Below are 144179 nucleotides of genomic sequence, written 5' to 3' on the forward strand. Positions count from 1 at the left end.
AATTCCATATAGGTGAACACCTATGTGCACAAGGCATTCATTGCAGGTTTGTACTCTGAATGCTGCCAAAAAGAATAGTTTAATTTTTTGATACATGCAGATTACATTAATGTCAGAATCATCATGTCTCCTTACATGACACTAGGAAAACATGTCTCTGTGTGTGTGTGTGTGTAACTACTGTTCTAGTCAGATTTGGTATTCACATACATCACGGCAGAGAATCTAGGAGTATTTTTTGAATCAGTAAGATCAGCAACAAGGTGCAGCTAACCCCAAACGGGAAATAGAGCAGTACCCAAAGGAAAAAGAGAACTGGGCAATAAACTACTGCTATACTCTGCACTGCCCCTTAGAAAACTCACACACTCACACATTATAAGGAGTCATGAATATGTCAAATACTTCTTTTCAGCTTTTATTAGCTTTTGTAACTCCTATCCTGTAGACTGTCATCCTACAGGAGAGGATAGACTGGTCTGAGTTTACTTTCTCATACGCAAAGCCTTTTTTCCTCCTATACAAACTTATTGGTCTGCTCTACCTGATGGATTAAAAACAGAAATAGCAGTCATTATGTTTTTCCTCCCATAACTAGAAGCTTATCCTTCAGCAGAAGCTTAAAAAAAGTCTCCAGTGAATTCCATGAGACACTTCCACATAATCCCCACCTTCTAGCTGTCCAGATTCCATTAGATAACATTCCTCCTTTCCAGGAGTTCACTGTTTCTCATTATTTCCAGTAGAAGAGAATCTCTAATACCTTTCCCTCCTGCAAATGGTTAGATCATGACAGCAGAGGAGAATGCTATAAAAAAAAAGGGAAAAAGAGGAAGTTCTAAGCCAAGAACAAAGCAGGCTGATATATACTACTAAACCCATAGTGCACTAGCGCTACAAGCTCCTCTCATGATTTCAAATGTGTGTCAGAACTATGGAATAAATCTCATCCTAACACTTCTGAGTTTCCATTTCTGCAACAGGGCTCTATAAATTTTCATCTTGTTGAGAACAATTAATAATTAAAAACAGACTCTTAAAAAAAGTCAGACAAACAACTCACAAATAAGATATTTGCATTGTGTACCCATGGCCAACTAAGTCTGTTAACTACTATCATTAGCAGATGTCCTTTTAAGTAAAGGCATAGAAAGGTAAGACATAGTCCATTTAAAAAATTTATACTAGAAATCAATGTAATAAAATTGTCTGCATCTTTAAAACTGCAGAATTAAAAAAAAAGTCAACCTAAAGATGTACCATGAAGTTACCAGTAATTTTGACAAACTTTCTGCAATAAGTCTACATAAGCTGCACTCTACTAAAAGGTGCCTCTTTTGCATATTGTGTTATGAATACAAACCAATACAAAATGAGCACATAAACCCCACATTTAGTTTCTATAATTTTTAAATGGGTGGAGGGAGGTGCAAACACCTACATTAAATAAGTGCAAACTACAAAGATTTAGGATCTTTTCTACTCCATGGCTGTAGGAAGAGTGGATTTGAATCACTTCTTCTAAAGTTTATACAGTCTGCTGTACTTCACTCTACTTTCCTTCTCATCAGGTTATCTTCCTTTCAGTTGCTGCTGTTCCACACAGTCTGGTGCAGGAAGGTATGGAGTTTAGTGCTGGATTTCACTGAAGTGGGAAATGGGAAGAGATCACTGAAGTGAGGAGAAAGAAAAATAGAGGCAATCTAAGGTGGAAGATACCAAAATGTGGGTCTGGTTTTTAAAATTACCATTAGATGAATCTTTCCATCCCTTCACAAGGAGGCTTCTTTACAACTACTATGCTGAAACCACAAGACAACCACCAATGCCTACAACAACCAGTTTTCCTTAAGACACAAAAATAATTTTTAGCTCAATATTAAAAAAGTCTTCAGGGCTTCTGTGCTTAACATTAAAAAGGAAAAGAGAATTTTGACAGGAAACAACAGTTACCCGAAATGTTCCTGCCTAGGGAATGTACTGTATAAATGCTCGTTTGATGTTGTGTCTACAGCTCTATGAATGCCTTTATGCAGAGATTATGCCAAATGCAACTATGTGTAAATGAATATAGAAATAACTCATTAACGTACGTGCACTAGGAAAATAATTTGAACTGAGTATTGTAGAAATAATGCCTTAACATTTCACTTAAATGAGACAAGACAGAATTAATTTGCTTAAGATAAGTAAAAACTTATATCCTGGAAACAGCAGTTGTAGCACTCAGGGCTAGTTTACAATTGTATTAGCAACCCTGACTTAGTTGATCTTCAACTCAGAACATGTGTAAACTCTCTCTCTTATCAAAACACACACACAATTACAATTTGCTGAAAGACTATCTAACAGAATAGGCATTGTAAGTTTAGAAACAGATACACAAATATGAAGTTTCAATTCAATTTAAATTTCAAAGCAATACCACATGTCTTTTGAATATCTGTCTTGTATGCTTATGATAAGTGAAAGAGAGTCTAGAAAGCAATCAGACGCTTGCTAAAGGAGGAAGGATTCTCTAGGCTTGATTGAGAAAAAAAAAAAAAAGATGAAGACAGACAACACAGCCACAACCACTTCAAAACCATTTTCCTGACATAACGAACCCTCTATGATAGTTGTACTGAAAACCTCAATATGTATAAGTGATTGCGGAAATTAGTATGTTCACTTTTTTTTTTAAACTCATAACAAAATTATACAACTCAGTAAGTGGCCAAACTGCACCATCAAGCACCCCTAGGCCAGTATCGGACTCCAAGAATAGAGGAGACTAGACTGCCCTGAAGGAAATTTTCTTTAAAACTTGAACACGAGTATTGACACAGACAGAAATCTGAACTGGTTAAAAACGAAAAAAACCAGCATGCTCTGTTACATAGGATAAATTTGGGAAGCAAATGGAGGAGTGTACTTCCTCCTTCCTGGAGGAGGAAGCACACAGCTAACAAACTGAAGTGTTCTAACTAACAACCGCCTTTCCCTTTAGAAGAACAATGGAGGAGAAAGAAAATTAGTTCTTTGAAGACTCATAAAGCAAGCTTGTGGACCAAAAGACACTTAAGAAAAAGCTTGAGAAACAAAAAGTTTAAAAAAAAAAAGACTGGAATGGGATACTTCAAGTAAACTACTTATCACAATGCCATAATCAAGTTTGTCTATAAACCTAAAGGAAATAGAGCACCTTTACTCAGTTACATGAGAAAGAGAGACACTTAACAGTATAAGTAAAGTTCATGTAGATAGGCCAAACATAACAGAAGTGCCATATGAAGCCATCTTATGATCACACCAGAGTTTCATTCACTTGACTGATTTAGAGTTTGTCACTTTTGAACTGCTAATAAATCTTAAACATCTGATCATGCAGAAATATCTTTATCTCTACCCTTAGAGAAATTACATAACACAAGACTGGTCATGAATGCCTATTCTGTATTTAGTTCACATAATCTCCCTATAAAAACCACTCACTTCCAAGAAAGCACAAATCCTTAAACAGTGCAATTTCATTCATTTGCACCATAAGCAGTTTAGACAGTGATGAAGCTAAAATAAACATCTTTCTCTCATGGTTTTATTTTTGTTCCAAGAAGTGAAATATATCCTCATTCTTAGTAGCATAAATGAAACAATTTTACTGCTGTTTAGAAACTAGTCACCAATCAGCTATAGTTACTAGGCGATGACAAAGTGTCATCCAGGTCTAAATAAAGTAGACCTTAAGCTAAAGCCCTAAATTTAAACAATCCCAAAATACTGACTGTGCAAAGCTAGTCTTAAAGACTAAATGCAATTATGTTTCAAATGCCTTCTGGACAATGGATACCAAATGAGCAAGTATCTGTCTGGTGAGTCCATTTGTAGGGCTGACTGCTGATGAAAGACTAACTTATTGTTAATAAATTAGAGTAACAGTATAAAAACAAGCTGAAAAAATACTTTTAGCATTCAGAGAATTCAAGACTAAAAAATCTCTTTAAAAGTACTGCAGTTTACACAAACAACTGAGAAATGCCTCATGCTAAACAAAAGAGTCAATACATCAAAGCCAGACTAAAGATCACTTAGTTTTGTCAGATGCATATTTAATCACTGTATTCTCTGTCCTTCCACCCCCAGCTGTTCCTATTACGAAACATTCTCATTCACTGTTACTTCTAAAAAATGGGTCTAGAACCCTTTCAAGACCTTCACATTTTATCCACAAACAACCTAACTTGCTACTTTGTTGATAAAAATTAAAGTCATTGTAAATTTAGTCTCAAGATGATAGATTCATGCAAACCTAATGAACTCACCAGGTCTAGTTTTGCATTCATATCTTGCTATTAACTTTTTCCTGAACTGCAGTTTAAATTCAGACTGTTCTAGACATTCTGCTTTTATACAGTCTCATCCAAATGCCAGGCATTAGCTAAGCAGAAAATTAAGCTACTCGCAGCTTGGAGTTTAAGGTCAACCCAACTGCCTGAAAGCAAAAGCAATATACTGCAATACCCTCTGAGGCACACGAGGCTCATTGTGCTTTTTTTTTTTTTTTTTTTAAATGAAAAAGCAACAGTCTGAACAAGAAGTAATATCTCTGATAAATTTCCTCTAGGCTTCCCCGTAAGTGGACTGACATAGTGGACCAGGCATATGAAGGTCCCAGATGCTGAACAGGAAATTTTTAAAGTCACAATATCTGCTCTAAGTACCAACACACAGAAAAAACTTGTGTTGTTTCACTGGAGACATTTTCCCCCCATTTTTTTTTCATAGCAAAACCTGGTCTCCATAAGGTATGTTACAGGCAAATAATCATTCTTTAGAACGTATTGATTTTGAAGCCATGCTGTCCAAAACCCACGAGTGATTCATACAGAGCTGTCACACTAGGCAGCAGAAGAGAATGTTGAGGGGGTGTGAAATCAACCTTTTTTTTTTGGTAAGGACACTATCAAGCAACCAATAAAGCTAAGCTGTTGTCTATTCCACCAAAAAGGCACAATGACCAGTAATTTTGTGAACACAGAAATGAAAATATAGAACTGTAAGAAACTGTTTATTCTAAACCAGTGTTACTTTCTGCAAAGGGACAGCTGCAATAGAAGTTCGCAAATAGTAACACCTACCCCCAAAATAGTAAAAACCCAAACAACAAGCCTTCTCTCACATTTGTAAAATCCCATGTTTGGATAGCACAAATTTTGTTACCATCCCAAAGAATCCTAAACAATATGAACATGGGAACAGGGCTTCAGTGCCAGGTGCCTAAAAGCAAGAAAAGACAGGAAAGGGCAAAGCTTCAGCTAGAATCAGGATGAGCAATTAAACTGTAATGCCACATTTCTCACTTACTTCACTTGCTCGTTGTCCTTTCACACAACATTTACTATGTTGCTAGTTATCAGGTCCCTAGACCTTAAGATCACTATAAGCCAAAACCAGACAGTTCTTGAAAATTCAACAATATTACTTCAGCCTTCTGGAAAGCCTGTGATTTGTCAGAAGTCCTTTCCTTATGTGTTCTCTCTCTGTAGTTCTATATACTCTTAAAACATTGCAAACTGGTAGTAATGGCTGCCAGCATGCTTTCATGTCACAAAGCAGGCACATAGAAAACCCCTAAGAAATCACAAAACTTCTCATCTCAACAATTCCAATCCTCAAGTGCTTCCGAAGCAAAAGACTAAGGAATGCGTTACTTTAAACAAGGGAGACACAAGACTCTGAACAAATAAGTATTTTTCTAGAGTGAAGCTTGACTACAGCAGAAATCTTTATTACTCTCCAGAACTCAGAATCTGAAAATAGGTGGAATAAGACATGAGTGACAAGTTTTCTCAGTCAGGTATGTGTTACCTTCCACCCATACAGAAAGCAACAAGAGTAACCGTAGGGTTGAACCAAACAAATGAGAATACAACATGGAAGGAGGATCTGAGGCACATATAAAAGAGAGGCTAGGGAAAGGGTTACAGATTTTCTCTTGCATCAGGACAGTGGAGAGGATTTGGGAAGTTGGATATTTTTAACACTGTTTTTCAATTTATTTTTCCCTCTTGAAAAAAAATGAAATCCAGAATATCGGCTTTAGTCCTCGATTTTGTTCTAAAAGTAAATGGTCTTGGTATTATCTTGAGCATAAATATGTTCAACCTAAAACAGTGAGAACTGAAGTTGTGAGAGACTTCGGTTAGCCGTGGCATTAGCAGTTTCAAGGACTTTGTTAACACCACCCCTACGCCTGCACCAAATTTGGCTAAAAGCACTAAGAAACATCTTTTTAAATCCCAGATTGTTTAAGGTTAAACAAGATCTGACTTCTCATGTAAAAGTCAACAGAGGGAGGGAGAAAGGAGGGAGGAGAGAGACAGGTAGGAGAGACAGATGCTAAGAACACTAGGAGTCAACATGTGATTTTTACTTTCTTGCATATATGCACAGTCAGCACCTCTACTCAGATAAGATAATGGCATTATCAGACCCTAAAGAGACTTTAAGGAAAACCAGCATCACATTTAATATCTATGGCTACTCCAGAAAAAAAGAAAAAAAAGAGAGAGAACAATTTTCAATTAATGCCACATAAAAAGAGTTTTTTTTTTTTTTAAACAACTAGGGCTGGGACTTGGAGTCACTGCTTGAGACCCATCCTGCAATAATACAGATTGGATAGCGGTTTTTGCTAGATAAACAAAAGCTTTTTCATAGACGCAACACTAATTTTCAGAATGTTGCTAGGGCAACAGCACTGTAACAAGAATTTCTGAATAATGAGCAGGTGGCAATATACAAAAATCTTAGACTCTTGACTGAATTATTCATATGTACTCTTGAATAGTGAGATTTATAAAAGCAATAGCCTTATTCCACCACCACAAAGGGAAATACTATATAACCTGCCTAGAATATTTATTTGAGTTCTAAACATGGATCTCTCTATTGCTTTAACATGATACATACAGCAAGATCACTAGTCTGAACAAAAGAGACTCATGGCTCTAGCATAAAGAGATATAAGCAGGTTTTTTTGCATAAAATTCTGTTACACAACCTAAAAGAATAGTTTTTCTAAGCCAAACCTAAATCTAATTATCCGTTGAAGATTCTCCTTGCACTGATTCAACAATTATTCCAGAGGGACAGGAACAAATCTCAGAAATTACAAATTAAGGACCAGACTAACTGAGAACTGGACACACTTCATCCATCATGCACATCCATAGCAGTAGTGTTGCCACATACAAATGCTATGGGGGGAAGCCTTATGCGCAGTCTAGAGAGAGTCTATTACTGCACTCAAAAAGCAATGGCAGCAAGACTTGGCAAAGTTTTGTTAATTTAAAACTTTCAACTCTGCTAAGTCCTTTTAGGGCTTTTTGTCTTTTTTAAACACCAATAAATTGTAAAATTTGTAGTTACTTTAAGCAAAGTTCCCAATTTCTGGAGATTAACATTGTCTATGTATTGACATATAAATTCACATGCCACAAGATGATCATATAGTAATGGTTACAACTACAAACTATAAAGCTGTTTTACAAAGCTGACATTAAAAAAAGTTGCAAAAACACAGTAGGAGTCAGATAATCTAATTATTTGATATTGTTTTGGTAAACACTCTTCAATTCCTCATGAAGTATCTCTATGTACTAAGTGGAATTGTTTCAGTTTAGCTGATTTTCAATTAATGTGCAGTAATTTCAGGACAAGCCCTGGAACAAGTTACATATTAAACTGTCTTGTCATCATGTGTGACAGCTGTACAGATCTGAATACTCCACAGACAGCTAGACCTAGTTCTTAAACTGAAGCTCATCCAGTGAAATCTCACTACAACAAGCTGACATCTAGTCAAGTTTTACCAGCAAAGCCTTCCATGTCAGCAAAGCTTCTTGAATTAGGTTATAGCTAAATGAATTTTCTGTGGAAGCCACAATTCAAGAAGAATGTTCAGTGAAGACAGTCTAATTTGCAGAAGATTAAAGTATCCAATTCTTACAGCTAGTCTTCCTGCATTGTTTATAAATGAGCTACTGTTCCTCTGCAGCAGCAGCAGTCTAAACAGGTTTAAGCTCCAGGGCTGAGTAGTGCCTTGCACTGCAGCTGAATCCTGGAAATTCCTTTGTTCAACTTTCTGGTCAGAGGGAGGTCAGAAGGCAATTGCCTCACTAATATGATGGCCTCATCCAACAGCTTTTTAAGCATAATTTTATATCTCTAAACCTGAAAATCCTGGTATCACAGGAAAGCCAAGTAAAATCAGCATCTTGCTGCTTCCTTATGAACACTTCTGAAAGCACATCATCAGAAGAGCAGCTTAATTGTCCAGACCCAAGCACACGGGAGACAGAGCTGATTCTTCCTTTCCCCAACTGAAAAAAAAACCCCATGGAGCATCATTTTCTGCAAACTTGGTACTCATGCCTTTCACAGATATTTTGTCTTTTAAGAAGCAGAAGATCAGTCAAGGAAGCAACGTTAACTTTTGCACTAAGTAACAGGGTTTTGTGTGGTGGCATGTCCTCCTCTTTCATGGTACAATAACCAAAACAGAAGGGTACACATTAAAGAAACTTAGCAGGATCAACCACTGTATCTCTTTTTAGAGGGGAGGGAGGAAAAGTAAACTTAATGAAGATTTATTTTATAGCGTAATGTATTTTTTTAAAAAAAACAACAACAAAAAAAGTATGAACATAGGACAAATACTGCCACCAGTAAGTATATTCTGAAGGAACTCTGTAACTCTTACACTTTAAAATTTAGATCAGAAATTAATACAGTGCATTAGAAATTAGTGAATTTATTTGACAATAGATTTATTTGACAACGGTGCTTTCAGTACATTAATCATGTTTTTCAAAACAGTTCAAAGCCTGAAATCAATTGGAATGCAAAACAACCCGGTATTACACAGTTTTTCAAATGCCGAAAGTTAATAAGACTATAGCAGTTACATACAGAACAGAAGCATCTCAAGAATGAACCAAAAACCTTCTTCAATAATACACTATATTTAAAATAAGGACATCAGAGCAAATGTACAAATATAAACAGACAGTAGGATCGAGTGCACCCTCAGCACTGAGTGGTGCGGTTGAGACGCCTGACGGACAGGATGCCATCCAGAGGGACCTGCACAAGCTCAAGGAATGGGCCTGTGTGAACCTCATGAGGTTCCTTATTGCAGGGCCTCAGTCCTGAGGTTAATAAGTTATGAATAGTATTAAAGATGAATGCCTGTTAACTTCATGCATGAGGATTTTCTCACTTGTCATATCAAGAGCTAGTCAGCTGCCCAGATACAGACATCTAGTGTAGGCAGATATGACACAGATCTACAGGAGATTCTGCTGCCTTTCTGGAGCAGAATGGGGAGACAAGATATTTAGCCAGATAACCAAGAACCCCATCAGATCACTCTGATTTCAGTAAAGCACAAGCTTTAGTATTGTCACCACTGATATAAAACATGCCTGAATTCACACATCATCTGATCAGAGCTGAAAAATCTTTCCACAGTCTCCCACACCCAATTATTCCACATGTTTATCCCAAAAATGGGATAAACTGTTTCCTGCTTACCATTAGGCTATATTTCGTTGCATACTGGAAGACAGGACAAGAAAAAGCGATACTCTGAGAATAACTACACATCTACATTTCATGTAGAACATTGTAATGTTTGGAACATTGTAATTTTAAGCCTTCATACTGCTATGGACAGAGACAGACACACAAATCCAGTTTCCAGCACTGTCCAATATTCCAACAGAAATGGCCAGATAAAAAGATGATTGTATTCAGAGCTGGGACAGCTTTCACTACCATTTTGATATGCAAGTCTTCACAAGGACTACTGCTCCTTGAGCTTTACTGACACTGTAAAGTTTAATGCAAAGGCAAGATTAAGGAGCAACTAATGGTGTGTCATGATACCTAATGATGACCAGCCAACTGTTGGGAGTATCATGCATTGCAGTAATTGGGTTAGCTCAGTAACGTCATTTATTCTGTTCATATTACTGCTTTAAGAATTCAGTCTAAAGGTACCATTCAGAGCTCAGAAATCTCAGTCAAAACATGGCATTATACTAGATGAAGGCTCTTCTGTGTTTAAATCTACTAGCCAAGCTCAGTCTGGAATCAGTTGCTTCTCCCATTAACAAGAATGTTCACATAAAGCCAGGTGTTTCTCTCTAGAAGCCATTATTTGAAAACAGAGAGGGAAACTGGACCTGTGTGGTATTACTACACAAAGCATTTGGATGAAAAGCATAGTATTTTTATAAATTAACACAATAGTTTGTGCGAAAGATTCATATCCACTTACTAGACCACAAGTCTAACCAGAAGGCATTAGTATTCCTATACAGTATCCATAAGTCACTTAATAGCTTTGCATGTCCTCTTCCTCCTCTCAATCCATACCACAAGGATGACACCTCAGAGCAATGGTGGTACTACCTTCTGGTACAGCTTTAAATCCTTGAAAGAGTAGTTTATTTTTCCATTACAATAATGCAATGTGCAATGAAGAATCCTTTTTAGAGATTATTTGCAATGAAAATACACTAAAGATCACTTTGATGTACTTAAAGAAACCACAACACCTAAACTAGGAGACTAATCATTTGTAATCTTCATTGCAAGTAAAAATCAAAGACTCATTATTGTCAATTCTAACAGTAGAACTACTATCAGTAGATACTATGAGCAACCAATTATCCATTTTACCACAGTTTCTTCCACTGAACTATATGCAGTTAACAGTCATTAACACAAAAAAATTAGTCAGCTTCTCTTGGTTCTCCCTTGGAAAGCCATTAGGCAAAAGTTCTTGTTTGGGAATAGTCTGGCTTCCCACGTGTGAGAAGGATAGGGATGCATAAACTCAAAAAAACAAGCCAAGTTTTATTCTGACTCAAGGTAATGACATTCTTTGTAGCTATGATAACCAATCAAGCTACTTTTAAGGGAAGACTAGTTGGCAAGGGTTCAGTTCTTGCTTTAAGTTATGAAAGAGATTCAACAGATTATAAAAGGAAGGGAGAAAAAAAAAATCTAAAGAGTATAACTTGCTGCAGGATTAAACAACTACGGAGCACACTGAACCTGAAATGTGTCTCTTCAACCAAAAGACTGAGGGATTTACAATGTTTTAAAGCAAACAGACTTTTTACTGGACCTTCTGTTGAAATGCTCCAAATCACAAGGTGGTAACATGGACAAGAATTTCCCCACAAAGTGATTTACTAATTTTGCCACTGCATCATTTGGGCACAGAAAGTGAACATTTGATCACAGCCTAAATTATAAGGGTCAACAATTTTCCAATGGTTCTCAAAACTCCTACTGTATCTCCACAAGAACATAGCAAATTCTTCTCAGCTTACTTAGAATATGAAAACAGATGGAAATCTTCTTGTGGATCCAGCATGCTGGTCAATGATGCAACCGCTCGCAGCTACTCACCACCAGCAGGAGGTTTTTATGCCCAAAGCTCTGACATCAAAAAGGACTGTGAGAACACTCCTCAATCTGCTGTTGGCAGAAGCACTCGAATTAGTTCAAACTTCACCCACCAGCTGCACACCAACAGCTTTTTCTAGATTCAGCTGTACTAAAGAAGTCACTGATCTCACTTCCAGTCACTATTTCCTCCATCTGCCAGTTAAACTACTCCTGTGAGCCTCCCTACACATTTAAATTTGAGAGAATGAATGAGACCTACATCTCACACAGCTGACAGTGAAATTTTCAGAAACGCCTCACAACAAGAGCTCATTTAACAGATCAGAGGAGATGATAGAAGGTATGAACAAAAAGCTAAGGATATGTAAGTATGATGGCCTCTTTCACAAAGGCAGATATTTGCAAGAAACACATCTATTTACATCCTGCTTCACCATAATGTGAAGTAAAATGGTTTAGTTGGACAGTAACAGAAAGCTATTACACCTCACTTAGCTGCAAACATACTTCTTCAAAACAAGGATGGCAGGTTAATTGCTAAATTATCTAAATTGCTTCAGCAGCCTGGATACAAACATACAATAACCAACTATAATATTCTTGGAAACTTAGTTCTGTATATTGGAGAAGAGTTCATATCATAAATCGACACATTGACAGGATTCTCACAATACGTACGTTCAACTGCAGGAGACATGCACAAGAGTGGCAGTGGAGGCTGTTCTGTAATTAAGGCTACTGAGCTTCCATAAAATCTGGTTTCAGACATTATTTCCTCTAAAGCACTCCTTCAAAAAGTTATGAGATCAAAATAAGGTTATAAGCAGGCTGAAAGCACAATTTTCCCAACAATACTTAATCATAATCTGTTGCCGATTTATGATCTCCTAGAAATAGAGCTTTCCAATACCACTTCCAAAAATCTCTCAACATTGTTATACAGCACATCAGTTCACCACCTCAAAGAAAAGCCAACACGTGAAACCTATTTTAGTGGGTTTGCACAGATGCTACCCATCATCCAGAGGAAGCACCATGTTAAGGCATTCACAGATTCTTCTTGCCCAAAGAGTACGGTGTGAACGACCTCATTATTCAGGTCTCCTATTGCCAAACGACTCATCTCTCCATTACTAAAAGGCTCAATTTGGAATGCAGCCTTTAACAAAAGCCCCTTGGTCATTCCTATCTAGCCATTACTAGGTGGAATGTTATGTGAGAAAACTGCCACTAAAAGCTTAACTGGGCTCCCAAACCCCAACGCTCCTGCAGTCCTTCTAACCTAGTGGTGCCAGGATACAGACCACTTCTATGAAAGCTCCTTAGATGTCACACCCATGAATTACAGTATTTTGTATTTACTGGCTATTGTTTAACTTCATATCTATGAAATAAGAACTACTAGAGTATGCTGGAAAATTTCAGAATCTATACATTTTATAATAGTTATTTTATTGGCTAACACTAATCAGGACATGCAAAGTGGTTGCTATCTTTATGCAGGTAGTAAAAGTTACAGAATACAGTTGTCTAGCTCACCAAAACTGAACAATGCTGTCAATATATATTAAAAGGCTTTTAAAAACTGAATGTATGCTACATTGCAGCCAATTCAAAGTTCATATTGCTTCATTAACATTATCTGACAACCCACTTTTTATGAACATGCTGCCAGAAGTCCCATCTTCCCCAAAGAGTCCAAAAAATGCAACTGTATCAACTACTTTTAAAAGCCTAGAACACAGTACCTTGAAACTTTAAACGTATCATTGTATTTAAAAAGATGTGGCACTACAGTGCTTAGTCAAATTAACCGTGGGGAGAAGTAAATGTGTGAAAACAGTGATGCAAAGATATACGAACTTAAATTAACCTAGGCTACTGGAACAAACTGACGGCACCTTTCAACTGAATAAAACACAAAACCATGTTAGTTGTGTTTCATGCCCAGAGCTATACCTAAGCACTTCACCTGGAACATCCAGCTAGTTTGAAGCAGTTTCACAGACAGACTTAAAGCAAATAGAACAAAATAAGTAATACTATGATGTAAGGTAAATATACTGAAACACAAGAAGAAATTAAAACCAAAAACTTAATACAAGTTAAAGGAAGAAAAAAAGCATAGACAGAATTACGCTTAAGACAAAAGGAAAGTAGTAGTATATGTCTCCTCAGATTTTCCTTCTTTATCCCTCTATACACACACACAAAAATAAAGTATAATTGGAGGACCACTGCAACAGATTTGAGTAATTAATTCACTCTTTCCAAATCCTTAACAAGGAGTTTCTGGAAAACTGCTAACAACTGCAACACAGTACTCTGCACATCCCTTAAAATTACTGGTATTTAGTCAAACCCATTTTTACTCCTGAGAAAAGTTGTAGTTGATCTTGATAGCAATTTACAGTTTTGTAAATTAAAAGGTGACCTAGGAATAGTAAGCAATCCAGTTAGAAGTACTACATTTTTGGCCTTCCAAGATTTAAAAGACACAAGTCTTTATACTATCTTTACCATAGGGGCTTTTTTTTTTTTTTTATTGAGGAGTATAAGCTATAAATTACAGTTTTTCTATAAAATACTAGGACCCTTGACCTCACAGTATTTACTGTAAAACAAACACTTAATATTAGCTGTCTGGCAATAATATTGTCATTTGTTATAAGCAAATAGAAGACTGTCAAAAACCCCACATTTCCATTGCCTTTGTTTCTCCTGAATAGCAAATTGTTTATATAAAACCTTTTGAAAAATAATTTCAGAACTTCATTTTTGTTGCTTTCACTTCAACAATAAATATGTATTCCTAATCTAACATTCACAAGAAATGCTGCACTATAAGATTGCTGTGATCATGTCTTCTGCTTAGTATTCAACCACAAAAGCAAGTCTCAAGTACCATACACCTTGTAGAAGACATGAGAAAGTAACCCCGTTGGAAACCGCAAATTAATGCCTCAATGCAAAAAGGCTAGTCTCAGACGCTCTAAGAGGAAAAAAACCGCAACATATTCCCTATTCTGCATTAGGCACACAAGATCTCTCTAATTTCAGGCTAATGAAAAAAGGGCATCAATATGAAAAATTAAAACAATTTAAAAACCACTCCAAAACACAACACACTTTGGCAGATTACAATATCTGACCACGCACCCTAAACAAAATATCCATCACTCGGGTTTTTTCCATCTCCTTCCTAATCCAGCTTTCTATAGAGATCACGCAAATCCACCAACGTGTATCTTGTACCACAAGCTTAAATACGAAAAAAGGAACTTGTGCAAATCTCTTAGTGTGAATAACCTAATTCTTCTTAGACTCAGTGTAAGAAACAGCTATGCCTCACTTCTTTTTATGTCTCATTCCGTCTCATTCATAAAGTGAAACTCTTCTTCAGTGCTGAAAACTCATTTTGAAATATTATAAAAGAGACTGTAAAAACCAGACTGTGACACAGTTTGCTCCCGATTCTCCTTACACTTTGGATGATAGTATAATTGTCCAACACGACAGAAAAATAACCTATAGTAAAACAACCCTCTTCCAACACCACCACAGCCAGGACTTATGTCCACAGACAACGTAAGGGGAGGTGTAAATAGGAAGCCAGGACAGCCGATACGAGCGCGGCACGCTCGCAGAAAACTACTGCTAACCCGAAAAACCCACCCCTGCCACAGCGGGCACCCCTAAAGCCCACCGCCTGAAGGGCTGGGAGCGCTCCGCGGGGCACCAACCGGCTCCCTCCAACAAGCAAGACCGACAGCGCGGCCGGGACAGACCCCAGGCCGGGACAAATCCCAGGCCAGGGCGGCAGCAGGCCGAGGGCTCAGCCCCGGGGCCGACCGGCGGCCCCACGGCGGGACGGCGCGGGAGAGCGCAGCTCCGGGCCGCCGTTTTGTGCCGCATTCCGCCAGCGGCGGCCAGCCCTGCCTATATTAGGGAAGGGAAACGGCTCCAGCCTCTCCCCGCCGGACCGGGATCCCCCCGCCCGCGCGGCGTGCAGGTGCAGCCGTCTCCCGCCGCCAGCCAGCCCCAACGGCTGCAGCACGCGCCCCTCCCCCCGCGCGGGCCCGCCCGCTCCGGCGGCGTGGCCGCCCTCCCTCGGCGGCTGCCCCCCGCTCTCCGCACTGCGGGCGCGGCCGCCCGCCACCCCCCCTTCCCCCGCTCTCCTCAGGGAGTACGCGGCCCCGCCGCCACCGCCCCCCGCGCGCAGGGGCGCCTTCCCCGGCGGGGCGGAGGGTTCCTTACCGCGGCAGCGCGGCCGGCGGGCTGGGGCCGGCGCGTCGGCGGCGGGCTCACGCACGAGGGGCGCTTGACCCCATCGCCAGCCCCGACAGCCGCCCGGGTTCCTCCTGCTGCCGCGGCGGGGAGAAAGGCCCGCCCCGCCGCGCCACCGCCGCCAATAGCCGCGCGGAACGCTAATGATTAACGGCCGCCCAGGCCAATTAGCGGCGTGCCGCCCTCCCGCGGCGCTCCTGGTGACTGGCGCCCTAGCGCTTACGCTGGCGCAAGCCCGCCCAGAAGTCATCGGCCAATCGTAGGGCGCCGCTGCCTTGAGAGACGGCTGTGACCACCACCAAGAACCCCGCGCTACCGCGGGGACCGGTACTGCCGCGCCCGCCCACTGTAGGCAGCCGACGACCACTGGCAGCGCGGCGGCGCGCAGACGGACTGCTCCCGCGGCTAATGACAGCCCGCGTGTCCCTTCTGCTTTAGCGCCCCTTCCCCGAGCGGCGGCAACTCTCCCCCGCCCTAATGCGCCCGAGCAGGTCCACTGCCGCCGCGGATGCGCTCTACCCGAGAAGCTGCACCCCAAACTCGTCAGCTGTCCCCCGTTAGCCCTCCCGGCGCGAAGAGCCCACACACCGGACCGGGCCGGCGCAGGGCAGGCTGGGAGCTGTAGTCCCGGCTTGGCAGCACACCCCCTCCGCGCCCCTCGCCCTGGTTCCAGCCCTCAGACGCTCTTTCCGCCAACCTCTACAGCCGGCGGCGCTGCCCGGGGCGCCCCGTTCTGCGGGCCCCTCGCTCAGCCCGGCCCTCAACGCCGTCCCTGCGCCTCAGCCAGCCCGCCCCTCTCGCAGCGGCTTCTGCCGTGAGGTAACCGCACCGCTTTCCTTCCCCCTTTCCGCCCTTTCCGCCCCCTCCGGCTCCCTCAGCCCTCCCTCTCTCCCCCGCGCACCATCCCAGCGAAGCAGAAGCCGGTACGAGACACCGCCGGGCAGGAACATGCCGTTTAACTCGCTCCCGGGGGGCGGGCGCAGAAAACATACAGATAAAACCGGTCCCCGGGCCCAGAAGGGCCGCGCGCGCGGCGGGAAGCGCTAAGGGTGTGTGCGCTTGCCGCCCCCTCCCCCTTCCAGCTGCGCGTCATTTCCGGGCGGCGGCGGTTTGAGCCCCGAGCCCGCGAAGGTGTGGGGCAGCGGAGGCGGGAGCTGTGAGTGGTGCGGCTTGCGCTCGGCCCGGCGGCCCTCGCCTGTGAGCGGTCCCTGAGGGGAGCGTGAGGGCTCGTTCGCAGCCTGTTCCCTGCGGCTGCGCTGTGGTGTGATGCACTGCGTTTGGGGGGAGGCGGGGGGGCGGCTGTGAGGGAGCAGCCCGGGCCCCGCCTTACGGGGGGAGGCCGGACCGAGGGCGCGGCCTGGCCCCGCGGAGCAGTGGGGTGTAAGGCGCTGAGGGGCTGCGCGGTGAGCCGCGCCGGGGGGGTGCCGTAGGTGGGAGTCGCTCGTTGTAAAGGGGCGAGGTTCCAGATGACTCTTGTTCTTTCTCAGCCCATGTTTGTGCCAGAAGGTCTTGCTAGTTCTGCTCGCCCTGACTGCTGCTGGGTTATCACGGCATGTGCTCCGGTAGTTCTGCTATTGCAGGACGCTGCTGTGTGCAGGGAATTGCTTAAGTAAAAAAAAAAAAAAAAAAAAAAATTGCCCCTAGGCAGGTATTAAGGTGTCTTTTTTCCCTAAGCCCAGTATGCTCTTCCGTGGAAAAACTGTTGTGTGTTACAGAGCTTTGTGAAGTCCTTTGTTCTGCCTGATTGCTTTTTGCTCTAACGTTTTTTCATATTCTGTATTCTAATGACTTGTGTAGTTTTTAAGTTCTTTATTATTCCACCGGTGGAAAAAATGGTTGATGAATCAAATCAGCCAAGCTCCCATGATTTTCTTAGAGCCTTAGATTCCCTGTTTACTTTTATTGAACATACAGCCGTAGAACAGTTAGGACCATCAAGAGGAAGTTAATGAAGCAAACGCCTGATGAAAATACTCACTTGTTTTAGGCATCTGCTACTGAGCTGCCTTAAAAAGCTATGTTTAGTGGCCTGTCAAAATAAATAGTGGGTTTATATTATGGTGTCAGCTTGTGTTGACAAACAGCTGTTGCAAAATTTAAGTAGCCCTTCCTGAAGTTCTTATCAGTCTTGCACCCAACCTTTCAGAGAAGAAATATATCACCTGGGGTAATATCCTCAACAAGTTGTGTCTCAATACATACCTCTGGAAGGATGAGTGTCTGTAGTGAAATGCAGTATTTAGCAGCAGCAGTGACAGAATTTCACTTTTTTGGGGGGGGTAGTTTTTATTTTATTTTACTAGTATTTACGCTGCCCTTATCCTTTGGTGGTTACGTACTTTTCTAGATCACTTATGAATTCATTGTACATAATAGATGTTGGAGCAGATTCCTTTGAAATATTGCTGATTGTTGTTTCTCTCATGTATGAATAGTCTAATGGCTTACATTAAAAAAAGTTTTGGTGCATTTTTTCACATGACAGCTCACTTTCAAGAAAAGTTGGAGGGACTTTCTCAAAAGTTTTCCTGGAAATTATATTTACTGTACAAATATGTCCATAAAACTTACTCTGTTTTAATTAATTTTTAAATATAGTGGAAACTGGACTGCATCAACCAGTTTAGAGGTTGTGCAGTTTATAGGTACATTGTTGTACATCCCCCTCAAAAAAACTTCAGTAGACTTGAAAGATAACACTCACCTTTACAAAAGGCATGTTGACTCCCACCAAATAGATGCATTTATCCTGGTGTTCACATGTTCTGCGCATCATAATTTTTACTGATTTTTATGGCCTATACATGAATCATGCTGCAGTTCCATGGGTCTTCACTGTTACTGCTTTTAAAGGTTGGGATCATTTACCACTAGCTACTCCTAAGATACTAAAGCAATTTTAGATGGACAGTTACTGGGTTTAGTAATTCAGCTATTTCATCCTTGTTTTCCTTTAAAGCACTTGAGAAAATACCGTACAGTTTTTATTTTTTTACTCATAAAACTTTTGTAGCTGAATGAACTCTCTGAGTGAAAAGTTAGGTCTCTGCACCAAACCTTTTAGGTCTGTTTTGACTAGGAAAACTGAAGTTCCAGAGCTTGTGATCTAGAGTTGTGGTAAGGTTGGTGGGATGTGTATTACAACATATTAAGGACACAGAAACAAATGAAAAATTGTGGTTAGAGAAAACATGCACTGATTTTTCTCTCTCTTCTTAGAACTTCTGAATCTGCAATGGGTAGAACAACAAACACAAACTGGTATTCTGCTACACTGACTAAATTTTTTTTTAAAAAAGGCTACTTTTATTTCTTGACATGACTACAGTGGTGTACGTAGTTGACCTGTCTCAAAACAAAATATAAATGACCGCCACTGCCAAAATCATTAGACACAAGGCATCGATTCTCAGTATAATTATTACTTTAGCAAATCAATAAAAGGCAATTTGATGGAATTAATTTCTTTCTCTGTCTTGTTTCATCACTATTCATTCTCATTTTCTACACAACCAAAACAAATCTTTCATAGGGTTAATATACCTTTCACAGTGTCTTCTGTAGCTTTGGATATCATAAAATAGCGCTGCAGGTATGAATATAGACTGAATATGGATTTTTATCACTGTTGTTTAGCCAGAAATCATGACAGACCTTTGAATCTTCAGGGTATGATTCTTTGTATGATCATTAAAAAGTGCATGTTTACAATAATTGAAGTAAACTTTAAAAGTTTGGGGAAGAACTATGTGAGTGTTGCTTTAAAAAAAAGTGCATTATCTAAGTTCTTAAAACTTCATTCTAAAGTACATGTTCTCAGGCAATCGTATCTCGAGCATCAAATATTTTACCTCAGGTATTTTTTTACTTGCCATGAACTCCATAGTAATTGACCATGAGAGTGGTAGGTTTTATATGCACAACGGATGGCAAAGTCCATCTCTGAAAGCTTATAGTCCAAGTTAAAATAATAGTGTAGATACGGTAAATGCAAAGGACTGCAGCATGAAGTTGATAATTAGGAGAATATTGGGTAATGTGATTATGCATGCTACTCCCTCCAAGGAGCAATGGGCGAAAGTTTCAATAATGCACAATGCATATTGCTGTCTTGTCTTGTGCTCACGCTAGTCATTGTATACGTTTTTATAACAGTCCTTGTTCACTGCATGTTGACTTCCTTAATTATTCACCTATTCTAGAATTATTCACCAGTCAGTTCTTTTCTCTAAGTGAATAATTAAAAAATAAACCAAAACTTATACGTATCTGGTAGTTAATGCTTTCTTTGTTGCTGCTTTTTAAGATAGATCTGCAAAGTCAGTTTTAATCTTATTGGTGACTGATGCAGAAACTTTTTTTTATGGTAGTATTGCTATGTACTGATGAATCATATGTAACTCCTCTAATTCAGATTTGTGCTTCTGAAACTGCATGGGTTTTATTCAATGTTTTGGTGAAAGAATCTTGTCATAATCTAGTTCAACAGAAAGTTAATTATGTTAACATTTCATTCTCTATTGTCACTCACAACAAGCTATGTAGCAAGCTGATCAGAAGTATGTAATTTTCTCTGCTTTTATAGAATAGAAAATCATCACAGAAAATGAGTCAGAAATTTTCTTTAGGAGTGAATCACAGAACTGAGTGTTGAACAGGTTTGCTGGGTCCACCAGTCCTGTAGCATACTTGTTTAATGTTGGCTCTACAGAAATATTTAGTGTTTGTTTTTTGCCATCAGTCTTGAAGGTGAAATCTACTTTTAAAGGAAAAAAGCCCAATACTCTGTGGAAAATATTGTGATAGAACTATTGAAGTCATTATGATCTCTTTCCCAACAGTTAGAGCTGAAACATTTCTGTTTGCTCAACTGAGAGATGAAGTGAGCTTTATAACTTCTTTCCTGTGAAATGCATCTCTTGGGTATATAGGGCGAGCCAGAGGCTTTCCTTCTTCTGTTAAGCCAAGTTCAGTGATGGACATGCATCAAAGAGCCTTGATACTGATCCTAGTACTTTTATCTGCTGTTGAATGTTCCAGAGGCCCAAGGTACAAGTATATTCTTTCTTTAAAGATTTGAGAGAGATTCCACTTATTAAAAATGGGGGTGGGGAAGCCATAGTCAATAATGCAGTAGCACTTAGATGACACAATGTCTGGTTTGCAAAAGAAAACCAGATTTTCTTTCTCTATAACTGGCTATTTCACTGATGTTCAGAAGGTGTTGCCTTCGCAGGCGTGGCGACCTGGTTCAGGAACGGCACGGCGACCAACCCCAGGCCGCTCGGGCCATCAGCTCGCTGACACCAATGTGGTAGACGGCAAATGGCGTTTATTAGTTTGTGACACGGCGTTATATAGCTTAGGTTTATAACCTCACTTCCGTCTGCTTGCATCATAAATTAAACGCTATTGGCTTTTAGGAGAGGGGCCCTAACTTTCCGTACAGCGCGATATCTTCCGGCCGCCAGACCCTAGCTATCTACAAGAAGGTGTCCGTCTTTATCTTGGGACAGGTTATGTTCTAGAAGGTCCTTAGTCAGAACTGTGTATCAGGAGGAGGTTTAGCAGCACTGGACATGTCTCTTATTAGCTTAGTACCTTAAGTGCATGATCTGATAGGAATCTAGAGAGAAAAGATCCTGTCTTTCTGCTGATAGTACCAGACTTCTGAGAACTGGGCTTTCCGTACCTTGATAGTGCTATTGGAAGCACAACAGCAGCCTCTCTCCAGCCATGGAGTTCTTATTGCTATGTGAATCACTGGCACTCATCCAGTGAGTAACATCAGGTGTTCAGACCCTCAAGTTACATGTTTTTGAGACCTGGGTTGAAACCATGTTTAGATAGAAGTTCCTAAGTGTGTGTGTATACACACACAGACATATCTATGATTGCAGTTAGGATTGTTGTTTTCATACATGTGCAATAATATTTCCAGGGCTTTATATGTGCAACAAAGGATAACTCTTCAAGACTACGCTTTTTAAAATAGATCCTCTAGCAGCTAAGTAGTTCAATACAAAATAGAACAAAACCCATAGCAATGGTAAATACAACCCTTATGCCTCAACTTTGTGTTGCTTGATACTTTAAATTAAAATTCACTTTTTCCCCCTCATTTACCAGCAGAATGGTATGTCAAAATGGTTGTGGTTACAAACCACTTCATTGTAGAATTGGTAATAGAAGGTATGCACAGAAGTTCTCCAGTGTTCAGTACTTCCACAATGACAATGTCATGACCGTAGGCTCGTCTGCAGCATTTTCTTTCCAGTTCTCTGAATGTCTGTGTTGTGTATCTTGGTAGGTGTGCCTATAATTCATCATATAACCAAGAAAAGCACTTACTCATTTTCTGTCTGGCTGAATGTCATTAGTCTGGTGATGCCAATGACAGGATACTCTAAAACATTTTTTTTTAATAGAGTTCTACAATAGTTTAATGGATTTCCAGAGCAATCAGGTCCTTTTCTCTTTTTTCTGCTTTGATTTGGTTTGTGTTTCTTTTTTGTCCAGTTACAGACATTTTTGCCAACAGTACTAAAGTACAACAGGAATAAAGTTATTACTTTTTTGTTTTCTTCTTTCTCTCCAGACTGGGCATATTTTGCCCTTTTTCCTGATTTGATTCTTGGGATTAAAACTTTTAGATGACTGTTAGTTCCAGCATCAGGAATTTAATAACCTTTTTTTCACTAACTTTTCTGAAAAATGTTTACTAAGAGTTCTATTTAAATGTCTACAAGTTAGGTCTATTTGGATGGCCAATAACTGTCATCCATGAATAGGGAACTTTCTTAAATACCTATTTCAGTGTTGAGGAAGTAATATATGCTGACTTCTTCTTACAGGAATAGTTAGCATATTGATACTAAGGTAGTAAGCTCTCCCTCTATCATCTGCATTATTTTATGCTTTCTAGGGAGAATTCTCGAGACTTGAGAAGTGTTGTGTAGATACTGAATATTTCAAGATGGAGTGATTATCATTGTTCCATGAAGCTTTATTCTGTAACATATTGCAGACCTGTCTTTTAAGTAAGATGTCTTTTTTGTTTTGTGTTGTTTCCCTTAGGTTCAACATGGCTAGTACATTCCAGGAAACACCTACGCCTGGAGCTTCTTATTCAGAAAATGTTGATGCTAAGCTGTCCTTTCTACCTGAAAGACTGAGAATGAAACTGCTTCCTTTTCAGCAGAAAGGCGTCATATTTGCACTTCAGAGAAGTGGCAGGTAAAATCCTTATTATACGTTGTGCTAAAAATAATTATTTTAGGTAAATGTAAATTTTTACGAAGACTATGCAATACCAGCAGCTCTTAGGTGAATTATATTACAGAAATTTCTCGTAAACTGAAAGATAATGTGGTTTAAAATGAGGAGTTGTTTTGTTTTATCCCCAGAGGATGAAGAAATGTTTAATAATGCATTATGCAAAAGGGGACTGTAGTATCAAAGATCTCCTCACGTAAGAGGACGTTGAGATCAGCAGAAACATCCTTTTTGTCATGTTAATAAAGAATCCTTAAAATAAGTTAATTCACGTTTGTTTCTTTAGTTCTTAATGGCATGGTAGAGCTGTTAAGAGAATGACTAACAGATCTTGATGCATATATGTGGTATTCTATTTTAAACTTGGTACAATTCTGGCATGCAATCAGGGTGTTCTGGAACTCACTGAGCTGCAACAGCAGAGCAGAAGAAGCCTTACAGAGTGCTCAGTTAGCAAGTGCAGTAACTGAAGAGCAGGCATTCAACAATGAAGTACCTGATAAATCAGAAAAATAGTTTATGCAGCAGATGCTGGAAATATTTTGCTGAGTAAGAGCCTGTTACTGAGTTACAGGGGCAAAGAAGAGGGAAGCAAAATACTATTTCCATGTTTAGAAAATTTAGAAAATCTAGGCAATTGCAACCTAAAGCCATGAAACTACTGAATGTCATTCTTTTGGAAAGTAATGACATTTTAGAGGTCTGGCACAAATTAAATTCTTTTAGCTTAGATTTTAAAGAAGGATGAAGTCAGTTTCTGACCATTTTCTCTTGCACAGAACAAGAGGCTTAGGGTCTAAGGGGGTTGCCTGCTAAGGTTTGTGGTTTGGGGTTTTTTGGGGGGTTTTTGGCTTTTTTCAGGGGAAAATAAATGTGCATCCCTTTCTCTAAAGGTGAAAAATTAGAAAGGAAATGTTTATCATTGATTCTTGCAGTTATGTGGAATTTTGATCAATTAAAACTTCTTCTGAAGACTTTCACTTTAATTCTATTCATTTGGCCAAAAACCTTTAGCAGTTACAACACTGCTGTCTTCAGGGATTGAAACAAGCAATCTGTTTTACACTGCCAGACTAAGTAGCAGAGTAGAAAGATGAGCCCAGCCATTAATGTGCAAGCCTGAGATTTAAAAAGCTTTTTGCTGTATTGGCATTAACTTCTCTGTGACCACTGGTCATATTATTTGGGCATGGTGGTGTTGGGCTGATGGTTGGATGTCATGATCTTAAAGGTCTTTTCCAACCTTAATGATTCTGTGATATTAGGCACTATCCTGCTGCACAGTGTGACTGTGAGAATAAATGCATACAGTTTTAATGGATCGCAAAGACTTTGATAGAATAGACAGCAAAGTCTCCATTAGTGTTGAACTTAATAAATCCAAAGCCCTTGGCTACTATATCTCAGTTGATCTGATTCTAATAAGAGGAAGTGAGGTTTATATAGTATGCAATTGAGGTGCATTTGTATATACAAACAGTGAAATAACAGAAGACATTAAATGTGTACAGTTTCTTTAATGTTAATTAGTGTAGGCTAGTGGATGTATTTGAAAGTAGCATAATCTTTTGAAGCCTGTTATGTAATACAGAGGTTCCTCAGGAAGCAGCTTGGCTGTAGGACTAGATAAATTTTAATCAGATACTACTTTCTTCTTTTTGTTTGAGAAGTAGCAATTGCCTGCAAGAAGTATCTAAAATGGTTTGGAATACCTAGGCTAATGACTCTCTGTCAAGGAGGGAATTATATTATTTTCATTAGGATTATGGGGTTTACGTTGTTTTCTTTTCTTGAAACCCTTCATTGACAAAAGGCTGAGTAATATGGCGCTGCTAGTTTTACTGTGGTATGTGTATGAAAGTATTTTTGTCATGACTGTAAGAAAGATCATCCCTTGGCATAGCAAATTCTATAAGTTAGGTGGTTCAAATTGAGGAACTGTGTGCACACTCTCAGCCAGCCTCTATAGAAAGTAAAATTAATTAAGTCAAACTTTGAGGAGTATTTTTTTACATCTGTCCCCTGCTCAGGCAGATCTAATTTTCTTTCTGTCCCAAAACACGGAGCAAGACCCTCTGCTGCTTGTAGCTGAATTTTCTTATTAATTTGTCAGCCCTTGGCTCACCCAAGTCTTTCCCTTTTGTATTTTTGTATTCTGTAATGCTTTAAGCCTTCTTTCAGTATTCCCAGTGGCATGTAGAATTAGAGTCATAGAATGGTTTGGGTTGGTTGGGACCTTAAAAGTCACCTAGTTCCAACCCCCCTGCCATGGGCAGGAACACCTTCCACTAGACCAGGTTGCTCAAGGCCCCATCCAGCCTGGCCTTGAACACTTCCAGGGATGGGGCATCCACAGCTTCTCTGGGCAGCCTGTTCCAGTGCCTCACCACCCTCATAGTGAAGAATTTCTTCCTTCTATCTAGTCTAAATCACCCTCTTTCAGTTTAAAACCATTACCCCTTGTCCTATCACTACATGGCCTTGTAAAAAGTCCCTCTCCAGCTTTCTTATAAGCCCCCTTTAAGTACTAGAACATTGCTATAAGATCTCCCTGGAGCCAGTTCCTTATCCACCGAGTGGTCCATCCGCCATATCCATGCCTCTCCAATTTAGAGACAAGGGTGTCATCTGGGAGTGTCACATGCTTTGCACAAGTCCAGGTAGATGATGTCAGTTGCTCTTCCCTTATCCACCAAAGCTGTAACTCTTGTTGTTAAAGGGCAACAAAATTGTCAGGCATGATTTGCCCTTATTGAAGCCATGTTCGCTGTCACCAGTCACCTCCTGATTTTCTGTATGCCATATTTTAGGGTCTGCTACTTTTCCATAAAAGTGTCTTTCCTTGTTTTAAAAATACATAAACATAGGATTTCAAGTAAGCAGTATGTGCATCTCAGCTCTTCTTTCTTCTCTCCCTCAGGCTATGCACTCGCTTTGCAGTCATCACTTAATCCATGCTTTGCTCTAGTGGCAGGAAACTGGTGTAGAGAAAGTGCTCTATTGTTGGCTGAAGAGATTCATTTAATATTATGTTAGATTAGACAAGCACCCAGTGTGAAAAGGGACTTATTAGAAAAAAATTTTATTTCTTGCATGGAAGGGGCTGTGAGTAAGCTATTAATTCCCTTGTCTTTTCCTAGAGAATAAAATAAATATGCTGTTGTGATTTGTGCTTTTGATTCATTAGTAAATGAATCAAAGGCTTTTTCAGTAGATGCTCCAAAGGCATCGTCTGGACTAACAGAGACTGCCTAACGCTTTTCTAGGAAATAATAATTCTAGAGCCAACAAGACAGTGTATAGTTCAACTTATGCTAAAGGTAATAACTGCCTACCTGCTTATTCCATAGTAGAGATTATTCTTCAGAAGTGCACTTAGGAATAGGTACCTAGGGATGGAAGCAATGTTTGTTTTTTATTTATAACTTCAAACATTAATGTGCAAAAAAGATGGGTGCACACAAATTCTGTGCTTGAAAAGTATTTTAGTTTTATGCTTTCAGGAAAAATGTAAGTTATTTTTAAAAACAGAATTAATATGTATTTATTTTTTTATATGTGCTTTAAACTGTCTCTTCCAGGGACATAAACAAGGACATAAACTCTTAGCAATGGGTTTAGGAAATACTTAGGGTGTTAGGGTCAGTTAGTTGTGTGTATGCTGTTGGGAGGTGGAAGGGAGCAATTCTCTCTGTTTGCTCTTTGCTGGTTATTAGTCATAGTTTGGGCAGATACGGACAAATCCCCATTTCCTAAGAGCTCAGGGTAACCTAACTGCAAGTAAAGAGGCATAAACTGGAAACCCTGAAGTAAAGATGTCATCTTGCTTATTGGATTTAGTTGCTCTGAGCAACAGAGTATGGTTTTCAGACCTATTTTATTCTTCCATGTAAAATCTGTGAAGTATGCAGGAGGAGAGTTACTTGAGAGTGAAGCCTCAGACAATACCAAGAAGTCAACAGGCAATGGTCAAGTGTTAGTGAAGAGGTGGCAGTGTCAAAGCACAATTCTCTGGAAAAAGTGGTAGAGGTTTGGGCAAAATATCCAAGATGCAGAGATATATGGGCAAATGGCTTGATTGTACTGGTAAAGATTGTATTCCATCTCTCTTGAGCCAACATTTGTCTTTAGATGTTAATGATTTTTATTGTTACTGTTCACTAACATAGTACTTGAAAACCCACAATCTCTTTCTAACATGTATTCTTGTTTTATATCCTCTTTTTATAGAAGTGTGCGATGTCTGTCTTGTATTACAAACAATTTGCTCACCTGAATAGACTGTAAAAGTCAAGAGGCATGCTATTCTTTGAAAGTTAGCTCTCTTGCTACTGGGTAACATGCACAAACTATATCACTTAATGCTTTATCAAGTTTTGTAATAAAAATTGTTGGCATGTGATTTGCAAACATCATTATTTAACATTGCTTGCATTGTTGATGGTATCTGAAAAAGATGCCTTCAGACTCACAGATATCTTTTCTTCTAGAAATGTTGGCAGGACAATTTGTTTACGCTATCTTGCTTGTGGATGCAAAAAAGGACTTGGAGATATTTACCACTCATGAAATAAGCTTTTCCATAATTGTATGCTCAAACTATTTTACTGAGGTGATCTAGTTTCCTGCTGTGTTTTATTCTCACTTTGTTACATAAGGTTCAAGTGCATTAACATTGTAACTTCTATTTTTTTGGCAAAAAAACCCCCAACAATTATATAAATTTATCTAAATATTGAAATGCTTATTGATACACTTACCAGGATCTGTATTTCACTCCAGTGTTCATTTGTCTGTAATTTTTGCTTTATAGTGGTATAGGTACCTATACCTATACCTATATATATATATATAAAAAAAACCATATATTTTTTATATATATATACACACACACAAATATATATATTTGCTTTATAGTGGTAAACTCTAGTTTATATAGGTATATATACCCTTATAAGTTTTAGAGATAATCCATTAACTTACATGTTCTGGAGCATGTGATTTTTAGTTTCTCATACATGCTGGCTTAATGTTGTTTATTGAATATAGACACAGTAAAAAAGTGGTAAATGACAATGGGTGGCAGTAACATGATATGCAGAGTTCATATCTGTCATTAACAACCACCATGTTTAATGAAAGGGTATTTGTTTTGTTAGGCAGTCTTTTTCTAGAGTAAGAAAAACTTGTATGGTGTTTAATGTTGTTTTGGGTAGTGGGCTACAGAGAATCATTATGACAGTGAGCTCATTAGAGAATGGAAAGCAAGTGTCCCTTATTATAATAAAAAGTTAGTTGACTGCACTTCAAAATAGTACATTTTTTTCCCATTGACTGTGTCTCTGATCTCTAGCAAGCTACACAGGAGAAATGTATAGTTAATTCTTTGTTAATTAAAACAGTTTTTTAGTTCAAAGACTTTATCAGTCTTCACAGAAATTAATTTCTGTCCTCTCCTCAAAAGTAGACCAGAAAAACAAAGGCTCACATGAAGAATTCCTCAAAGCTTATGAACACAGCTAAAAGCTTCTAGCTCCAGAAAGGACCTTCTAGCTCCTTTCCACACTGGAAAGGTAGAGTGTATACAGATTGTTGAGGTTTTAGTAGTTGAAGCATAGAAATGATAGCTCTTGGGGAGGAAGCAAATAGAAATGTTTAGAATTCCCAGGCACAGTATAGCCCTTTGTATGGCCAGGATTTTCTGATATGTCATATTTAAATTCCTGGGCAAATTTATATACAAATTCCTTTAACTTTCTAGGATGGTAGTAGGAAGGAGTGATGAGAATGCACAGAAATTGAGTCTGGATATCTGTACATCACAGTAGACTAACTTTTTTTTCTCCTTGAAATTCAAAATTCTCAAGTTCTCAGAAATGCTTATTCTGAATCTGCTTTGTTGCATCTCATTCAGCCTCCCTGAACATAAAAAAAATCCACTCTATAGTCTGTATGTCCAGTGTGCTGGGCAGGAATGGGGGGGTGGAAATGGGTCTTTTAATAGAATTTTTAAGACCTTGAAGAAAATACTAAGCTTTCTTTGTCTAGAATCGGAACTTGATAGTCTGCATCAGGTGAATTCTTCCATATTAGCCATTTAATAGTCTGAAAGGTATCATTTCCATTTGAGTTGAGTGTCTAAAATTTCTAGTTTTTGGAAGCTGATACAATAAGAGAAAATATGTTCAGTCTACGTTTGCTTCCGTGCACATTTTAGTTTGTGCTAGAACATTGGGTCCTTTTCTCTTACCCGTTTGTTTAACTATTTTTCCCTTTTACTCTTACTTTTTGTCATTTCTACTGAGTTTGGTTCTGGTTTTTATGTTTACCATTAATCTTTCTTTGTCCTTCTGTGTAATACCACTGTTGCTTTCTGTCCTGTATTGCCTTTTTATGTTACCAGGGTTTTTGTTTTACTTTGTTTTCATCTTTACTATTTTTTGGTCCATGATTACTGATTGTTTTGCTTTTTCAGTGTATTTCTTCAGTTTCTTATCTTTGATAGTAGCTCTGAATAAGAAAATTTCAGAGAAGAAAATACATTTTTCTTCCATTTCCATTTTGAAGCACTAAGCCTAGATGCATGTATATATATCTGTTACTGTCTATGTCCAATTTTTCTGTCCTTCGTTTGAAATTCATAGGTTGCTGCAAGTCTATGTTGTAATTAAATGCAAGACTAACTGCTTTTTACAATTGTCTAAAGTAATCTCTTTTTCAGAATCAGCTGCATGGTTTAAAAGAACACTTAAAAATATTTTACAGGCTACTGTTGGATTATCCCTCAGTATTATTTCTCAGTTTTTCTCTTCTGGGAGATGTGGCATCATAATTTTCAGTTATATTTTGCTTTACTGTTTTCGTGTCCGTTACAAGTCTTCACAACATTACAGTCTATTAGTTTACTTAATGTCTTAGTCTAACCTAAGCAAGTAGCATACAACTTTATTTATGCAGTGAAAACACTAACCATTAATTTCTAAAGGAAGAGAAATGTAACAGAAACGGCTGATGTGGAGAGTTCATATTTTATGGAGCTATAGCTATTTGATAATTATCTGTATATTGTTTTTGACATCAGTATCTATGGAGAACATTTATAAGAAGAATTTTTCTTCAAGTTTTACTTGTATTGGGCCATTTTGTTTTGAATAAATTGCTGAAAATCTTAGTGAGCATTCTGACTATTTTCTTGTAAGCACATAACAATGACTATCGTTCTTATATGTTGCAGATAAGGGTGTAGAACTGGTGTAAGTACAAAACAGAATATTCTTTAATGACTCCAGGTGTTGTAGTATCACCGTTGTTGTGAGACTGGAGTTAATCTGAATTCTTGTTAATTTAACTTGTGACCAATTTGATCTTAAGATGGAGAGTGGAATTTAACATAAAGAAGATAAATTCAAAACCAGACCAGATAAAGTTAATCATAGTCTCTTTGGGGAGATCTACTTATTCTCTCTGGTTTTGTCACACTGACTTTGATAGATGCCAAATTAATTAGATTTGCATGTTAGAAAATGAAATTCCATTCACATCTGGTTTTGGGGGTGGTTTTTGTTGTTTTTTTAGTCATGTCTTGGAATATTTCTATGAATGTTTCTTTTTTATTTTAATTTGTACTTGGTGACTTAAGCATCAAGTGCCACCAAGTGTCTCCATTATTTATAGATCTTCAGATCAGAGCGAACGGGGAATAAAAATAATTGTAAATTTTAATGGAATTTCTATGTCTAGTCTCAGTAGAATGTGCTTAGATAGTCTGAAAGATGTTTGAAACAAGGCTTAAGTCTGTTGCTAGAGTAAGAAAGAAATCTTTCATTCCAACGTATTCAGCAACTCAGATATCTGAAATACTTATTATTTTGTGATAAATCTGAGTCCTTAAAGCCTGCATCATAATAGATGAGCAGTTGTTTCCAGTCTTAGAAAACAAAGCTGAAAAGTAATCCTTGGGGAAGAAGAATGGCATGGCTATTTAATGAATATGTGGAGGATGAAACAGTAAATTTAATACATTTCAGTAATTAAATATGGAGTAGCTCTATGAGTATTGTGTTTTTAAAGAAAAGTTTCTTTTTTTAAAGACTTTGGTTTGTAATGTTTCAGAGTACATTTCACATCTGAGAAGTGCCAAAGGAGAGGGAGAGAGAGATGACTAAATGAAGATGCTAGCTCACAGAATGAGGTTCAGATGCAGGAAGTATGAATGAGAGATTGAGCCAAAATCTGCAGAGCATTCATGGCCAGGGAGGCTTGTTTGGAAGTGATGCTGGAGGAACTGGGAAGCAATTCAAATGGAACAAAAAAATGCATTGTCAGTAAGTCAATGTAGAATGTCATTCAGGAGGGGAACTGTGTGGGTTAAAAAAGATTTAAGAACAGGAAAAGGCAGCTATAGTAACCTGAGAAATTACCTGGGCTTAAATGTGGACTTTTAGCAGCAGGGATAGAGAAGAAAATACAGATTTTTGGAAATGCAGGGCACAGTTTGTTAGAATGGAAGAGAAGAACCAAGTGAGATAAAGACGACAAGTGTAGGTAATAGGTTGTCAACAGTGATGGAGAGCAAGGAAATAAGTTTAGAGTTAGCTGTGTGCAATGAAAGTTTGCAGCAAGAGAATCCACTGAAAAATCAGTGTGTTTAACTATAAGCGTTGGGGAGAGGGCAGAATGAAAGTGATCAGTTTTGAGTATGTGAGACAAGCTGCTTTAATGCAAGTGAGAAAAAGCAAGGTGCTAAACAAGTATGAGTCAAATTCTAACTGACTTAATGGAACTTGGAAGGAGAGGAAGAACATGGGCAGAAGAAAAAAATACTCCAAAGGTAGCTGGGTAAACAATTTAAATCCACGTGCTTTATGACGTCTTTGTACTGTCTTGAAAGGGGGACAAGTTAGAAGCGCGAGATAAAGCAATGTAGAAAAGGTTAGCATAATTGCTTAGTTCAGAGATACATGTCAGAAAAGAAGTGAGATACTCTGTCAAAGTTGAATGCATGGTTGTTTTTGAAGTATTTGGAACGTACAAAAGTATTTTGAAGTATTGGTATGGAGAAGGAACTAAGCATAGGAGAAAAATAAACACTGTTTCTGAAAACTTGGGGTACTGGAGGGAGAAGACATTGAAAACTATTGAAAATGGAGAGACCAGTGATAAGACACTTTTCTAGATAATTCTTTTCCCTTTTGCCTGATTCAGCTACCTTTAAAGGAGGAAGGCATGAACAGAGTGTTCTGCAGCTCTCACAGTACAGATAACTGCAGGGGGAGGGTCACTTGGGAAAGCAGAGTTTATTGGAAAAGTAATGAGAAGTACCTAAATTTCATTGTAACTCATTAGAGTACATGCTAAGGAAGAGCTGCTGTTGATCACAGGTATTTCAGTCATTGGAATACCGAGATGAAGGTTTGTAACCTAGATTGTCAGTAGTTGAACCTAGTTAATGTTATTTCAACTGTTCCAATAAACTGAAGTCAATTTTTCTTGCATTGAGTCAGCTGGTGAACCGATTTGTCTCTGAAGCCAGTGACTGAATGGGTAAAGAGTTTTCACTATCGCTATTAGGTGTCTTCTTGACTAGAATTTTTATCAGTTAACAGTTCAATTAATATATTCTAAAAACCTATTGAAGTGTCTGAGCTTAACCTTCAACTTGACCGCTTTGATACGTGTTATTCCACACATCTTTGTCAAAGCTGAAATACTAGAATATGTTGGCAAATGTGCTCTTACGGCTTTCAAATATTAAAAAAGCATTTTAGATGTTTTTTTTCAGTTACATGTTGAGGAGTGTTGGAGAAAAGCATAAGACAGCACAACCATTCTCCTCTAGATTCCTTTAGAGAACCATTAACACTGCAGGTGTGGCAACTTAGTGCATCTTACATTAAACTGAGCGTTGGTTTTTTTTTTATCTAGTTTTTTTAAAAAATACCTTGTGTAGTTCAAGAGCAAGGATGTCATCTAGCTTAAACCTTCTGGGGCTCTATTTTTGCTGAAACAACCTGGATTATTTTTGCAAGGAAGTCAGCTCTCTTTGTTCTAGTTTTAGGACTGTGTGCTGTGATTACTGACACACAAATGTAATGGTTGCTTGCGCAGTTTTATATAAAAATGTACTAAATTCAGATTCCTTAAATAACCCTTGGTTAAGATGCCAGTGCTAAAGTGTTGGTTTGTGAGTAGGAGGTAAATTATATGTTGTAGCGTTATATAAAACTGACTCACATGAGTAGGTGAGAATCCCAAGAATATCAGGACACCCACACTAGCAAAAGAAAGATGTGAGCTTCCTCTGTACAACATGTTCCAAAGACTGCATTAACAAAACCAGCTTTAATTTGTGAGTAGTAACAAAATTTTTTAGTGTTTTAAGAAATGAAGTGCTAGTGCTTTGACTGTTTGTCTTGGAAAATGCATTTAAAAGCAGAGGAGTTTGTTCTGAAAGTTACCTGCAGTTCTAATTATTTTTTTCTGTTGAAATGGCTGTTGAAAATTAATCAAAAAGTTAAGTTATCCCCACAAGCAAGCAGTAGTTATATTGGATTGCTATACCCCTTTAGCTTTTAATACTCCATGTAAGGAAGCAGAACTGTCTAGTTTAGAGAGGATATTATTGCAAAAGATTTCTACAGTTACAAGAAGCCTCTAGCACTGACTGCATGACTTCATAGGATTCTTTGTTATATAGATCTTACATATATGCCAATGTGGTGTTAATCGGTATTCTTGCAAGAGCAAAGTTCAAAATTAGATTCTTTGTCTTTGCAGATACCTTGCTGAAGTAGCCATAATTAATATAAGAAACTTTAATTGTTTTCTTGGCTAATATTGCTAACATTTTAAAAAGGTTGACCTGAACATAACCCAGACACACAGAAACAGAAATTATTTTCATTTGAACATTTTTTTCCTTCCTTGAAAGTTATTTTATGAAACTGTTTTAGTATTAACTTCTTTCCAATGCAGACTATTTTCATGTGGCTATGTGACTTATACCACACGAGCTTAGCCTCTGTTTCCTTCTGCTTCTCCAGTCAACTCACCTGCATAAAATTTCAAATATCTGCTTCTCCTTCTGCTTTGCAAAGTTGGCTCCAATCTTCTTGACACCAACACAAGGAGCTCTTTCTGTGCTCTTTGAGGTTTGAAAAATTATGCTTTCTGACCTTCCAGAGGCAGAACTTTCCTGACCAGAGCTTTCATAGGTTTTAAGTTTCTTCCTTAGTTCCTTCACCTGTTTTTTGCTAACTTCTGGTTTCACTCCAAGGTTTGCTGTAGTAAGAATCTGTAAGTGCCCCTTTGCTTCATGCTTGATACCTTTACAACAGTGTTCTGGTAGTGCAATGCTAACTCCTGAATATCTGGGTCTGGGGTTCAGACTCAACCAGCTTTGTGTGGTCTCTTAAATTACGTGACTCTTTGCATTTAGAAGAAAGCTTCAAAGACAGTGATGGGTTTTGTGTATAACCTCAGGTGCTTGCATTTGTTCTCTTTTTTGTGAGGATCAATAATAAGGTTTTGGACCTATGTGTACCTGGGGTCAACGAACACAGTAGATTTGTTGCTCTCTTCTCTGTAGGCATATTCAGTTACCAGGATACATTCTCATGCAAAGCTTCCCATTTTACTCTTTGTGTTTTCATTTTAATGGAAAATGTAGTTTTATGTTAAAGCTCATACATCTCTACATGAAAGGGTTGTTAAATCCTAGTGCAGACCAAACTATGTGGTTCCATTTTATTTATGAAAGATACTACCGTGTCCAAAGCCCATTGCTAACCCTAAAACTGCAATAGGGTTATGAATAGTAGGAAGATTGTAGTGGCATGTGCAATGCATCACAATGACATTCTGATGCTTTCTGTTAGGAAAAAATAGCAGATTTCCTTGATAAATGGACAGAAATTCAAATGCTAGCCACAGGATTCACTATGAAGGGAAACATTAAAAAATGAAATGGGAAAGAATCTGAAAGAATTTGCCATTGACTATGGTGCTTTTTGGTTGGACTTTGCTGAGAGTAAGGATAACCGAGACATCTAAAATTATTTCCCCTCCCACCCCCCCTGCTTTTCTGAAACTTTTGACCATGTGGGCTGAGCTTGTAACAGGATATGAAACTGCGTATCATAGCTCTGATTTATATTCTTGGTTAGAGCTATTATTAAGGTGTCATAAGAACAGATGGGGTATGAATGATGAAGCTCATATTGGGTAACTACCAGTTGAGGAAATGACTAATTGAACTTCAGAGAACAAGAAGTCTGTCTTCTTGCAGTCAAAATATGTGAAACAAAAATACATATTTGTCCCTTCAATGTAGCTGAAGATCTGCTTCTTCTGCTTTGACAGCATGGAACCTTTATGTTCATGTTGGCAGCTTGTCTGACTGCAAGAATATAGAACATACTGAAATTTGTTTTAAATATAGGCTGTATATTTTTAAGACTATGTAAAGCAAAATGTGAAGTATTGCTTTTTAACAGCTTAATGCAACTATTAGGTACAAGTTCTGTGTGATATGGGCTATAATGATGGGGAAACTCTTTACATTTCAAATCTAATTGTTGTGATTATAAACTGGGAACACTTGATGATTTGTCTCTCAGTAATATAAGCTATTTTTCATTGCCCTAGAGTTTAAAGAAAAAATTTTGGACTTGATGTATTTTGTAACTACATTAAGCAGGCATCTTTAAGGTTCTTCTTCTAAAACTGTAAAACTACAGAGGATGATGTAAAACTACAGAGGATGAATGCTCTAAAATGCATTAAGTCATAAAATAATTTGAATATCCTCAATTCCACTTACATTAGTTTTCACTTCTACCTGTATCATAAACTCATTTTGTGTGTCATGTCAAAACTTTTATCAAGTGTTAGTGTCAGTAATGTTAATTAATTGGCATAAGTGAGTAATTTTAAAACTGTAGTGCTTCAGGAATTCAAGTATGAACAGTGATTCAAAGCACGTGATTCATGTTGCTAACTGTATCATAACAGAGGACTTAACACATTTAGATACTCTCTAACTGGAGCTTTAAAAACAATTTTGTGCGCCTGATTCATATCAATCTGTAATGTGTCTAGTTGAATGTTTAAATGACTGAAAAAACGTACGGGTTGCAAGTATAGGAAGACAATCCAAACTACTCATGACAAAGTTAATTCTTCATTGGGTGGGAGAAGAGAATGAATACTTAACAGCAAAATATCACTATAGGTATGTAACTTTAAAGTATATAGGTGTTTCTGTGGAATCTCTATTTGTATTGGTACTGCAGAAGCAAGGAAGATAAAACTGTTGATCACTTTACCATGATTATCTTTTAAGAGTGATTATGTTATGGATAAAATAATGGCAGTTACTTTGTGCTTCCATTCATTTACAGCAACAAAATGATGAGTTTCTATGAATCTTTAAAAACCAGCAATTTTGTGGCTGCTACGTTAGAAGTTTGACTTCAGACATATTAAATGGCAGTTAGTGTCTTATGTTTTCATATCTACTATAGCAGCAGAGATTCTATAAGCACAGTCTGAAAATGAGTGCAAAAAGGAAAACAGAACAACTTCTTATTCTTCGGCAGATACTCAAGTCATCAAAGTTTAAGTGGCTACAGTTCACTCTAATGAAAAAAATCTCATTTTATGGGAAAAACATCTGTTCCTGTGGTTGACATGTTTTTAAGGCTTTTTATTTCACAGAATCATTAAGGTTGGAAAAGACCTTTAAGATCATCAAGTCCAATCATCAGCCCAACACCTTTCAATTGATATTCAGCTTGTAATTGTCAGAGCAATTTGTAAATCACTCTGAATTTCTTCAATTTAGCTTGTTATCCTGAAAAAAAGAATGAGGGTCTAAATACTTAGTTCACATATGCCAAAGAATGGTGCATCAGTATCTTATGTATTCTCACTTCTATTTATGTGTGTCTGAACTGGCATAATTAACATTTCATTGTTTATGCAATTCTACTGAAATATAAGTTGGTATGTTGAGAAATACTGTATTTGTCAGCAGAGGTTGGCAAAGGACATTTGTATTCCTGTTCTCTTTACCATGCTTCCTTACTACCAGATGCTGCTTGGATGCAGTGTACTCTTGGTTATTGCTATCACAGAATCATTAGAATACTTCAGGTTGGAGGGAACCTTTGAAGGTCATCTAGTCCAACCCCCCTGCAATGGGCAGGGACATCTTCAACTAGACCAGGTTGGTCAGAGCCCCATCCAGCCTGACCTTGAATGTTTCCAGGGATGGGGCATCTACCACCTCTCTGGGCAACCTGTGCCAATCTTTCACCACCCTCATTGTGAAAAATTTCATCATTTCATCTAGTCTAAATCTGCCCTCTTTCAGTTTAAAACAATTACCCCTTGTCCTATTGCAACAGGCCCTGCTAAAAAGTCTGTCCCCATCTTTCTTATAAGCCCCCTTTCAGTACTGGAAGACTGCAGTAAGGTCTCCAGAGCCTTCTCTTCTCCAGGCTGAACAACCCCAACTCTCTCAGCCTGTCCTTAAAGGAGATGTGTTCCATCCCTCTGATCATTTTGGTGGCCTTCTCTGGACCTGCACCAATAGGTCCATACCTTTCCTGTGCTGAGGGCTCCAGAGCTGGACGCAGCACTCCGGGTGATGTCTCACCAGAGTGCAGTAGAGGGGCAGAATCCCTTGCCTCCATCTGCTGAACACACTGCTTTGGATGCAGCCCAGGATGTGGTTGGCCTTCTGGGCTGTGAGTGCACGTTGCTGGCTCATGTTCAGCTTTTCACCCAAGTCCTTCTCGTCAGGGCTGTTCTCCATCCCTTCATCCCCCAGCCTGTCCTGATACCGGGGGTTGAGCTAACCCAGCTGCAGGACCCTGCACTTGGCCCTGTTGAACCTCATGGGGTTCACACAGGCCCATTCCTTGAGCTTGTGCAGGTCCCTCTGGATGGCATCCTGTCCGTCAGGCGTCTCAACCGCACCACTCAGCTTGGTGTCATCTGCAAACTTGCTGAGGGTGCACTCGATCCCACTGTCTGTTTATATTTGTACATTTGCTCTGATATCCTTATTTTAAATATAGTGTATTATTGAAGAAGGTTTTTGGTTCATTCTTGAGATGCCTCTGTTCTGTATGTAACTGCTATAGTCTTACTAACTTTAGGCATTTGTGTACGGCATTTGAAAAACTGTAATACTAGGTTGTTTTGCATTCCAATTGATTTCAGGCTTTGAACTGTTTTGAAAAACATGATTAATGTACTGAAAGCAGTTGGGCTCTGAAAAAAATCTGCAAAAAAAAAAGTCTTGTTTTGTAAACTTCAGTTCAAGCAATTAACAATGAGTATTAAATAAAAGAAAAATCAGTCTTTGAAGTGAGCAAAAACTGACAGTATTTATAAATTAGAATTGTGTATTAGTTGTCTGCAAATAAATGTCTTTGCCCAGCTGCAAATCGCAGACATTAAGGCCCCACAATTATGAGTTGCCACTAAAAATAATTCTCTTCCTGCCTCTTGTATATCTGCAGATTCGGAGGGGGTTGTATTGTTATGTTTTCTTCCTTTGTTTTCATCACTCCATCCCTAACAACTTTGGATGGGGAGTGTGGTTACAAAGCTATTGCAAGTAGATAGTTTGTTACTTCCTAAAAATTAAGTTATTTAAGATATATTTTGAATTCTTTTTTATGTTACTTGAAAGAAACTGATGAAATTGGTAGATATTGAAATTTACACTGGCAGATTGAGTGAGCAAAAAGCAGTTTCTCATATTTCTCAGAATATCAAACATTTATCTCGCACATCATGTCTGAAAAGTGCCAGTGTACATTTTCTGCTGAGATGTCTATTTTCACCACAGAAATGTCCTTTTTGGCTCCATGGCAAGATGCATATTATTAGACATAGTGACATCTCTAAGTTGATGGTGCTGCTATAAGCATTAATCATTAGTGTAAAGTGGCTGGGTTTTGTGCAGAAAAGTTCTGTTGTGATTTTGTGTAGCTACACTTAACTTCAGTGTACCTAACACTAAAAAAGCAGTTCGGTATTACTTTAAAAGACTTTCGGTATCAAAATACAGAACACATATTTTGGTGTGTTAAATTTTATTATATACATAGAGACCTGGAAGATCTCTTCAATTTTTCCATGGAAGGAACATTGCGTTTGAGTTACATGGTGCAGTGGGTGCATATCTAGTTATGTGGCATAGGAGTAGGAGAGGTTTACGTTCCTTTAGAAGATGCAGTGGCTGGAAACACAATTCTGCAAGAAGAATTCATCCAGAGCAATTCATCGAGGTTAGTTTGTGTCCATGACTGAAAGCTATGGGGGTTAATAATTGAAAAGCACAAGGCAGGAGGATACTTGAGTCAGCGGGAAAACAAGCAAAGTGGCCTATGAAGTTTATTCCCTTCCAGAGCTTGAAATATTTCATCATTTCTGAGACTTGGCACACTTTTCTGTCAGTAAACATGTAAATCCTCAAGCAAAGTGATGGACTGCATAGATCTGTCAGTCTACTGCTGTTACTTAGTTCAACCAACAACATTTACTGCTATATTTCTCAATCAATGGTTTGACTAAGCCCGTGCTCTTTATGTGGCACTGTGGTACCAACTGGTGGGAGTTATTCTTCAGTTTGCTTTTTATGACAATTTAGGAAATCATACAGTGCTTGAAAAACTTCCCAGATTACTTAGTAGCTGGGGAATTCATCGAATTGCTGGTTATTTCACTGCAGCCCAAGCAGGTATTCCTATCAAACTCTGACAATTCTTACGAAGTTGCGGAAATTCACACTTTTTGCCTGTTTCAGTTCTTGCCTTGGAATTCCCAGCATAGATGCTGGTCAGAAGAGTCTAGGGTTGCTATAGGAGAAAAGGGAACTTTTAAGTCATCATCTTGCTGTAAGACTTAAAGGGAGTAGGTTGTCTCTACTTCTCTTTCTTATCTTCAGTTTATGCTTGGACTTGTGTGTTCCTCTGAATTTGTTAGTGTGTATAAATTTACTGTATGTATTTTATCTACCAATTACTAGAGGTAGAACAAGCTCTTGTAATTCTTCAGATAATGCTTTTGAATTGCGTAGACTTGTCAGTTTGGTGTTTTCTTTGTTTTTGTGGGTTTATTCCAGTGTAGGAAAGTTTATAAAGTAGTGGAGGTAAAAGTTTGTGAAATAGCTGAGGGTACACATTTGGAAAGATGCATCATCATCCATTTAATGGCTTAACTAAATGTCCAACAAATAATTTCCATTGTCCTTCATGCAATCTCAAAGATTTGATGAAGAAGCTTGCATGGGCTAGAAACACTTAAGTTCCCTAAGCCCTACTTGAGTTAAGAATGTATGTACTACATAACTGAAATAAACTAAGTAACTTAAGATACCTATAAGAAATTCATATCAAAGATGGCATTTAATGTTTAGAAAATGTAAATATGCTGAACAGAATTTACTAGGTTTGACTGGGGACTTGGAGTTGTCCTTGTCTTTACATGGGTTAGCATTAACTAAGTGACTGCAAAATGGGAAAACAAAAAAAGTTCATTTTCTAATACTTTAGCTAGTACAATTGGTGGGGGAGAGGGAGTGTCTGTTTCTATTTGAAAAAAAATGTGACTGCTCTGGAAAGCAACTTTTAAAATCAGTCTGACACATAAATAATCCTTAATCATTAAGCAGCCAAAACATTGTTGTTTCCAAAAGACAATAAAGTTGAAGATGCAGTTCTTGCCTTGAAAATGTCTCTTAAGATTAAAATTAATATAGTACTAGACCAAAGCAGCACTTCAGTTTTACAATGCAAGTTCTTCAGTAGTGCAACAAATTGAATATACATTTTTAGAATAATTGTCATACTTATTTTCAAATTCATACCAAATTTACTTTTTGTAGTTGATACCTGTAGGAATGAAGTATACCTCTTTTCCTTTCATTGATTAATTCTGTAATCTAAATTTATAGTAAACAGTTTATAGGTATTGGTTATCTATTATATCTACTATTAATTTCTGCCCTCTCTTCTTGTTTGTCATTTAGGTGTATGATTGCTGATGAGGTAAGTGATGTTCCTGTTCCTTTAAGACCATTTTTCATGTTTTAATGTAGTTAATGCAGATGTGACTTTGTTTGAGAGATGTGGGCAGTAAGGTTGGTAATGAAAAAAGCCTAATTCTTGTGATATTGGGCAGAATTCTGAAAATATCTAAGTGGGGGGGAAAAAAATGAAGCCTGACATAAGATTGCGAAAACTTATAATATTACTTTTAATTGTATTTAGGTACGTTGAATCTACTGTATTGTTAAATCTACTGTATTGTTAAATCTTAAGAATTAACTCAGTTGATTCTTTTATTTTAAAGTACTTTATAATCGCATAGCTAGCTATTTGTAATGGATTAAGAGAGATTCCTGGCCCAAAGAGGTGGATTTTGAACAGATATGCCTTCCAGAGATGAATTTCCTTAAATGCACTGATGCAGTAGTAATAAATTCATTGCTTGCATACATTTGAAAATTTATATTTTATTCCATGTTAGGGAAATCTGAGTCCAGTATTTCTTCCCACAGATAAAGCATTTTTGTAATAGCATATAATGTTCTTGCAGTGTTGTCAGTATAAAACCTTACTGAAAAAGAGGTAACTTTTAGTGATTGATATAATCTCCCAATTCTAATTTGGGTTTTCTTGAAGCACTACAGGGGGAAGAGAGAGCGAGAGAGATAGATTGATTACTGGGATTAAGGCATCTCTTCATAGTATAAAAATCTCATTACAGCTGGAGATAAACTATCCTGGCATAGAATGTGACATTTCTGGAAAATTTGGAGAATACAAAAGCATTCAGAGGAGGAGAAAAGGGAAGCTTGGGAAAAATCAAAATATCAGCAGTAGCTATTTGTTTATTAGAACAAAGTTTCTTATTTCCTTACTTGAGTGAGAAAATAAACTGTATAATTATGTTAGCAATAAAAAGAACTGCAAGATATATTTGTTCCAAAGTAAATAATGTATGTTTCACAATCACAATAGGTCTGGCACTAGTGGAAGTATTGTGCAGTGATGTTTATTTTGTGCTTACTGACATATCTGTAACATAAGAAGAAAATGTTGGTAAAAGAAAGCATCAGTATTGTGAACTTGTATACAGAAAGAAGTTATATATGAAAACTAGAGATCATATAATTATTGTACTTATACCTGGATTATGTAATTATGTAAAGATTGAAGTACAATAATAATAGTATCTTTTTGAAAGGTATTCTAAAAATATATTGCAATTCTTCCTTGGAGTGGGAACAGACAACATTTTTCCCCTAAAATTTCAAGTTTTCCATGTCATTCATTTCTGTTACTGAGAAAGGTGTGTTCAAATCAAAAACCAAGACCATAATATATTCTACGTTTTTTCTTGTCTCTCACATTCTTATGATCTAGACTAGTGATCAGCTATATGGGATCTAGATTCAATTATGGGTGCACTACTGCCAAGAGAGCTGGCCTTTATTCCCTGCTTGTTTCAACTCGGTTGCCTGGATCATCACTGGTGCACTAGTGACTGGGCAGTCTGAGTTCAGGAGACAACTGTGGCAACAAACTAAAAATGAGCGTATTCTTTTTTTACTTTCTTGGATTTGTTTTCAGCTGGCTCAAGTACTATTGGTGGCACAAGCAGGCTTGCAGGAAAATTTTAATGAAAACTTGGCAGTTTGTAACGAAAACTTAGTATCGCAGTAGTTCTCTGATTGTTTTTCTTCCCACTAACAGTAGAAATATTCATTATGTCTTCTTCTAAACCTGGGAAATCTGGTGATATCATTCCATCAGTCCATTTAAACTCAATACTGAGGATATAAGTAAGTTCTTTTATGTCTGTACCATGAGCAGTTAGATAGTAGCAAATCAACTCAAATACCCACTGGACCCTGTGGAAAACCTGAACAGAAGTATTTTAAGGCCAGTCTAGGCTTTAGTTCTTAGCAGGAATCTGGAATTATCTCTTGCCATGTGAAGAAGTAGAGGAAATGGCTGCATTCTTTGATTAAAATATTGTCGTGTTTTATTTTTTTAACAAAGTGCTAAATTCTCAATCTTATATTCATCTGTCGCTATTTATATTCATAACTTATTGGATGGAAGCATTCCTACCTTGACAATATGAAACAAGTACTTTCTTGTTAAATATATACCTATGTATTGTTTCTTTACCCTTCACCTTATCTCTAAATCTGAATTCTCCACTAGGCAGACTTCTTCTGTGTTACAGAATAAAGAGAAACTGTTAGCTATGATGAATGGCAGCAGTGGTTTCTTTTCACTGACCTACTTGGGTCAAAAGCAGAATTCTTCATACAGATCTTCCTTTGTTCTTCAGTTGCCTATGCAACTTAGGAAAAAGTTGTCATTTTTATGCTAAGATGACATCCCATATTTTTCTTTCTTTTGAATAGTCTTTTAAAAATGTTTTTGGTAGTTTAACAAGTTAAAGAGTTCGATCTTTATAGTCTACCCTACTAGGGCCCTGAATAGAAAATCTTCAGAAATGAATGGAAATGCTTTTTTTAGCTTTAATGAGCTAACCAGTTATAACATATGTATTAATCCATTTAAAGAGAGGCATCTTCTTTCATAAAAGATGATCTGTGGTAACAAACTGACAGTGAAATAGATATTACGTAACTAGCACTTTGGATTTGTTTCCTTTTATCTGATTCTATCTTTGCAAACTATTTTTGGCTTTTCCTGAATGGAATATGCTTTCTAAGGCATAGACTTCTATTTTTAATTTTTTTCTTTTCTTTTCCCAGATGGGCCTAGGTAAAACAATCCAAGCAATTGCCATTTCCTATTACTATAAGAACGAATGGCCTCTCTTAATTGTAGTGCCTTCATCTCTGAGATACCCTTGGGTTGACGAGATGGAGAAGTGGATTCCAGAACTCTCTCCAGATGATATTAGCATCATTCAGAACAAAACTGATACTGGGTGAGTAAAGGTCATTATTCTGCTGTAGAAAGGCTTGTTCAACCCCCCTGCTCAAGCACGGCCACTTAGAGCCAGTTGCACAGGACTGCGTCCAGATGGCTTTTGACTATCGCCAAGGAAGGAGACCCCACAACCTGTTTGAGCAACCTGTTCCAGTGCTCAGTCACCCTTGCAGTAAAAAGGTGTTTCTTCATATTTAGAGGGAACCTCCCATGTTTCAATTTGTGCCCATTGCCTCTTGTCCTGTCACTGGACACCACAAAGGAGCCTGGCTCCGTCCTCTTTGCACTCGTACCTTCAGTTATTTATATACACTAATAAGTTTTCCCCCTGAGCCTTCTTGTCAGGCTAAACAGTCCCAGTCAGCCTTTTCTCATAGGAGACACGTGCCAGTCCCTTAATCATCTTCATGGCCCTTCGATGTACTCTTCCCAGAACATCCATGTGTCTCATGTACTGAGGAGCCCAGCACTGGACGTGGCATGCTAGATGTGGCCTCACCAGTGCAGAGTACAGCGGAAGGATCACCTCCCTCAACCTGCTGGCAATACTTTATCTAACGTAACTGAGGATACCTTTGCACAGGCATAGTCCTGGCTCATGTTCAACTTGGTGTCCACGAGGACCCCAAAGTCCTTTTGTGGTGAGCTGCTTTCCAGCTGGGTGGCCCACAGCATATATGGGTGCATGGAGTTGTTCCTTCCCAGGTGTGGGGCTGTGCGCTTCTTGTTGAACTTCATGAGGTTCCTGTAAGTCCATTTCTCCAGCCTGTCAAAGTCCATCTGGATGGCAGCATGACTCTCTGTATCAGCCACTCCTCCCAGTTTTGTCATATTATATTATGGTAGTCACTCATCTCTCTTCAGAAAATTACATTACTTCAGTGTGTCTTAAATTGAACATACGCAGTTATTTCTCAGCTCTGATGAATTAGCTTGTACTCATTAGCTTCTGTAAAACATTTTGAACACACTTTTTTAAAACTTCTGCTATGCATTACGAAATAAGGAAGTAATTACTGTTAAAATTCTATTTAGTGCACTGAGAAAATTTGTAAGTTATATAATAAGTATTCTCTAAAAAACTGAAAAGGTCCTAATAACCTAGGGTTTCTATCTTTAGACTTAATAGCATGAATTAATCAAAGAGAGACTACAAGTCTTGTGTGTTATTAGAATAACTCTCCTCTTACACTGAATTACAAGGGTATTTTTTAGTCTGCTTTACCGTAAATGACTTGGTCGATTTTGTGGTAATGATTAGATGATGTTCTGAAACTCCAGGATAAGAAAGACTGATCTTCATGTTGTCTGAGGAGTATCAGAAAGTGACTTGACCACTGAGATGTGCAGATGAGACAGTAGCTTGGAACCTTCCTTGTAACCAGATAAATCCAACTGAAAAAGCATTTTAAAAGCTTGACCAAGGGGTAGTTGCTACCGATAGTCAAAACTTAAGTTTATCATAGGAATATGGGAACTAAAATAAAGATCTGATGAGCCTTTTGGGTTTTTAAGGTCTTGAGCTAAAATGCACAAACTTAATGCTTATAGTGTTGAATGCCGAAGGGAGAAATGCGGATTGATGGAAGTGATGGCAAAAGTAAATGACAAACAGAATTCTATTCATTTTGTCTCAATAATTTTAAAAAGAGTAGACCTTAACCATTATCACTGGCTTTTATTCAACAATAAGGGAAGAGGAAAACTTGGTTTTCTGCTTGTTTTCCGAGGAGGTGTCCTAGCTAGAAGTGAGGTAGCTGTCGAACTAATTAATATTTTAACATTAAAAAGTGTTTTATGCATTTGCAAGAAAATGCAAATGCAAAAATACAGCTGCCAAACTTAGTTTAGCATTTCGTTAAATTCTGCTTCCATATGTTCAGCTTTATTTTCTCTCAGTTCAATACTTTGCTGTTCTTCAAAACTTCATCAGTGAAATTTACTGCTTAATGTTCTTAATTTAAACAGGCTAAGATATAAAAACCGAAATTGATGCCTAAGTATAATTTCTAAGTAAATTTGCAGTTGCATGTTTCTTGAATAAATTGCTTCCACTAAGAATAAATAATTTCATTTGTAATTTTTTTTTAATCCACCCTTCACAAAGGGGTAAGGGAAATTCTTGTTTTCCTGGTTGCTACATTTAACTATACAGTAACAGTCAGAGTCTGTAGTGCATTGACCACAGTGCCGGTGCTCTAACCATTGCCTCTCCTTCTATATCCAGAAACATGAATATGCACATATTTTATCCCTCTTATATACTGAAGGAAACTTCAATTTAGTGTTTTTTCTGATGTTGCTACCAGGGAACAAATAAAAATCATGCCAGAAGAGCTGTAGCGTCTGACAGATGGGTAGACCAGCTATGACTCTCATTCTGGTGACTTGTTTGTGTAACAACTTTAAGAGTTCCTGTGCTGCTCAAAGGCTTCTGAAGGGCCACAGTGCTCTCTAGTGATTTCAAAATCAGTTTGTGCCTTGGGCTTATGTATGTCTTTAAATTTATTGTAAGAAGTTCCTTTCCAACTGAATACTAATTTTTCATCTTATGCCTTGTTGATTCCCTGCTTCCAGTTTTTTGTTTTCTTCATATGCTGTTCATGCAAAAAAGCTGGGTAGACAGCTCTGACAAGAATGTTGTTCTTTCAGGTGTTGAGGTTCAACCCAGACTGTACTTTCACAGTACCCAAATACTCAGAGACAGTCTGGTTAGTCATCTCAAGCTTCTGGTAAGGTGACTGTCTGTACACAAAGCGATAGGTAGCTTGCATAGAGATGTTATTACTTGGGTGTTTGGGTTCTGCTTACAAAGTATGCTCACAATGATCTGACTTGCGTGTGTAACGTTTTATCCAGAAAGTGGATTTGTCCCATGCAGTACTGCTGGAAAGGAGCACAAGTTGAAGCAATACAACCAGCAAAATGAACTTCCTTTTAAATGCAATGAATGTCTTGGAAAATAGTTATGAAATGTGTGTGATTTATAAGTGCGAGATGCTAGAATGTTTTAAACACCAAAAGTTGTTGTTATTAGCCTGACAGCCCACTAATTAATCAATCCAAAAGGTGTCATACATACCTTCTTTAAAAAAATTAGTTTGGTATAATTCCTTTGCTGTATTAATTTTCCTACAATGAAAGTTTACTAAGAAAACTTCTGGATTTTCTCTTTTAGGAGAATATCAACCAGCAAAGTAACGATTCTGGGGTATGGCCTGTTAACTTCTGATGCACAGACTTTAGTAGACACTTTGTACAGGCAGAACTTTAAGGTAGTTGTGATTGATGAATCACACTATATGAAATCCAGAAATGCTACACGCAGCAAGATTTTATTGCCAATTGTGCAGAAGGCTCTTAGAGCTATTCTTCTTACTGGAACTCCTGCTCTAGGAAGACCTGAAGAGGTATTTGACACACTGTGTTTTGTTTTGTTTTAAGCATGGTATCAGTAATAAATGAACAATTTTGTAGTTTTCTTAAATATATACAATTACACAGGTGACTTGAGAAAGTGTTTCTTATAAGAAATAAATCTCACACATAACAGGCTGACTGTTGGGAGAAATAGAAAATAGAGAGCCTAAATAGAGAACTATTTTTTTCTATTGGGTAGGAGAGTCTTTGGTAGACAAGAATTTGTGTTAAAATTTCTGCTTCCTCATCTGATATAGGAAGTACTTTGTTTATCACTTGTCTTTTTAGATATTCCTAATGTTCACTTGTATTGCATAAATGGAAAAAAATATATCCTAGATATGCTTGTTGCAGTCCAGAAAGACAAATTTTCCTTTGAAGGAAGTTCAACTTATGGAATTGGGAAGGAGCAGAGAGGAAACCAAAACCACGTGGGTTTTATACTGAACCAGAGAAAACTGCTTTTATTTATCAAATGCAGAAATAAATGGAATATAGAAGCTGATTTGTATCCAGGGAGCTTATAAGGGTTAACATAAATAACATGTCACACTTTAGAGTTTCTTGCTGTGTAGATAGCATTTATGCCAAAAGGCTTTAATAATTTAATTTTTTCAGAGAGGTTTTAACTTGAGAAGGCTATCCACTGTATGAAAAAGGGCTTGGTATATTATAAGCATTTGCTTAAAACTTTAAAACAAATATTTATATCTCTAGATGCAGATAATTATGAAACTTCCTACATGTGTACCAAATACTGTGTTGTACTTCTATACAGTGCATTGATACAGAGACTAATAAGCAACATTGCTCAGGGTCTTCAAACGAAATTCCATACAAGCTGTCCTTGATCACAGTAATGGGCACAAAACTCATGACCAAATGGAAGACAATTTGAGACATTTTTATAGTGATGCCAAAGTTTTGCCAGGGTTTACAAGGCAGAGTGTAAAAAAAATTATGTCTCTAATCAGTGTGGTGTAAGTTCTGTGATTCTATGATACACAGAACCTTTCTATGAAGTCTGTAAATGGAATATGTATAGAAAATGGAAAGCGTTATTCATTTATATTTATGTACATTTATAGCAAACAATTACAGGCAGTTTCTTGTTTGGCCTATATCGATGTCAAAATAGCACCCTTTCACTTGGACAAATAAATTGGTTTTGAGTTTGTTGTCGTTGTTGTTGTTTTCCTTGCTACTGCTTTTCAGTTCTCTGATTTCTGTCTTGAAAGAATCCTGTGAAGGACAAAATTAGGCTGTAGTAGTTTTCTTTTTGGGAGAGGTCACTAGCATGTGATTAGGTAGTATGAAAGCTTAAATAGCAGAAGTGATGTACAGTAGACTTAAGAGAATAGCAGGGAAAGGCATTTAGGAGAGAACCTTCCATATGACCTGGCAAATGACAAATGTCGTATTTTTAGGACTAACATCTTGTTGTCCATGTTTTCTCGTTCAGTATAGATCTTTCCCAAGTAGTCAGCACTGTGTTATGGTGTTCAGGGTGCTCTGTTCTTCCTACAGGTGTCCTGTCTCAAGCCACATGCATACTCCTATGGCATGTCTTTTGCATGTGTGCCAAGCTATATATTTTTTTGTGCAACTGTTGAATGTAAACTTAACGCAATAATAATGTAATAATTGTTTCTGAATAGTCTTACATTTGCAGGCCATTTTTCACTGTCATTTTATTCTTATACAGCTTTTCATGCAGATTGAGGCACTGTTTCCAAGAAGATTTGGAACTTGGAGTGAATATGCCAAAAAATATTGCAATGCTCATGTCAGGTACTGTACTTGCTCATTAATTTTCCTATGGGTATCTTTGATGTTTTTTTCATGTGAAGTGAGAGAATCAGTTAGTAGTACCTCTATTGCTGTATCATACCATCTTGCTTGGAAACTCAGGGTCAGGTACCATCTCCTCCATCAAAGAGGATTGGGAAAAGGATTAAATTGACAGGAGACTTTACTTGAGGACAAAATTGGAAGCTATTAAAGTTTGAAATAAAGTTTAAGTGCCAGCGTTCTGTTAAGTAGAATGATTTACAAATTTACTGTCATCAGTATGAAGTGTATGGGTTTTACCTCTAGAGCTGGAGTTTCAGCTACAGCTGAAGCGTAGGAGTTTCTGACTCTGTCTTGTGCTCATACCATGCAATAATTTACATACCTCTTTATTATGATGTCCAGTCTTTTTGCTATCCCACCATACTTGGGTGGAAAAAAAGTCCAATACTTGTATTTTACAGATTGACTGAGTAAAAGCAAAGGTATAAAACTCCCAAAAGCACAGTATTGTGTTTGTAATTCTGTTTGAGGAATCAAATATAGGCATTGTATGTTCTTGTCCACCATCTTGCCTCCAATTTGCCAGGTAACATTGCTCATTACACTTTTTTCCACACATGTGCCTAAATGAATTTTAACCCATTTTTTGTCCCTTACATCTTTCATGAATTTTCATGTTTCATGTGCTTTAAGTTATTAACTTCAGGAAGATTAATTTCCCTCTGACTTGCTTACCTCAGCTTTAGTTTAATAGTCTGTGTCTCTAGCTATGTGCTAAAAAGAGAAGGCAGAAGAAGCTCTGATTTAAAATGCTTAGTTTTACCCATCTAAATCTATGCTACAATCTGGAATGAAAGAAGTTATGAGAAGGGACGAACCTTTAAAAAATTTTCTTAGCTAAAAAATTTCTGATCTACAGTTTTGCATATATTCAAAACAATAGATTTTTGTCAGCTAAATTGGCTAGCATTTAGATTTCATTTTTACAGTAATAATTACATGGTTACATTTTCAGATAACTTGTTTTTCTCCATCATATGCATTTTATCAGCATTTAACTTCAAATAACATGGAAGAGTGCTGTCTAATTTTCAGACAGAGAAATACTATTTTTTTCCATGGTGTTTTGACTGAATGCATCTGTAATTTTCACACCACAAGTGTGCGTGGGTACAGCATGGTTAGCTACTCAATCATAGATGATTATCTTATTTTTGGAATACCATAGATGTAATAAAAATCAAGTTCAGGGTTTGGCAAGCTTTCAATAAATAACTTTGTCTTCATGACTTGACTGAAACAAAACATCCTGTGGTAATAAACTTGATAGGATTATTTTATGCAGCACTTCCTGTGAAAATGTTGTGAGGTTTTTTTTTCTTTTACTTAGGTGTTCATAGATAACCTGTTTTTAAGATGAGGTCCAAAGTATTTCTGTGAGGTTTTACCTACCATTTCTTTTATATCCCCAATGCTCAAGCTGGAGGGAGGAAACCTTTCTAAGGACAGCCATATAAATAGACCAAAGAAGAGATATGAGAAAAAGATGTTGCTGTCTTCCATCTACGTAGCATTCTGAGTGTGTTATGCCAGTGTAGAAGTGAGTCCCTCAGCCCCTTTCCCAAATGGTTGTAGGCAGCCAACTAAAACACTGTTGATAAGCTCAGTAAGGCTTAAAATTCTCTAAATTATATATAAAAAACCAGTAATTTACTAGTAAAATTACATGCTTGCAACATACTCTCCTGGACTTGGAAAATGCTACCTGGGCTTTTTTCCAAAGGCAGCAAAATCTGTCATGCTCGTTATTTTGCTATCTCTTGGCAATGTTGACAGAGAAAAGCTGCTGCTCCTGCTGCAATACTTTCTTAAAAACAGCAAAGCAAAGAAAGAACAAGGATGACTAAGTTAACAAAATCTTTCTTTTTTCAGTGGTTACCTTTTTAACCTTAAACCTACCTCCTCAAACCTACTTCCTTTACTATAACCTTGTATAGTATTACATTTAAAGCTGGTACCTTTAGCTTTAAATCCTAGTAGAAGGGAATTCTCGGGGGGGGGGGGGAAACAAAGGAATATTAATGGTAATATTTGCAGCTTTCATGATAGTATCCCTGTCAGTTGTTCCCACCTATAATATAATAAAGAGCATTCTCATGGTGGTATAGTCTTCTCGTTAGTCCATTGAAACAAGAGTTATAAAATGATACCTGAATGATACTTCCTGTAGAAAGGGAAGTGTAGCTGGGATGAGATAGAGGACTGTATGCATGTGAAGGGTAGTAATGCCTGTGGGTAGCGGTATCTGCTGGGAAGTTAAAATGGCTTTGATTTAGTGTTGGAGGAATTGGACAGAAAGCAATCATCTCTGGTGTAAACAGAAACACTGTGTGTTGCTATCTAGCACACCTTCATATCTAACAGTGTGTTTTAAAATTAATTATGTAGTGAAAGCTTCTAGTAAATTTGAAAGACCTAGTTTTCATCCTCAGGTGTTGATTTTCCCCCTACCCCCCAACCCCAGGTTTTTTGGTAAAAGAACTCAATGGGACTGCAGAGGAGCTTCAAATTTAGAAGAACTACATCATCTTTTAAGCGAAATAATGATCAGAAGACTGAAGAATGATGTTCTAACTCAGTTGCCTCCCAAAGTTAGGCAACGTATTCCATTTGACCTCCCACAAGCCGCAGCTAAGGTAAATTTTCCACTTTTGCTAAAAACACATTTGTTAGTAAATGGAAATACCTGTATATGCATGTGTATGCATGTGTATTACATGTAGTTATGAAGAATGTGTGAACATACAGTATCTCTGTTATTCTTTTTAAAATATAACATGAAGAACATGAATATGGCAAATTTTTGCATCGGATAATGATAAAATTTGCTCTAATTTTAATACGATCTTCTTCCTTTCTGTCTTCCTTTCCTTTAGATTTTGAATTCTACAGTTACTTTTAGACAAATTTGATAGACTTCTTACAAGTACTCACTTCCTAAACATTTCATGCTTGAAATATACATTGAAGTAGAACATGCTTTGTACCATATATCTAACCACTGATCTCTTCTTACAATTAGAATTTGAATACCACTTTTGCAGAGTGGGAAAAATTAATGAGAAATCTGAATTCAGATGCCACTGAAAGCCACTTTTCTCAAGTCATGAATCTAATCACACGCATGTATAAAGAAACAGCCATTGCCAAGGTAAGCGTGGAAATCTCTTCTTAATGTATTTAAAATACCCACTGTGTTTTTAACTTAATAAAATTAGTTGTATTGGCCTGAATAGTAGATGAGGTTCATTGCTTTGTTTTATAATTGCAATGTGGAGAAACAGTCTTTTTCCCTGTATGTTTATGGAGTAGGCTGAAACCCATTACAATTACCTGAGCTAAGTAAGTGTTAAAACTGTTACTAATTAGATATCCACTAGGCTGGCTGAGACTGTCCAGATGTAGTCTCACAACAGTACTAAGTGCGTCTCACTGACATAGGGGTATACTGAAGGTGGATACTTCAGGGACATATCTGTGTTTTGGTAGTTGCTGCAGCTGACTCGGGACTGTGCTGATGCAGCCCTTACGCAGACTCCTTTCTGTCAGTACTGGTTCTCCCCATGGATAAATGTGGAAGAACAATCCCCTCAGGCTGGTCTCTTTCTGTTTTATCAAATGGGACCCCCCCTGTTCTCTATTTTCCTCCTCTAGTACTGTAGCTTAAGATGTGAGGGAAAACAAGTTAATAAACCTAAATCCTTTACATGCCTACTTCTCACCCTGTTAACAGGTTTCATTATGTTAACCTATTTTCAGAAAAGGATGGTGGGGTGGGGTGGGGGAGTTCTGTAGGCTGCTGGAGCGATAAGACTTGAGAATCTGACCAACTCCCTCAAATTTTTCTCTCCTTATCTTAAAAATATCACTGTAGTTCTGTTACTATTTCTTCCCTACTTCTCTAGTCTCTCTGCTACCCTCTGTTAATCCATTTTCAAAGAGGAAGTTGAAACATAAAAAAAGAGAGGAAAAAAGAAATCTGAGGACAATGCCATGGGTATTGCATTAATCATTGATCACTGATAAACTTTGTTATTAACTGTCATCATTACTTTAATAATTTTTATAAAAGATATTGAAAATTATATTTGACACAAGAATTCCATGAATGTTTGAATAGAGCAATATTTTATGATTATGGTATCATGAAAGTATCAAAATTATTCTTTCAGTTTTGATATATGGCTTGCTGGGTGCAGATACAGAAGTTCTGATTACACAATACCTGGTCTGTTTGAAATATGTTTGAGCAGAAATCAGTTTTGCTTTGTTTTTTTAAATATGGCTTAAAACATTGACTAATAATGTTGTAACTGAAAGGGCCTTTGCCTACATCTTAATCTGGAAGAAGTGCCGTGTAATTATGTGATCTTTTGAGTATAAAGTGGGTTTTTCCTCTAAAGGAATGAAATAGGTTTCACAAAGACATAAAGTTGTGGTATTTTTAAAAACAAAAATAATTTGAATTATTTTATACTTTAAAATGTTTGATAAAGTCTTAAATGGATAACAAAAATTATGGTCATTGATCTTTTCATATTACAAGAAATTGAAAGACATTAAAATAAAAACTGTCTTTTTTAACAATTTGTATGTCTAATTAATGAAAACGCACTCTATTATTCCAGGCAGGAGCAGTAAAGGACTATATCAAAATGATGCTTGCAAATGACAAGCTGAAGTTTCTAGTTTTTGCTCACCACTTAAGCATGCTTCAAGCCTGTACAGAGGCGGTTATAGAAAATAAGGTAATGATTTAACAAACATGCACACAAATTTAACTGCAAACTTTACGTATAGTTATGACATGTGTTTGAATTCAGTAGAACTTACCTGTGTGTACAGGAATTTAGGGATTTTAAGTATATAGACATCAGTGCCACTGATTAAAGGGATTGTGTGGTTTTGAAGAAATGTTTTGTATTTGAGGATAATGTAAACACTCGTATTTAGTATGATACATAATTATTCAATCAATGTTATAGGCAGTTGTTTCCCAAGTTTTTCCATCGATGTGCTTCTGTGTCCTTTCTGGTTTTTTTATAGAACACTATCATCTCTGAGCAACCTGATCTAGTTGAATATGCCTCTGCTCATTGCAGGCGGGTTGGACTACATGACCTTTAAAGGTCCATTCCAACCCAAACAATTCTATGATTCTATGATCTCAACTGAACGTTTAATTCAAAGCAGTAAAAATATTTGCAAACAACTTTCATATTATTTTGATCGTGGATGCTCACCTGTTGCTAGGGAATGGTGGCTAACTTTGCTATTTAATATTTTTATTATTTTTCAGATGCCTGGAATTTTAGTAAATCATGTCAAGGAAATTACAGATTCTTCTATGCAGTATTCCATTTTAAGTTCCTGTCTTGTTCTGTCTTCTCCTTTTGTAAACAGGGAATACTAAATCTGCAATTCTCTAGATAAAGAGGCTTAATTGTAAATCAAAGGCCAAATAGTACTGATGTATCTCTATGACAGGAGTAGAACAGATGTTTTTGTATTTTTAATTGGGTGACAGAGGGTCATTAGGTCAAAAAATGGACATGAATAATTTCATTTTTGTCTCTATTATGATATGTTATAGGTTCGCTACATACGAATAGATGGAAGTGTTCCTTCTGCAGAAAGAATACATCTTGTTAATCAGTTTCAGAAGGATCCTGATACCCGGGTTGCTATTTTGAGTATTCAGGCAGCTGGTCAGGTAGGACAAAAAAGACAATATGTGAAACAAGAAACTTGGAAGAATATAGATACTAAAGTCATTGGTGACTGCAGTGATTTACTGAAGGCAGTTCACACAATACGTCTTTTGATAGACTCACGTATTCATTTTTGCACTAATCTTGTTAATTGTTTTAAGCCTCTACTGGAATTACTTGAGTAAAATCAAGATGAGCAGCAGCATCTCATTGTTTAATAATTAGTAAAAACTTAATTTCTCTGAAAGTGCCAGATTAATAAGAAATAAATGTTATTTCCATAATGAAAAGCAGTATGCAGTCTTTGCACAATATTGAAGTATTTTCTGAACCTTATTAATATCTACCTGAGGCCCAAGGAAGAAATCAGCGTAAATAGGCCCATCTGCTGTCCCGGTGATCCCTCTCATTCCCCTATAAAAAACTTCTGTACAACATTTAGCTTTGTTTTACTTCAGATATTCAGTTGTTCGTGTGTGGAATCTTTTTTTCTAAAATGCATCTACTTCTTTTGTTTAGGGTTTAACTTTCACGGCTGCTACTCACGTTGTGTTTGCTGAATTATATTGGGATCCAGGCCACATTAAGCAAGCAGAAGACAGAGCACACCGAATTGGGCAGTGCAGTTCTGTGAATATTCATTTCCTTATTGCAAAAGGAACAATGGATACTCTTATGTGGGCAATGCTAAATCGCAAGGTATGTGTGGAATAGAACTGAATAATCAAGAACTTGCTGTGCTTGAGATAGTACTTCAGGGCATGTGCCAAGTAACAGTCTTGCTTATCTAGAGCAGTATCCTACTATATGACAAATTGATACACCTAGAATTACAAATCATCAAAATGTCCATGTTCCGAATTAATCTTTTCTAGCTTTTTGCAATCTGTTTAAGATCCAAAGATAAATAAGGTAACTCTTTGCTGAGATGAATGAGATGGTTCACATCTACAGGACATTGTTGGTTTATCTTTCTTCTAGCTTTTTATTGCTCTGATTGTTCAATTTACAATTTTAAGGTTTTCTGCTCACTCATAACAGCTAGAGTTTATTGTGTTTGGGGGTCTTTTGGTTTTGTTTTTGTTTTTTTTTTTAATTGGATGAATGTTGTGCCTTAAACTTCATTTCTGAGAGGCAGAAGCATTCTCAAATAACTCTTCCTCAGTAGACCCAAGATTACAGTAATCTTGTCTTCTGTTGCCATTTTCCTCAAGTATTACCCAATCCTTGTTAAGAAGCATAGTTCCATTCTGCTTTCTTTCCTTGCTTGGAAGATCTTTGAGGCTTCACAGGACTAAGACAAATAATGTGGCTGTTTTGCTTTTGTGACCTTTTTGTAGCCATTGATACCATTCATTAATGTCTTGTTCTGATAACTGAGGTGTGTTAGTGTTCTGTCAGTTCTTGTTTTCTGACACTTCCAGAAGTGTCAACATAAAGAACTGCCTTTTAAATGCTAGTTGTCAGAATCATTTGAGATTGTGGTTACACAGGATTTATTCTGATGCAAATGCCAACTTATGGCGGTTGTTCCTGCATTTGGCTACTCCTGTGGTCTTCAGTTGTTTGTGTCCATACAGTTACTATATTGAGAAAGTGGTAACTATTTTTTTGCCAATATATTCCTCTCCTGAAAAGCAATCACAGCTTAAAGAATCTAAGTACTGCAAACTGTATTTGACATTCAGTTGGGGAATGAAATTCTGTACTCTAGTTTGTGTAGGAACCTCTGAAAAAATCCCAGTCCAGTACATAAAGAGTCTTTTTAAACATGGCACAGATGGGTCTCAATAATTCAATTTACCTTGCAAATTCTGTCACTAAACTGCTTCTTTCAACTAATTCTGCCTTTATTTGTCTCCACATGCCAAGTGAAACGTGTTAAGACTGTAAGAGATGTACAAAACGTATATATTCTCTTTTAACTTCGATAAAACCTGACATTTTGCATACACCTTTTCACAAGTTGTAGTGTGTTAAAAACACTACTTATTGGTGTTATTGCACAAATGGCTGCTGGAAGCAGAATAGTTTTAATCACTGAAGTTATTTTGACTTACTACAGGGTTTCTTACTTTGCAAACACTGAATAACATTTGCAAGGGAAGCAGTTTGAGGGAATATAGGTAAATAAATTTGTTCCACCATGTGAATTCCTTGGAAACTTTATGCAAGTGTTCTTTCTGCAGGCCAAAGTTACAGGCAGCACCTTGAATGGCAAGAAAGAGAAAATGCAGGCTGAAGAAGGTGATAAGGAGAAATGGGATTTTTTGAGTTTTGCTGAGACCTGGACCCCAAATGAAAGTCTAGAAGATCCCAAAACTGAACTTCTATTTACACATGTAAGACTCAAAACTTATGTTGCTCTTTTTTTCTTTCATTTAAAAAGAATTACAACCATTGTTCACTTAAGCTTTCTGTGCACTGCAGACTTTACTAATGCAGAAATGCTAAATAAGTAGGAAAAAGTAATGTAAATTCCATTTTAAAAGTTCAGTGAAGTCGGGGAAAGTGCTCTGATAGGTATAAATATCATCTACAGGCTTCTGATGGGTCCGTATGTTTAGGTGACTGACCCATCCTGAGAGTCAGATAAGACCAAGTAATTTCTGTTTAAATGACATCTTTATTAACTGTACTGAATTTAATTGGCTGTTATTTTTAAAACGATGTTTAAAAGCCTTTCTTTGTAATAAGCATCATCAAAAAAATGCACATAGCATACCAGTCCTGTGTATTTGTTTTCTGATAGTGCTATTTCAGAATTTTCATGAGAGTATTGAAAATACTTTTTACAAATCAGAAGGGGAATGTTGAATTGCTTTTTCTGCTAGCTGTTTGTTCTTAAAGGAAGATATCTTTTGTTTCCACCTCCAAAGTAAAAATAGCTTCTTGTATTAGAACAATATTAATGGAGAAAAGTTGTTATTTTAACAGTAATGATAAGTGGGGTTTACATATTTCTTTCCTCTTTCCTAGTTTGAAAAGGAAAGACAGCATGACATACGTTCTTTCTTTTCCCCAAAATCCTCCACTGAGAAGAAACGTAAAATATTTTCTGGTAATGAGTCATTACACAATGATTCAGAATCTTCTGAAGTCACAAAAGAAGAGGATGCAGAGAAGAGCTATGACAACCTGGATTCCACAAGAACAAGTGATGTGGATACAATTTGTCATGAAAGTACCTGTGAACGTGAAGCTAAAAGAGCAAGAAGCATAAGTGGATCTACCCCAGTCAGCTCCTGTCAGAAAAAGAAAAAAACTTTGACTGGAAAAAAGCCCTCTTTGTTTTCAGAAAAAAACAATGAGGTCCTTCCTTGTGGCTTAAACACTTCAAGCAAAAGTACGTCTTTAAATAAATTTTGGCACTGTCGTATTTGCACTTACAGTAATAATGAACTGCTCCCTTACTGTGAAATGTGCAATTGCCCTCAAAGCAGTAATGGTAAGTGACCTGTGCTGCAGAGAAAAATGTGCATTTTTTTCATTTCAGTTGTGATCAGTTTCGGAAAATACAGTATTTTCAAATATACAAATATATACAAATCCAGGCAAAATACGAAGAATGGTCTCTTTACATGAACAGATACCAGTTAAGTGATCCTTCTTAATTTTGCTTTTCCCAGGCATATTTTACATGATTCTAATTTGAAACAAATGGAAAATTCAGATAAAACTTAACAGGATATAAATTCAATAAAACTTAACAGCATATAAATTCGGTGAGAGAGAATATATGCTCCATTTTCTTTGCAGCAAATGTAGCTCTCCTTTTCCTTGAGGTTTATGGTTATTCTGAATCCAATTAAATGCCAACCTTTTTCTCTACTTGTCAAAACTAAATGATGTGGTGTAGATGTGTTATTAACTTGGATATTGTATATTTGTCATGAGAGACGTTACCTGGAAAATATGGCATTTCTTGCTCCAACAGGTCAGAGTAGATGTCGTTTATTAATAATTTATTTAATCTATCTGGAAACTTAATAAAACATTTTTATAAATCTATCCCCATATTTGCCATTTCAATTGCAAAGGAAGGAGTAAGGTTCTTTTTCTATCTTTTTTTTTTTTATTTTATCTAAGTCTCTGTGCTTGTTTAAGTAGGGTCAGCTTCTGAATTTCACAGGTATAGGTCAATGCCTGGAAAACTATGGTTTCCAATAACTGTATATAATATAGAATTGCTAACTGCATTATTTATTATGTATATTTTGATATTAAACTGGGTGCATGCAATTGCAGAAATGGAAGACTTTCTTCCATGTTTTCATTCTCCTAGTATTAAAGGTAGCTCTAGTTTCCTAAGTGGTTGCACCGTAATAGTATTAGAGAATAAAATGCAATTTCTTTGTATTTCATTTACATAGTCCTGTTTCCAGGTGTGTATTGATTAGGTTCCTGTTTGCACAGGTAGCATAAATAATCGCTTTTCTTGTTTCTTCATCTATAGTTGAGAGAAACTGTGGAGCTTCCACTAGCCAGACCGAGGCAGATGTGTCAGAGGAATCCAGAAGACATGAAGAGAGAGCAGTGTGCAATGCTGAAGCCAGAAGAGAAGATTTTGGGGAAACAGTGACCCAACAGCCTGTTGAAATCGGCAAACAGGACACTGTTGAAATTGAAAATGAAGAAAGTGAAAAAAAGTGTGGAGAGGGTAAAGTGGGACTCCTATGAAAGAAAAATTATATCCTGTTGTGAAACTCTATTAAATGCCTCTGGCATGAAAAATAACTTTTAAATAAAAACCTACACATTTGTAAGATAGACAGAAATACATACACCAGCACAAGACTCTCTTGGTTTAGCCCAGAAATGTTTATTGAATTTTGATGATGGATAACCCACGTCTTTCCATACAACTCCTGAACTAGTACAGAGTTTTTGTCTGACATAAGAAAGAACTATGTCAACCTAGTAACTGTGAACCTGTATAGTTTTATTGAAACTTATGATGGCATGTACTTGTGTTCAAGACAGCCATAGGCGAAACAGCTGATAGGTAATTCAGGAGAAACAGAAAAATAAAATACACAAATACCTTAACAGCTTGCTGCTTGAGCTGTGTATCTTATTTTATTTTTCTGGAATTAGATACAGAATCCTCATGTGGTATATATCCTCCTGGGTTTTGTTCCATGATTGCTGAACATTTGAAGAAAAGTAAAAAAAAAAGGAAAAATTTACAATGTTCATACAAAAATGTGTTTGCATATACACCAAATTGGGGAATTTCACAAATAACTTCTTAAAAACATGTATAACACTATATTTAACATCTGAGTAGGCTGAGTGAAATGAATGAAGAAAAAAGCTTTCTAATATCAACTTTGTTTCTCTTTATAGGAGATGTAGATAAATCAGACACATTTCCCATATATGATGGGCTCATGTTTTGTGCAAGCAGAAATACAGACAGAATTCACCTTTATACAAAGGTAAACCTGAAATATGCATGTTTATTATAATTTTAAAATTACAAAGTAAAATGTTATCCTATGAAATATGTATGTGTACTTTCATTTTTTTTATTTTATATAAAAAGACCAGTATTTTTGTATTAGCTGATATGTATAAAAATTAGTTAGTTTATCACTCTAGTTGTTTTTATCAGTGGAATTAATAATTCCCTAGATATATAACTTCTAACACTTCTCTTAGCTTACAGAATGAGGCTAATACATTAGATGTATGGTGAGATCATCTGTTAGAAATGCAAGTGATAGTTGTTTAAGATTCCTTTATTTTATTACAGTGTCTTATCACAAAATATTTTTAATAGAAGAACATTGAAAATTAAAATAAAAATTACAGTGAATCTTGACAAAGTAATTATCAGAAAGCTAGACATTGATGCTGTAAGTCAGTAACTTCCTGAATAAAACACATTATCATTAATCTGCAGTCATAATGGGAGTACAGAAACTAGCAGTTGGTAATTTTCTAGGTCACTTTTCAAGGGTGAATCAGGATTTTTCCAGTTCCTTCTTTTAAGGGATAGAAAAGTTCACTGAGAAGATTTCTTCAAAGCTACTGAAGGAGTCGGTGTATTCAGGTGCAACTGCAATGCATGCAAATCTTTGAGATAAAACATTTTTTATTAGGCTAGCTGATACAGCTGGGACAAAGTCAAAGATACTGGAAAAAAGTACAGATACTCTTGTATCTGAAAACTTTAATATACTTAAAATGTGCACTGCTTCCTAGCTTCACACATTTTACTCTGAGACAAAGATGCATTTTTGGATGGTATTTGAGCAACTCTGTATTGTTCTAGGTTTCTTTGGCTTGGATCAGAGTTTCGTTATGCCAAATACTGCACAAAATCTTTCTGCTGAACCATGAGGCTCTGCGGAATTCTGCTTTGATTCCTTCTCTCAAATGTTTGTGAACCATCAATAAGTTCCTGGGTCATATGTACCCACTGGGACAACTTGTTCCCTAAAAATTAAGTGGAGTACAACTTGTACTCCACTTCCTTGTACTTCCTTGTAGAGGAAGGGAAGATAATTCTCTTGAAACAGGTAATTTTTTTCTTTAGGCTGTGCTACATTGCATCTGTAAACAAAACTGTTTGCTTGTCTAGGATGGTGAACCACTGAATCATAATTTCATTCCATTGGACATACAGCTGGATAACTGGGAGGATTTACCAGAGACTTTCCAGCAGAAACAAAATCGTTCATTGGTAAGAACAAATTCTACTGGCACAGTCATGTAATATTTAATATGGAGTGCTTTGACTTTTTTTTTTTAATAAATGCAGAACACTTCCAGACCTTGGGATCTAGGCACAGTTTCATCAATGCACGCAGTTTTTATAAGTATTGATGGGAATATTAATTATGCAGTCTGTTACTTTGGCAAATTGTCATGCCTCCTGTTAACATTTCAGTAGATGGAATCAACCAGGCACCATTTAATTTCCCATTTACAGGATTAGTAACTAACATTTATAAGTCAACAAAATAGCATCTTAAAGGTTATGAATTAAATGGGGTGCATTGTGAATAAGAATGTGCTAGATTGTATCAGACCTGCAGCTCTGAGCAGGCCTCTACTCTCACTGCTTCCTTTGGTCTTCTAACAACGTTCAAAGCAGTGTAGGGCACAGCTCCACTGAGACATGTAGCTTCAGTTAATCCAGTAATAAAGATCACATTCATAATGGTGTTGGAGGAGAACATTAACACTGTAAACAGAAGTACTCAAGTAAGGAAATACAGAATTTAAATTGGATGTGCAATATTATCTGCTTAACATAGTTTTCTTAATGTTTTTCTTCATTTAAAGAGAAATATAATTTGGAAAATCAGACTCTATCTTGTAGGATCAAAAATTATTCTTTATGGTAGGTTCTCCAGCAGGGTTGGAACTTAAATTTGTAAGACAGATACCTGACTGATTCAACCAACAGTTTTGTGAAGCAGCTAATGAGTGGGTAACACAAATGTTGCCAAAGGATTTCAAAGCTATTTGCTAGACTGAAAAGACTAGTTAAAAATCCTGTGTTTGTGAGCACTGCCCAAAGGAGGTGGCACTGCCTTTATAGAACTTCCTGTCCCTCAGCCTTCTCCTCTAGATTAGAAGATCCATATTAATAAATACTCCCAAAAAGAATCAAGGAAATACCTTCTTGTTTCTGTTATCATTATATCCTGCCATTTCATTGACTTTTTTCTTGCTGCTCCAAGTGAGGAAATCTGACACTTTTATATTTGCGATGTAAAAGTACTCAAAGGAGAAAAAGAAAATCACTAGCGTGATGTAGTCTTGAAATATGGAAGTTTGTTCCTGGATAAAGCTGAAGTCACAACCAAGTCCCTACTGCACAATGTATTTATTCTTCCCATAGTCCGTCCGTATTCAGAAATAGCATGATACTCACTGCTATAAGTAGTTGCAAGTCAGGGAAGAAAAGAGTGGAAACGTGGAATGGAAAAAAAAAACACAACCCAAGCTGCTTGTTCAGTTGTCATGTTGTTACTCCCATTTATCTTCTGTTGTAGACGTGAAGGTGGGATGAAATATTTTTTTCCCTTACACACATCCTAAAGCAGACAGACATGTTATAAATTCTACGTTCTTATGTAGGAACAGGTTTTTTTCTTCACTTCCTCACTGTCCTGTAGTTATAGTTATTAATGAAATCAATTAATCATATTTGTCCTGTCAGTTTACAGTATCAAAGCTTTGAGGATTTTTTTTGTGGCTTCCCAGCCTCTGAAAAATTGTTATTCAGTAGCAGAAATTAAGCTCTTTATTTTATTATACTTTCAAACACTAAATGCAAAATAAGGAAAGGTGATGAATACTATGCTCTGTTCTCAATTTCCTTTCCAGAATACTTTGTTAAACAGTTCATCAGGTTTTCCTCAGGATCCTGTGGTTGTGTCAATTTGAGATTACTGTGGAAGACAATGAATGGCAGGTTAAACTGCTCAAGACTGTTGCCCTTTGAATTTTTTGATGGCAAAGCATGTCTCTACTTGCTAGTCAGATCTTTGTGTGCTGCACTGAAATGCCACAGAAGAGGATGGCAGTATTGCCATAAAAATACATGCATAAGGAAGATAATTTGGTGATCTGATTTCTGATAGAATCATAGAATGGTCTGGGTTGGAAAGGACCTTAAAGATTATCTAGTTCCAACCCCCCTGCCATGGGCCGGGACACCTTCCACTAGACCAGGTTACTCAAAGCCCCATCCAAGCTGGCCTTGAACACTTCCAGGGATGGGGCATCCACAGCTTCTCTGTGCAACCTGTTCCAGTGCCTCACCACCTTCATAGTGAAGAATTTCTTCCTTCTATCCAGTCTAACTCTACCCTCTTTCAGTTTAAAGCTGTTAGCCCTTGCCCTATCACTACACACCATTGTAAAAAGTCCCTTTCCAGCTTTCATATAGGCCCCCTTCAGTTACTGGAAGGCTGCAATAAGGTCTCCACAGAGCTTTCTCTTCTCCAGGCTAAACAACCCCAACTCTCCAACTCTTTTGGCCTGTCCCCATAGGAGAGGGGTTCCATCCCTCTGATCATTTTGGTGGCCTCCTCTGGACCCTCTCCAACAGGTCCATGTCTCTCCTGTGCTGAGGGCTCCAGAGCTGGATGCAGCACTCCGGGTGATGTCTCACCAGAGTGCAGTAGAGGGACAGAATCCCTTGCCTCGATCTGCTGAACACACTGCTTTGGATGCAGCCCAGGATGTGGTTGGCCTTCTGGGCTGTGAGCACACGTTGCCGGGCTCATGTCCAGCTTTTCATCCACCAGTACCCCCAAGTCCTCCTCCTCAGGGCAGCTCTCAATCCCTTCTCTGCCCAGCTTGTATTTGTGCTTGGGATTGTCCTGACAAATGTGCGTGTCATTAACTGCTAATTTACTATAATAATTTTTATTACCTATGTTTTTCTGACACTGTATTCTTGTAAAGGAATATAATAACCTCAAAGCAAGTATGTCAGTGATTCTGCTAAAATTTTATGAGTTGGAAAACATTTGAGGGAAATGGGCTAATACCTAGTTGAATTGAACAGCTCTTCCAGTTTACCTGTAGCTAAGCATTCCACACTGACATAAGGGGCTGTCACTACAGATGGTTAATCCAGTGTTAAGCATGTATCAGAAGGTTAGAAGAAAGGTTCTCCCTAAACTCAATCAGTTCAAGTAACGGGAATGAACTTTGCTTTTCTGAGAGGCCTGCTGCAACAGGGAGAATGGCCGCTGTAAGAAGGCAGCTCTTCTGCATGTCTGTTTCTCCCATCGGCAGTCTCAAACAAGAAAGGTTTACCTGAGGCTTTCTCTTAGATTAGTAAAGGCCATTTCTGGCCTTATTTTCTACCTTCTGGATCAACACAGCTATCGTAGCAAAACTGTTATTTTTGAGAATGCCCAAGCTGTCAGAGTTCTTCAGCACGTGAGGGTGGGGGAGTTGCAGCTTGTATTTAAAAAGACTTGAAGGAACTATTTCTGATAATACCAGCTGTTTTCACCCAGTTTTAAATGTATGAATTCATAGCACTCTTTCACTGTAATTAAATAGTTCTGTGTAGCGCCTGTCATGCTGCTGACAATAGCATTCTCTACCAGATACTGAGGTTTGTGAAGGAATGGAGTCATCTAACAGCAATGAAACAGAAGATTGTCAGAAAAAGCGGTCAGATATTTTATAGTCCTATTCATGCTGCAGAGGAGTTGTCTAAAAAGCAGTCAGTGGTCAGCAGCACAAAAAGGTACGTGTTTTTTAATTTTTCTTCATCTTACTAATGGCTGCAGGAAGTTTGATGTATTGAATGTAGCTTTCATTAGGGTGATGCTGAGACTGAACTGGTGGTTCAATGATTGCTTGTCACATAGTGACAAACACAGGCAACCAAGCACATCAGTAAATCTGTTGGAATGGAAGTGTCTGCTTCCCTGTCTGCCACTGTGCCACATTCAGCAGCTGTTCTGGCTTTGCTGCACTGCATGTTTAAACATCTGGAACTTGCCGGAGATTTTTGAGGAAGAGTTGTGAGCTCAGGGCCTCGAAAGAAAAGTAAGGTCAAAAAAATCTTGTTGTTTTTCCCCAGATGGAAGCAGGAATAAATACCTAGTTGCCATCAATGCTGTATTCGTAATTCACAGTCTACTCCAACCCTTTCTGATACTAATTTTTTCTTTAAGCAGTTCTGTTCTCTATGGATGATATTTCTCAAAACTATTGTTTTCCTTGCTGGGTGTCACTGAAAAGGGCTAGTGTTTTACCTTTTGTCCACTTCCTTTCCTGTTTCTGATACACTGTCTTCCCTGACAGACATTTGCAACTTCAGTGTTGTCATTGCTCTCCACAAAACTCCTCATGCGTACAGGTTAACTCACCAAGGTGCCCCTGCAAACTGCCTAACACCTTTTTACTCCTCTCAGTCCCTACTGTTAAATTCTCCAGTGACTTGACTTTGGCTGCAGGTAAGAATTCAATTAAGTAAACAGAGTTTGCACTTCCAGTAATATAAGGAGAACCAGCAGGTAGTAAATGTTTCTTAACCTGTTGCCGGATTGTCTCCTTCCATAAAATATAGGAAAGTTGTAACTGAACTTTCTAACTGTGTTAGAAAATCTACTGCAACCTACCAGCAGTCATGTGAGGCAGTATATAGGGTTTGCCATACGTATAGTACGGAGAGGTGTACTTACAAGAAGTTGTCTGAATAGTTGTTTTTGAAGAATGATCAGAGTGAAGCGATTAAGAGTTTTACTTAAGAGCAGGGGTGTTTTGTATGTTTTCACATTAAAATAAATAAGTGAGTTCAAACATAACTAACAGAGCAGGTAGCCCTCCAGAGCTTGTACTGGCTAGAATATCAGCGAGACTTCACCTAACTGAAACACCACAGCTTTCAGATTTCACTGTCAGGCAATAACAAATTGTTTTCATTTTCATATTGTTATGTACAAAACAACTTACCTGTTTGCTGGTTAGAGCTGAATCTGGTTTTAGAAAAAGATATTGTATGTAATATGGAAATCTTATGGTGAAGTCTGTTTTCCCAAACTTTATTCACTTCTCACCCAGGAAATGAGGGATGTTTTAAGAAAATGTGTCATACCAATCTTGTTGCAGCCAAGAGTGAATATTCTGTGAGGGAGATTGTTCCCTTTGCAGTGTATTGAGAGAATTTTGAATTATTTTAGGTATGTGACCAAGGAGGATGTAGCGGCAGACTCCCTTAGGAAAGCTAGCAGCAGCGGGGGCAGCGTGCGCCTCATCTCCAGAGAAAGTGGGGGTTGTCTGAAGAACGAAAATGCTTCTGTTGAACAATCAGGTCATTCCACAAAGTAAGTTTATTAGTAAAGAAGGTGATTAAGCTGTTTCTCCACAGATTTGTTTTTTAAGGTAGCAAAATTATTTGTTACGAGAGTTTACCTTGCTGAAGTACAGTCTTTAGATAAGAAACTTTCTGTTGTGCTAATGAGCTATGTTTTATTCTTATAACAATTTAGAGTACATCTGTTGTCTGCTGATATAGCTGCTAACTAACTTGAGTCTGATTTAAAATGAAACAAGGAAGTAGTTACACAACTCAGTAAAAGAAAAAAGAATGTTAGCTCAGGCCTGCTTGTGATGTCAACAGCAAACTGGGAACACCAAATTTTCTCTGTGCCTCAAAATTTAGAATAACGGAGAAAAGAACATGAAAACTCTAGTCAGAAGATGCCCTTTAAAAAAAAAAAACCCCACAAAACAAAACAAAAAAAACCCACCAAACTATCAAAAAAGCAGTGTGTATCCTGCCTGGAGATAAGCCTTATTTAGAGCAGGAAATTGATAGCTAGCAGTGAAGGTTGCGTAGAGAAACCAGGGTGTTTCCTTTTTTTTTTTTTTTTTTGTGCTTCTGTGAAAGAGGGGACTGAAACCTTCTATATTTATATGTGTACATGCCTGACAGAAACCATCATTTCTTTTATAAATACAGCATTATTTCAGTGAATAATTCAGTGTACATGTGTAAATGTAGTAAGATGTGCAAAAGAAAAATCTGTCTGTTACGGTGTCAGATTTTGTTTAAATGGAAACCTAAACCAGTAGATAATTTGCACTGTGCAGATATCAGAGCAAGATATTATTTCAACTAAAATTGATATTTCAGAGCATAAAAGATATCTAATGGAAATATACAATGCATAAAAAGCTACTGAACTATGTTGCTGAAAACCTCGTTTGACAGCTGTACTTTGCGCTGTGCAGCTTGCTTTCGGGACATGGAAAAGGGCCGTCAGTTCTTCACTCAGACCAGACAGAAGCTGAAGGCTCCTCCCTCTCCAAAGGCTATTTGCAAGCCTTGGACAGCCAAGGGAACCCACTCTGTCTCAGCTGTCAACAGCCAACAGCTCGGCTTGACCCAGGCTACCAGGCCCGTCCTTGGGACACGCGATTCTGCTCTCTTGCCTGCCAGGAGGACTTCTCCATTCGCTCTAGTCAGAGCTACCTTAGGACTAAAGTGTTTGAAATTGAACACGGTGTTTGCCAGTTTTGTAATCAAAATGCCCAGGAGCTTTATCTCAGCATTAGAGACGCAGCCAAGAGCCAGCGTAAGAAACTTCTGGAGAGTTCTTGGATGTCTCACCTTCCACTTGGGCAGGTAATAGTACTGGTTTTTAAGCAGTAGTAGCTAATCTGTGTGTTCCTATACCACATAGTTCACAGAAATCCAACATGTTCTTCTTAACGGGTTTAAGATCGAAGCTTAACCTAGCACCAGCAACAGAGTAAAACCAAACAGAATCTTAATGTCTTCTAACACACTTTTCATTGCTGAAAGGCACAGGTATCAGAATTCATTCCTTAAAGTGTGTGAATATTGCAGCCAGATTTACTTGAAATGCACTTTGTTAACAAACTTTCTGGTTATGAAACAATTTAAGAATGGATGTAGTCTAGTAGTACTAGGTTATTCCAACTTTGCAGAACATTTGGTAGGAGCTTACCAAAAGCCAGTTGTCACAGCCCCTCTCGGTATTGCCTCAGAATGCATTAAAACTACCACCATTCTTCTGTGGTCGTGATTGGTTCTTCACTGACATGAAGGCAGTGGAGCGGGGAGGGAGAACATTCCTATATAACGTGGTATTTTTATTCAGAAACTAAAATACTATTTTATTTTCTGCTGCAAAGTTGAAAATCTGCTTCAGAAGTTACTGGTTCTAAATTGTTTATATAAATTCTGCAGACACCCATTTAAAGTTGCGAAAGGGAAAAAAAAAAAAAGTCCTTGACCATCACTGGTGGTATGCATGAGGTCAGCTTTGTTGCTTGCAGCTTTTGCAGATCGGGTGGTGCACAGCCAAACCACTGAGATGGGCAGTCTGTGGCATGGAGGTTTCTTACAACCTTCTAAGCGAGCAGAACTGTGTTGTGTTTAAATTACCTTTTTGAAAGCTGACATGGGGCATTATCACCTAAGGTTTCTCAGTTCTCCTTATTATAGTTCCCACTGTCTTGATCAAAAACGTAAATGAGAAACACCTAGTTAGTCTCTCATTTTTGTGATGGGACTGTAGCTGTTGCATCTTTTTTACTTGTGTATAGTTAATATCAGCACTTGGATGTTGATAAAATGACATTGAAGACAACTTACTGTCCCAGTCAAGAAAACCGAAGCTTTCATTTTGGTTTTCTGTGATCCACTGCGATGTGCTTCAGCACGCTGCAGGCTAGGTGAGAATACGCCAACACAAATTACAGTTGTTTGCTTGTCCAGTGGGAGTAACAAAAAAATGCTAATGCTTACTTTCTCTTGATGAAAACTGTGAATAGCTACTTCCCTGAATTATCTTCTTGTTCTTACAGTAGAGCATACCTACAGTTGAGAAGGAATACCTAACACTTCCAATGTCATGTCCTTTGTTTATCACAGTTGAATGAAATTATAACAAACCCGACAGAAGGCCAGTTCTGGCAGGTAGACCATATCAAGCCTGTCTATAGTGGAGGAGGACAGTGTTCCCTGGAAAACCTTCAGACTCTATGTACGGTCTGCCACAGGGAGGTCAGTATGGTACAGCCAGAAACCCTCACCCTCTCGGGGAAATGCTGTGGAATGCGCATCAGGGCGGTACTTCTCATTGCAGAAGTATTTGGGGCACAGGGAGCCTGACCCTGGGCTTGGTGGGGCTTGCTCAGCACCACCCTGTGCCATCCTGCACCGGCTCACCCTGGCCAGCGCCTGCCCTCAGGGTGAAACCCGAGTTGTCCCCAGTAGAACAACGCCTGTGCTCCCAGCCTCTCCATCCCTTGCAGTGAAGGTGACTGGTAGTGCTAAACTGTTAGGATAGAACGCTTTTGTCAGGAGTTGGGAAAATGCCACTTCCATAAGTGTCTGCATTTTATTACGCTGTTTTCTGCAAAAAATTAGACAGAAGGTTAAATGTGGGCTAATGCTTTCCATTTAGCAGGCTGTTGCCAAGTAACTATACTTACTGAACAGACCTATCTTTTTCTTCTGCAGAGAACTGCAAAACAGGCCAAGGAAAGAAGCCAGATGAAGAGACGTTCTTTAGCGACAAAGTACGGCTGTGATATCACAAAATTTTTCGTGAAGATGTAAAATGCAAAATACATTTGGTTACATTATAACTCAGAAACCAGTACAGCTACATAGTTTTCCTCATGCACTGATTGGGGGGGGGGGGGGGGGGGGGGGGAATCTTTGTAGTCTATCAGGCTGTTGGTAGAGGGAAGAAAATACATAATTAAAACCAAGAAATCACTTATTTCACTGATTGTCAGAGGGCCTCAGGTGAGGCCTGATCATGGTTATATTTTTATGACCCTGTGGTTTAAAGCTAAACTTCTCTGTGTACCCTTAATGCAATTTTGAAGCATTACTGTTCTATTACAGTGTAGTTATAGCTGCAAGAGTTTGAGGAAGTTCTGTTGAAACTTCTGTTAGTCTTACAGGGGTCAGTTGTGTTTGGGACATTATGGAGCAAGAAAATAACTTTATTTAAATTCTTTTCTGTGTTCACATAGCAAAACTACTGGAGAAAATACAGGCTCTGATCTCTATTATGGTCATTTTGTCATAAGTGAGTGAGTTGTTTGTCTCTTACCTGCCTCATACAAACATGTTAACCAACAGCAGCCTTGGGAAGGCCTATTGTTGTCACGGGGCCTGACTTTAAGACTTTAAGACTATTTAGATTTCAATAGACATTAATTCTGTTTTTACTTAATGCAAGCTGATTTAAAAACTTATTCATGATAAGGAGCAATAAATATTACCAATTATCACATCAAAGGTAGGCTCTGGCGGACGCTACAGGTGCATTCTCCTTTACAATCTTGTTTGTTAGAGGTGCTGGTTCTTTTGGACTGTTTATGTTGCTTTCTTTATGGTTATTTCAAATAAATATATTTCTCTCCTTCCTGGTGATTTCTTTTTTTAATGCTTTATCATGAATTTGAATGCTGTAAGGTAGTAGTAAGTTCATAAAGCACATCTGTATACCACAGCTCTTTTTCTGAAAGTCCATGATGGCAATTTCAAGTACATCTAGCTAAAATAAGCTGAAAAGCTTTCTGGGTTATCCTTGTGTGAAAAATTCTTTGTTTTAAACATTCTTTTTCTGAGTTAAAGATTTAAGAGAAGGTAGTGTTGTGAATGCACCATTTTCTATAGAGCGAAAAGATCTGAACTCTTCCAGCAAAGACACAAACCTCTTTAGGCAGCTGCCTGAAAAAAAAGTATTATCTATTTTTTCAGTGGTTTAAAAGACCAAGTAAGAATTGCCTGATAACTGAGAGTTCTTCACCTATATACAGAAGAGGCCACACTTCCACTGTAAAATTTCACAAAGACAGCATGAGCAGGAGAAGAGGAACCAGAAGTATCAGGGAGGAAGCTTAAGTTCAAGAGTACTTATTCAGTAATTAGCCTAGTGCAATTTGTTTTACAGAAGCTAGACCAAGTTGTTTAACTGTCTTTCTCATCCCTTTTAGCACAGGTATTTGCCTTAGGGAAAACACAAAAAGCCTGGAGAACAAATTTTGCGACAAGATTTTCTCCAAAGAAAACTCACTCACTCAGTCTTCTTTATCCTGAAAAATGTATTTCTACTTGATACAGCTTTATCTGAGGAAATGCTCTAGCCCCTGCCAGCCATCCTCTCAAAGATGGTTTAGGGTGATATCCAGACCCTACTGTTTGAAATGGAACTTAACTTCTTATGCTTCCTGTAGTCACAAACAATGCTGTCCCTCGGTCCAGTTGTGCAAGGATGACATTTAAAAAGTATTTCGCCAAAATCATTGCTGGTAGCCGAAGAAGTCTGAGAGCCAATAATAAGTTCAGATTTATTCAATAATGTTGACAATACTGCACTGTTTTTACATTTCATTTTGTAAAGTAACACTGATGTTTTGCTGGTTCTCACTAAAACACAGGAAAATCACTGTAAAGCAACACTGGCACCCACAGGTCAGGGTGGTTGCATGATATCCAGTGGTCAGTTTACAGCAGGCAATGATAGAGTTTGTTTCATCATATCAGTTCAAAGACACAGTATGCATTCAAAGGGTCTGTGTAAATACCAGCAAGCTGCTCATAGTGAAACACCTCAGCTTTATATCCATCCCTGCATGCAAGGGCCAAAGTTTCCAAAACCGTCAGTGATCCACTTAAGGCTATCGACTTATAGCTCCAAATTTATTTATTTCTATTTCAGAGAAGTGTCTAAGACAAGATCCTGTTAGACAGCTACTACGATGCTAGGAGAGTTTAGCATGAACTAGTGTACTGTATACTTTAAATAAAATTATTTTAGAGGTGTTTGCAACTGAGTGATTAACCAAAAACTACTGAGCTCAATATTTATGATTAGCAATAAATACAAGTTACTTAATATTTGCACATCAATTTAAGTAGGCTAATGTCACTGGATAAAGTCTGATTAAGAACTGTAAAGCAGCACATCCTGCATAAATGTCAACATGAAGTATCTGCATACAGCCCATTCATATCCATTATTAAACAAGCTAATAAAAAAAAAAAAAGAAAATACACTCCCTTTGGAGAGAGAGGAGATTGCTAAACTTTGTTCCCCACAGATCTGATTAAACTGCTTGTGGAGCCAATTCCAAACCTCCAAGCTAGAGTTGCTACAGCCATCCTCAGCTCTGTCCTTGGGAACACGACGTCTGTCACTACTGAAGGCCCCATTTTCTCCTCACCACAAGCCAGTCAATCTAATGTTAACTTCCCCGAGGGAAAATGAATAGCATTCTACTTGTGAAGACACACAAGATAATGCAGCTGGCTACATCAGAAGAATGTTGTATCTGCTGAAAAGGCACCTGCAAGTCGAAAATCCTCCTTCGTCAGCACGCTGTACATGCGCTGGGGCAAGGGTTTGGAGTAGGGGGCGGGGCGGGGGACAGTTGTGCGCAAAATCACCTCACGACCTGTGGGCGGTGGGAAGTCTGAAATGGTGCCCACGTTGATTCTTCGCTCCTCTGATGAACCCGATCTCCTCAATTCTTCATCAAGTGGAGGCACTGCAGAAACCTTAAGTAAGAGCAGAGGTATAATTACAGGGCAAGCTGTTTCTTAACCTTAGGATTCAGAAGATACTTATCAGAGGAACAGGAAGAATAGAAATGGTAAACACATCAAAAGGCTTTATGCGTACACAGAGCAAGGCACTAATGGGATGTCAAGAAATAAACTGTGCACAATCAAATGGAAGAACCTTCATGTGGGGATGGTGAAGCTCAGCCTAAGTTCCTGATGTTTTGACAGCGTGAAGCCAGGGTTTTGACCAAACAAAATGCCCTTCTCAAGCAAGGCTCTCTCCTCAGCTCGCTCTGCCTACACAAGGCCAAGCCAGCCTCCTTTTAAAAATAACCAGCACCACTACTGGAGCCTTGACAAAAAGTCACCTGCCTTTTCAAACTCAAAATACTACTTCAGTATGCGCGTTCCATGGCCAGAGAGGCCTGCCAAAATGACTGTGCAGAGCGAGCAAGTTGCTGCGCAATATCCATCCATGCTCCCTGCCTCAGAGCCAGTAAGCAGCAACACTAACGTCTGAGTAGCAGAAGAAGGGCTGGCATGCTCTAAAAGGCCAGTAAACATTCCTTAATTACATATATGTGTGTGTGCGTAAACACACCCAATACCCTACAGGGTCCTAATTTAAGTGTACACAACTGAGGCCTGGCCATGTCACAGAGGCATGGCAGAACCCACCGGACAACCCTCGTGGCCCCCCTCAGCTGCCCCACTGCACCTCAGCTCCCAACCCTCTCCCCAGGCCCTCCAGCCTGTGCCACAGGAGAAGTCACCAGGGCTGAGTGCTGCTGTTCCCAACAAGAGCACTACTAGGAAACCAGCAGAGGACATGCCCGTGCTACACTTCTTCACCCAGTTACCCCAGTTCTTCCCCAAACCTCTCTGTATCTGTCCAAAAAGTTCAGTAGTTTCAGAAAGAACTGGTACCTCAGATTGTGACATTCAGGTACTGCCCATCTCTACCCAACCCCACAAACATCTGGCTGTTCAAAAAACAAACACACAGACACTGCAACAGAGAAGAATATAAAAGGCATGGCCACATATTTCAGCATCAGAAAAATGTTAATATTCACTTGATGAAATGTTTTTTGCTTGTTTTGTTTTTGCTTTTGTTTGGTTGGTTGTTTTTTTAAGGTTTCTCTCTCTTTTCACTACCTGTTAGGCTCTAAAAATAGTCTGTGAATGTGGAAAAACCATTCTGGAAACACAAAATTATTTTTATGCTTAATACGTGAACAACAGTACAAACTAAATCAGGGCGCTGTACTATATCTACCAAAAGGTTCAACTCTATACAGCTAGGGAAGATGAGTGGGAAACGAGGGACAAAGTTGGTTACCTCATCAGAAGATTCAGTCAGCTTGGAAAGGGATGAGAAAAGAACCAGTGATGAAAGATAGAAACAAAGGCAAGTCAGAGGTGACTTACAAGAGGTTAGGAGGAGATTGTAGGTTTAGAGACATCATGCACTCTACTTCCAAGAACATGCATTTGCAATCATAATTTTCCTAAGAAAACTTGAGAATATAACAACACATTTTACGCAACTCATTAGAGAGGAGTCCAGGTTTGAAAGGTAATGAACAAGGAAGACATTCAACTTCCATTCATCAAATGGCTCTCTACAGAAATAATTCATGGTAGATTAAACACGAGGGAATTTTTGCAGCAAGTTAGCTCCTGTCCCACGAAGAAATCTTAATTAACAGTGACCAGCTACCACTGGGAAGTATCTGTAAACTAGATTTAGTCACTGATGTTACAAAAGAAACAAAACCCTAGAAATTTACATACACTTTTATCGAACATGCACTTACAGGGCACAATCTTAGGCTTTACAGGGAAGTCTCTAAGTAAGGCTGGTTGGCATGTTGAGATTTGCAACTAGATTTTCCCTAGAAACTAGAAGGATAAAAAATGTTCTGAGTTTCATTTCTCAGAATAACAGTAGTCTGTTTTCAGAATGGTCCTTTTTATGCCAAGTTGCAAAGTACAAATTACTATAAAAGCATCCATACCTTTAAAGTCTTTTAATACTCAATCACAACATTTTTACAGCAATGATTTCCAAACAGGATTTCAGGCTCTAAGATGTCTGCAATGCTATGGTACCTTGTTATTACCACTGTAGTTAAGTTTGATAACTTGATGCTATGAATGGGTGTAATTCTGACAGAAAATGAAGGTTGACTGCAGTCCAAGAGGTTTGGAAATCAATACTTTAAGTCTAATTATTACAAAGACTGCTTAAAAGAAAAAGGGAATATTTGTATGAATATAGCCTGGGGAAGGGTTTCCAGAAAACAGCTGCAACACTGGCAATAAGTAAACTGAATGTAGCCTTGTACTGAGAAAGAAAGGAAACCCTTCCTAAGCACACTAGTTTCCACAGGCGAAATCGCAAGTATTCCAAGCATAAGCCTCAATCTAAAAAGCTACACCTTCTAAAATATTTAATATTATGATGTGTTTCTCTACATTCCTATGTGAAACAATCACCACACTCAATTGTTCTTGCTGTGATGTTGCATATATGTTGTGTAACTGAATAAAGCAGCAATTTGTGCCATAATAGCATCACTGATGTTACCATTTGAAGTAAATCAAACATTAATGACACCTCTATCTACCCAGCTGGCTTGAATTGTTTAACATCCCAGGTCACTTACTCTTCTTTCGTCTTGCACAGTTCTGCTACTGCCAAAATCATGTTGACCATCACAAAAAACCCCTCAAGCACATTTATGACAATACATGCATATATGCAGATAAAATAAACTGGCATCATATGGACAAGTTGTTGTCTCATATTGCTTAAATTAGAGGTGTCTGCAAAGTAATCAAGAGCCATCTCTTACCCTCTGAGCATTCACGAACAGCTTGTGAATAATGCTACCAGCAGGTCCTCTTCCTGCACCAATAACTGACACTTCTGGCTGCTCCAGGAGACAGTTTACGAATCTGGTGGTACAAAGTATTGAAAAGGAAAAAGGAATGTTTAATTCTCAGCTGTATCCCGTTTGCTAATCTAAACCCAGAACTGCTTCCTGTGCAGCTCTCCACCTAGCATCACAGAGTGAGAACTGGCAGACACTTTCAAGAGTTGTCCGTTCTAAAACTTTAAGGAAAACCCCTGACATTTCTCAGGATCCCACTCAAACACTACCATCACCTTCTCATCCCTTTACTCCTTTCCCTCTACCCTAAAGACTAAACCCCTCTTAGCCTTCAGTTGTTCCCTCCTACTTGTTGCTCACTCTTTCACACCATTACAAGTGGCTCTTCTTTCACAGGTAATGTAGGTCAAAACAAAGCTAAACACAGCAGCTTCCCACATAAGGTCAGGAAAGGCAGAATTACATCACTGCTTGTGCTGCAACTCAGCAGCAGGCCTAATTAACACCTAGGCTGCAGTTCAGCCTCTGAAAGGACTACTTCTCTCAATTAACTATAAACAGAACCCAGACTCTTCATGTAGGTGTATAAATTCAACATGAAAAGCCTTCATGGCATCAGCCACACAGAAGTAGTAACAGCATGGCAATTTTTTTGAGCACAAAGGTATTGTTTTGGTCAGATGTCACTCCTCTCAACTCCCAACACATACTACAAAAATGTCATCTCTCCCTCTCAGCCCAGCAGCAAGAAGGTTTTTTTTTTTAGTGTTACATGTTAGTAATCTCAAGAAATAAATAAATAATCTGACCGTAGGTAGTGAAGCAATGAAACATGACATGTTGCTTTTCATTCCTATGGTTCCTAAGTAATATGTTTCAAAATTGTAAGGAGACTAGAATAAGAAAATGTAACTTTGGGGGGGGTGGTTCATTCCATATTAGTTATCAAAAATACTAAACTCCTAGTCCTTCTAATTTTCACAGAATCACAGAATCGTTAAGGTTGGAGAAAACCTTTAAGATCATCAAGTCCAACCATGAACCCAACACCAAACCATGTCCTGAAGTGCCACGTCTACACGTTTTTTGAACACTTCCAGTGATGGTGAAAGTGTTTTTACCTCTTCTGTAACAAAGAGGTACCCCTTTGTAATGCCTCTTACCCTTTTTGTAACAAATTTTACCTCTACTGTAACAAAGTTCATCAAATGTACCTTTTACGTACATAAAAAAATAAATTAAATTTCCAGTACTGTCAAAGAGAAAAACAAATTCCGTTAAAATAATCTGTATCACATATTTTCAAAGAGATGGTTACTTAGAGGAGCATTTAGGGTGCCCACATGTAACATCTCTAGGTAGCCTAGGGACAGGGACACCTCATGTTTATAGCTACTAAAAATGATTCCTTAGTACTTCTGTATTATCACCACTTCCATCTGTCGTAAATTTTGACACTACAAAAAAAGGGCATCAGAGGAAAAACAAAACACAGGGCAGGGGGGAGGGGAGGATCATCAGTCACCTTTGTAGATCTTCTTTCTCCTCCTCATTTTCACATTTCTCTACCCCAAATTTTGCTTTCAGAGACCTGGCCCTGGCAATGATCGCTTCCACACTCATAATCTGAGCAATGATTTCCTGCAGGAGTTTAATAAAAATGAAAATGAAAAAGATGTTCTTTTAGCACTCCCACGAACAGTGTAAAAGTCTATTAAGTTTTATTAGGTTTTTTAGGCCAGTATAAAAGCCTTACTTCCAACTTCTTGTCCTCTGGATTGGGGAATCGTAGAACTTTACTGGAATGGGATATTATCTGCTTAATAATCTTCTTAACTGAAGATATATCTTCTAGTGCTTCTATTCAGAGGAAAAGAAATTAGGAAGTTTTAATTCCTGCATCAGTGTTCACCCTAAAATATCTTAATAATTTCTTAAACATTATTTACCTTCCTCCTTTACCTTGAGTACAGCTGCATGGATGATGCAAGGCAAGAGATGCCTTGCAAGGTCAGCTGGTTTCTGAACTGCAAGGTAATGAAGCACCTATAACATAAGAAAATTTAATATATTAGTGATCAAACTACATCCCAAAGACAAGGTTAACTATAAAAGATGAGCACCTACATTAAAAAATTCACAAGGGAGCACTGTTATAAGACAAGACTCAACAGGTAGTTTTACATGAATCCTCAGTGATTGCTTACAGTTCCAACAAGTTAGAATGAAACTGAAAACAATTATGTTTTAGGAACACTTTATTTTCCTAACACATACATGCAGATACAAATGTGTTTTATTTACTAATAATTCAAAGTAGTACCTAAGTAATACAGCTTGTGAAGTTACATTCCACATGCTAATTATTTTAGATACTTCAAACACACCGTTGTACAGCAGCAAGAATTTCTGATTAACACTAAGCTATGTACAAAGCAGTTTAATGATTCCAAGAACACAGCACAACGGCATGTTAATGTTTAAGTCTTGCAGGAGGAACAAGAAAGGGCTGCTATAAGCATTATAGATCAGACTATCTCTAGCCACAGAGCTTTTTACCTTCTCTGCCTCTCTAGTGTCATCGAAAAGTCTCTTCTGCCTCCGGGCTGGGACTGGTTTTGCTGTCTCCCAGGCCTCTACCCACATGTTGCTAGGAATCTTCATTCGGGCACTCAGCTCGCCCTTAATTACTATATTCCCCTTTTCATCAACCACTTCCTCTTCGATGTAATCCCGAGGGGAGTACCACCTCACAAAATCCTCCAGACAACAGCCAGGATTAGCTGCCTGGAATGAAGAAGAGAGAAAATTTGTGCCTGAAAAATCCTATGAAAACATGATAACCTGGGTAGGAAGGCACTATTGTTTAGTGGTTAGAGCATAGGCTAGGAGCCTATTCCTCTGGAAATTCTGTTCATAGTCACCAAACTGAACACTAGGAAAGAGACCTAGGAGGGTGAAGGAATAAAGCATAAACCAAGGCAATGGCAAGGAGTAAAACCCACACCATCGACAAAGAAACCTTCTTATCACCCAAAACAGTACATTCATCAGTTATTTCAGGCAAGCTCAAAATTATAACGTTAAGTCAAGCTTCTATCTGGTACCTAATACATGCAATAAATATGAATTTTCACGATTTTTTTTATGTATAAGCTTATACCATTAAAGACTTAGACAAAAAACAGCCCAAGCCTAAAAGAATCACTGGGCTGCGCTTTCAGAACTGACTTTCCATCTTTTAAGACTCCAGGAATAAAATTCACCTTTTCTTCTTCCTTTAAAAAAGAACCTAAAAAAAAAAAATCTCCCTCAAACAAAAAAACCTTAATTTTTCATAGATGCAATGTCAACACAAATAAATACATCCAAAGGTCTAGAACATAAAAGAAAAGGCAGCTTTCTATTTGATGTACCTATCAACAGTGCACTTCCGCTTCAAATTATGGTTCTATATTCTTTGAGATTTTAGATTACTTGCACATAGAAATAAAACTGCTACATATATCTAATATGTCATGAGTCACTGCTAATAAACTGATATTGATATGTTATAAATACTCTTACTCTACAGTACATCTGTATCCTTTTACTACAAAGTACATTGCAATAACTGAAAAAAAATACATATAGGTATTTCATGACAGGTTCTCCAATCTTTTTAGAGTTTTGAGATCCTTTGATGACAGCAGTACACGTGCTCTTAGCTCCCTCTGCAGAGCTCAGAAAAGAAATGGAACAAATTACCCAAATCCACAGCTAGTCCAGTCCCAGTTTGGTGAAGAGCTGTATAGGCCTTCTAAATAGTGATAACTTATCCTTCCTACTAAAGAACAAAACATCTTCAAATATACATAAAAATTATGTCCACCTCCCCAAAGTCCAAATACAGAATTGTGAATAGATTAATTGATTTTAATTTTTTGTACCACCTTTACATTTTATCCATTTGGGGTCTGATTAAAGCTGTATTTTACAAAGCTAGACACAGTGGAAAGTACACGTAAGAGAAACTCCACATGCAACCTACAAGGTGGTGGGAGGGAGAGACATGTAATTTTGATTCAGGACTTCAATGCTCAGTTTTTCTGCTGACATCATTTTGTATGGGCTTGTCCGAGTTTTAATTCCCAATTTATCAACTGTATGTTTTGGGTTTTTTTCCCCTCCCACAGACATTGTGCAAATTTACTGGCATGTTACAGAATAATAGACTGGATAGTCATAGACTTTTGAAATGTTCAAGAGTTTTATCAATAGGTTTTTATTTTCAACTTTAGACTATTTCAAAACTTTTGTGGCAGAAAAAAATCTCATCAGAAGAACGTTCAAAATTGTTCAACACAAGCAAGAGGGATAGTTTAATTAAGAAGAAAGCAGTCTCGCAGAATTCTTCAAGTAGTCCTACCTTAAAAGACTCCATATCTGAGAGCAGGCAGGCACTCTGCATACGTGCCCGAAGATGAGCACCTTCTGCTGATGTTCCTAGTTTTGCCAATACCTCAGATTGCTCTTCCAGCAAATCTTCCGTCATGGGTGCTGGTTCCTGTAATGTAGAAGATGACAAGTTTACAAATAGCCTCTCCAAGAATTAGCCCTTGTTAAAGATGGATTGGAAAGCTCCCTGTCACCAAAAGTTCAATCTACTTTATTTGTACTCAAAGGAAATAAACATAAATTTCTAGTGCTTAAACTGTTTAGCCTAAAGCTGTGCATCTGAAGACACTAATAAAAAGAAATTAAAGAGAAAACAACCTGAGAATGAAGTAACAATGTAAGGATATATTGTTAAAATGCCAAAACCCAAATGAAGTTCAGGAAGTGTTTGACTGATACTGTTTTGTTGAAATGGATGAAAATCCCCTAAACCAATGTGGAATTTTTGCTGTTGATACTGTCAGCACATAATCAATTGACAACATTTTGCCTGACTACACTCTGCTCATACTTTTTTACCCACACAAAGCAACAACTGTTAAAAATAATTTCTCTCAAGTGAATGAAATATACTGTGCTCTTCATGCATGGATGATTTCAAACTACTTCCTCTGACAACAGTGCTTCTTATTTCATCCCTAGTCACTCTACAAGAAAATCTGTGTCAGATAACATTTCTAGTTGTTTGATGATGAACCTGCTTTAGATAATGGTACCAAAAACTGATGACTATGGCGTTTTAAATGCAAGTTGTGAATTGGGGGGGGCAGGGAACAACAACAACAAAATCCACATAGCAGCAAGTAGTCAGTCAGCTAGAAATCTTCATGGTGGAAGGACCACCACAGTTCCTACTTTACAGGAAAGAAGGTAGGGGATGGCTCAAGGGCTGGAAATAAGAGAAACCCAAATATAAGGTAGACAAGACAGCTTAATTCTTGTTTAAAAAAAGTTGGTTTGAGTTAAATTTGGTAAGGAGACCCACTCTCAAATAAAACAACAAGCATGTGAGAGTTCAGTTTAATAGCCTCATCAAGTTTTAAAAATGGAAAACAAGGTCTTAGGCCAAACGCACGTAGCAATTTTAACAACAGATAAGGCTATAACCTGCAAACTATATACAATTTCACAGTCCTAGGTATGAGCCATATAGCATAAGAGTGGTATTGCACATCCGGCTCAGCTCTTGCTACCTAACCTGTGTTATTGGAATGTAGAGAGGCTCTCCTGGATGCAGCAGCGTCAGCTTTCCGTGTGGATGCAGACGACCTTCTGGTTTTAAGTTCAGAGGCTCTTTGTTGCCTTCTTTTGCTCCTCCTTTCTTTCCATTTTCCTGCCCATTTCCTTTAAGTTCTTCTGTGTCACTTAAACATTCAAAAAATTCCTCTTCACTGTCACTCCATGATTCCCAAGACTTGCCAAATTCTTTTTCCTTATCAGGGTTATCTCCAGAGAGTTCTGCTCCTTTGCCAGTATCACCAGAAGTACCACCAGGTGAACGATCAGACATGCTCCCCCTTTTCCCCTCATCTCTTGCTTTCTTTCTTTCAATGCAACAATTTAGCATCTAACGAGTTAAAGGGAAAAAAAAAATGTTTAGGAATTACTTCTCTTATGGAACCAATGCCACAGAAAAACTTGGAGAGTCACCAAAAATCTCTTACAATTCTAAGATAATGATTCCTTTGATCTTGTTGCTATAACAAAGATTTTCCCAAGAAATTAAGTCCAGACCCAGTAACACAAGCATAAGCAAAGCTACAACAACAATATATTTAGCTAATACTTGCTGTAATTTTGACAGTTTCCTTATGAGAAAAATCATTCTTAAATTTGGTATATTTACCTGAAGTTTCTGATGCAGTAAACAGCATCTCAGATCTGGAGGGCCATTAGCTAATCTAACAAAAGGTAGAAGTGTAACCATTATCAATTATAAAGTTGAATCTTTCATACACATGTGGTCTTAAATCATAAGAAATCCAAAAGAGAGACAAATACCTACATTGAACCCCACCCCTGCCATTTCAACTATGCAGTTCTCCTGTGGTCTCAGAAGACAAGATAGCAACTGAACAAGCCCAGAAGTTAAACTACATGTATTCCCTAGAGGTCATTTCTGAAGCTCAGAGATCATTCACACCAGTATGAGACACACACACCCTGTATTTCCTGGTTAGTTTTCCATTTGGATGTTAAAAGGGTAACTGCTTTCAAACAAAACTTAAGCACCTTTGACTTTATTTTTAAAACTGCAATAGTAAAGTAGAGTGATCTCTATAAATTGCAAGCTCCATTTTATTTGCTAGGGTAACCACTTGACAGTACAAACTGGCAAATAAATGTCCAGTCCAAAAAAAGGATGTATTTTTGCTCTACGTTGACATCCTATCTTGACAACCCTTCATTTGGTCTGCAACAAGCTCTGCTGCAGCAGCCATAACCTGGAAGGGTTGGAATACTTGAGACAGCTTTAGCTACCTGAAAAGGCTACTACACCAGCAGAGACTTGGAACAGCTCCCTTAGAAAAGTGGCAAAACTACACCACAAAGCAAAGGGGTTTCTGACTACATCAGCTCTTTCATTTTCATCTAATGATAAACTGGAAGCCAAGCATTTGCATAAGCTTTTTTTGTGTGTCCCTCATTTACACAGTGGAGTGCTCTTTAACTGGAGCTTACTCCAGGCATCTTGAAGTTTTTAAAGGAGGGCAGAGATGTTTTTCCCTATTCCCTATCCTTTCTTGCTTTAAGGAATTAGGGATATCAAAATAGAGAACACTATTTGTAATTTGGAAAAACCCGGTATGTTTCAAAGTCATAATGAACTCTGTTCCTGAAATAAAGAACACTTTCTATGACAAAGCAACAAATAATAATTTTTAAAAATCTTACCCTGGAATAAGGTAGTTGTTCTCCCATCTGTAGCGCATTTCTAACACAAATTCTTGCCAAAGATGCGCCACTCCTTTTACTCCTCCATGGTAGAAGTTTATCATACAAAGACATAAAGCTAGTTTGTACGTCAGACTGTCAGAAGGAGCAGATTTAAACTGACTGAAGAGATTCTACGTAAGAGATAAAAGAAAGTAGGAAATACAGGAACAATGGCATTTTTTCCAAAACCATATGATTTCTTTCTTGTTTGTCAATACAAGTGGCTAACTAGCATTTTAAGCCTGTAAGTACAAGCTACCAAAAATGACAGTCTTTGGAAGGAAAAAAAAATCGAAATCAGAAGGAAAAAAAAAATTTTAAATCACTATTTCTACCCAGAGATTCCACAAAGGTAAGTTCCTCTTTCAAAAAATTATCTATTACAAGACATAGGGCAATGTCTGTAGGAAAACGCACTCAAAAGTGCTTTCTCTCTCTCATAAATGCCAGTCACTGAAACTTACATAATCTTCACTCTCTGGCGGAGGATTGTTTCCTGCTGAAGTGCTAGTTCTGCTTTCAAATCCATCTGCGAGTTTGTCAGCAGCATCAGGAAATAAGAACTTGAAGAAACAAAAAAATCCAAACTTCCATCAGTATGTTTCTCCTGCTTTTCCCCCTTTCTCCATAAAGCTACTGCTGGTTCCGTACCAGCTATCGCTATAATTAAAACTCTTAGCAGAGTTCAGAGTTCATTTTCAGTCCATTTATATTGCTCAGACTTGTAACAACTTAGGCTGTTTCAAGAAGCTGATAAATACAATCCAAATAATGGAACTGACATCAGACGCTTTTATTTAAAATTCTACTATAAACTATAAACCAAATGCGTCAGTGGAAGCATGAAATTCATGTTTTATATTAATGTGCATGGACAGCTAACTCACCAGAAGAATGGTGTTCAGAACGTCGTTGTTTAAAGGCGATTCATCTACACCTCTGTGTTTGCGAATTTTTTTCTTTGCACTGTGAACCATATTTGTGACTGATAGTTTATGGATTGGGACTGGTGCTGGCTCTGTAAGCTTTGACAAAGCATGGGTAATATCAGCAACCTCTACAAAATAAAATAAAAATAATGACAACAAAGCAAACACAAGACCATCTCTCTCTAAAAGTTCGCCTGTCATATTCAGTCTGTTTATCTTGTATTGATTTTTTAACATGCTGTTAACCAGAGCTACACCCCTGTGCTGTCAAGGTTCTATACCTGATATTCACTGTTCTTAGTCACAAAAATAAGCAGGAGGATGAGGTTACAAAGGAGTCACAGACTGTCCTTGATTTAATTTACTGAATGAATTAAGGCTGTAGGTAGTGCCTGCCACCTACTGTAGCAGTACTGCATACACTGATAATTGTCTGTAAGTATCAGCAAAAGCCTGCTTAAGAGCTAGTGTTTAACTTTTTGGTTGGGGGGGGGGGGTGGTGGTGTTTGTGTTTGTTGGGGGCTTTTTTTGTGGTTTTTTGGGGGTGTTTTTTGGTTTTGTTTCCACACGATACCAACAAATACATTGTAGGTAACGAAGACTAACAAAGACTGCTCAAGCGTATGTTGAAGCTTTAGATAAGCCTTAAATAAATCCAGCATTAATCACTACATATATATATACACACACACACACACACACACACGGTGCTTACACCATGTAATGTGTTTTTATATATATATTAAAATATATAAATATATGTTTTTATATATAAATTTTATATATATATAAAAACCACATTACATGGTGTAACCACAATTCTGGTTTAGAGTTCTCGAGTAAATCCTCAAATCAAAATATTTTTTCCAGAGTTGCTGCTGCTGGTAAACTTTGGAACCTCTCTCACAATAAAATGAATTAACATTGTTAAAAAGAAGGCAGACAAATTTGAGTGAATAATTACAAGCAGCCTGAAAATTAGAGACAATGAGGGCTAAAGAGACTGTATGTCAAGCACCAGGAGTAATATATACCCTACTCAGTCTAACACCTTTCTAAGCTAACTAGCGAGCTCCTTCAAAACTAAGACCAAGTATAACCAAAGAAATTACATTGATACAGGCCATGTTTGAAGGGTATCAAGAGGCAGGAAGGATGGGAATGTTCACCATATACAGCAAGAAAAGTGCAAGAAAGGGGTAGAGACATCAAAAAGACATCAGTACCTATACTGTTGGGATAAAGCATGACCTGTTGGTCAGATAATTCTGGTTTGTTTGGGGTTTTTTGTTTGTTTTCCTTAAAATGGACAGGATGACAGCAAAGCTTTTCAGACAGATTAAAGACTCTTTAAACTGGCTATTAAAACGTGTACTACGTAGTACTTCAAAAAGCAGAAAAAAGTGGAAAAAATACAAAAATACATAAAACGATGCTGACAAATCTGTTTGATGTGTGCTCAAAACCAACTCTTAGTGCACAGTAGTCAAATTTTAAGCTCTTGTTTTCCAGTGAAAGAAAACAACTATAACAGAGGCAATTGTCCTCTGGGACTTTGGGAGCTAGGCTCACCTAGAACTCATGAGAAGTCATACCATGTAACACTGATGAGAAAATTCCTAGGATTATTACAGAAAATGCTTAAGAGTTACAAGTGTAAATACTGATTGATCTCAAGTCAGGAAAAGGGAATAGGGAAGGTAAAATACCATGAAATGATTTAAAACAAGTAACACAAATCAACAAGATTTTAGTTTTACCTTTTCCTTCCTCTTCAAATGCAGACCTTCCAAGTATCTCATCAGTTGACTCCTTCCGACGGCATAGCTTGAAGAATTCAGTAAGAAAGTCACCTATAAGAGAAACAAAGTTTCTGAACAACTACTCAATTAAAATCTCATTGAACAATAAGCTAACTCTCAAAATGATGCCCAGGGAAGCACAAATTTTATCTTTTCAGCTGAAGGAACATGATAATTTGTTCCGAAGCACAAATACCTTTAAACCACATAATTAAAGCTTAGGAAAATGCAAACCTAGAGAGCTAACAGCCATCTCTTCAGAGCACAGTTTGCATGCAGTTTAATCCACCTCTTCACCCAAAGCAAGATTAAACTTCTGCAGCATGTTTATTGTTTTGTTTTGTTTTGAAGCCCTTTTCCCCACAAGCTAAAACGTGAGGATGGACAATAGTACAGCTCTCCAGGCATACCAATCCTGCCTGTCAGGCAGATTGATTCAACCAAGGAAATGGATATATACAGAAGGCACTTAATAAAATTTCAAGATTTTAGGAAATCTAAATTTTCACAGAACATACAGAGTAAATGCTTATTCTCTGGAACCTGGTGAAGTAAGAACAGCAATGAAGCTCATATATATATACACATATATATACACAGACTTAGAATAACCTATAACAGAAACTTAATTTTTTTCAAAGCTTATGTTCTTGAAAAAGAAGCCCAAAATATTGTCCACTCAAAAAAATATGGGAAGTGAGGAAACCAAGGTCATCAGGTCAAAAATTCAAACCTAACTTCACAACTTAACAGCTTAAAAGCCATAAGAGAAGGTAAGGAATTGTGATGTCTTACCCAATAGACACTGAGGGTTATCTGCTTTTCTGACTCTCACGGACCACTGGGGTGCTTGAGTAGGATCCAGGTCACTTTAAAAGAAAAAAGTGTCATGCTGTCACCGTAAGTATGCAAGAGATGAGCATCAAATTCTCAATAAATGGAATATCAAAACAGCTTAGGCCATGGAAGCCACAACATACACCACATCACACAGGAGAACACGACAAACACTTTAAAATGCAAGCAGGAGTCCCTGTTCTCATGTACATACATAAAATGAACAAGAAACACAAGAGAACAATTCAGTTACAACTAAGCTGTCTTATTTTAAAGTGTATTAATGTTGAAAACTCATTTCTGCATTAATTAAAACAATAAGCCACTTTTTAAAATCTTCTTTCTGAAGTATAGGTATGCATTGTTCTTCCTCTTTAGGAAGCTTAGCCAAAAATCTGATTGATAGTTTTTGGGAGAGGGATGTTAATCAGTTAGTTCTTTTTGCTTTCCACATTCCACTATCATCTTTTCCAAGAAATACACAATACACAAAACTTTTAAGTCTAGCATAAGAATATGCCCAAAAATGGAGGTGTATGTTTTGTTGAGATGATGATACAATATCTTCTTACACAGAAATGCATTTCAAAAGAAGGTGTTTTCCCAAATGAGATGTTCTATCAACTTACCTTAGCATTCCTCAAAATGTGTTCTCTTTCGCACACAAAGCCATGCATACCATTTTAGATGTCACTGAAATGCAGTAGTTAGCAAATAAAGTACACTTCTAGGTATTTGCAATTCAGACAAAATACTTACGAATAAACATCATTGTCGACAATGATACCTTCCGTTAGGTGAGGCCATGTAGTAGCTAAATGAAGCTCACTGAAACAAAAGAAGATTTAAATCTTTCAGTGCTAGTAGAAAGTTTTCCCTCCATCATAGTTAAGATCTTGAAAGGTATTTGTGATAGTTCATATTTAAGTCCCTCTATGTGTTTTGCAGCTACCTCCAGAAATGTGCATGTTTACCAATGAGTTTTCTCACTGCATACATTCATACTGTTGGGTTTTCTACAGCATATCACCCAGTATTGCAATAAACTTTACTAATGCCTGGCATACAGGACTCTTTCACAACTCCTCTCTACAACAGCAGAAACTGTGTATTGTATTCTAGGTATCCAGGTACAGAGGAAAGAACAACTTTCATTAATTGCCTACAGCATTAAACACTGTCTAATACATTAAAATGATTCCTAGATTTGCTGAGTAGTGATGGGATGTTCAGAAGAGAACACAGACAGGTTGTAACAGCTCAGATTACAGATCCTCTCAATTTGTCTTCTACAAATGTCAAAGATGAGAGCGAGTCCAACCCTTGAATGAAGGCACACCTTTTTAAAAGTGTATCTCCAGTTAATGTGTATTTCAACATAACAGTTTTAGAGATAAATGGAGTACTCCAGAAGTTCATGGTGAAAGATTTATGAGCTAGAACTCTGAACATCATTAGACAATTTTGCAAATGGTCTTATTTGATATTAGACCATCACTTTTCACAGATGTTTCTTATGTACTTGAATAATTAAATTATCTGTTAGGGACATATTAAGTGATAAGCAGGCAAAACTAAGATGTGAAATAATGTACCTTTACGTCCTCCATTAAGGAAGTTACAAAACACCGTTTTCCGAACTCTTATCTTACCTAATAGGATCCTCACAGGCACCAAATGGTAACTTGCCAAACTCAAGGCCTCCAACTTCTCCCCCAACTAGAGCATCTATATCTGAAGACAGATAATACATTTTCCATACAGAATTTATGGAATATTTTAAGAAGCATATCATCTTAATTTCACAGTAAAAACACTGCAGCATGTGGGATGACCAGAGAATAGCTGAACAGCTAAGGTGACAGAGCTATGAAAATACAATCCTAGCATATAGTCAAAGTAATTGTTTTCAGCAGAAACAGGGAAGTAATCATGCAACTGGACATTCAAAAAGACAGGTAAAATTCTTGTCATCCGTGGTTGAGGGAAGCTTACTCGCTTCATACAGGCAAAGATGACAGCTAGAAAGGGAGCCTTACAGAACCAATGTTGACACAAGAGCAAAAAGACACAAATTTGACACAAAAATATTTAGGCAGGAAATCAGTTCCAAGCAGAAACTGAAGACTCCAGAAGAGCAACTCTGCAGAGTCAAAAAACAACTATTTTTAAAAGGCTGATAATTTTATGAAATGACTGATATGTTACGCCTCCTGCAGTTAAAGACTTAATCCAGTGATCTAGGAGATTCCTTGTAATTCCAGGTGCTTAAAGATGCCTCCAAGCATCCTTAGCCACTTCCCATGTCATATCCTTCAAATATATAAACAAAAAATAGATAGTCTTCATTGAGGAAAAATTTAAATGGGTAATAATGTATTGTAATGCCATTATAATAATGCTATTACAACATCCGATCCTTAATTTTAAATGCATCTGGCAAACTGTTTACATACAAAACAACTGAGGTATTTGAACAGATAAAAGTATTTGGATAACTTAATTACATAATTTCTCCCGCCTTCTTCTCCAGAGATGAAAGGCCTATTTAAATCCTTTGGTTTTATTTCAGAAGAGCTAATTGAGTGAGGGTAATGAAGTACAGGTCTAGTTCTTCACAATGAACATAAAACCACAACTGCATGTAGCAACAGCAGCAAAAATGATCTCGTCCATTTCAATTTTCTGCAACACACTATGCCACCAGCTCTCTTAACCAGAATCCTCTAAAAGAGTAAAATTTATTCAAACTGCTCACATCAAGAGATATGATCAGAATGGTACAACTCATTCACCACAAATCAGGGATTCTGACTTAGTGAATAACCACCACAAAGCAGAGAGAGACTACAGAAAACACTGAGTTCTGTGTCTGCAGAAATTAAAAAAAAATAAATCTGCAGAACTAGCTTTCCAAGTTCTTTAGGTAAACTTGGTTTACCTACAAAGAGAAACTATCACTTAGTAAAAGCACTAATTTTCTCTGACCATAAAGAACAGGATTCGTTTTAAACATATTTTCAACACCGCTTGTGTACAAAGCACACAGGGGCAACTTCACTATAGACTTCTTCAAAACATACCTTTGATTACTGTACGAATTATTTTTTCTTTTAAGCACAGGAAAGCCAAACAATTAGGTAACCAGACCAAGGTCACATAGGTTCGGTCCCTTTAAGTGTGCCCTAAATACTTTAGTCTTATTACATAAAACTAGCACCAAGTCAAGAATAGAACTTGGGCATTTTAATTGTTCCACCACCTTCTGCCTAAAATACCAGATCACTAATAACAATGTATGTTAAGAAGGAACTCACATCTACTTTTTTCCTATAGATTTATCTACCTTTGAGCCAGAAGAAGTTTACAATTAATTTTCTGATGCTTCATATATATAAATAGGCCTGTTAAAAACAAATACTTAAGACCCAAGGAAGAAAGTATTACCACCAAGTAAGCATATGAGAGTTCATTGTGAGATTACCAAGTAAGCAAACTCACTCCATTTTTCCTAAATAGCATCACTACAGCATAAACTTAGCATGTCTAATGTATGTACTTTGGTATAAGGACTATACATGACTTTTCCCCTTTTTCCCCCTCATACAAGGCTAGTATAATAAAAGGTTTGATCAGAAATTTTTCCTGCATGAAAGAAATAAATCAATCGACTGCTTGGCTTATTTAGCACTGTGTAAGCAACAACAAAAATCCAAGATTTTACCTCAAGTGAGGTACACTTAATATTTTCTCCTCTTCCCATTGTTAATACACTTAAATAGTGAAGTATTAAAATAAGTTACTTCATGGAAAAAATTGACAAATACTCCTGTGAACGACTAGCACCTACCAAAATGTGAATCCAAAAGTTCCCCTATGGCATGCAAGGCAGAATTCTTTACAGATCCACAGTCAGTCACCCTTCTCTTTCCAAATAGATACTACCGTTTTAGAAGTGTCGATATATCTCTAAACATTAATTTAAAAAAGCACATTTCTAGGCACAGCCCTAACCAAAACACCTGTGACAACCATAAGCCACAGGCATTTCAGAGCAGCTTTAAGCTTGCTAGCCTATCATAGGGAGTGGATGGTATTCAGTTTAACTGAAGCATCTCCTAGTAATGTGGAAAATGTGTTAATTCTTCTGGCAAGATAAACAAACATTTTCTTTAGCACTGACTGTTTGTCTAAAAGCAAGTTATTCTGAGGACACAAATCTCCTACCTGGCGGCTGCTGCGGCCAGAAATACTGCTGCCAGTCTTGAAGCACGTATGTAAGCCGAATAGCCATACTAACAGGAGGCAGTGGTGTTAAAGGGCATCCCTTGAAAATATTAGAGAAAAAAACTCAGTGTAAAGAGTACATCCTCTCAAACACCTCAGGCCTTGAACATAACTTAGTTATGGCAGCTTGTATTAGAGCTAATGTTATCAGAATTGCAACACCCCAAGAATTTAGTAATTTAATAATTAGAATTCCGTAAAGCCATTGCTCAACAAGACACTTGCATGTAAAAGTAAGCACATAAGCTTTCTGAAACACGAGGCATTCGTATGTTCCATTTAACAGGTAACTCACAAGTAACTCGGACCCAGGACGCATTAGGTTTTCATTAAGTATTTTTTTCCCCAGTGTTTTGATGAGATTGCTGACTAGCAATATTTGTTGTGAAGTGTTGCAGTCAGCCATACCACTCCATAAAAAAGCAGTGCACTCCTCACATTTCATCATGTTGTTCTTCACTCTTAACTCAGCTATGGAGAGCTACGAAGTATCAAAATAAAAAGGCACCCCAATCCTCCTCTCTCCTACTAAGCAGCAAAATAGAGTTTGTTTTGGGGAGGGGGAAGAGAGGGTTGTTACAAGGAGTCTGTAAAACAGACACATTCTTTCGCACATCAGTGGAAAATAAAAATGGAAGAACACTTGAGGAACAAAATCCATACCAACTTTCACTCTTTATCACTAGATACTGGCAATATCTGGAAACAGACTTCGTTAGTATTGGCATCCTTACCAAAAAAAAAAAATCCCTAGAAGACAGAAGTGAACCTGCAAGCAACCGGGTAATAAATTAATTAGTCTTAGTATCAGTTATATACATTCAGATACACTTACAATCTTGGATTTGAAGATATCTAGTAATCCCGATAAATGAGTATACTGATTTGGCACCTTGCGAAGATGAACCATTTCGAAGTCAGTTCGAACTCCTGGACCCTGACATTCTCCAACATACATTCGTCGCCATTTATGATGTATCTGCACAAACAGTGGTACCTGACTATAAAACACAAATATTTCAGGTTACTTAAAATGTCATTCTGTCTTCTAGTCTTTAAAACTAGCTATACATTTTAACATAATTTCAACAAAATTTAATATTCTTTAGAATACATTATGTCTTAGTGGAACACAGTTTAAAATGCTTAATAGGAATCACAGAAAAATACTGTTAACTTCACCATTAAATTGAACGCCCAACAAATTATCATGTCATAAGTAAAGCCCTATCCATGACTTCAGTTACCCAATTTTAAGTTTAAATATTTTTAAGGCATATTAGAAAGTTACTGTTACCACATACAGGGAAGAAATCCTCTACCAAAAGTTGTATTTTGTACACCACTTATTCCAACAACTTCTTGTCAGCTTTTGAAAGATTTCTGATTTTTTTTTTTTTTAAAAAAACTTTTTTTGTTGTTTTTTTAAATCCTTCCGTAACAATATTATGGTGCAAATACAACAAACTCTGAATATATTTTGCTAACAATTTAATACTTTTTCCTCACAACAGCAGTATGCTAGGATTTCACCTAGCATACCTACCAGCCTTTCACCTTTCACCTACCAGCCAGTGTTCCCCAATGCAATGGAAACAGAACTCAGCAAAAGGTTACATTTGGATTCACTAAGAACTGCATCATTATTTGCAGCTGGAGCAATAACCACAAACTCACGTAAGCCATACCTTAAGAGAGAGAGAAAAAAGAACATATTTCTGTTTTTTTTAACAAATCACCTGAAATACAGAGTTTTTAGAAATACTGTAACCTGAATAACCTGTCAACAACAGACTGTGGAATCTGCTATTTTGATGTACCTCTTTCAGAGGTACAGCATGGAATGCTGCAGATTCTCAAATCACAAAACTACTGGAGTTTAACAGCATTCAAACACTAAAACTCAAAATAATTTGAGGACTTACAGGGCCATCAGTCTTGAATTTTTTACTTCATGTTAATGACAACTGTAACTCTTTATATATAAAGACCACCTCTCTAGGACAATATTATAATGTGCTAAAGATTTGCATTACTAAGTATTTGGCTGGTTTTGTTTTTTAAGGTGCTGCAGCTTTCCTTTTTAAGGACTCATGCAAATATTACAAAAATAAAAGCTTGGTCAGTCTATGAAATTCAAGAAAAACATATTTTGTGGGGAAAAAAAGTAAAGATAGGCCCACTATGGTGCAAACCTTTCCTGTGTCCAGTACAAAGACTCATTTTACTTAAGCTTTAACCCTTGATTGGAAAAAAAAAATATACAAGTGATTGTGCCAGCAAAGATTTTTCAATTGCTATGTTTATTTGTATTAAAGACGAGAGGCAGCATACGTACCATCTTACCAGACAGTGAGCTCTAGGAGGAAAGTCATTGTTCACGCACAGCAAGTCCTGCATAGGCAGAGGAAGGGCATCTGTGAAAAAAATTGATACATAAGAAGACCATCAGCATCCATTCAGCTGACTTACAATTTACTTATATTAGCAATTTGTTGAATGGAAGGCATACTAAAAGCAAAAATGTCACATCACACCCATCAGATGCCACAAAGTTTCACACAGAAGCAAATCAACACACTGTGAATTCCACATGCTGAAATTGCCTTTTGTCGTATCTTTACAAGCATCTAAGAACTATCAGCTACCTTCTACCAGTTCTTCTTTCCCATCTTTGTCACTGGGTTCTTGTACAAGATAATGATGGGTAATTGAGAATTTGAAGTCTGCAAATGAAATTTCATCTGATTTCTCTTCCCATGCTCCTGTGGTGTACACACCCTGCATATAAAAAAAAGATACTCGATCACATAAATTTAGGTTAACATTCATAAACCTTAAAAATTATACTGCCTACACAATCTATAATATTTATTCATCTTTTTCTACTGCTAAATGTTTATTCTTAAATAGCTAAGCATGGTTTAATTCAAAAAAACAATTCTCAAAGCACTTCATTGTAAAGGTAGCTGAATGCTCAAATCCATGTTGCCAATGATCATGTTCATATCAATGACCGGATATCCCACTGAAAGTCTTCAGAATTATATGGCATAGCATCCCAAGCGTATGCACCCTCAACTTTGCCCAAAGACAGAAGTTTCCCACCTGGGATTTTACCTATATCTATACCATTCTATGCAAATACTACTTTAATATTTACTTTGAATATGCTTTCACTGATAAATGATTTTGTATCTATAATTTGCAAAACTTCTGCATGTAAGGATAATGAACTTTTAAACAAAAATACAGGAAAAAAAGGAACATCGCTACAGAGTTGTATACTGCTACTAAAACAAAGCAACTCGGACAACCCTTTGACCTGTAAAGGGTGTCTTCCCACTGGAAAACAAGAAGAGAGGTCTGATCTAGAAAAGACGACATGTAGGAATACACTAACAGCTAAGGTTGAAAACTAGTTCATTCAATAGCATAACTTTTTGTTCTAAATACTCTGGACCCTGCCTAAAATTAAGAAACATAAAATTGCTCAGCAGCCATCCAGTCCAGAACAGCTGAATTCATTTGCACTAGTATGCAGAAGTGCTCAGCAACTTCCTCTGCATTTTACAGGACTGAGAAAGCACTACAACGACTCTAATTAGACTTTGAAAAAAATCTCTCTGATCTATGAAACATACTGAGTCACAAATAGTACTACGCAAACCTCAACCATAAGCCTGTGAGGCGTGACAAAGGCACAAGGCAGAGCCTTAAGAATTTAGAACAGCTTCAACTATGTTTCCAGATTCAAAACTGTGAGTAAAAAAAAAAAAAATATCACTAGACCCTTTATGAAGATCTTATTGTATCAGGGAAATAGCCTGTTAGGCAGACAGCTCACCAATAAGTTTACAGCAATTGTTTGTCAAATTGCCACTTTTACAAGTGAAATTCCCCAAGGCAAATCATTATCTGCCACAACTAAGAAAACAGCAATACAGGTAATATATGTGCGCACAATTAGTTAGTAATTCAAATTCTGTAAGAAAATTCAGAAGCAGTAACTGACCTTTTCTAGAGGTTTCCCTGAAGAGATCCCAATAAGTTTCCAGTCATTCAATACTTCTTCTATTTTTGAAATAAATCTATTAGGGAGGGGAAAAGGCATTAATATCTGCTGAACACTAAACCTGTATTATAATTCACCTCCCTAAAAGCAGGTAACACATTGTCCTACTATGGAATTCCTTAAAAAACAAACAAACAACAAAAAATCATCATGTGTAACAACTACTTCCTTGTACAAATAAAATGGCCCTCCTATGTTTACATTTCAGCCAATAGTTACTTTTAGCAACTGCTAAGAGCATTGCTCACAGATAAATAAGCATGATACAAAATTATAAACTAAATTCAGATTTAAAACTCAGAGCTTAGAATCTTTGTCTCCTTTTGTCATAGACATTGTCACTGGAAAAAAGCATTTTAAAAAAATGACACATTAAGAATGCAAAAGAGCATCCTTCACCCTAAGTTTTCTTGTACATTGTTCTACTAACTTTTAAAGTCTTCAGCCTGAGATGATTATTTTAATAATCAGGCAGCTACTTAAAAAGCACATATGCCTTCTAGATGTTTATTCTAATCCCTTGCAAGTAGACATTAAAGCAGACCTTCCCCTAAGTTCAGAAACAGCTTGACTATATCCTCTTAACCAACTCATGAGTTGCGGCCTGAGCCCCCGCCGCAGCGACACGCCGGTAACGCCGGCACGGCCGGGATGAGGCTCCGGCTGCCATCGGGTACCGACCAACGCGGCCTTCCGGCTGGCAAGGCCGGCCTCGGGGCTGGGGCTGGGGCCCGGCTCCCCTCGTCTCCCGGGGCAGCCACGGCAGACTCTCCCCGATCCTCCCGCGGCGAGAGGAGCGGGACTGGCGGCAGCACCACGTACCTCTCCCACTCGGAGGCGGTGGTGAAATCCGTGATCTCAAACACCTCCGACTCGGGCTGCGGGGAAAGAGCGGGAAAAGCAATGAGTGGGGAGACCTCCGCGATCCCAGCGGAGAGCTGCAGAGGGGGGGGAGAACGGAAAACACTCACTTCGCTGTCCGCCGCCATCTTGGGCCGCTGTGCCGGGACGCCCCCCTCTGCCCCCGGCGCAGAGGCTCACGGGAAGGCGGCGGAGGGCGGTGCGAGGCGTTCCGCCCCGGGGCCGCTCGTCGGCGCGTCACGGGCCGCCCGTGCTGGGCTTCCTCACGGCCCGGCCCGCTGCCGCAGTGGCAGAGCTACCCCGTCCTCCGGGCGCCTTTCCCCGCAGCCCTCCGCGGGAGGGGACACCCGGGCGGCCCTCCCGCGCTCGCGGCTGGCTGCCGTGCCTCACGGGAGCCGCCGAGGAGGCGCCCGCTGCGGCGGTTCCCTCACGGCGGTGTGAAGCTGAGGCGTGGGTGTTGCTCCCAGAGTCTCTCTGGCCCCAGCACGGACAGGCTGAGAGGGTAAACAACGTGCCTTACTGGCTGGGTCCCCGTGTGCCCGGGGTACCGGGACGTGACTGGTGTCACAGCTTGTCACCATTAGGCCGGTTGTGCCAAGTACCTGCAAACATAGGAGTAATGTGCCCCTTTTCAGTCAGCCAGGTGCTGAGGTGTCCCCCAGGCCTGGTGTTCCTGGTCCAGCCTAAAACCAAGCAGTCTGCGCGTCCTCCCTCTCGCTTGTGCCACCCTGCGGCCGTGTGCCAGGGTTTGGCGTCCCAGGCATAGAATCATAGAATCATTAAGATTGGAATATCAAGTCCAATTGTCAACCCAACAGCAAACCAGTTTCCTCCAAAACCCTTTCAACGCGGCTTGAACCCAGCTATGCCTCTCTTACCCTTTCTTCCCCCCTAGCATAGTCTGCTACTTAAAAAAAACCCCAAAGAATGTAACCTAGTATCCTTGAAGTGGCGTGTCTAGGTGAGGGGATTGACTGCAAAATTAAATTGACATAGATAAGGTACTAAAAGCATAAATGGAGGTAAACAGAAGAGAGAAATACACTTTGCTTTGGGTGCTGGAAGATCTGTCTTGTGATTAAAGCTTAAAATGCTACCGTTTAGTTCAACTGTGTTTGCTTTCATAGGTCACTGCTGCTCTTCGAATTAAACTCCTGCAAGCAAAATGCCCCCGGGGGGGCAGTTGCCTCGGCAACATCGAGTAAACTAAACAGCAGGAGCTGCCTGGAGGGCTTGCCTGCAGAAGTCTGCCTCAGAAATAAGTACTACGTGCTCCGCAGTCAGAAAAACATGCTGAAAATAAAGTCGAAGTATATGTAATTACTGGTTGAACTCCTTGCTGTCCACCAAAGGAAGACAGCTGCGATCCAAAAATGCTCTGTAACTCTTCTTTGGCTTGCTGTGCCTCTTTCACACTATTTCACACTTTGCTACTGAAACACCAGGTAAGATATTGTTTATGTCTTTTTATAGAACCTTTTCAGTTTTTATTTTGAAGGTATCTATGTGTATCCAAAAAAATGAAATTGAAGACAGAAATGCAAGCAAATGGAAACATTTTTGTGAAATACAGTTTTGGAAATGGACCTAAGGTGTGTTTCTTACACAATTAAATAGGAGAACACACCACGACGTTGTATCAGTTATGTCAGTACAACAGAACGTTTCGTGTAATCCAGGAAGGAGTAAGATGTTTATGCTACGTAAAAGGTTAGACCCTGTTCAATAATATTAGCAAGAACATACATATGTAAAAGACATAAATTGTCATATCACATCCTTCTTGATTAGCTAATAGGAAAAAAATTCCTTATAGGCATATTATTACATAATTTTCTATTATGGACTTTCTAATATGCCTGTCTAGCACCCGGAGTTCCCCAATGTAAGAATTTTGTGTTGCTATTCATATAGGTTTAAATGTTTATTAATATTCATTCATGTACGTTCATACACATAAGATATCTCACAATATCTTATTCATTTTATGTACAGTATCATATGTACTTTATGTTTTTTAATCTATAAGTTATTTATCAAATAATAAAGACATTGGGAAACATTTTAATACAGATATTACTTAATATTAATTATTGTATTTTCTTTTATTCATTTCAATTCACTCTCTTTAATTACATTATGTGTTCTTGTCACTTGAGAAACAGAAGTTCACTATGTTTTTCAGAAAAAGCCCCAAATCCATCAAATGATTAATTGAGATTAGTTTTATTTTAAGAATTAGGTCTCTAGAGTTTCAAATCTTCAAATCCTTTGACTTCACCCTCTCATGTTTCTTCTTTAAGAACCTGCAATTTGTGATTGTTCTGTGTTGTTTTTGTCACTATCTTACGGTATTGTTAATCTTTGAGTTTATCTTTGAAAAGAGGGTTGATGTTTTCATAATCATGGAACAGCTCCCAGTATGCTTACTCACCATATTCAGGAATAGTGTTAACCATAAACAGAATCAATATTGCCCCCACATAGCTGTATTAACTGCGAGGGTGATATCTAGCTCCTTTCCCACAGCTTTTGCTGATTGGTTGTGGGAAAGGTTCATGACAATCTCCTAATTAAGGGTAAAGCCTAATAAAAGCATCTTTGTCTGGATATACCAATGTTTGGGGACAGCTTGTTCCCACTGTGGGAATTCAGTAATGCCTTAGGGATGATACAGCATACGGGGGTAAGAGTTGTATGAAACAACATTACAACTTAAAATCACAGCAGTGGCATTTCCAGTTAAAAGTGTGGGGAGGGGATTAATCTATTTTGATCTTTTCAGTGGTTTTCAACAATTACCAGCTTTATTTTTTTAACCAAAAGATACCATTTTCTTCAGAAAGAAACACCTTTTAGATCAGCTATTGTTAAGAATACAGATACAGTAGATAGAAAGTTGTAAATGAGCAGTGTCATTAAATCACAATACATACTGTGTTTCACTTCCGAGAACAATGTCACTCAAAACCAAATATTCCCCACTGAATTAATGTGTTCAAAACCTTTTCACTTTTAGATAATTAGCATGTTTTCTTTTTATGTTAAAAAAATTTCTAAAGCTTAGGTAACTTTGTAAGGTGATGCAAGCATCCATGCTAGGTGTGACAAAAGAATCTATGTATTCTGCTTCAGAGGTGTATGCATTAAGATCTGAACTATTATGAAATTTTGGTCCCACTGAAGTCGTAACGGCTACCGGTTGGCTGAGTTTCCCCAACCACATTCTTGTCTGCAAGAACTGTAGAATTAAATTCCACTGCAACTAAACTACTTTCATATAGCCTGCCTTGTAGACTATGACTTTGCTGACAGTTTGTCTGCTGTTATTCTGCATTGAATTGTTAACATAAGGTGTAGAAAATAAATGTACAAGGACAGAAAATACTTGTTTTAATTTAATGAGAGTAGCATTTTCAAATGTTTATTCTTTGACTTTGCTATTGTTTTCTCCTCAAAAATCCTGTTATGTTAAACTGAAAATACAAGGTATTTTCACAGTTTTCTCACAAAGAACATTGTTCTTATACCTGTTTCTGCCTGAATTTACATATACTGTAAAAGCATAACTTTGAATATGCTAACAATAATTTATGGATACGTTAATCTCTATATGGAGTTATTCAAGGTTGGGAAACTGATCTCTAAAGATATCAAAGCATTATTTGGGAATCCTCATAGAAATCTCTTTACAGCTTGTCATGCAGATGTAGAGAGCTCATATACCTTAATAGGCGGCCAGCAGTTTGCAGTGCCAGGCTATAGATGGATAGCTCTGTTATTAATTTCCTTGAGCTACTGTTATGTCTCTCAACAACCAGGAGTTAAAATATCAAATGTTTGTAATACTAATTTAATGTAAGGTTTAAGGTGTTTTGGTTTTATAAATGTAGTACAATTTGAATAATATATTTTTCTAAACATACAAAGATGCTCACAGAAAGGTACACTCATGGTTAAGATACTGTTTTTGACAATACAATAGTTTGAAGTGCGATACAAAAGTTTGCTACTAATACATTCATAGGCTAACTGTCTCGGCTAGTGACTCGTGGTTATGTCAACTTCAGTCAGATGCCTGGCACAGGTCACAGAAATTCTGTGGCAACAAAAAAGGCAATAAAATAATGGCTAGTTATTTTTATAATGCGTACAATTTTTAAAGGCCTAAACAATTTAACTTCGTTAATACTCTGAGATAACACCTTGCCATTCATATATTTGTGACTTTATAATAGTTCTGAGATAAAGCATGACATTTATACCTTGTTGATGAGATTTTTGTTAATGTTTTCAGTCAAATCAGTCTGGATGCACTGGCTCTGTAGAGAAAAATGCCCAGCTAATTTTTGAATATTTGTTTAAAACTAGACTTTTTGTATTATGGGATAATTACTTCTCAAGATACTTAAGAATTGTTTACAAAGTAAGTAAAGTACATATTTCTCTGAAATGTATAGAAAGATTCCAGCTAACTTCACATTTCTTCGGAATAAGCTATCAAAGCGGCTGCAGTGTACAAGCTATTCAGTGCTCAGAAAGTTTTGGATGTTGAACCTCTTTTGCTGAGACATAGTTTTGATGAAGTAGACAAAGATAAACATTTAATTCAGATTTGGTTTCTCAATAATATGTTAAAAAAGCAATTATTTCCCAAACGTGAAGTGTTGACTTTCTGGTCCAGCAGTAAGGATGATATCAGCAAAATAATACAACTTTCGTGTCTTATTCAGCAGAACATATGTTGAGTTTTTAGCAATAAAAACCGTGTCTGGACTGTTTGGTTCTGTGTATTTGCAGGACAAGGCATGGGGTATTAAATTATAATTTTAAAAAATAATTTCAAGTGCTTTTTAAATGTCACTTTTGTCTTTATTATGGCTCTAAAATAATGAAATGTAAAGTACTGATTTGGATATGTGAATTGGAAATCAATTAATGAAACATTTTTTTCAGGTTTCAGGACCTTAATACATCTAAGGACAGTATGTCTGACAACCAACAAAATCAGAGGAGAAGCAAAGAAGGTAGTCTAACCAAAGTTTATATATATAAAGTGTAACACGTGGGATCTAAAGAAGAAAAAGGAAAATGTTAACTTGAAATCTAGCCACTTGTCAAAACTAAGGAACCACAAAAAAAATTTGAAATCAAACTCAGAGTTGTTTTCCACCTTTGAAAAGCCCTGTTGCTTTGGGTTTAATACCTTTCCTATTTTTAAATGCTCTACTTTTGTGGAGTTTCTGCCAATATTTTTCTTCTCTTTCTGTTCTGCTGAAATAGGAGCTGTAACTGGAACTTTTTTAGATGTTCTTTGCTTTTATGGTACATTGAATTAATACACTTACCTAAATAACTAAAAATAATTCAGATTTATGTATTCACATTCCCAAAAACTGTAACAGGAAGTATGTATATGTATCTTAGTCAAATGAAACATGCTCTTTTTTTCTAATAGTTACTTCCTGTATTTCTTTATAATAATATTTTAATGGCCAGTAATAACTGCATTTGCATTGTGTTACTGGTCAGTGTATTATACTGCTTTTGTGCAAATACTAGTGTGTTGTTGCAGGTTGTGAAAGTGTTGTTGCCCTTCAAAATGCAGATAAGATAATGAAAGAAATGCATCAGTCACACAGAGTTCCAGGAAAACACAGGTAAAGTAGTATTAATATTTAATTTGCAGTTGGGTATGCAAAAATGGAGACAAAGCAGGTAGTAGTCTATAAGTAAGAAAAGCTTTCCTTAGTGCCAGATGTTATATACAGCTATATATGTTGTATAATGTTTCTGTCTCCCCAGCGTCAATTATTGGCCATTGCTGGAGGCAGGCTATTGCACTAGATGAAAAAATTATTTGGTACAGTATGAAAAAACATATGGTATATGGCTTCACACCAACATTTGACTTATTAAAAACAGACAGTTATCTTTCATACAGCTTTAAGATTAATTTAGACTATATTTTTGTATCTCTTTTCAGTCGCATTATTTATCTGTTTCCATATTTGGATTTTTCATTCTTCAGAAACCAGGTGGCAGAAATCTAAGGCTTGTCCACACAGCCTCTATTATTTCAGGCAGGCCATAGCATATTTTATAAGTAACAAAGGCACATCTGGTCTTCAGAATTCTTCTGACACCCTTTCTTGGTGATTCATGAAAAATACATACTGGAAGCAATCCGTTTTTGTCGAGAGGGGGAAGGTGGGCGATATGATTTCCTATTCCTGTTGTTGTTTGGGTTACATTGTTTGTCATTCATTCTCACTTGTAGTCAATGCCTGGCATTGCAGTCGTATGCTGCCAGGGAGAGCCGTGACTTCCCAGATGGACCAAGAAAGAAAACCTACTTTGTCATTCTTGGATCTTACAAACTTCTTGTTCACAGTACTACTCGGTCATGTGTTTGTTTGAACTGAGGAGGCTCCTTTCACTTATTTTCACTGTATTTTGTTTTTTTGTTTTTGCCTTTTAGCCAAATAGCACCAACATCCAGACTGTGGCCAGATCACGTGGCATGTTTCCCGAGTGAAAATCAGTTAGCATTACAGATGAGACATCACACTTCTTTACCTTTCTTCCTGAAGAAAGAGAACACAAGGCGTGGTTTTGACTTCAGCTTTCTGCTACAGGCCTCATGCCCAGAATCCAACATTTCAAAATCGTTTATGGATTTAGATGCTTTTCAGATAATAAAAGCACAAAAACAACAAAGTAAGTTCAATTTTAAAAGTCACAACTTTAAAATAAAATTATATATTGCTATCAAATCAGATGGCAAAGCCTTAGAATTCCTTTTTCTTTAAACTTTTTCTTTATGTCCTTTTGACTTCTTCACATGAAGTAGACTTCAGCCATGTTGTCCTTCTTCTTTAATTATATGTGTGTACGTGTATTTGCAGAATGAAGGAAATAGAGAAGCAATGACAGACTTCACCATTCCTGTTACTCTGTCTAATGAAACTGAGCCCACAAAATGTAAAGTGTAAAATTCTGTAGCTGGAGTGGGGCCACGATGACATCTCTCTCATTTTTCCTCATACTGGCAATATTAATTAGTCACATACATATTGAAGTTAGCAAACATCTAAAACTGAGGAGAAATATTTGCTTAGATTATTAGAATCAAAGTATTTTAAATTATCATGTTTTATAGTTTTCTGTAGAAAATGGAATTGTAAAGTTCAGTATCACAATTAAATTTCAACTTGCAACTTTTTCCTGCGTAGCAAATTTATAGCATAGTCCTGCAACCACACATTAGACAGATTCTTGGTCCGCAGAACCCTACAGTTTGAAATTAATTTATAAATGAAAATTGTAGTCTGTTTAAGAATACCAAATTAACATTTAATTTGTTTTGATTTTTAAGGGTTAAACATAACAATGCTAAAAACCAGGAACAAGAGATCTGAGGTAAGGTGGTATTATGTATAAAACTGAACACCATTAGAAGTATTATATGCTTTCAAAACTTTAAAAATTGCAATACAGAAGAAGTATAGGTAGATTCCTCTGCTTAATCTTCAGTTTTTTTCATGAACATGAAGTATTTTTACATATATTTTATATACATATATATAAAAAAAAAAAGTGTGTGCGTGTCAACAAATCTTCAGATGTATATCAACAATTTGTCAGTAAGGTGCTACATCAGGCATTTTGGGGGGTAAAGGGTTGGAAGTTCAAAAAGATATAAAACCTTTTAAAATAGAAATATGTAAGTTAATTTAAACTATGCTTATCCTATATGTTAAACATGTTAGATGTCTAGTCTTGCCAAATTTAAAAAAATAAACAATTTTCTTGTATTGAGTGGTAATTTAAAATTGAAGCCAAATTGAAGAACAGTCTTGATATTAGATGACTGCTGAAATTTATTGTGTTAGCAAATAAAAGATCAAGTCTGAGGATTAAACATATTTGACATGATATTTTGTGACAAGTGTAAATAGGATTCCTGACAAAACTGCGTTTATAGCTACTTTTGTACTTACAAACAAGCTAGCAATTTTACATGAATCAGCGCTTCACACCACATGAGCCTTAAAAGTTACAAAAGATCAAATATACTGTATTTAGATAAAAAAATAATTTGATCTTTATGGATGGTAATTAATAGCCCTTTGTACAAAAGACTTGACTTACTGAATCAGCTGTATACTTTAGTGGACCCACTACAGAATACAACAGTGCTGACAGGAAAAAAGTAAAGCAAACTATACAGGTAATAGATCTGACAGAAGATCATAAACAGGGCTATGGGAAAAACATTTCAAAGGGAGGGAAATGTTTAAGAAAAATAATTTAGCTGACATCAGTGTGATTTAATACAGCTTTATTTCATGTCTTAGGCTCTGATGACTTCTAGAGGCATATCATTTGGAACAAACTGAGCATTCATATTAAAGCCATGCAGAGTAGACAAAGCCTTCAGAACTGTACATTTCAGAACAGCACACATTGCTTTTCCTGGCACATTCAAATCTCAGTTTGCCCTTGGAATGCAAACAAAAATTTCCTGCAGATTGCAAACTGATGTTGAATATAGGCCTGCAAATGAGTACTCGGAGCATATGACTCTGATTATATTCCTTTGCATAAAAATATACAGTGTATTCAAGATTATTTTTTCTCCATTTCCTATAAAATAAACAATAGAAATATTATTTTCAGAAAATTATTCTCAGTATTCATCTGAATAATCACAACAAAGTACTCAAATTCTCAGATCTCTTTCAAAGATACATGCTACCTTTCAACTAATGGGATGGGAAGAGAAGCTTCTGTGTTAGCTGCCATATAAAAATGCGCTTTGGGTAGCTATCCATTTAACTGCACTGAAAGCGAAGTGCAGACTGTGCTATCTTCCAATGTACTTAAAACTCTGTGACCTAAATCTATGGCCCATATAACATGGTTTATGGAATATTGTAAGACTACACTAAACATATGGAAGAGCTATATGTTTGGATTTATAACAAAGTCTTTTAAATCCTATCAATATTTTGTAAGAATTGTTTTCTCCATGGATAAAATAGCATTCTGTTATAATATTCTAGCTTTTGCTTTTTAAAAATTGCTTACATGAGATCTAGTTCCATTGGGAATATAATTATGGGTGTCAGCACACTTTGAAGGGTTACATAAAAAGACTTCAAATACCAGCATAAGAGTGGTGCTGTCATTCAGTGAGAGTGCACAGCAAGAAAAAAACTTTGGCACATGAAGCCACTGACCAGCCTTGGAATTTCTGTAGCAAATGTGCTAGGTGGCATAAGACATAGTTAATAACTGACAAGATGATTTTGTATGTGTGGACAAAGCTTATTATCTTTAAATCATGGAGAATGACTTGTGTCTTATAGCAAAGGATCCCACTTTCTGTACTCTGAAATACTTAGAAGTAATTCTGGATGTGAGAAAATTTATTTATGGGAGTGAGAAAATTAATGTATTTTCTCAGGGTTTTCATATTACAATTCCTATTAGGTTAAATATAGGAATATATACAAGAACAATCCTTTTCTGATTTTCTTTTCTTAGTGTACTTGGCTCTTAGTGATTAGATTTTACCTGTATCTGTTGTGTAGCACATTATTAATGTTTTTTATGGAAATTACAGTTTCATTTGCCACCAGTGACATTTCAGCCTGTAAGAACAATTCATCTTGCTCCTCTAGCGGATAATATTGTAAATGAAAGCACCAACATCAGAAATATTTTGAACATTATGAACTCTATTCCTCAGCCTATAAAACCAGTTACTAAATTTTATCAGTATCAGTTAGACAATCTATTAAAAAGGCACGCTCAGAAGTCATCAGACCTGATTGTGGCTACTATTTCTGATAAGTTCACTCCAATGAAAGACCTGTACTACTTCAGCATGAGTAACTATTATAAGTACCCTAGCAACAATAAAGAAGAAATTAACAGCAATTTAAAATGGAGGGAAGCTGATGTAGCTACCAACACGGAAAAGAATGACCAGATGAAGTACCAGTTTTCAGTGGCTTGTAAGAACGTGGATCTTATGACTCTAGCCAGTTTCTATGATGATAGTCATCCCTGCTTCAGCTCAAGTAATGCTCTGATAAACTGTGGAATATTTACAGCTCAGACAACATTTACAGTGTCAAGCAACAACGATGCCTTGAGAGCTGTCAATGAGGAAAAAAGACCGGAGAATTCCTGTAGAACTAGTCTAGAAGAAGGGAATGCTACAGAGATGATACTGGATTATAGAGCACATGGAGACGCTGAGAGTGCGAACTTTGTGCTTGATAATCATGGTTTAGATTCTTCCTGTAAAAATGAAGTGATAGAGGCCTACCATGCCTTAGAAGATAATCCTGTAGCTGCAGTAGTTCCCAGAGTAGAATTGCAAGATCCTTCTGCAAAACAGACAGAAAATAACATTTGTCTCTTTGAATCTGAAATGGAAAAAGAAGCAATGTCAGAAGCAACTTCAAAAGACCGAAGTGAGCTTATACCTGTTGTTTCTGTTACATTCTCTGAACAAGAACCAGCTACAGAACCACACATTGCTAAACAACCTGCCACAAAAAAGAGTGTTATTCGTAGCCTGCCTCCTCATGTTACTCAGAGCTTCAACATTCTTGCTCGCAAAGAAGATGACAAAAGTAAAATAAAGATGAAGAGAAATAAACATTCATCAAAATCTAAAATGAGTAGCAAGATAAAGATATCTGAAGACTTAATCGTTTCTGATGAGATTTCCACAAAATGTAATGCCAAGAGTCAGATTTTTCCATCTTTGGAACTGCCACATGTGGAATCTGAGACTTCCCGGAAGTGTCAAAAAAAGACCCCTCAAGCAGACAAACACCATTTTGCTCAGAGTGCTCAGAAACTTAAAAAGCAAAGTTTTTCCTGCAGTTGCAAAAATTCAGTTATCTTAAAGAAACCTGTTACTCCACTTTCTCTACCACATGCACAGTCTGCTTCAGATTTTGTAAATCTGAAATACAGTGACATGTTCAAAAAAATAAATTCAAATGACAAAGGCCCAGGTATTTATGAAATGTTTGGAACTCCTGTCTATTCCCACATGCGCAAGCTTGATCAACATGAGAACAGTTTTTATAGAGATGTTTCTTCTGCTCCGTCTGGGAGATGCACTGCTAGCACCTGCAGATCTACCTGCAGTAAAGGGAGAGAGAGCAGCCAAGTAAGAAATACTCAAAAGAGAACATATTCTAAGCCAAAGAAGACCATACTTGGCACTAAACAAAAGCAGAAAGGTTTAATTCCAAAGGACAGAAGTACTGAGTTGAGTGATAGCAACACAGAGCAAGATAATGTAGTAACTTCTGATTCAGATTGTCAAATAAACACTTCAAGGAGCATGATGCTGTTTCACGAGGACACAGATCATCAGCTTACGTTTTTAGAAGAGCTTTCACAATCAACTAAGCAAAATAAATTTTTTTCAAATTCAAACTTATCAACTATTAAAGAAGTGTCTTTGGAGCAGTCTTTAGACAATCAGAGTGTATCCAACCATGAAAGCACTGCTACCTGTAGCCGGAATCTTCTTCAGTTCAGTGATAAAGATTACACAGAATGTGTTGCTTTAAGTAGCAGTCTACTAACAACAGACCAGAACATTTGTGTACCCCAGCGCAGGGTGGATACAGTTGGCTGCAAAGGCCTGGAATCAGACCAGGCCTCCTCCAAGTCTATAAATAGATGTGAAGCACTGCTCTTTTCAGAAAGTTGGGCATACGCAACTCAAAACAGTGGTTTGGCAAATGAATTGACTCAGCCTTCGATGATTCAGACAAAAAATGTTAGAAGCCCCGGTTTCCAGACAAGTCAAAACATTTTGTCCTTGGCAGATAATAAGGATGTGACTGATGAGCTGCTTTGTTGTCTGGCCGAAGAATTGCTTATGCATGAAGAAAAAGACACTGACTCTTCAAGAACAAAAAATACAGGTTCTAAAATGCAAAATACACATACTAAAGAAGAAGAAAATATGATGAATGGAGATGGAGCAATAGTAAATAGTGCTCCAGAGAAGGTAAAAGTAATTTCTTGTAACTTGCTAGCTCCCTTGAGTGATGCTTCAAAACAAGTTTGGATGAAATATAGGAAATATGTGCTCATTAATGATCAAGTCTCTTTTCTGATTCTTCCAGTGCTTAGTTGAGGATACCCATGTTAGAGGCTGCATGTCAGGACACAAGCCAGATGATACTAAAACATGACAGGAACAGCTATTATTTGATGGGTCACGATAAATGGCGAAGTTGTAGTGAATAAAAAGGAGAGGATATTTTAAGTGAAGAGCATATATAAAAAGGTGCTGGGGCAAGGCAAAAGCTTTTGAGATCTTGATAGCTAAGGAATATGAAAAGACAGTACAAATGGCTCTTGTATGTCCAAAAGGGCAATTTCCTTGAATCTCTTGAGTGCAACCAGGTACCTTTCTAGGTCTGAACTACAAGTATTGGCTTACCAGACAGAGTTAAGGCTATTTAATCAAAACTTCAAGCTCAGAAGGCTTGGATTCTGGCCCCCAAGTCAGTTAAGAACCTTCACCTACCAAGGTGCTTAGCTACCAGTACTGCTTCTCCTTGGCCCTGTTAGCTTTTTGTCTATTTAAATTACAAATTTATAAGGAAATTTCTTTCAGTACATGTTGATACACTTCCTTATGCTTCTGCAGACACAGGTGCCAATTATACCTCCATTCTTACTTCTCGTAGGGAGATCCATGGCTAGATGGAGTAATTATTACCATCTTTCTGAAGTAGTCTCTTCTTCCTGTGAAGTCACGTCCAAATTGTTTTCATCAAACTTGGGTTACATACGTTATCTAGAGCAAGGCAAGAGTCGTATTCACCCTTCAGCTTATCAAACTGTACCTATGTGACCAAAAAAATAGTAGTAAGCAGATGTATATCCTGCTCTTTTAACTGTTCCTTCTGTCTGTCTTCCTCTCAATAAAAAAGATGTCATGCTATAATCTTATGGTTATGCACTATTGCGATATATACTTGAAAATATTTACATAGTCTTACTCAGTATAGTAATTATATTGATGTGCTTGGCAATTAGAGTGTGTGTGTATATATATATAAAAATCTATAGAGAAGAGTCATGCCAGGTAAAAATTACTCCTTATTAAAAAAAAAGGATAATATGAAGCCTTTCTTTTCTTCCCTGCTTTCTTCCCACACCGACCATCATCTTTCAAGCAGAGTTACAGTAAAGCCGTTTTGGCATCAAATGAAGAAAGTGCTCTGCTGGACTTTGAGGAATCTACTAAATTACCAGGAAGCAGTTTAACTAACAAAGATCCTATCATGTGGACGAGAGGCGAAGTCCTTGGAAAGGGAGCCTATGGCACGGTAAGTTAATGTCTGAATACGTTAAGAGATGTGCTGATCGTCTTTGAGATACGTCTTACCTTATAACTGGCTGTTGTCTTATTCAACAAGTAACAAGTATTTTGGGTTATGCAATGAGACATCAAAAATGACAAACATAAAGATACTATTTAAAATAAGTAAATACACAGTTTTATTTCATGTTTCATTTTAATAAATGCTAGTTTCATTACAGGTATACTGTGGTCTGACAAGCCAGGGACAATTAATAGCTGTAAAGCAGGTTGTTTTGGATACGTCAGATCAACTCACTACAGAAAAGGAGTATCAGAAGTTTCATGAGGAAGTTGATCTTTTGAAGACATTGAAGCACGTCAATATTGTAACTTATTTAGGAACTTGTCTGGAAGACAACATTTTAAGCATTTTCATGGAGTTTGTTCCTGGTGGCTCCATTTCTAGTATTATTAATCGTTTTGGTCCATTGCCAGAAATTGTCCTTTGTAAATACACAAAACAAATTCTACAAGGGGTTGCATATTTACATGACAATTGTGTGGTGCATAGAGATATCAAAGGCAATAATGTTATGCTGATGCCAAATGGTATTGTGAAGCTAATTGACTTTGGCTGTGCCAGGCGCTTAGCTTGGGTAAGCCTCAGTGGCACACAGAGCGAGATGCTCAAGTCTGTGCATGGGACCCCGTACTGGATGGCACCAGAAGTTATAAATGAATCTGGATATGGAAGAAAATCAGACATCTGGAGCATCGGCTGCACTGTATTTGAGATGGCAACAGGAAAACCACCACTGGCTTCCATGGATCGGATAGCAGCCATGTTCTATATTGGAGCCCACAGAGGACTGATGCCTTCCCTACCTGATCGATTCTCCGGCACTGCAGTGGATTTTGTGCATGCATGCTTAACCAGGTATGTAAATTTTTAACTGAAAAATTAAAGGAAAAATGCAGATAGTTTGTATCGTAGAGATTGTTGATGGGAGCGTAGGTTACCTCTTATATGGTACATGTGACTGTATTGCAAATGCATAGGTTTTTCAACATGTCAGGAAAACCTTTAAAGAGCTTTACTCTCTACAATGGTATGAAAACCCCCTCGCAAATTCTCTTTTTCTAGGCCTTGTATGCATCACTTACTTTCCCTGTAATTATCATGCAGAAACATGGCACCATTGAGTTTTAGACAAAATGTTTGATTAATTTCTTTGATGTGCATTGCTGTTCCAGCATCACGTTGGTTGAGTCTGGCCTATGTCAGGCAAGTTGTTTTGAGGACAATATTCTAAATGGAAGAGCTTTCCCTTAATTCTTATCTTCTTCAGTAGAAAAATCTATTATCACTGCCAGTCCAAGAAATAAATAAATATTTGAAACATAAAGTTCTCTATATTAAAAAAAAAACGTAGCATTCACCCATTATAGCAATTATTTTTGTGGTGTTTGTTGTAAATATCAGCTTTGTTTAAATGGACTATCAATTTCAAGAGCTAAGTTTCTGTCCTCTGTGGGTAGTCTTTATAAAATTAATAGCCTTTTATATTTCTCTAAAGACCAGATTTGGGCACTAGAGAGAACCATGTTATTTAGTGGGTATGGCAGTGGTCTTAGAGGCAGGAAACCTGATTTCTAATCCCTGGATTAGAATTGTTATGCTATGGTTACGGTTCCTGTGGACTATACAACAATAATGAAAAAAACTGTGGGCTGTATATAGCAACATCATATATACCTTGATTCAGAGAGAACAGTGCTTAAAAGGTAGAAGGAATTGTTAGGTGGAAGGAAACACACAGATATAAAGCATTTGCCTTTTCAAACAAAGTATTTGCTTTTTCAAACGTTAGGATGCACCTGTGGTGGCAAAGTTTTAATGTATGATCTCACCATGTCCTAAATAGAAATGCCTCCCTTATCCCATCTTCCCCATTAATTTATTATTTAAGAAATCAGTGTCCTTCACTCCTTCTCCTGTTTTTTCTCCAAATTGAAGGTTGAAGAAGCCCAAAGCCCATGGCTTTAGGAAGGCAGGATTGTAATTACAGTACTGCCATTCCATATGGGCTCCTTAACAGGCATGACATTGATTTGAGATGACAGAACAGCTGGATTGACACAGGATCAAACATATACTTGTCACCCTCCTTAATGCACCTGAAACAGCCACAGTAGCACAATTATTCAAAGTTTTGCATGGAATTTAGAGGACCAAAGAATGATTTATGTAATAATAAAACATTTTGGTTTTATAATTAATAAATTCCAACAGTCTCTTCCCATAAATACTGCCTTCCTTTCTACCAGCTTCATCAAAAAACCCTAAAAATGAGTAATGACTGGAGGAAAAAAAAAAAAGGCTAAGTTTGCATTTAGACTTTACCAACAATTACATCACAGGCATGCATATTCATTGTATGTACTGATTTTTCAAACCCTCAATGCAGAGATCAACATGAACGCCCTTCTGCTCTGCAGTTGCTGGACCATCCCTTTGTGAAAGGAAGACAGTGAATTTTTCAAAACTCTTGCCAAATGAGTATACCTTTTCTGTAGAAAAAGATTTCCATTTGTGAAAAAAGATCAGAAGGAACTGGACTTAAAAGTGACAGCAGAAATTACTAGAGAGCAACTGTGGACGAGGAGTCTATTATTAGACAGCAGTATGATGAAAGTAACGTTTTTTGCCATGTCTGTGCTCACTGGACTGGCCATTCCTTCACTGTGAACACAGGGCCACGTTTTGTTGTGTTTGGAGAGACTTTAAGAGAAAAAAACCACACATCACCATCACCGGTATGTGACAGGCAAGGTAAGTTGGAATGCCAATTTGTTTGTAAAAACCTGTGGAACGTATGCTATTGGCAGAAAGCATTGCAGATCTGAAAGCTCTGTGAAAGCTCTGCAGGAAGCTCTACTGAAACCTGTAGATGAGTCATTAAGTATGCCTGTGGTGATCCCATAGGAACCCCACATCATATAGCTGTTATCGGCATAAAATGCACTGAAGCTTTTATTTAACAAGATGAGCCCTTTAATTTTTAGCTGGTGACAAAACCCAACTGGTTTTTGCGTACATAGTGTCAGTCCTTGTTACTGAGGTACCGTATCACTACGAGATACTGCAGTGATAATGACAGGAAATACTGAGGTGTACGCATCTGCATCTTTATGAAGCGTACATCAAGATCATTTACTAATCTGGCTAGAATGATTAATCTAAACTTTGTGACTGTCTTTTCTCAATGAAGTAGTGCATTTTATGGACAGTTTCAGGTGACCGAATGGTTGAGGTTGGAAGGGGACTCTGGAGATGCTCTAGTCCCATCCCACTGCTCCGAGCAGTGTTGACTGAAGCAGGTTGCTAAGGCCCTTGTCCTGTTGGCTTTGAGTGTCACAAGGATGGAGACTCCACAGCCTCTCTAAGCAATGTTCCAGTCTGCAACCACCCTCACAGTAAAAATGTTTTTATGTTTGAACAGACTGTCTTGTATATGTCAAGTTGCGCCCATTGCCTCTTCTCCTGTCACTGGTAACACTGAAGTCTGGCGCCGTCTTCCTTCCTGCCCCCATCAGGTATTGATGCACATCGGTACAATTCCCCCTGAGCAGACTCTTTCGCCACAGAGTGGCACGTTTTCTGTGTTCAGAGTGATGTGTTGTAATTCTCACCCTTCTGTTCGCTGACACAGAGCAGCAAAAGCACAGGAGCATTACCTGTCTCTTGTCTGCAAAGGCTGTAAAATGCTGTTTGAATCACTAGGCAGTCCGCTGCTATTTTTCAACATCCTTAATGTTTGATTTGATTCTGAAACTTGAACTGTTTTGAGAAACAGTTGAGTGAGCACTATGTAATTAGATGACATGTAACGGTCTCCATCTGCACTGCAGAAATAATTTTTACAGTTAGTATAACTAGCTACTACTAACTGCATGAAATTAAATAAAATTTGAAGAACATTATTACATATTAATAAAACAAAAAAAATTCAGGTATTAGTATTTAGATTGTCCTCTTTCTGATAAGGCTTATTCCTGAGAATTTTTCAAATCTAAAATTTCTGGGGCATGAGACACTGTAGAAACCAAAAATTGGTTTTACCACATCAAAATGCAGTAAACCTTATGCCTTTCTGAGCACCTAGGCTGCCGGAAGAGATGCAGTAAAACTCAGCCGTACAACTGTTAAAGGCTGAGCTCTCAAGAATTTAAGACCCTGACTTCAGTGCCAGCAGTAACATGAAAATTAGTGTTTTACAAAAGGGAATGAAGGAAGTTCTAAGTGTTACATAAAATCAACTTTCCCTAGAGAGGTAAACATTTTAGTTACTTAAATAGCTTTCAAACTTTATTTTATCCCAGTAGCCTGACTTCAGAGAGTTGGTGTAAACTTTATAAAAGCAAAGAGAAATCAGTACTTCTAGCAAAATTCTTTATTAATAGTTTCTGTAGGTATAATGTCACATAACAATGACAGAACATTATGCCAGTATAAGAGAAAACCTATCATCACAGTAATCTTCAAAGTTCAAACAGTTAACAGTCCCATTTTGAGGAATACCGGTTGGTGCTCATGCCAAAAATCCATGGCAACTTTCTGTTCAAATACCTTGCAGAATAAAGGAGCCCTGGCATACAAACTCAAGTGGGATGTACATAATTCATGGGGTATATTAATTCTTCTCAGATTAAGGTAGTGTTTCCAACAAAGCTGCAAAGTAAATATGAGCTTTTATTTAGCATGAAATGAAACCGAGATGATGTTCATAAGCAGGGAAAGAATGGAAATGCTCTAGGATTTATGGTTAATTAAAAAACATCAGAATTACAAACCCCCGTCCTTATGCAAAACTAACATCTTTTGTTAAAGTCTGAGTTCTCCAATATTAGGGTTATCAGTTATTTGCAATTTAAATGTAATGTTTAGTTCAGCTAATTACACTAAAATTAGTCTCCAACGTAAAGGATTGTAAAACCCGAGTTTTTCATCAAAATGCGAAAGCACATTTTTGCTTTTGTTTAAGCAGGCTTAGAGAACGTGGCGGTTGTTTAAGGCCAGCGCTTGCAGCAAAGGTATTTCAGCTTAATCATGCTGGAGAACAGGGGAGATGGGACTGCATCCCGGGCCTGGGCTCGGCACAGCTAAACCAAGAAGTACGTTGGTTTAGGGTGCCTTGGGTTGCTCAGCTGAATCCAGTCAAGTAGAACACTCTATAAACAAGTCTAACTTTGCATATTTCTTACTTAATGAGATTACAGATGTTCATATAAAAACCCAGGTAATTCAGACACCTGTAATGAGGTATCTAATTTAATAGGGGGAAAAGGTGAGAAACCTTAAAAACCTTGAAAGAAACTTATTTGCAATGAAAAGCAACTCAGTGAGGTGGGTCACACTTGCTTAATTAATTATTTGAGCAGGGCAAACCTTGCTGCTTTAACACTACAGTCTTCATTTCTAAAGACAGTCACGAACCCGTTACAATGTTTGCAGGCTGCCAAGCAGTAGGTATGACCACCAAATTTCCTCAAGACTTGGAGATTAAATTTGAGAACCAGAAAATACGGTGCCCTGGTATCATTGTAGGGGATATCTAGGATTTTTTCTATGCAGTAATATTTAAAGCTCTGCACTATCACTCAGATCTCAGGCAAAGGCAGGGTTCTTAGGTGTGCCAGCCCAGCTGTTTTACATTGGTCTTGTAACTACAAATAGCAATATGATGTAAAAATTTGCATCTCAAAATACATGCATCAGCCTTTCTGCTCAAGGAAGCAGACATTGAGCCCAGAAAAGCCGGAGTCTTTTGAGATTATTTGGGTTCCAAATTAGTGCTTTTTCAGAACGCAGCAGGAACTGGCACCACTTTCTACAACCCTGCTATCAAAACTCTGGTTCTTACACCCAAGAGAGAACAAGAGTTCTCCTGAGGAAGGGCTTCCAAGTATGCACAGCAGTGCCTCTTCTCCCCCGCTTCCCACAGGGACCCACACATTCACTTCAGAAAGTGAATTTTACAGGTGTTGTCAAAGAACACAATCTCTGAACAATGGCAAGAAAAATGGTGTCATTGGAAATGCAGGAATCTAGAGGAATCAAACCCAAATACTGAGACTTTTATGACTAAAAATTTGATTTGGGCTTGCTACATCCACCTCAGTAGAAGCCAGAGTCATTCCCAGAAGCAATGTGAGACATCACTCTTGGCATTAGTTATATATGTTTTTTAAAGGTGTAAGGAGTTAAGCACTTCAGAGGGATTAATTAGCTAGTTCAGTTTGGCCTAACTTCCAAGTCTTTTTAAGACATTTAGTTGTAGAACCGATGATGGGAATGTGCATTCACATCCCAATTAAAGAAAGCAAACACAGTGTTTGCTCAATCCCCTTCACTGCAAAACAAGGATTGGGAACCTTCCCCCCTAAGGCCTTGCAAAGATCCTTGGTATGCTCTTGTCACCCACCCTTCACCCCTTTCCCTCACTCCTCACTGCTAAAACAAAAACAAAACAAACAAAAAACCCCTCAAGCATGGCCAGCCACTCTGCCATAAAATTACAGGGTACAGGCCTTCCACCCCAGCATAGAGTGAGGGAGCAGCTTAAGAGGCCTAAAATTTCTAGAATTTGCTTTTCAGGTTATCAAATACACGATCACCATAATGTAAAGGAAGCAAAGGAAACAAATTAGACTTCAGACTTTCAAGCATTCTGCTATTTGATTGATTTGATGAAAAACAGCACTGTTTGGCCAATAACTGAAAAGGGATCTTCTTTGTGTTTACAAATGAGGTTGGAAAATTAAACATAGGAAAATGGGATCATTTCTGCACAATAGTGGTGAGGTAGGGAATTTTATTGAAAATACTTTTTTTTTTTTTACAAGTTCTTAGAAATAAAGTTGTTTTTTTCTAATCTCACACAAGTGGCTGTACCTCAAAAATTCAACTACGCTAATATGAAACATTTATATTTACAGTTAGCCAAAAGAATATACAGAACTGCCATTTTATGCAAATACCGAAGTACCAGATCACAGTGAGATACATTACTTCAGCACTCCCACCATTAGGAACAGATTAAGAGTCAACAAACAAAAGAATATCACTATTCTACAAACCTCCTATCTCACACAAAGGGAAGATTTCTTTTTTTTAATAGTGTTGTAGCAAGGTCTCCACTACAGCGTCATTTTCCAAATTACATAATGCATGTACTCAAATTTATAACACAAAAATCCGTTAACAATCCAAGTGATGAGCAGAGCGCTAGTGCTGTCTGCTAGCCTTTTATTGCATTTCTTGGTCATTCACTTATGGAGCTGACGGTCTTCCCATTAATTTTCATTCCTTTCCCATACCTCAGCCAGGCTGCAATTCACGCAGTCCACTAACATGCGGTGGGCTTCAGTCAGGGAAAGCTAGTGGCATCGTGCTGCGTATCCTCTCCCCCTCTCTCAGCCCCTACTGTCACACCACGTTGAATTCAGTTTCAGACACAAAGACACATACAGTTTCCCGTATTTACAATTACACCAAAAACAATGAGTTTTATGGACATCCTTTACAAAGCAACCAAAAATCACTGTTTGGATCTCAATGCAGCATAGCAACATTTTGTCCACAGTATTTCACCATTTCCCGGAATCAAAATAGGAAATATTTCTTTTGAAACAGCACCTTAGGATGAAGACCTATGCTCTTTTCCTATTTATATTAGACAGGCACTAGTTACCATCCAGACATTTTAACTCCAGGTTATGACATCAATTGCTGTATTTACAGTACAATATATTGCTTATCCAGAGTGGCTGTATAAGATGCATTTCATGGCACAACTGTTTAAACAGACTGAAAAAGAAAGTACTGTAGTGCTTCAAAGAAAACTTAAGACAGTTTACTGCCATTTCATCTGCCCATGCTATAGTTTAGGATAGTATATAAACGTAGATTACATTTGTTAAAAATCAGACCCACGAGCAGCGCTGAGATGGAAAAGAAACAGACTATAAAAGGATAGAAAATATTCAAGAATGCAGAAGTATGTAACAAGAGTTACATTCAGAATGTAGAAAAATAACCAAGTCTGTAGGGATAAGACCGCTTTGGATTTTGTACACGGGCCAAGACTTAAGCTTAGATTTAGCAGAAAATGCGATCAGGTTCCCATTTAAATATTCCTTAAGTGTAAAAAATGTAACTAGTTCAAATAAAACTTATTCAAGTAATTACAAGCGTTTGCATTACTGGAAACAGAGTATTACATAGTAATTGGTATACCTGTAGTTACAACATACAGCAACTACCAACCGGGTAGCTATTGGACAGTTTTATCATTTAAAGCACAGGTGGGTAACGTAACTGGAGGGGATATGCTTCAGGCTTAATGCCCGAGGCTCACAGAATCACTCAAGCACTGAGGGAACGAGGTGGCTTCGCAAAAGTTTACTTCACATCACGTTCTCTTCCAAGTTAAAAGAAGTCACTGCAAACTGGCTGTTGCTACTGTAATACTGAGTTCATGTTGAGGTACTTCAGAGCGTGTGAATAGTTTTGAAGAACCACCCAGAAAGTCAGTTCACTTATCCAGGCGACCGAGCTGTAGTATTGGCTTTGAGAACACGAGAACATTCACACCTGTCACTTCTTCCGATGAGCAAAACACCCCGGGAAGAGCACACAATCCCCCACGCTGACACTGGCAGGCAGGTAAAATGGATGCTAGTGGTTCAACTAACTGTGAGACTGTTTTTTTTAGTGGTTTTTTTTTTAGCCCCCACAGAGCTGAAAAAAACAGAACAAGTGTCTTTCAATTTGGTAACTAATGACAAGTACAATGCATAGAATCAATGATAACTGTTTTATTGTTGGAATATAAAGTTGGGATATCAATAGTTTTATTCTTATTTACTGTGAAGACTGCATTCACCTGCAAAAGAAATATGGCATCACACACAAGTACACTTTTTGGATTTCAGAACATGGGTTATTATTCTGAAATGGTAATGGAAACAGTGACCCCTGTTTACTATTAAACTAAATTATGACTTTTTTTAAAAAAAGATGATTTTTCCACAATGACAGCTATGAATTGCAGTTAAGTCACATTAATCTACATAACCATTAATAGCTCTGTGTCTATTTTACTGCATCAAGCCAATAAACATTTAAATGCACTTCACATGAAAAGATTATGTAAACTTTTATTTTAATTCCTTTTTCCTTCAGAAAACTAGGGACATTTCCAAAGGTCTGGCCATAACGAGCGAGCAGAGGCCTACCCGATTTCCTGCCTCTCTGGTAATACTGTCCGGCGATGACCCTACACGGTACAGGATACCTTCTCTAGCGAAGTGTCCCTTTTGAGCGGCTTCCAATAAGGCCTACAGTTTAAAGATAAACGAGACAAAGTGCCATCGTTGTTTGGATAACTGATGGGACTCTGGCAAGATAAAATAAAGTTATGTGTATTTTGTTATACTTACAAGCAGCTCCAATCCTGAGTATTTATGGTATATCTAAACATACAAAAATGTATGTACATTTTTCTCCACCTTCTTGTAAACAGTTGTCAGTATACTGTTTTTAATCCCTTTATCTTTGAAACATGCAAATCATACATACAGTATAAATACACAAGAAAACAAATGACACTCATTCAAAAACTATGCAACAAAAAGTTGTGTCTGCAGTATTCAAAATTATAAATAACCAATGCCCGAGGCATCCTATACACCTAAAAGCTGACGTTCATTCTACGGTTCTTAGCTGCAGTTGTAGAAATACTGAGATTTTTGCACCTTCCATGCTATTACAGTATTTATAACACTATCGTATGTGGAGATAAAGACTTGTTTACTATACCTCTTCTTTTCAGAGGGAAGGATAAAGCAGCACTTACATATACTGAAACCGCGGCAGCAACGGCTGGTGTTGCTACTGCTAGCTTAGGAAGTTTTCCATTCTACCAATTCTTAAATTAAAAAACGTAAAGAAAAGCAACCTAAGAGTTGACTATGTGTTCATTCCTTGGGCACTTAACAGCGAATCCAGCATGTCGAATGTGTCTTTGTAGTCCATATGCTGGCTGTTTGTACTGTACTGGTGATGGGCATCAGGACCGTTCTCCACTGGTTTCTTGTCCAGTTTCACGAGGGTGCTGAGATGTCCGTAGCCCACCTGGTATGTGACAGGGGGAGGAGGGGGTAAGGGAAGGTTAAAAACAGAGTTGTGAGAGGATACATACTGCTTAACAGAGGAAGAACTAGATGAACTACCTGAACTTTTGGAACTTTTGCTCATTTTGGAGTGGTGGTTGTGAGAAGCATCGTTGCTGTGCAACTTCTTTCTTGAAGAGCCGGAACTAGAGGAATTGCCATCACTACTCAGGCCAACAGGACTCCTCAAAACAGTGGGTATAACTCCGTCAGTGCTATGCTTACTGCCGCCGCTACTGCCACCACCACCGTGTGGATGGGAGTGCTTATGGCCAATGCCGTGGTGGCGATTTAAAGAATGTTCTTTGTGTTTTTCCTTATGCTCTTTGCTAACGTGGGGACTCGAGTGTTTACTTTTTCCACTGCCCTCGTCCGATGAGCTATGCCTTTCTGAAGAAGAAACTTTAATTTTCATTTTCAGCTCCTCCTTACTGGCACCCTTTTCTGTGGGTGGGATTGGTATGCGGAGTTTGAGTGAGCCACCCTTTTCCTTCTTATCAGACAGGTGTTTTTCAGGCTTCTCTGCGTTTGCAATAGGAATTTTCATCTTAATAGGAGACGTAACAGAAGAACTGCTGGCTGTCTGGGGCTGCATGTGTTTTTTATGCTGCTGTTCACCGGGGGTTGCTATGTAGTGTTCTCTCACATCCAGTTCAAGGGTTTCTAGTTTGCGCTTCTCTCTGTATTTATCCAAAGACATTTTCTGAGGAATTATTACAGGAGCAGCAACTTGTCCGTGGTGTTTATTTCCTGACTTATGAGAATATTCTTGCTTGACAGTAGAATGCTCAGCAAGTTTGTCAGGTCTGTGATGCACTCCAGAGTGCAACTGTACAGACGTCCCTGGTTGGAAGTTCATATTGTACTGGCTAGCAGGTAACGCCTCCTGTTTTTGGGAGTATATTTGTTCTGTCCTTGTTTGTTCTTGATGTTGAGGCCATTCCTGGTGTGATGCCAAACTGTATGAGGTACTTGGCATTCCTGTAGCAAGTATTGCCAAATTTTCAGGTGCATGACTGTCTGGAACAGAAATACTTCCTGAGGTCAGTGGTACTGGTGCAGGAAATGATGTTGATGGTTTTTGGAAACTTGTGTTTGCAGCTACACCAGTAACTGTATCCACCAAAATGGAATTCTGGACCAAAGATGAACCAAGAAGCGAGTTCTCGGATACCTGTCCATCACCTTTAGGTTTCTTAGCAGCCTGATTAGCCTAAGCAAAAAGGAAAGTGAGAAAATACACAGCTTAGACGACTCGTACAGTACGTCCTAATTTAGCTCAAAGGTGAGGATAGGAGCTGACTCAAGGTTTTACCCCCTCCCAACCCAGCTGCAGGAATAAAAGGCAAATAAGATGTAACTACACTTTTTCCCTTGGTTCAGAATTCTCCTAGTCTACCTCTTTTTTCTAGACACTGTTAGAGGAAAATTTCTTACCTGCCAATTTCTAATTCTCTTGAGCCTGCTAGGCGTTTTCTCCAGTATCTGCAGAAACTCATGAGTTAGCTCTGGGTAGAAAAAAAACCAAAGCCATTTCTTACATCTGATTCTGTAATAAGCAGGTTAAACTTCAAGCATTCTTCGAGACTAACAGTATACAGCTTTTGCAGTAGTTACCACAGGCTGCACATGGTTTGAATATATATTTAATATAGAATGTTGTTAGACAAGTGTTGAACAAAAAAACCTACAGTATTTCACTATGACAGACCTCTGACCACTACGTACATTCTGAAAAACAGGTTTGAGTTTAAGATTTTATTTTCACTCCTGCAGAATCTGGATATCTTACACCAAAAACTTCTAGAGAGATCTGCAAAAACAGTAGCTCCTAAAAATAAGATACTTGCCATTGAGCTTGGGCATTTCCTGTATGAAGTTTCCTTTAAAGTGTAAATTTCTAAGTGACTGTTTCAATCATTCCACTGAACTTCAGGAACAACAGCTCTGAACAAAATATAAGCCTTTGAAGCACCCTGTTTTAAGCAATAGTTTTTGATTAATTTGTGTTCAAGGCAAGTAGCTGGCTGTGTTTGAAAACCAAAGATCCTTGCAGTTACTATGTCCACTAGGAAGTGCAGGTCTCCGTGCTTGTCAGCTGCAAAAAAAAAATACTTTCCACTGAAATTAAATTTTACTCACAAGCTGAAAATAATTAGGTACAGTCAGAATTTGAATGCAAAAGTAGATCTCCTGCAGGTCTGGAAGAACTGGCTTCTCCAGAACTCCAACAAGCAAGTTTTAAACTACGCTGCTCCAAAGCGCAAAACTGCCTCAGCACTTTGGTCTGCCCGAGCCTATTGCACGCACTGGTCCCATGAATGCTTGAAGAATCAAGCAGTGTTCACCGTGGGCTCACAGCACACATCTTGTGGGATTTTAAAACGCAAAATGATGCACGCTTACCAAACACGCAAAACCAAAAGCCAGATGAGAAGGCAGGCAGGGTGGTGTTTGAAACTACAGATACATCTTCAAGAAGCCTACTAAGACAGAGACACTTGAACTTGCAATTTCAAGCTCACTCTAGTTCTGTGCTTCACAGGACATCTACTCAAGTCTCCAATTTCAAAAAAAACCCCAAAAAACTGCCATTAAGAAACAAAGGCTCAGCAGAGGAGTCAAGCAGGCCACGGGGAGCTGTGCTGGGCCATACCAAGCCTGAAGGCCTCCACCACTACTCTGAAACAAATGTTTCACTCTGGAACGAACAGCAAAGTCCAGTATCTCAATCTGAAAGCCCCAGAAGCTATCACCTCCACTAGAGCAGTGTATGTAGGCCCTAAGTTCAGACTCCACTGTAGTAAGTACTATTTCAAAAGAGAGTAAACTTCCAGGTATACTATACTATAAATGCTATCTTCTGGGAAGAAGCCATCTAACAAGAAAAAATATGTTTTACAGGAGTTTAAAGTATCATAAGCGATACCCAATTGTTAACATGGAACTACCTTCATAAGTTACAGCAATTTTATGTATAGCCTTAAGAACAGCTGTCTGGGTGAAGCCATAAACTTGGACCAGTGATGCACACAGAATGATCAGGAGTGCATGGATTTGCACTGGTAGATCTCCATCTCTTTCGTGGTTCTGGAAAGCACTTAAAAGCAAGGTTTGCACCTACAAAAGGCATGTGGATGCCCCAGCCCACAGGATGAAATGAAAAGGGTCTCAAAACTAAGTTGGTCTTCTGAGGTTCTCCCCTCTCCTATACCTTTCTCTCACCTGGGGATCCGGTATGTGAAGTCCGTGAGACTTATTTTAGGCTTAAAGCTATGCCCTTACTACACTATGCTCCCATTTTTACATTAATAAGCCCTCGAATTTTGAGCTGTGAAAAGGCAGTATTACTTACCATCCAGTAATTCTAGAGTAACTGAAGGATCTACATATTCCCACCAGTGTTTTCCATCAGTTGATACTGGAATCTCCCAGTTGGACCACTTGCAGGCCAAGTGAATGCACACACATGCTATCACTGTAGGCTTGTACTGAAGACAGAATGTAGTAAGGTGAAGACTGTTGCACAGATTTCGTAATGTGGAACCAAAGGAAATCAACCATGTAAAACAGAAAACCCAAACGAATCAACCATTAACATACAGAATAAGATAGCCTTTCAAGCAACAGCAGTTAAACATCAGTTCATGGTACATTATTCTGATTAAGTTTGTTAGATACCTTACTGCCTTAAGAAGACAAAGGGCAGGGCAGTTATCTGGTAGAAAAGTTTAATTTGCTTTTGCTATAAAAAGTGTGATGAACAGTAAATAAATTTACCAGTTATTCTACTGTACTTAAGTAATAAAAAGGAAGAAGTATAATATGATCAATTAGAATTTTACAGTAAAAGGCATGTAGCTGATTATGCAGTCTCTGAATGAGACAACTAGAAGGTACCCAACAGCTCTGCAAGAGGCCACGTGAATTACTTGTGGGCTTAGCTCTCGCTTGGCCTGTATTTGCGATATTTGTGAACTCTCCTTCTGCTTCCAGCTGGCACAGCACAAACACAATGGTTCAGTTTCTCTTCTTTATCACAGCTTTTCTTAAGAGTTGTTTCAAGTATAGAACTTTGCCCATCAAGGAACCACCAAGAAATATTTCTTTGGAAGGGTTCTAATAACCAGCAGATACTGCTTAAAAACTATCTACACGTAATGTTATCCTCTTAAATAAATCTCAAAGTTGTTTTACAAGAAGCAGATTGAAGTCATCGAGAAATCAAGACTGAAGTCTCGTCTCAAATTCCATCTTTCTACAACAGGCTAGGTATACACAATCCCCATTTGGAATCCTAGAACTTTAAATTTAATGTAAGTACTTAAGTTTTAAAACTCTACATTAAGATTAAAGAGCTATTTCTAAAAGGAAGAACATTGGACAACTACTAGTCTATGCGAAAGGAAAAAATCAGCTAGTTGGAAAGATCTTAGGCCCACTACAGTTTTATAAGTTAAGACTGGATCAATATATTTAAAGTTAAGAGAAAACTGCCATTAACTACAAGTGTAAACTAAAAATAATTTTGTACTTACCAAGATGCTCGAATTTCTAGGTTAAGTTTAGCTCTTTGTAATCTTTAGCTGCTATTCAGGCTACCAATTTTAGACTTATGCACTCACAATCGAGAAAATGTCATCAGAAAGCACCACTACACTTCTCATTGTGCATTTAACCCCTTTGTGCCATCAGGCCCTTGTACAATACACCGCACTGCAAACAGGAAGGTACCACCACTGTAGATGGCCCAGTCTCCTGCTGCAACAAGGGTAAGACACATGTAGGGGGCCCTGCAGTAAAGGAAGCTATAGTGTGCTACAACAGTGCAACAAAGAGGTTCAGGATAACAACCTGTTGGTAGCCATGAAATAGGATGTCTGTGCCAAATCCTTGCTTGCTGTAAGAAAAGAAAAACAGAGAGATTAAGTATCTGCACTAGCTTGTCAGGTTCATTCCAAAATTAAAACAGTTTTACTATCAAAAAAGCACCACTTGGTTATTTCCACAGAACTGATCTGCATTTAGCTAGCTACCCTTTAAAATAATCTTTTCCAAGATACAGAAGAGTCCATTATATTCAGTAATGGAGATGGACCAGTCATTCCATTCATTGACCCTCCCGCCGTGCAACCCACAGGACAGCTTCCTTTTGCTTATCTACCCCGCAAACGCCTCACATGTGAGTGCGCTCTCTCCTAGGAATACCTGCTTCCCCTCCCTCATTTACAGACAACCCCTAGTAAGTAACCCGGGACTGCAGTAAGGCAGTCAGTAAAAGCAAATTCGTAGCACAGTGCAAGGTCTGCTCCTGGAGAGGAGCATGGCAGGACAGCTGGAGAACATCCCCGCCCCTGCCCACCACCTCCCCCAAACCAGCCGTACCTCTCTCCCAAAGCCCTACACCACCGCAAGCTCCCAAGCTAGATGGTAAAAAAGTGAAACAAGTTTTCTGCTCCCTCTAATCCAAAGCACCGTACTCATAACATTTTGCTCCACATTTGTTAAACCTATAGCAAAGCTTCGATAGAAAATCAACAGCTTCATTGTAGTTACAGTCAGGAAAAACCCCACGCAAGACTGCAACGTGCCAGAAATGGAAACTAACAATTTAGGCTGTTACAGCCATCTAGCACTGACCCCTACCAGTGAAACCCCCAACGCTTCTCACTCAAGTAAGAGAACTTACTGTAACATGCATATAATGGAATAGCTGGGCACAATGGTTTTAACTGAAGATTGAATGCAGCCTTCATTGAATTCTTACTTTGACACTATCACTTGAAATCAGTGCTACCTGCAGAAAGCGTATGGTTGAATTTTATGTCAAAGGGAATATTGTTAAACTTTTATTTTAATAATAATCTTTCCACAAAGTTTGAGAAAGACTGAAAGGGCTTTTAAAATTTAATTTTAAAAAGCACATTAAATATGTGATTTAACTCTACTTCTAATGATTGCCAAGGAGTACAAATCAGATTTGTCTCTATGCTACACAACCGGGCAGTGCCATAATCTGAGAATGTGGAAGTGGCAAGGTAACAGGATCCATTCCTACACACAAATTCTATTAATCCATAATAATCAAAAGGTGACTGGACAATGTGACAGTGTTACACTATAATATTTATTTTGCAAACTATAATGCTAATTGCATGCCAGAAAACCATGGAGTTCAAACTCTTCCTCTCCCTCTCTTCAACAAAATGTAAGGCAGTATTACCAGAAAGAGGTAAAATGAGACTATCATAAAACAAACAAAAATACAGAATGATTGAATAAGACTGAAATTGATGCCTTGCTCTTCATTTTTCAAAGTAATGTTTAAAGGATCTTCAATGATTTCTATATTCTGTAAAGTTACAACATGTTTGAATTAAGGGATTGGACCAAGAAGCATCTCTACTCTCACTGAAATGTCCCTTTTGAACAAGGGAAAAAAGCAGATGCCAGAAAACTTCTATTTAACATCAGCTTGAAAGTTGAGTAAATCAAAACACATACCTGGAAGAAAAGAATCACATCTTGAAACACACATTTTAGCCTCAATCAAAAATTAATGTGCTAAATACCTTATCTGTACTACAAGCAGTATGATACTGTTTATTTACCTGTAAATAAGTTGAATCATCGACAAAACACGCAAGAAATTCAGCTCACAGCTAAAGCCTATGGTAACGCACAATTGAAAACATCCGTCCCAAACTCGTCTCTTACATTTAGGACAGCTTTGGTTTAGTAGAATCCATCACTAAAATTAAAGCTAACGAATTTTGGTTCCTATGTTTCAGTGTGTTATTTCCTTTATAGTAGTGGACAGTGCATTTCCAAATTAAAATAATCCTGAAGCAGAGGCTAAAACAAGCCAGCAGAGCTGTTACAACTCTCAAGTTGCAAGGCTGATGACTATGACACAGCAATTAATAACCGCTTTTATATTTTATCATTTGTGAGTGATTTAAAACACCCACCCTGTCTCACTGCTGCAGAAGCAACCATAAGGCAGGGGATTACCACAGGAGTAATCAAGAGTTTGAAACAGGACTTGCTGTCTGACACACCTTCCAAAAGACTACTGTCTCCAAGAAATTCCCAACTAGAAAACAAAATGCTTTTTATTGGGCATAGCCACACAATTCAACCGGTTGCAATTCCAAGATATCTGAGCCTTTTCTTCAACACTAGGTTATCTTGGATCTTGAGATAATCATGAAAACATGATTGCCACCCTTAGGAGGGTGGTAGCTGGCTATGCCTTGGACCCTGACAATATAGGTAAGCATTCCCCGGAAAGAGGAGACTGCAGATAAGCCAGTCAACACCAGAAGAGAGAAAGCTTGCTGAAGTCCTTCTGGGCAAAAGGAAAAAAGCCACAGGCTCTGAATGGAGGTATGTTGCTGTATGCCTGTTTTATCTGGAAAGGGCTGAGGAGGCCATGGTGTAGGCATTCAGGTCTGAGCAGTCCTGGTGGCTTTACTTTACTATTTAAACCTTGGGAATAGGTCTGTAAAAGCCTGAGGTGAAAGTTCAGAATGTAAAGGACACACATAACAGTGCTGGAGTGCAGCTAGTGTTTAAGATCTTTCCACACCATTTAGTATACTAAGATTTAAATTTTTCTCATGAGGATACCCTCTGAAAAAGCTGATTGATTTTCATCTCCTCTTCTGCTGACCTTGTCTTTATCAGCCTGGTTTAACCAATGGCACCCATGCACACAGATACTATGGTATGTTTGAAGAATTTGACAGTGCAATTTCCACAGAAGATTAGTAAGGATCATGGGTGTTCAAGATACCTGATAACCTGCGGAGTGGCAAGAACAATCCTAGAAATCCTTGGGATCCAATCTTCTGTTCCAAAACAAGGTTGTGTACCAACACAGAAAAAAGAATGACTGAAGACTTCCCAAGATGGAGATGAGGATACAGATTCCTCCCCTTCAAGTTCCACCAGAAGCAGGCTGGGAACAGACTGATACTGCACCAGAGCTAAGAGGACCATGTCATGGTCTCAGCACTAGGGCAGTTTCACTGCTGATCATTCAACTAGCATTCAAGCCAGTAATGTAGTTTGACACCAGAAAAATTTTTGGTGTTTTGTTGTTGGCTTTCTATTGGTTGGTTGTTTTGTTCCCCCCCACCCCCCTCCTTTTTTCTTTTCTCTTTTCTTCTCTCTCCAGTACTGGAGCATCCTTGGAATGGGCACTGAAGCTTGCTGCAGGTCTTCACAGATCCAGTGCCTTCAGATTCCTTAGAGGACCTGTGGGATCCTAAGGAATGATGGTCCTGTCTCCTCTTCTCAGTCTCTTGACACTGAGGAAGAATGGTGCAGAAAAAAGACTGAGCCCACACCATTTTCCTCGTCTACTATACTGACCAAACTGTAAAGATGAAACAATTTCATCAACCCATGAATCTTTGAAAACCAGAAGGAATAAATAGACACCTTATGTCTGAACATCTTGAGTCATTATGTATACATCCAGTCACCCCTTATCTACAATGATCTGTGTTGTCTAATACTGCCTTCAGAAAGGCTTTCAATCTTAAGAGATTAAGAATTCAACTTTTTCTTTAGTAGTGTGTTGAAGCAATTATGTTTATTTGCACCAATTCCCACTTATTAGATCATCTTCAGCTTCCAGCAATTGATTCTGGTATGCCATACGAGACTAGACAGTCTTCTGACAAAGTACTTGGCTGAATCTTTTGAGCATCATCAACAGAACCTCCCCCTCCCCCCCTTTTGATTTTAAAGGGGGTAGCTTACAGATTAATACAGGTAACAGTGACAGCAGAAAGCACATTACCCTGGATGCAAGACAACAAAAAGTGATACAGAGAATCAGACATCCTCTTAGCTATTTAAGTTTAGCCAGCAAAAGGGCATCTTCTCACCACATGACAATGCAGTGCACACATGCTAAGCCAAAACCTTAAGTACATTTGCATACCTCAGCTAACTTTGCCTCTCTTTTGGTACTTAAATAGTCAGCCATGTTTTATTCCTCCCTTCCTTCTCTCCCCAAACATACAGTTGGAAGTTTTAATTATAAGTCTTGGATAAGTTAATCACCTTTAATAAAAAAGGTATCACTGTCTTCTGAAATAGTGCTCTTTGTCCAAGAAGACATGTTACCAGAACTGGATGAAGCAACCTTGCATTTCTTTAACTTCTCAGTTGATCCCTTTAGAGCTAAAGGCTTAACACAAGTCTTAGGCTTGATATCTGAGCATTGCCCCTATTCACATTAAAAAACCACACTGTCCAATAAATAAATGTTAAGAGATAAAGAACTAAATTCATACCACTGCATCTTTGAAGATATATCACTGTGCCCACAAGCCCAAGCCCATCTCTTTGTTCACTCAATACATAAGACTAATGTTCCATGGCAATTATTCTCTAACTGCTTGACTTGCATGCATGACTACAGATTTCATGCTCAATGTTTTTAATTTATGGATTTTTTTTTTTTTTAATATGAGGTACTCTAGTCTTGTGTTCACAGCCTATACCACCCCTAGGAAGGGCATATGCTGACAAGAATAACATTTGCGTACACGCATACTAAGGAGCACACCTACTCCAGTAAGCAGGTTTGTACCAGATGTATTACATACCACTTTGCACCAGGTACATGGATTTTTCAGCCGTCACTGGAGTCTTCAGATTTCAAGACTTGGTATAATTTTAGAATTCTGAGTATTTTGTTAAACTGTGCTGACATTAAATACTAGCTTTAAAATGTCAAATTTAAAAATTCGCATGTACTTTCAACTTCATGAATTTTATCAGTACACAAAAGTAGCATACAAAACAAAGGAAAAACTGAATTGCCTTAGAGTGGTATCTACCCTTGACAAAAGAAGTTAAGTTTGTGTACCAGTATGACTTTCTTCATGTAGGCTCAAGTCAAATACACTTGCAAACATGGAAATCCTGACACAGCTACACTGCTGCCCCTCCCCACAGCCCCAAACACCGAGCAGAAGAGCAGGGGCTCACACAAAACAGTGAAATATGTGCTCACATTTATACTGACCAACAGCTAAGAAAATCTGAAGCAAAACCCTACAGAGCTGCTGATGCAAACTACTGAGACTTTAGGTACAATTAGAATAATGCACTGAGCCACAACCGAATCTGGACAGAAAGTAAAGAATTATTATCTTACAGCAAGAATAGCAATAAAACTGCTTTACGTGCAAATAAGTTCCAGCACCAGTCCTCCTCAGAATCCAACTCTGAAGACACAACACCAGGAAGCTACTTTAAATGATACTTTTCCTTCAAAGAACAACTTTAATTCTAGAGTTACCATAAAACAGATCTACTTAACATGATGAAGTTGTATCTAACTTTCCTACATTTTATAGAGGAAAAAAAACCCCCAAAACTTTGAGGCACTTTGCATTTTTCACTGCAAAAAACAGCTACTGTTAAGACTAACAACTGTGGTCTAGTAATTTCCAAATACTTAATTAAGGAACATAATTAAACTGAAAAGCTTGTTTTCGGTGCTTTTACAACCGATTCCTAATTTTTTCATCCTCCATCTTATGAGAGGATTTTTTTCTTTTTTTAAAGCTGCAAAGGAAATAAATTTAAGCATTAAAGAAGGTGTGCCAAAATTCAACAAAAAATATTTAAAGAACAAAACAGGTTTCTAGCCAGAATCACATTAATGAGCTGCATACAAGTTAGAGGATACAATTGTTTAACAAAAGGTTTGGGGTTTTGTGCTACCATCCAAAATAAGTAAGTACACCCTGTTCCAGAAAAACAATTTAGTCACATCTTGAAGTATTTGCATGTGATAGCAGACCTGCTATGCACTCTCTTCAGTTCATTACCTGAAAAAATATGCTAAGACAGAAAGCTAGCACTAGCCATCAACCAACATGCAGACCAAACTTCACTTAGTATGAGTGAAAATAATCAACCCAGAACAATACTAAGTAGCTGGCTACACAGTTTTCAACTACTAACTGCTTCTGTCATTTGAGCAAACATGGAACAGACATTATTAAAATCAAAGCTAGTGAAAAAGCAAAAAAATGATGAAGGACAGAACTGGACTCTCTATCAAACTCTAAAGGTTAAGATCAAGCTTTTAGTAATTATCTTTAAACAAACTCTTTGGATAACAGTTAGTGAAGATCATATTAGACAAATAACATCACCTTCAAATTTTACTGGAAAGGTAAAAAAGGACTTACAGAAGCGGTTAAAAGTCACTGACCTCTCACTAACTGCGTGCATTTCACAACATCTGTGTGCGGATGTTCAATGGTAATCTCAAAACCTGAAGGGTTATGAATATATTTTAGAATTACACATTTGCATCTGTAAAATAAAAAAAACAAACCCCTTTTGTTTCCCCACAGACCTAAAATGCTTGCTGAACCTTTGCACTGCAAGTCAAGTAATACTATTTAACTGCCTTTTATTCCACACCTTTTCATACTTTTGAAGGGTAAGTGGAATAGCCACTTCAAGATCAATTAGTAAAACATTCCTTCGGTAATCTCAAGTCTCACATTTATATATAAAACCTGGGAAGTGACTGTATTTTTAAAGTTGAACATAACTGTAATCTCTAGTACATTAAGTCAGTAAAAGCTATATTACAGACACACTGAAATACATCTGCATGCACACACACTTTATTCATTGATTTCTGGGACTTAAACATGTTGCATCTGTGAAACTACAAATTAAGTCAATTTGTAGGTTAGTGACTTAAGAAACCTTTATGAAGCTATTTTAAGAATTAGGTCACTACTGTTAGCTTTTTTTTTTTTTTAACATGTTCAAAGTGCTATTTAAGAATGTCTGAGTAAGTCAGTGTTTTCAGGCCTGCTACCTGCAGCTGTCTCTATGTTACTTTAAAGTCAAAAGAGTTTTTTATCTGAACATTCAATTTCAAATTTTGAATCCCTTAAGTGGTTACACTATGACTTGTGATGTTGAGAGGTAGTAACCCCATTCCATTACATAACGTTCTTCTACTGAAAGGCAAAATGGGGAAGAGCACTTGGTATAAAGCTCTTCCCAATTGCTTCAGAACACATACACAGGTAAACCAGTGTAACATGGTGCCTTATATAAAGAAATATCAACATAGTTACTACTCTGGAGTAAAACGTATTTGGAAGGATACACATTTCTATCCCACCAAACTGTCAGAAACACCTATTTTGCAATTATAGATACACCTTTTTTCTCTCTAAAATAAACACAACAGAACTCCTGATATGAAACTAAATTCTCGGGTCAGACTTGCATATAAAAATAGTAAAATTCCAGTGTACCAACAGCTCATCAAAAATCCAGTTACTTGGGTCCCATTACTTCTTCATGGAAAGTTGGCTGCACAGGAGATATTTAGAAAGACATACCTAAAGTTTGAAGCATTATTGTTTCAAGTATAACCAGCTCTTGGGCTTGCTGAAGATATGCCTGAAACAAATAAGCAAACAGGTCAAGATGTAGCTATCGTCTCAAAATTTTAATCATATGCTTCCTATTTGGATACTCGTACTAGCAACACAAGTTAAGACCACTACCCAAGTCAGCTGACACTGACAACTCTGAACACTTCATTGTGCTAATACTTTCATCTACCAGTATGTGTTACTGCAAATTCAGTTACACCAGCCTAACCATCTTTCACAGTAAGATTTACTTAGTCTGGATCTCATATAATCTACTCCAGCAAAGCATTTTTGGGAAGACGGGGGTGCTATAGGAATTACGAAGTAATTTGCCAGTGCAAATCAACTCTAGGCAGATAATCCATTTTACAAGTACTTTAAAATACAGCTGGAGATACTCAGTTGGCCTGTGTTAAGCTAGCTTAAGCTTGTGGGCTCAAACACCTATGTAAACATTGTGTGTCATCCCAGGAACCAGCAGCACTGCAAAGGTGCTCAAATAGTTTTACACGTCAGCTGAGGTCCAGCGGGTTATAACTAGCTCAGCCTGACCTTCAAGCACAACAGCTCTGGTGCATTTCCACCACACTTCCTCATGTCTGGTTTCAGGAAGACTCATCTCAGGGAAGAACATGTGAACTAAAGTTAAGTGGAAGCTGTACAAACTTTGGCAAATGTAAGGACGACCAAGGTATAGCAGAGGCAGCAACTGACAACTGTATTGCAACCCTGAAAAGAGAATGCAGACAACGGTGCACAGTGAGGGTCAGGCTGAGGAAAACAGGAGTTCAGCATCCTGACCTCCTCTCTGTGCAAACTGTGGAACTTACGGAACCACACATAAAACCTCTTATTTAACGTCCAGCCTAGTCTTCTGCTATACATGTAGAAGTCTTAAAAATAATGCAAATTCAAGATGGAACAAGCTCTTCAAGTTTCATAGCACAAATATTTGAGTCTTTAATAAGTTATGTAAAGTAATACAAAAGACTTAAATGCTGTAAAAAACAAAAGTTTTTTCTAGTTTGCAGACAGCAATAATCCAGTCAAGACAATGTAAGAGATCATTAGACGAAGTGTCATCTGATCATCTTTAAAACCATGACTTCCACCTACATCACTTTTTGTATCCAGTTGTGGCTCTTGCGGATGAAGACAGGCATGTGCTACTTTAATAACATGTTCAAGTTTCCGTGGCTGTTCTTCCACTTTCGCAGCCAAAAACAACGCCGTAGGAGATATTATCTGAAGAAGAAAAACATATATGTATTTTTTAACATTTTACAAGTAGGACTTTAATTTTTATGGAGATTCTAAACTGGTAACTAGAAAAAGTTGAAGAAGTTGGGTTTGTTTTGGTTTTCGTTTTGTTTTTTTCTTTCTTAAAAACAGTTCTGAAATCATTCAAGGCAACAAAAATAACTAGCCACATTTTATTTTATAACTGATGTAATCCTCTCAGCAGCCCAGGGAAGGAATAACATAAATGCATTTGTGAGTAAGATGTCTGAGGTTAAACTAACTCCAGTTCAACATAAAAAGAATAGATTTGGTCCAGAAGATTTAGTCACACTAGAACAGGCTGTTTCAAGTTAAATATACTTCATGAGAAAGTTCATCCAGTTTCGTGTGCAGTAGTGAGCCATTACACCATCTTTTCAGTAGAAGTCAAAACAGCTGATCACAAGTTCTGCTAGCATTTGATTCTCCTAAAAAGCAAGAAACTTTGCAGAGAACTTTAAGGAAAACAGCTTGTTATATAAACATAGTTTGTAAAAGTAGAAGCTTACTTTTAAGAAATTTTGCTATATACCCAGCAGTATCTGGTGAACAGAGCACATGGATTCACAAAACAGCAGTTACATCAGATGTTAGTAAAGACTACAAGTTACATTTAAAGGTAAAAATTTTAATAAAAACTGCAGGTGTCATAAGCTTGCAGCAAAGCACCCATTCGCAGTTCAGTACCACCTAGGAGTTAGCTATGAAGTAGGGTTTTGATGCCTAGTTATCAGCTAGAATGACTGATGCATCTATATACAGAACACGGCTAACCAGAAGTGACTCTGAAGAATCAGGGTCCTCTTCGTATGCAATGTTGGCCATGTCAAACACGAATTAAAATGACAGCAGAAATCTTTGTGTAGACATCAGCAGATTAAATTTTTTAAATTAAGCCAGTATAAAGCATTTATTCAGAGACTGAAACACCTGCTTGTTGAGTGTTAGTGCATGGTGCAAGCACTGCAGGTATTGGATTTCTCATTCAATGCCCAAGTAGACATAGAATGAATAAACTCAATGGCAGCCATAGTTCCCCCTAAAGTGAGGGGATTTTTTCGTTAGCACTTAGACCTTTTTTATGCCAAAACAAGACACTTGGTGTAAAAATTCACAATATAGTAAAAACTGCAACAAACTAATTAGAATTGAACATTTAAGTGATTACTCATTACATTTCAGGAGCTTTAAAATGTATTGAGGAAGTACTTTTTGCCTCCTTAAATCACTTTGAAATGTCCATTTGGATCTTAAGTAAAACTTGTAAGTTGGCAGACTTGAGGAAAACTGACACCCTGGGAAGGTGATACCTTTTGATGTATAGAAATGTGCCATGAAGAAGTCTAATGTTCTAAAAAAACCCAAACCACTCAAAACAAGTCACAGGGAGCAAATTCTTCCACAACAGAGACAAAAGAATTGCTTGCTTTTTAAGAAGCTTGTAACTTAAGCCTTACAAATGAATGAAATAAAAACCTGAAGTCAGATGTTGCTGAACAAGGCCATATTAACAGTGTCATTTAAGACATCTGATGATTTTTGAGAAGTTCCCATCCACATTGCTTGAAGTAATGATTTATAATTCCAGAAGAAATTCCCTTTGCTAGGGACATCCTACTTGAAATATGTCTCACTTAAGCTGGGAGATAAACTTTTAAACACTAAATGCGACAGAAAAACTTTCTGGAGTTCAGAAAGCTAGAGTATCCAGAGCTTTAAAGTGCCAGAAGATGTACAGTAGCACACACATGTATAACCCAACATACGCATGCCATATAAAGAAAATTTACAGAGCAGACAAACTGCACTCTAGCCCAGTAATGCAACAACCAAGGCAAATGTCTCTTTTATAGTGGTTTCAGCCATAGGAGGCCAGTGTCCTTTAGTGATTTAGGGGAGGCGTGACTAAGGAAGGTGTCTGAGGCCAGCACCTTCCACACCAGGGCCAACCCAAGAGGAAGGATTACATTCTCAGACATAATCCTAAACTTCTGGGAAAAGCCAGATTAGCAGACAGGGCCAGGAAGCCAGAGAAACATGAATGACAGAGAAAAAAGGAAATTGGGAATGGTTAAGAATCAACAGAGTTATGAAGAAACAAGTTTGACAAGACGTTGGACAGAAATGAGGAGGTATTAATGCAGACACCGGAGAGACTAGAACCGGTTCAATCCTTTTTTTAACTCAGGAAAAAGGATGCAGTAAGGTTGACCATCACGGACTGAAAACTAAGACTCAACATAGGGAAATCACTGCGGAAGGAAAGTTAACTCATGAAGTGTATAGAATCAGAAATAGAAGGGATGATTGGAAGAAGCTTTACTGGAAGATAAGTAGAAGATCCTTTCCACCCCCCCCCCCGCCCCCGGATCACACAATTTCCCCCTTTTTTTTAATATTTAAAACAAACCAAACAGATATTCAGTCAGTAACATGTAGCAGTGCCTTGCTGTTGGGCTGAAGAAGAACAAAAGCAACTGCGCTGCGAGCAATGAGCTATCGCTCCCTGCTGTTCTCCCCCACTCTCTAACCTTACCAACCCCACCAAGCATCACACACTTATCCCCAAGTACCTGCATTCAGATCTTGCAGTTTTTCTAGCTTTCTGTACAGTTTAATTCAAATATATCCTAACACAACGTCTCTTTCTACATAGTTTCTGGGTATAGTTACACATACATGGAATTTTCACAATTTATCTTTCTGAAAAATCAGCTTCCAACCATTACCATGACTGAAAATATTTACGTTTCACAGAGACATTCTTCAAACCAAGTCACCAATAACTACACGATTAAATCAGCAGCAAATTCTCACTCACTATTATTCTATGTCTGACTGCACTGAAGTTTTACTTCATTCCAAAAAAGCATCACTTTCATCAGGCGGACTTCACAGTATCTTCTAATTTACTGAAATGGATCAGTTCTGGTCAAGAAGTCTCCACACAATTCCCGATCTCCAAGACCTTACATAAAACACGTTTCTGGAGGCTGACTTAAGCCAAACCGATCAACTGGCATTTAACTCTGGTTCATCAGAAATCTATGTACCCCCCAATTACCTATTTCCTTAAAAAAAGAAGTGTTGGCTTCTGGACAAAGAATTTCAGGTCTTTGTCTTGTCCAGGGCTAGGGTTCTCATTCCCAGTTTATAGTAGGTCAGTATTTTTTTCTCCCTTGGTATTTATTCAGGAAAATAATCTTTCATCCTAGTAAAACTTCAGACTTGGCATGCATACAGTCTTCAGTGAAGATGACACACCCTAAGTGTGTAACTGGCAAAGTTACTCAAACACTTTCATTCATTTCCAATTCTCAAAAATGGCAGAAAAAGCAAAGAAGAACAAAAAAGCAAAAGTAAAGACCGAGACTTGACAAAGGTGTAAGCTTCCTGCATATAAACATCTTCATTTGACATAAATGAAATAATTTAAAGTTATCTACCATGCACCCAAAATGTTCTTCAAGACTTTGAGATATATCTTCAGAAGAACATGCATGTTTTATGAAATTAAACCCCCTTTTTGCACTAGCTGAGAATCACAGAAACCAAGTCACACTCAAATAGAAAAACCAAAATGTTAAGAGCCTTATTATGACAGTCCAAGAGCATTATACAGCAAGTTTTATTGGTAAATGTGGTACAAGCACGTAAGTGAAAAAGGACAACACATATTGTAAAAAGAGTTGCTACAATGAAGGCATTTGGAATATACGTATGTATATATGTATGCATATATGTAGTTTTCTGAGAACTCCCTCACGCTTTTAATGCCAGCATTAGTACGTTTTTAGTCTTGATACAAGTTACCTTAAGACGTTAAGTGTTTCCAGTCTATGACAGAGGTTTTTCAAGTGTGAACACAAAGAGTTGCAAGTGTTTTTTTTATTATAACTAGGAACATAAAACCAGCAAATATGTTAAATTGCAAGATTAAAAACAGAACAAAGTGCCCAAAACAGCTTTGCTAAAGCTTGGTGCATATCACGAAAGTTTTAAAAACTTTGCATAACTGCAAAGTCAACTGTTCAATACTGCAATTTGGACAGGGCACAAGAACAGGAAGGGAATACAGAGGGATGGGAAACAAAAAAACCCCTCTACACAACTCACCTACCTTGCACGTCAGGGAAAAAAATTCCTCCTGCAGCCCTCTTTAGGCACTTTAAGTTCCACTGTCTGCCACACAAAAAATGCACCTTGACATCATCAAGTGTATTTACAACTGGTTGTTTGGTATTCCACATGGCATTTCTAAGGCTTATATTTTAAAATGCAGCTACCATTTGGATGCCTTACCTCTCATTTCCTGCATACCAAGGATTTTTCCCCCTTCTCTGTTCTTCAAATCAGTGTACTGAAGAATAAGCCTCTAAAAGAGGTCTTTGCTATATAATAATATCAAACACACCAAGTCCTACAGAAACAGTATTTCCAGAAGAATTTTAATTTTCAAGGTATTTTAAGGTATAAGAGTCAGGCTACTATGTCCTATAAAGAGCCAGCAAGCTCCCTCCCCACCCCGACATTAGCACTGACTAACTTTATACTCAGCAACCCAACGTTACTATGCCCTCGTCAACAGTAACACAGAAATAGTAATTTGTACTACTGCTGAGTAGATTCATAATAGTTCCTGAAGTGTCATTTGCATGGCTAGGGAAAATTAGTAGTCAGGGCACCCAATTCTGCTTACCAGAATTAGTAAAGCAAGTTTCTATCCCATTACTGGAGCACAGAAACCTTGCAAGGTCTTAACCTGCTTTGACTGCAACACCAAAACTTCAATACATTCTTTGCACCTAAACCTATGTACCTCATAGCTAATCCATAACAATTCAAAAGTGACTTGCTAGCCCACAGTAACTTCACAAAAATAGGGATATTTGGTCATTAGAGCAGTAAATGTAATACATTCAAAATGAACCAAGACTACATTAACTGGCACGTGCCATCCCTGTGGCTCTACATATTGAAGATACTGTTGGGAATTCTGTTCCCTATTTGCAGTTGACTCAAAATCTTGAAAACCTGTAAAATTGTTTAGCAATAACTTATATGGAAGAAAAAAAAGAATTAAGACAACAGCTATTCAGTAAATGAGCTTCCACTAGAAGACCTGTTTATTAACAATTAAGTGCACGTGACTTATATGCAAGATATACATGTGTATGTGTATAACCCAGCAATTATACATGATAATAAATATGCAAGTGTTTATTACTTGACTAAAAACATTAACCTACCAATAAAGCAAGAAAACAAAGGCTACATATTTTCAGCTGGAGATCATAAGGCATTCTGACTAATGGCCATCTGATTTTCTAGCCCCAGCCTAGATCCCCCAGATCCCTTCTCGCCATGGATAAACATCACTACATGCACACAGCAAAGAAGTATTAGAGATATACTCCACATACTGCAGCTTCAAGATTGCCAGTACCTTACTATTTAATTTCTAAGGGTTAGTTTCTTCTTGCAGTGGATGAATATCATTACATTTTTCAGCTTGCCAAGTACTCTGGAGATTTGGTATTAAGTATTTATTACAGTCTGTGGCTTTTGCTTTCTCTACAGAGAATCTGCCAGATGGTTTGGGAGTATTTTAGGTGTTACTCACATTCACTTTGAAACCACCCCCTTTACCCTATAGGAAAATAAGTAAGAAAATGCATTTGCCCGTCAGTACGCACACAAAGCTGCTGTCTGGACTTACACTCATTAAGAACTACAGAAAGTAATTCAGGAGGAATCAGTATTATCGAGTGCTAACTTGGCAGTGCACTTGCCTTTAACTTTTATTTGAATAATATTACCTGAGAATTAATTTACACTTTCCCGCTCCTGTAATAGTTGCAGTTTCCATGGCATTTAGCCCTTACATAGCTTACTCATGAATTCTAAGACTCATAAATATAACTTAGGGCATAATTTTCATAACAAAGGCAGTATATATCCAAATACTACTGTGCTTCCAGTTCCAAGTGACCGGCATTTTCCAGTGTCCGTTGAAAACCCAAACACAGCAGCTAAAGCTTCTTGCTACCTAAATCTATCCCGGATTACCAGATGACACTACAAACGGTAATCTAGCAGGCTATGTATGTAACACAAGCCCTGGCTACAGCAGCTCTACACAGAGTGACCTCTCCATTCCAAGCAGCTCTGACTAGTTTATCAAGTCTGCAAACTGTCCACAGTCACAGAAAACTTTAGATGCCTCACCAGCTCCTCTTCCACTGGCTACAGGTCACTGCTACACGGGCAGGTACATGGAGTGGAGAAAGAACAACTGTTTTACTGCCTTCACCTGATACATTACAGAAACGCTTTCAAAGGGTATTCCACCACAAAGCCTGCTGGAACTCGATTCTCATGTGTGCCATTCTTGCTTTAAAACCAGAAAACTGTTTTAAGAAAGTACATTTTGATTTATATGTATATCCATTCAATACATAGCTCTCTATCACTACATAAACAAAACCTACATTATACATTTCTTCCTGTCAAAGTGTTTCAGCCTTACGCACACTTGGCTCAGGTTGTACTTCAATGCTTCAGCTTTTATTGCATAAAGACCCGTAACACTAGTTTTGTTAACAAGCTTGCTGCAAGTTTGAATTTACCTCAGATTTTGCAGAAAAATAATTAAATGCATTTCTGAAGCGTACCTACAAACTAATATGCATTTCTTGCCAAATAAACACCAAATAAGATGTCCATTTTCTAAGCCAACAATAACCAAATTCATGCCAGACAAGAGTTGGCTAACACTGTAACCCACTGTGTACTTGCCCTGGTTTCAGACAGTGCAAGGTTTGCAAGATTCTATCCCTAGGTAGACCAGAGCAGACCTTGGTCTAGACCATAACATCTGTCACAGTCTCAATCTTTTCTCATGAAAATCCAAGAGTTGAGAAAACTCATCCTTGCCAATTAGTGATATACCACCACCATTATTAACTGTTCTTGCAAAGTTGGTATAAAATATTGATACAAAGTACTTTTTTCCCTTTTAAAAAAAAAACAAACACAAAAATACTTAGAATATTATTGTTTTTTCTAACTGTTGCATGCAATACTGGACACAAAAAAGGATTAAAATTTTCAGATTGGGCTCTCCATACCTGTTAGAAAAATCATTCAATTACAGAGAGTATTTTTACACAAGAATTCAGTTCTTCATAACATACTCTGTATTCAGAGTCTGCATACTCAGTTCATTAGTTGAAATATGAGAGCCAGCATTTTCTCATCATATTTAAAGATTTTTCTTGTCTAATATCACTTATCATCAAGCTGCTTAAGACTAGACTAGTCAAATGAATTTATGCTGTTTTTTAAGAACAGATACATAATCCATATGGAAACACATGTAACCATATTATAACTGTCAGACACACCATGCTACCACTATCACTGACTTCATTCAGGAAAACATGTGATCCTACACTACCAGCCTTTCAAGCTACAGCACATAAGCACTAGCCAGCTTCAAAACATCTAAATACTTTCTTCACACATCTGAAATGTGTTTGCTGATAGTGCCTGTTTTTTTATTTTGATGGCAGAAGATAAAATCTAAATGTCACTAGTTAAAATAATTCAAAGTTGAAAAGAAATAACATTATTGCTTCTAAACGACTGATAAGCTAGAATTCCTATAAACAGGCCAAACTTTACAATCCAGCAAAGAAATAGAGCACTCTTCAGTCAGACTGGCAAAGTTATGGGCATACTATTAACGCATAGAAAATCATACTTACATTTCGATTAAATTTTGTGAAGGAATGATGCATATAAAACCTGTGCATGTAAACAATTGCAGTATTTATCGTAAGCTGAGATCTGGAAGATTAAATTAAGGAAACACTACATATTAAGAAAATTGTTTACAAGAACTGAATGTGATGCGCTTTCTACATCAACCATTGCTTTCAACATAGCGTCCTCAGCAAAAAATGAATTAAGGACGTGACGCTTCAAAACTTAACTGGTATTAGCTCGCACCTAACCGATATTAATACGTATCTTTCCCATCTGCTTCGCAGACAATGTGGATTCCTCACACCAGACTAGCCACAACACCCCTACGGAATGAAAACTCTTCAGTGGGCGACGTACACCGAAATACTGCCCCAAGTGCTTTTGCTTTATCTAATTCAACTATTTCAGTAGGGGATTTGAGGTTTTACTCCTCCTCTGATCCTTTTTTTTTTTTAATCAAATTAAAGGATGGCTGACGAGGAAATGCCCGTTTCGGGGAAAGCGACTCCGCAAGCAACCAAGATCGACTTCAAAAGCGTCCGAACCCGCAGCTATAGAGAGGAAGGCGGCGGAATGGCTAGGTCGGGGCCCCGCGACACCGCCGCGCCCCGCGGGCGCTGCCCGCGACCCCTGCCCCCCTCGCAAGCCGACAAAGGCGGCGAAGCGGGGGCCTCACGAGGCTCCTCCTCCCATTCTATGCCTCAGGACCACGGCTCCATCCCAGCAGAGCTGCCAGAGGAGCGGGAAGAGTCCCGGGAAAGGTTCCCGCACGCGGGGAGAAGGCACTCCCGCCGCCCCGTCACAGCCGGCGGGTAACGGCGCCGCGCGCCCCGGCCCGTTGCTTCCCTCAGCCCGGTCCGCGGCGCCCTCCCGCCCGGCCCCACCACCTCGCAGGCCCCGTTCGGATACACGTTGAGGCGCTGGCCCATATCTTGAATGAGGTTGGCCGCCTGCTGCCGGTACGAGAGCTCCTTGTCGGCCTCAACGCCGCAGCGCCGCGAGGGCGTGTTCTCCAGCTGCTCACGGCTGAAGAACCAGCGCGACGCCGCCGCAGAGCCGCCGCCGCCCCGCGCCGAGGAGCTCGCGCCTGAGCCCGCCGCCGCCATGACACTTCCTCCCCCTCCCGCCGCAGCCCCGCCCTCCGGCGGCAGCGCCGCTCCCGGCCCCTCCTCCCCGCCTTCCATGGCCGCTCTCGCGAGAGCTGGCGGTCCGGCGCGCGGCCGGCCTCCCGCCTATGCGCCCTGAACCATAGAGTCCCGCTGCGGCACAGCAAGAGCGGCCGCGCGGGGGCAGGATCACGTGGCCTACAGGAGGGCCGCGGACGGCCATTGCTCTCCACAACACGTGACGCAGGGAATGACAACCGCACCGACTCCTAGAGGGGTGCCGGCATCCGGAAGTGACGGCCTGCGGCCCCTCTTCACTTGCGGACCGCCGGCGCTGATTGGCTACGGCGTGGCGGGTCCGTGACGCACTGCGGATAAGCGCTTCCGTCGCGCGTGGGGCGGTGGTTGTGGACGTGCTTGGGGCGCGAGGTGGCTTTGGTGGTGGGTGTCGTCTTCCCCCCCCCCCCCCCCGCCGGGGCGGGCTCCCGCCTGGACCGGGCTTTGGACGGGGAGAAGCCGTCAGGAACGTCGCGCTCCGGAAAAGGGGGCTTTTTTTGCCGTCTGCGAGGGGAGAGTCCCCCTACGTGCCGGGTTACGGCTGCCCCCTGAGCGGCGGAGAGCAGCAGCGCGGGGGAGGGTGCAGCCGCTCGCTCTTCCTGCAGTTTTAAATTCGTCAGGCGTCTCCTGGGGCTTGTCTTGACCCGGGTTGCCTGCTACAGTCTGGTAACCTACTAGTAACAAACCAGCAGTTTGGTTTGGAGCCATTGAATGTTTGCGTCTTTTTTGGGGAGAGAGAACCCAGTTTTTCTCCTGAAGAAGGAGCGGCCGGCAAGTCGGGGTTCTTCTGTGTCTCTGTCCTAGCTCTCTGTAAGAGGTTTCTTCCAGAAGTGGAATCAGGTGTGGGGAATGGCTGTGGCCATGCTCCGCGGTTGTAGTCCTGTCTTCCTGGGCTGTTTGTGTTCAGCTGAGAAGTTTGATGGTTTGAGACAAACAGCCTCTTGCCTCTCAAAACTTCCTTGTTTCAGTAAAGACTCTTAGATCGTTTCAACCTCCGATGTTTCAAGGGATCCCATTTATTGCCTCACGTGTAGCGTGCAGTGGCATGAGCATGTTGTATGCTCGTTAAACTTAAGGAGCTTTGACACATAAGAGTTGCCTGTCCTGAAGATGCAGGCTATGATGTATGTGATTCTGTTCTGAAATTGGCTGATGGTTCTTATGACTTAGCACCCCCTTCCTCCTTAAAGGTGAGTGAATCTTGATCTTCCAGCAGGAAGGCCAGTAGTTATGTGACATCCATTAAGTTTTAGGCTTTCAGTGAAGATTTGGGGGTTGGACTAGATGACCTTTAAAGGTCCCTTCCAACCCAAACTATTCTGTGATTTAAGAGTGAGCCTTATGTATTATCAGGCGGGGACAGCAATGGAGGTAGGGAGACAAGCTACAGCCAGGCCTGTAGAGCTTGTCTGTGAGGGGGTCTCGCATCACTGACATGCCCTGCACTACCCAGAAAGCATGATCTTGCCATGCTCGGCTGTCCTTCTCATTCTTGCAGATTTGAAATAAGTTGTCCAGGGGCACCAGAATAAAAGAACATATATTTTAAGGGCTAAAAGACTTGGAAATGCTAATTGATTGTTGTGTTAGGAAGAGTAAAGAACTGGGAATAGAGGCTGCGGAAAGAAGGTGAAAAGATCTTTAACATGTTTGAAGTCACTTATTCTGCAAGAAAAATGTCAAGATTGTGAATGCCATGCTATGCCTGTAACTGTCGTCTTGGTAGCGGTAGGAGTAAACACCTAGGCAAAGCATTCCTCTCTTCAGTGGCAGGAACACTTAAAAATCGCACAGCAATTC

At 38.2% G+C, this 144179-nt stretch overlaps 4 protein-coding genes across 4 annotated transcripts; 2 read left to right on the top strand and 2 right to left on the bottom strand.

Moving 5' to 3' along the window:
- Positions 1–21887: 21887 nt before the first annotated feature.
- On the top strand, positions 21888–70094 carry ZRANB3 (zinc finger RANBP2-type containing 3; the record flags this gene model as incomplete). Its single annotated transcript, XM_082001447.1, has 20 exons — positions 21888–22989; positions 41075–41093; positions 43844–44022; positions 47203–47434; positions 49150–49235; positions 51763–51934; positions 52321–52449; positions 53927–54046; positions 54892–55011; positions 55529–55708; positions 57199–57351; positions 57989–58457; positions 59466–59669; positions 60359–60450; positions 61599–61700; positions 65098–65240; positions 66682–66825; positions 67736–68129; positions 69405–69536; positions 69996–70094. The coding sequence occupies exons 1-20, from the start codon at positions 22799–22801 to the stop codon at positions 70092–70094; spliced, it is 3360 nt and encodes a 1119-aa protein (XP_081857573.1). The 5' UTR covers positions 21888–22798.
- A 1759-nt stretch (positions 70095–71853) lies between these two features.
- On the bottom strand, positions 71854–96251 carry RAB3GAP1 (RAB3 GTPase activating protein catalytic subunit 1; the record flags this gene model as incomplete). The annotated part of the gene is made up of 24 exons (XM_082001166.1): positions 71854–73052; positions 74401–74421; positions 75920–76022; positions 77484–77599; positions 77715–77818; positions 77908–78004; positions 78518–78745; positions 80367–80504; positions 81594–81962; positions 82242–82296; positions 83291–83463; positions 83797–83895; positions 84220–84389; positions 86022–86114; positions 86859–86932; positions 87660–87728; positions 88553–88634; positions 91128–91227; positions 92023–92188; positions 92756–92875; positions 93526–93604; positions 93836–93968; positions 95203–95278; positions 96085–96251. 24 exons carry the CDS (start codon positions 96249–96251, stop codon positions 72810–72812), a joined length of 3075 nt encoding a protein of 1024 aa, XP_081857292.1. The 3' UTR covers positions 71854–72809.
- A 4859-nt stretch (positions 96252–101110) lies between these two features.
- On the top strand, positions 101111–112021 carry MAP3K19 (mitogen-activated protein kinase kinase kinase 19; the record flags this gene model as incomplete). The annotated part of the gene is made up of 8 exons (XM_082001123.1): positions 101111–101150; positions 101699–101783; positions 102605–102843; positions 103502–103545; positions 105755–108178; positions 109362–109511; positions 109726–110423; positions 111955–112021. The coding sequence occupies 8 exons, from the start codon at positions 101111–101113 to the stop codon at positions 112019–112021; spliced, it is 3747 nt and encodes a 1248-aa protein (XP_081857249.1).
- Positions 112022–119619: 7598 nt separating this feature from the next.
- Positions 119620–142374, bottom strand: CCNT2 (cyclin T2; the record flags this gene model as incomplete). Its single annotated transcript, XM_082001828.1, has 10 exons — positions 142126–142374; positions 141216–141297; positions 133282–133410; positions 132130–132190; positions 130971–131033; positions 124577–124622; positions 123078–123241; positions 121160–121230; positions 119783–120935; positions 119620–119684 (listed from the first exon to the last, which is right to left on the bottom strand). The coding sequence occupies exons 1-10, from the start codon at positions 142320–142322 to the stop codon at positions 119620–119622; spliced, it is 2031 nt and encodes a 676-aa protein (XP_081857954.1). The 5' UTR covers positions 142323–142374.
- Positions 142375–144179: the final 1805 nt, after the last annotated feature.

Source organism: Phaethon aethereus (assembly GCF_964289735.1).
Source record: "Phaethon aethereus genome assembly, chromosome: 6".
Lineage (NCBI taxonomy): Eukaryota > Metazoa > Chordata > Aves > Phaethontiformes > Phaethontidae > Phaethon > Phaethon aethereus.